The sequence below is a fragment of the Microtus oregoni genome, unplaced genomic scaffold, assembly GCF_018167655.1.
Source record: "Microtus oregoni isolate MIOR12 unplaced genomic scaffold, Mior012 000080F_ref0000499, whole genome shotgun sequence".
NCBI lineage: Eukaryota > Metazoa > Chordata > Mammalia > Rodentia > Cricetidae > Microtus > Microtus oregoni.
The window spans coordinates 5,596,845-5,734,599 of NW_024544538.1; the positions used below are offsets into that span (position 1 = coordinate 5,596,845).

A 137,755-nucleotide genomic window follows, 5' to 3' on the forward strand; every position below is an offset into this window, starting at 1 on the left:
GCCTGGCATCTATTCTGATATTGGTCACAATGCTCCATCTAGTGGCAATCTTTGGAAAATGCACTAAGAGTGTGCCATAGCCTCTGCTGAACGGGAAGCTTGAAAGAGAGCAGCATTATGTTATATTTTCAAGGGACAGTGAAGTCCTGACGTGCTATCACATAAAAAAAAAATTGAGGAGGAAGGGAGGGAAGCAGAGAAAAATATATAGCTCAATTAAAACAGTAAAAAGAATGAAAAATAAAACAAAACAAAAAATTCTGGATAATCTTGTATTGTACTTATGACATTGAGCCTTTGTGATGCCAGTCACTACTTCAGAGTGCCCTGGACAATTCAGGAATTCCAACCCACCCTACAATTGCATTCTTTGCTCAGGAGAGCTATTCTTTGTCTCAGTGATCACTTTACATTATAGTAGGTGCTTGAGACACAGTGTCGCAAAATATGAGCAAGGTTCCTGTTCTAATGGAGCTTCCTGTGAGAAATAAAGAATAGTCAATGTCATCCTTTGTGAAAATATTAAAGAAACCTCAAAATTTATATGGAAACACAATTACCCCAAATCAATCATAAGCAAAAAAAGAATATCACTTCAGGTAGCACCATACTTGATTTCAAGTTATACTACAGAGCCATAGTAACAAGACAACGTGATACTGAGACAAGATCAGATAATGGGACAAAGCAGAGGGCGCAGACGTAATCCCATACAACTCTAGCCATTTGCTTTTTGGAAAAGGTGTAAGAAGTATATACGGGAGGGGGAAAAAGCCTTTTAAACAAGCAGCGCTGTGAAATCTGGAGATATACAGGAACAAGAGCGAGACTGGATCTATTACCCTTGCTCTGTAAAAAACGGAAATCCAGGGGGCTGGAGAGATGGCTCAGAGGTTAAGAGCACTGGCTGCTCTTCCAGAGGACCTGAGTTCAATTCCCGGCAACCATATGGTGGCTCACAACCATCTGTAATTTGATCTGGTGCCCTCTTCTGGCCTGCAAACACAACACTGTATAAATAATATGTAAATAATTTAAAAAAAACTGAAATTCAAATGCACCGCAGACTTTGGTATAAAACACCTGAAACTTTGAAACTGCTAGAGGAAAAAGAAAATTGTTCAAGATAAAGGCGTCGACATGGGGTTTGGGAAGAGGACTCCTAACACTAACGTGAAGAAATGAAGCCTACCGTTGATACATGGGGCCTCGGGAAAGTTAAAGGCTTCAGCCCAAGCAAAGGAAGTTTTTCGCCAAGCAAAGAGACAGCCAGCAGAATGGGCGGAAATCTTCGTCATCTATACATCTGGCAAAGGATTGACATCTAGAATACCCAGCGAGCTCAAAAACAGTGATCAACAAAGAAACAATGACTCAATCAAAACAGAGAGCGAATATAATACCAAGTGGCCAGCTCTGAAGTCATATACAAATGAATAATCTTATGTTGACTGAGCAGCTTGAGTGTGCTGGTGTGTGTAAAACAGCAATTAAAAAAAAGATGCAGTGAATTGAAGAGAGCCCTCTAGGGAATGCATGGAGGGATTGGAGGAAGGAAAGTGAAGGCAAGAATGATATAATAATATCTGAATTTCAAAAATAAAAAGTAAAATAACAATGAGATAAAGAAATACACATGACCATTATTTTTTTACAAAACTGATCAATGCTCTTATCCTTCAAGAAAATGTAATTTAAAACTACTTTGAGGTCCCATGCCACTCCCGTCAAAGTAGCAGTCGTTGAGAAAACAAATAACAGCAAGTGTTGGTAAGGATGAGGACGAAAAGGAATCCATGTACACTGTTTTGAGGATGTAAATTGGTCCAGCAACTATGGAAATCCATATCAAAGTTTCTAAAAGCAATACAGATCTATTATGTGACCCAACTATACCATTCCTGGGTGTTTACCCACAGGACTCTGAGTAAGCATATCAGAGAGATACACACCAATGTTTATTTCAGCACCATTAACAATAGTTAAGATGTAGGATCGATCTGGGTGCTCCATGACAGAGGAAATATGAAAGAAAATGTGGTATGTATACACCACAGAGAGATGTTTTTCATCCGTAAAGAAGATAAGTAGCGTCATTTGCAGGAAAATGGATGCTACTGGAGATTGTCATATTAAGTGAATTAAGTCAGCCTCAGAAAGACAGATGCATAGTTTCTATCGTATAGTGTTGCTAAAATTCCTGCCCAAAGGGAGATGTAAGCAAGGTTTATACATTCTCCTAAGTTCTCGACCATAACCTGAGGTGTGGCTCCACCAAAGTTTACTCTGGAGAACTAATGAGTTTATTGGGCTTCCTTACAGAGTATAGTTAAGGGGTTACTTACAGGGGCACAGTCATATCTCCTCTATCCAGCTTCACCTCTAAAGCCTAACCCTGCAGGAATAAATATACAAATATAAATATATATGCATATATATGTATAAACCTGGCTCCTCCCCCAGGCCATGTACTGAGTTGCCAGTTGGCAAAGAGCAGTTGAATACCCCGGGGGTGATGTAAACTGTCAGCAAGCCTAGTAGGGATAATCTTTTGCAAGAGAGGCATAGCTGAATATTCCAGGAAAGCAGTTGCTGGCTCAGAGGACAGCCACTCACAGCACAGTCTACCTCTTCTTCCAGCTCTTACATTGCCCTCTTTTCCAAGGTTCCCTGAGCCATGGAGGGAACGTGTGGCTATATGTGTTGTGCAACTGTATTTTTTGTGCTCCAAATGGGACTGCGTCTCCATTCCTTTCTATTCATTCCTCTGTCTCCAGGACACAGCAGTTGGAGTCACTATTTTTACACTAGTTGGTGCCTTTTGCCTGTGCTATCACAAATCATGCAGCGTGTTGGGTGTAGTGGTGTGTACTTTTAATCCCAGCACCCAGGAAGCAGAACCAGGGGAAATCTCTGTGAATTCAAGATTAGTTAGTGGGTTTTTGAGGCCCAATTCTCCTCAGCATCCTTAGTAGCAACTTCTGGAACTACAGGAGCTGGCTCCCAGGAAGAAGACACTTGGAGCCCAGTTCTAACTTTATTTCTTCAAGTGTACAGCAGCCAAAGCACGCAGCCTTTTCAGCAATAGGGTCTTACTGTTCAGTTCTGGACCCCAACAAATAACTGTGGCAATAGCCTTTATTGTTATTGGTGCCTCTGGGGCCAACAGTTGCAAAAGAAGTCACTTACTTCCAATACTGGGATTTCCAATTAACCACCTTATAGCTACTAGGAGTATTTGTCATACATTTTAGACACAATTCAGCATTTACAGAGCCTAGGCTTATTGTAAACTTTCCCCCAATCATTTTGTGGTCTGTTATCACTTCAGTCTTACCCAACCGTAACACTTACAAAAATTCCGGGACAACCCCTGGCCTTTGTACCCTTTGTGAAATATTTCCCTGCGCTTGCGTCTTTACGTACACTCTCACATATCTTAAAAGAGTCTCTAAATCTGCAGAAAACTTAGGGTTAGGGTTATGATATCCATATGTAACAAAGCCTTTATGAAGAGAACGGACAGATCAATGACGCGAAGCCCTGAGCCATCTTATAACGAATGGTAGGGCTGTGGAGATAACCCTGGGGAAGCACTTTGAGAGGCCATAGTCACAGAATGCCACAACTAAGGAGATACTACAGTCTAACACAACAAGAGAAGAGACTAGCCATTAGTATTAAGTGTTTCCTCCACGGATCCGTGTTGCATCCAGCAGCTGGAACAGGAGGCACTGAGTGAGCTTTTCACAACCGTCAGTCATTCTGAGTCATTCTATTTCCATCCCCTGGAGACCTTCCATGGGACCTCCCTGCATTTCCCCAGCCCTGATGATCTTGGTGGGGCTAGTTCATGTGGCTCAGGCCTGCTCAGGGCTAATGATAAGTGGGGTCCTATTCTCCCCCTGCTACCTGTGTGGCTCCATCTGGCTTCCTAGGTCAGAGAGGCTTTAGACTGATGCTGTGGCTGTAGCTGCAGCTTCGGTCGCTCCACCCACCACACCTGGCTCCGGGGAGAGGCCCATGCTGGGCAAACCATCTCCCCTCCTAGAATACACTCCAGCAGTATGCAGGAGAGTAAGCTCTTCTGCTTAGTCTGGAGGGATAATTGCCAACCCCTATACAAACTTCATCGTCTGCATTTATATTGTAAGTTTTTTCTTCTTTTTAATCACGAAAGCCTTCTGAGAATTGCTTCTTGGGCTTTAAGGCCTTCCAGAAGTTCTTTAGCACCAAATTTGGCTTTCCATCATCTTCCCCTCCTTAGGAATTTGGACCTACCACAAATCTAGCCACATTTGCCTTTCCGTAACCCAGACAGACCTCTTTTTCAAGTTTGAATTTTTGTTACTCTAGGCTGCTCTCCCAGGTTAAGGACACCTTTTGCTTGCTGGTGGGAGTCATTTATATCCTCTAAAGCTGTTCCTACTTCATAAAGATCCTGCTTCACCAGAGGGCTCATCAAAGCTGCTAAAGCTCTTTGTCTAGGTTCTCTTGGAATCCATCTCTGATGACTTGTATGAGCTAGTCCATCAGAGTCTGGCTCCCTTTGTACTGCCTCAGGCTGTTGTAGGGAGAGGGCCTGCTTGTTCTTCCTGGCCGCCCAGCTAGCTTAGCCCTGAAATAATCACACAGAAACTGTATTCATTAAAACACTGCTTGGCCCATTATCTCTAGTTTCTTATTGACTAATTCTTGCATCTTAATTTAACCCATTTCTATTAATTTGTATATCATCACATGGCAGTGGCTTCCCAGAAACGATTCTTAACCGGTGTCTGTCTCAGGCAGAGGATCCATGGTGTCACCCTAACTCTACTTTCTTCCTCCCAGAATTCAGTTCTGTCTTCTCCACTTACCTACCTAAGTTCTGCCCTATCAAGGGCCCAAAGCAGTTTTCTTTATTAATTAACCAATATAAGCAACACATAGAAGGACCTCCTACACCATCAGGCTATGCAGCTTGTTTCTCAAGGAGGGATGTATGGTTATATTGCTCAGTTTCTCTGCTTTCGTGGCACACACACTCGAATTGAGTCTGCTCAACATCCCATAGTTCTACAAGCAGGCTGTGACAGATTCTTGTTTGTTTAAAGATTTCCTCTAATTCCAGCGATTAGTGTTGAATGTTCTTTGATGACTATGTTTCCTGCCACAGGACCATTGTTACGACCCCTGCCTGCCTCCTGGGTCATGGATTTTCCCTTTCTCTGTATCAAAGGTCAGACTTGAGGGATAACTTTTATTGCTTGGAGGTAAGTCCCTCTTTGCTATCTTGCCCCCCGCCATAGAATATAGGTTTGGGGTTTGGGAGGGGGCTTTATATTACTGGCTTAATATGGGCCTCTTTCGTATTTTCGACAACTAGGCATAAAAAAATGGCAGGCCAATACCTCCATTTCTCCATCACTTTGATCCAATTTACCCACTAATTAAGAAGCCAATGCTAAAGCCCCCAACTTCATATCCCTTTCTCACTCAATTCTGATTTCACAATGCAGTCTCCCTCGAGGATGCCTTCCACCTTGGATAGAGGCTAGATCCCTCGTTACTCATATTAGCAGTCAGGATGCCCTTGCAGCAGCTTGCTGACACCTCCATCCAAAGCGCCCCCCACCCGGACTTAAATGTCTGCGGTAGACCCTGGACATGTTCTCAAAACATCATCATAGCCACCTGTCAATCAGTATGACATTCCATAATACCTAGAAGATAGCATCCTTGATTTTCCACCCCACACCGCTCACCCCCCACAGTTCCTGCCTCAGTGGGTGTCACCTTACTAAGGTGCCTCAGTGCTTTCTGCACTTTCCATGCCCTGAGCACTGCACCTACAGAGCCATTAGGGACAGACCACTGCATCGAAATTCCCTCTGCAAACGTTCATCCCTCACACAGCTTCATTTGGGCACTTGGCTCATTCTCCACAGGAGAGACAATGTAACTCGTGATTTCACTTCACAGTTTATACTTATGTATGTCGTATCTTATGGACAATGCCAAGTGTTGCTAAATCGCCCTTCTCTGAGGTAGACATGAAGAAATGTCTACCCCTGCTCCTGGGATCCCAAGAAAAAGACAGAGTCACAATTCAGCCAAAGTTCATTCAAGGGAACGAATGAGTTTATTAAACTTCCTCACAGAGCCTGGATGAGGAGTTACATACAGGGTTGTAGGCATGTCTCCTCCATCTGGCCATACCTGAAAGCCTTACCCAGCAGTGATAATGGCTTCCACGTAGCCCACTATAGCTCCCTCCAGTATGCACAACACACACACACACACACAAACACACACACACATATATATATACAAATCAACAGATGAACATTTACAATCAATTTTGATGAAAGAGAACACTGAAAATTGAAGTCCATTTAGGCAATATTGGCCTACCAAGTTTTCAGTGCTTGCCTTCCATTGGCCTTATTCCTTTTTAAGTAAATGCATTTATTGTGTTTGAGTATAAAGTATTTGTGGAAATTTGTTTTCTTTCCTTTTGTGGAAATGCATACTGCTAATTTTAGCTTTCTCTGGGAACTTGAAAGCCTAAAATACTCTCTAGACTAGAGAAGAAGCTTCCCTGACTTAGGATCCTTCATATTGGGCAACGATATTTTAGCTGATAACCATAGAATCAAGAGGATAGGGTTTGGCCAGGAGAGAGATAGCTCAGTAGCTAAGAACAGTTGCTTCTCTTCCAGAGGTCCCTGGTTCTGTTCCCAGCACTGACTTCCCTGCTCATAAATGAGGTTAACACTATTCTAGCAGGAATGCTATGTCCTCTTTTGATCCCATTAGATTCCAGCACTCACCTAACATACAAAAGCACAGATAGCTTTCAAAGAAGAGGGGAGAGAAGGGACAGAACCGACTATAACATAAAGAGAGCCCTGTTTTTTCTAAAGACACAAACAAAGGAGGGTGTTTTCTAGAAAAGGTAGATTTTCAATCCATCACTGGCTGGTGGCCATGGCAATCTTCTCTTTTCAACAAATCATCTTAAAGCTATGTGGTGACAAAGGCATTTATTAAGTTTCCTAAGCCCCGCCCCTACAAGCTGTGACATGAGTACTTCCTGTCTAGTCCCCGGATGTTAGAAGAGCCTCGCGGGTTGGTCTCCATCCACCCTGTTTGGCCTCCTCTCCTCTCGTGTCCCGACTAATTCCATGGGACCACCTCAGGTACCATCATAGACTTTTGTCCTTTCACCAACTGTCTCTTCCAAAGCCCCCTCTCCTCTAACGCCCCTGTCGACTGTCTTTTGGGGCCAGCAACTTCCTGTTTGTCCTGTCATCGTGGTCCTTAGTCATCTAACATCGTCCTGGCCATTACGGTCCGAGTAGCCATTGTCGTCCTTAACACAACTCACTCAAGGCCTTGGTGAGGGATCTATAGTGTCATGTCTGCCCCAGGGGATCAAGATCCAACCAGAGAGTCCCCAGACAACCCAGTAGCCCTTGAGGGAGAGTGGGTACAAGAAGCTGCAGGGGGCAGTGAGATGGGCCATGAGTCCGGCCTCGATGGGGCCTCTGCCACACCTGCCATTGAAGAAATACTGGCCTTTCATCCTAGGGGGGTGGACAATGTTGGGCCTGAGAGAAACCAGCAAGAAGCGGGTGATAGGAGAGAGAGCTCAGGTGCTGAGGAAGACTCAGATATTGAACCTGCTGAGGAGGAGGGGGCAGGGGAGGAGATGGAAAACATAAGAGATCAAGAAATGATGGCTGACCATCGATTCCCAATGGCTGGCTTCCTATTTATGTTTATGGATGTGATCCGTGCCCTTCTCAACCGTGTCTATCACAACGACCAAGCCACGATTAGGCGCCCCCGTGCAAACCACAGAATGGTGGAAACACCTGGTCCTTCAGCTTCTGGCCGCTCGAGTCAGGTCCAAGTTCCATCCGGGCCCATTCCATCCACAGTGAGGGCCACAGAGTATGAGGCCCGGGCCTCATACTCTCTAGGCCTGGCCCGAAGCTTGCCAGAGATTATCTCTACATTTCCGGAGCTGGAGGAGCCTCTAGACTTCGAGGAAGCAGCAGATCATTACCTGCCAGAGCCACGTCTTTACACGCGGGAGCCAGCAGTTAGGGCAGCAGCCCAGGAACAAGCAGGAGAAGAGATGGCAGTACAGGCGACAGCGGAAGAAGAACCAAAAAAGAAAGTCACCGAGCACGCCATGACCTCAGAGGGTAAGGAAACAAGCTCTAGGGGCCTAGATGAGGGGTTTAGTGCTGAGCATCGGTTGGGAGGAAGGGAATAAGGACAAAGATTGTCACTGAGAGGGAGAGGGAGGATGAGATCAGGGCTTCTCTGGGTGCAACAAATGACTCTGCTCAGTGCTGGCCTCTAGTGGGCAAAGTCATGGCTGGGCGGGAAATGCCTCTGAGGTCAAATGGATCTGGTTAAAAAATTGGTTCATGCCAGGCAGTGGTGGGCAAAGCCTTGACTCCCAGCACTCTGGAGGCAGAGGCAGGGGGATCTCTGTGATGGAGGTCAGGCCTATAGCAATTTTTACTAGTTTTTGATTTGAGACAGTCTCATGTAGCCTAGATTGGCCTTGAGCTCAGTATGTAGCCCAGATGTCCAAAAGAGAGCTTGGGAGCTAATAGAACGGAAATCTGACAATAAAAGAACGAGCAAATGGTGTTGCTCATTCTGTTTATGGCTTTAAAAGGTGTCAAGGCTCTTAGGAGCTTGATGCTCTGCATGGGTGAACTAGTTTGGAGCCCGTGCTGGGAAGGGAGTGTTAGTATTCATGGCTTGAGAAAAATTAACCATGGAATTCGTACTTGAGGCAAACATGCATCTCCCTGCCCAGGTACTGCCGAGGTGTAATGCATGCAATGGGGACCAATGCTTCTGATGTCTTCCTCAAAGGAGAGGAAGTGAACATCACTGTTTGGGATATCTGCTGGAAAAGGGAAAGAATTGTCACCGTGGGGATGAGCAGGTGGCAGAGGTGTGAAGATTAGGGAAGGGGTAGCATGAACAGAGAGAAGGGAGGTGATTACTGGTTTTGTAGTTACTCATTTGCCCCTCTTTATCCCGAGAGTAGAGGTGGGTGGCATTATTGGGTGGGAATGAGGCTATTTTTTTCTGTCTGGTTTTTAATGATCTTTACTAAATAAACAGGCGAATCCCATTGTGATACCCGGAATGACAAATCCGGCATCTTTGAGGGGGAGGAGGAGGAAGAAAAAGAAGAAGAACAAAAGAACCAAGAAGAACATGGTGAAGTCAGCCCAGATCCAGCAGACCGCAGCACCGGAAAATCCAGGTTCCTGTGCTGATTTTTGAGTATCCATCACCATCCCTGCAGTTACTTGTCAGTTGTGCCATCTTGTTTTCAATTCTAATTAATTAATTGAGGAAACTTTACTTTGAATCCAAACAAAATTCAATTTAGCTATTTTGGACTGAGACAAAATCGCCATATACTTGCTAATCTGAATTGTAGTGTGTACTTGGTGGCGATTCCTGGGTTATTCTGAAATGTTTTGTCCATCAGTGTAAGACTAATAGCAAGTAGTAAAGCTATTAGACTTAACACCCGTATCAAATCCAGACCAATATCTGTACAGAGAACAACTGTCAGAATAACGGTGGTGGTGGCTGGGTTGGGCACTAGCTGCATCCGCAGTGCTCGGCCACAGTTATGCAGTCACCTCCTACAGACAAATAGTAAACAGCTGGTACTTCAATTAGAATCATGTTTAATGGTTAACAACTAAATATTCATTTAGCTATAGATTTTCATATTTTATACCAGTCCAAAGAAATGTAGTCCTAATAGGACAATTCAACACCGAACCTACAATTAATATTCAAGAAATTTTTTCTTTCAGTATCTTTAAGTGATTAGCATTTTTCTTCTCTTTCCTTTCTTTGTCCTTCTTTCTTTCCTTTTTTCCCTGTACTTTCACAGCTGAGTGCTCCATAAAGCATGCAGAAGCCAAGGGCCCAGGAGGGTAAGGAAGCATCACCTGTGCAAATGGCACTGGCTTTTCTAGCTCGACAGCTTTCTTTCCATGACAGCAAAAATTTTCTAGAAGAATAAACACCTCACACAAGACTGGGGTTGTGGCTCATGGGGTTGGAATGTGCAGAGCAGTAGTTCAATTCAGAGAGGAGCACACACACACACACAAACACAGACACACACAGACACAGACACACACACACACACACACATACACCAGTAGTCAAAATGTTGGTGTAATCACTTGATTTGTTGCATAAGCACCCTAATAGTTCTGGGTTTAATTTATAAGAGAAAAGCATGATGATTTTCTGTAACTGCTGAGATAAAACACAAATATGTCAGACATGCACCAATGGCTGCTCACTTTCTTAAATATAGGAAGCAGATTAATCTTGTATAATTTGTCATTCTCTCTCATTTTTATCTGTAGTTAAGAAGAATAGGAAGAAAAGGATGAAGAACGAAACATTCTTAAACGCGAGTAAATTTAGGTTTCCCACTTCTAGATGTACAACAAGGTTTCATCACTGACATCTTTCTAGGTTCAGTATCTAGTAGTGATAGTTCTCCTTAGGAGTTTAACATCGTTCACTCAAGTTCCAAACAAAACCGTGTCATGGGATAAAATAAAACATAGGCATGATTTGGAGGCAGCACTGTAATTCTAATTTACTTCTTTCATGTTCATTTGACAGGGATAGCAAGCATTTAATGCCTGTTTTCATTTACTTTATTGCAGCTAAGTCATTAATAAAACAAGCTTACAACAATTTTATAGACAGGAAGATGGAGTATAAGGCTTTAGTTGAAATTCCATGATAGTAGCCAGTTACATGTGCATGTTCTTACCTGTTACAGATATGTTTGATAATATTTGATAAAGTGAAAAATGTGATTTTAAAAAGAAATGAACAGAAATATTGGTAGCTTTTACCTAGATAAATAATTTTCATTCGTTTCTTCTTTTACCTTTTTTTTGCCTTACTTTCACTGAGAGGCGAACCTGTTTTATTTTATTGTGTTCCAAATGAAATTCAATGCCAATTCTAAAAAAAAAAATTGTAATTTGTTTTTGAGACATGTTTTCTTTGTATAGCTTTGGGTCCTCTCCTGGAACTCTGTAGACCAGGCTGGCCTCGAACACCCAGAGATCTGCCTGCCTCTGTCTCTGCATCTTGAGTGCTGAGATTAAAGGCATGCACCCTTAAAACCATTTTTATACGTGAGGCAGCAAACCTTTAAAGCTGTGCTCCCTCGTCCGTGAGGTACTACTCCCAGGTACCCATTGAACACTTAACATATGATTAACCCTATTAGACATATGCTATGTGGAAAACTATGGACAATATCTCATTTACTACATGCCTAAATGACAACCTAATGGGTTAACCAAAAAAACTGTGAAAATTACTGTCACGTGCTTATTTATAAAATATTTTATTTTGCCTTTTTGATTGTGATAATTTTATTATTGGAGAATTTCAAGAGACTTTTCAAAAGATTTATTTTTATTGTTATTTATGTGTGTGTGTGTGTGTGTGTATCTTAGTGTGTGAGTGTGTACCCATACAGAATAAAAGAAGGCACCAGATCCCTTGGAACTGGAGGTACAAGAGGCTTGAGACACCCAACGTAGGTGCTGGGACCCAAACTCTGGTCCTCTGGAAGAAGAGCAAGTACTCTTAACTACTTAACTAACCATCCAATTCCTGTAATGCCTTCTCTATTAATTGTTCTCTTATAAGAACGTGTTCCTTATCTCACATTACTAGTTAGAATTTAGACACTATTTTTTCAGATATTGGGACAGCAGCACCTGCTTTTTCCATGGTCCCATTTTCTTGGAACAGTTTTCTCCATTTTTTTTTTTCACTGTAAGGTGCTGCCTGTCCTAAGATGAACTGCTGGTAGGTAACAGAAAAAAAAAAAAAAGGCTTTGTTTCTGAATTCACTGAAGTAAACTGTGTTTTTGGTGAATAAAATAGCTATTGAAAGGTGTGTGTCCATTGCTATCTTTTTGTTCTGTTTGTGTTCATAGCCCTATTTTGTGTTCCAGTAATTATAGCTTGATTTGTTTTCAGCCCATGTCCTTATGGCTACACTTAGCACTCTTTTCACTTGGAATTATCACGTACAGTATTTTCTGCAGGACTTGTTTAGTGGACACGAATTCTTTTAGCTGGTTTGTATTGTGAAAACTTCTTTCTTCTTCAACTCTAGAAAGTAGTTTTACTGGGTCAAGTTAGCTGGGTTGGCACCTGTGGTCTCAGAACGTGGATAACTTTGCTTTAGGCTTTTCTTACTTTTAACTTTTCCACTGAGAAGTCAGTGGATGTTATTTTTATATCAGTGATTGGAATGTGCTTTCCTTTATGAGACCAGTGATTTTTAAATTCATTAGTTCTGTTTGTTTTCTCCTAGAAAAGTGTTTATGCTCTATCTGCATTTACAACTTTCTGACAGAAGAGGGCACCAGACTCCACTATAGATGGTCATGAGCCATTATGTGGTTGCTGGGAATTGAACTCAGAACCTCTGGATGAGCAGTCAGTCCTCTTAACTGCTGAGCCATTACTCGAGCTCCCCCATTATTTTAATTAAGACATATCATTTTACCCCTCCCTTTTCCCTCATTTGAACCCTCCTACATACCCCCTGATTTCTTTCAAATTCATGTCCTCTTTTCTTAACTGCTGTTAATATATCTGACAGACTTTCCTGTGAAGCAGGGAATGTTGAAGGGCTGTCTGACCTTGTCTTGCTTATATGTGTGTGTGTAATGTGTGTGTATATGTGTGTGTGTGTGTGTGTGTTTATGTGTGTGAGTGTGTTTGTATATATGTATGCGTAACCAATTTAGTCCTTATACTGTCTGTATACTTTCCTGCCTAACTTTATCCTGTTCAGCTATTGGCCAGTCACCTTCTTTATCACACCAATAACAATGAAAAATTTTCACCGTGTACAAAAAGATAATTCCACAGCATTTCCTGCTTTTGTCAGTTTAAAATGGAAGTTTTTCACTTTAAATTAGTAAAAATATACAACAAAGTAAGAATTACAGTTATAATTAGTCCATTTGTATTTGACAAAATTAAAGAAAGTATTTCATTATTCATCTTATCTTTGTGACTCCAAATTTGTACCTAATTTACTTTCTCTCCTAAGGAAAACTGTAATTATCTAGTCTTCAATTCCATCAAAGACCCCAGAGAGATGAAAGGTTACCTAATAACAGGGGTATCAGGCTGCTTGACAAGTCACCCAAAGTTCCTATGTAATGTTGGGGAATCCAGCTCTGGCCTACAGGTATAGCATATCGGACAGACTTTTCTGTGAAGCAGGGAATTTTGAAGAACTGCCCTCCCTTGTCTTAGCAAAGCTTAGCAGTCACCTTTCTCATGTTTATGTCATCTCAGCCAGCAGTTTAAATCATCTCAGCCAGCAGCCTTGAAACTGTCCTGGATGTGGGATTCTGAGGAGACTGTAACAGAGACATTTTGAAATGCTGAAACACCTGGGGGTCATCTGTTTTTATTGGTGTTTGACCCCTTAGCTGTGAAAATACATAAACTTTTAAAGGTATCAAACATATCTGACACAAGTATAGACTGTGTATTGTACGTAAGTCAGCCAAAGATTTTTTGTTTTATGTTTGAGCAGGTAAAATATATATCATATGTCTTGTAGCTCTTTTAGGTTTATTTCTTTATGTATGCAGTCAGATTTTTTCAGGTGGTCTTTTGCTATCAAACCTAATTTTTCTTAACCTGAAATGAATCCATAGCCTCTCATGTTCTGTGGAAATTAAAGCATAAACTCTCCCCCAAAATAACATAATTTTTGACTTGAATTTTGAAGTCAATATATTTTTCAAATATACAGGTTTTTTGGATTTTACAGGTTGTATAGTCCAGGGTCTCTTACAGCTGAAAATATTAAAGATAACCCAGTAACATTCAGGAACCAGATTCTCTGTATTTCTCATTTTTATGTGGCTTATCATATTTATATTGTTCTGTTCCCTTTAAAAGAACTTTATTTTCTCTTCCCAAGTCTATTTCTTTTAACACCCTGTAACCCACTGAAAAGTTTTAATCGTCTGAATCTGTCTTTACTGTTTATCCGTAACCTTTTCTGTCTGCATGAGTAAAACCCCAAACCTGCCATGCAGAATGCTGCCAGAGATCGTGCTGGTAGTTTAAGTCTGCAGGCAGCCGCTGGAAGACTCGTCTCTGAACTGCAGTCTTTGTGAGAGACTGCAGGAGCCCACCATGCAGCATAGTTCATGGCAGTTGGCAGCTGGCTCCATTTCACAGGCAGCTGTTGGAAGTTGCCTCTCTGCACTGCAGCTGGTGTGAGGCTGTGAACTAGGAAGCTGTTTTTGAGTCCATATTTGTGTTTTTAGAAATATGTTAAAGCTTTTTAAGGTCATATGTGGATTTATGCCAGACAGTGGGCACCATTTGTAGGTAGAGATTTCCTGTCTCATAGCTACTTTCAAATAACACTCAGAGGCTTAATATAAATGACAAATTCTCAGCCAATAACTCAGGCTTATTACTAACTAGCTCTTACGTTTTAAGCTAACCCATATTTCTTATTTATACATTCCTCATGTGACAGTATCTTTATTAACATGGCACATTCATTTGCTCCATCTACATCTGACTGGGAACTCCAGACTCTGCCCTTCTTCTTCTTCCCAGCATTTTCAATTTGGCTATCCTGCCTATCCTTATCCTGTTCAGCTGCAGTCAGCTTGTTTATTAAATAAATCACAGCAACGAATCTTCACAGTATGCAAAAGGATTGTTCCCCAGCAGCACACATAACATTCTTAATACCTTTAAGAAATTGAGGGAAAAACCTGAAAAGAACAATAGAAGATGGAAAGAATATCCATGCTCATGACCTTGCAGAGTTGCAATGATGACTATATCACTGAAAGGTACATATATACGATATATAATATATGCAGTATAAACAGTCCTGGCTGCCCTAGAACTTACTTTGTACACCAGGATGGTATCAAACTCACAGAGGTGCACCAGCCTCTACCTCCCAAATGCTGGGATTAAAGGCGTGCATCCCCACATCCAACTGAAACGAATATTCTGAAGATATCACAAATCACTGTGTGTCCTTATCGAGAGGACTGTGTAAAACAGCACATTGCATGGAAATACTAATATTCAGGACCCAGCAGAGTAGCTGCACACGCAATCTCCCAGTGGTTTTGACTATGTGCACCAAACCTGCTCAAGCCCAGGCCAGACCAATTTCCAGCACAGAGAGAGGCATCCAGCAAACAATTCTCCCATTAGCCATGGAGTGTTTGGAAATTGCTAGCTGCTGGGGAAGGAAGAGACAATTTGCTCTTAGAATATATGTAGACTCTGGTCAAATGGTGAGTGGAGGACCACACAGCCAAGAATGTTTGGGCAGCAATATTTGAAGTGAGTCTTGAAGAGTTAAAGAATTAAAGGGCACCAAGATGGATGGGCAAGAAGAGGGGGTGGATTTGAATGAGTTCCGGAAGGATGAATATGATCCAAAAACATTGTACGAAACTTGAAATTCTCAAAGAGCTAATAAAAAATTGAAATAAAGTGAAGGATGCCTCAAACAAGCCATAAGGAGTTCTATTATTTTATGCTTAGTTCAAATTCCATATAAGAGAAGCTGGATGTGGGGGTGCATGCCCTTAGTTTCAGCATTTGAGCGGCAGAGGCTGGTGTACCTCTGTGAGTTTGAGACCAGCCTGGTATGTAAAGTAAGTTCTAGGTCAGCCAGGACCGTTTATACTACATATATGCATATATTATATAGTGTATACATAATAAGATATAAACTACATATGATATATTCTATATGTCATATATATGTAGTTTAATTGAAGTTACATCAATTGGGGTGACAATGCTCTCCTCAAAAATTCCTTAAATATCCAATAAAAATCTCAGTGCCTTGCGTGGTAAACCCTCTTTAGAGTTGTTGTTCAGTGCAGTCCAAGAGAGCCCTGAAACAATATAGTCCCTTGCACTTATGCCTTCCAGAAAACAAGAAGCCAAGGCCCTGTTGCTGAAAACACAATGCACCTCAAATACAGGATGTGAAAGAATCAATCTGGATCACACCTGAAAGCCGCTCCTCTGATGTCTAGATCTCATAGTATCAGAAAGAGACATACAAGCTGCCAAGGGCAAAAGGCCATCAGTAGCCCTGTCCATCGCTATTGTCTTTGAGCTACAACACAAAAAGCAGCATGGCAAGATATTCTGAAAGGTGCAAGAGCAGCACTTATAGCCCGAGGGGAGCCAACAGCTTCCTAATTAGACTTCAGACCCACTCAGGGGGAAGAAATTCATGCCTGGCACTACCAACCAACTGCCAGGTGAGGCCATGAAGCCTAGAGGAGAACCTTCCAGTACTGTCATTTTCCTAAACCAGTGCAATCTCTACCCGAATGGATCTTGTATCCACAGACTAAGTTAGCTTTCATCCCTCCTCAAACAATCTTCCTCGCTTTTCAGCATTGGAAATCATTATAGAAAACCACAACCAGTAAAAATGCAGAGATGAACTGACTGTGGAGTGTCTGCTTCCAATTAAGACATTGACAACACCGCCCCTACACGTAAGGCTCACGGAATATCTCAGAAAGGGAGAGAGACACAAAGATTGTAAGAGTCATAGCATCAAGACAGTCTAAAAAAAAGGATGAAAGTGGGGTGGGGTAGACAATAGGCGTGAATCTGGGAAAAGTACAGAGGGGACTTTGGGATAGATAGGACTAAGATATGTTGTATGAACTTCCCAAATAATTAATAGAAATAGTATGAAATTTTTCATAAGTATAGAAAATTAATCACCGATTTAAATATTGAGTGACAAAGAATTTGTATAGCAATTCAAATACGCCTTAAATTACAATCTGACACACACTTTGAGATAAAGTCCTTAAAGAGAGGACCGTGTAAAACAGCACATTGCATGGAAATACTAATATTCAGGACCCAGCAGAGTAGCTGCACACGCAATCTCCCAGTGGTTGTGACTATGTGCACCAAACCTGCTCAAGCCCAGGCCAGATCAATTTCCAGCACAGAGAGAGGCATCCAGCAAACAATTCTCCCATTAGCCCGGAGTGTTTGGAAATTGCTAGCTGCTGGGGAAGGAAGAGACAATTTGCTCTTAGAGTATATGTAGACTCTGGTCAAATGGTGAGTGGAGGACCACACAGCCAAGAATGTTTGGGCAGCAATATTTGAAGTGAGTCTTGAAGAGTTAAAGAATTAAAGGGCACCAAGATGGATGGGCAAGAAGAGGGGGTGGATTTGAATGAGTTCCGGAAGGATGAATATGATCCAAAAACATTGTACGAAACTTGAAATTCTCAAAGAGCTAATAAAAAATTGAAATAAAGTGAAGGATGCCTCAAACAAGCCATAAGGAGTTCTATTATTTTATGCTTAGTTCAAATTCCATATAAGAGAAGCTGGATGTGGGGGTGCATGCCCTTAGTTTCAGCATTTGAGCGGCAGAGGCTGGTGTACCTCTGTGAGTTTGAGACCAGCCTGGTATGTAAAGTAAGTTCTAGGTCAGCCAGGACCGTTTATACTACATATATTCATATATTATACACTCCCAGGATTCTTATGGAATCACCAATGAATCTATATATCCAAAGCATACCTACACAGAAAGAAGAATATAAGATCTCAAATTCTACTACAACCTCAGAGCAACAAATATTATATTGTATGGGACAAAAGCAGATATCTAGATAAATGGAATGTATTAGAAGACTCAGAAATAAACTCACATTGCTTCAGCAACCCAATTTTCCACAAAGGTGCTCAAACATCCCTTCCTAACAGGGGGGATATGCTTTGATATTGCACCTCATCCCAGTCAGAATGACAAAATGGCTTTGATAAAAAGAAAAACAGAAGTTCCTTACCTTTTCCTGACCTGAACTGATGGAGGACACATATGGATGCCCACATACTTCTAGAGGTCTGGGGTTGGGGTGTGCACAATCAACTAGGAACCTGCCTGGCACCTCTGCACATGTTGGGCATCATCATACCTCGTGCCACCCAAGGTTTATAGGTCTAAGCACATGAGAGAAGAAGAGCAACAGCTTCTTACTATGCCTTGAGGCTGGTGCAGGCAGGTTCAACCACATGCCACCTGTGACCCAACCAAGAGCCCTGGTGCCGTGTGGTTGGGAACCATTATGCTGAGAAAGAACAGGGTGGGAAAATGTAAGAAAAGGCAAAATGGTTCATGGATTGGGGGAGAGGCAGATCTGAAGAGGCTGATGTGAATGGACCTGAGTCCAAGGTGACATCTAGGCCTGGGCTATTGCCAAGGGCCCAAGTCTTGGGTCAAGATCTGAAGCAACCAAGGGGGACTGTGTTGACATCTGTGGCTCTTATCACCACTGAAGGCCATGCAGAGGTCTGTAGTCTGGGGCTGTGTTGGTATCCAAGGCCACACTGCCACGGGTCCATGCCAATCTGAGTGGCCTGTGCTGCTGCCTTGGCGTATGGTGACATCCTGGTCCAGGCTGATGCTGAGGACCATATCTGGGTCCATGGTCCTACCATAGCCAGGGCCTGTGTTGATCTCCCTGGCCCATGTTGCCACCAAAAGCCACAAGATGCCTAGGGTCTAGGCCACAACCTATGAGCATGTTGGTGTCCGAGGATTGTGTCACCACCAGGGACAAGCCAATTTGAGTGGCCAGTGCTATCATCTGGGGCCATGGTATCATCTTGACCAGGGCCGTGGCCAAGGTCACACGAGAAAGGACCATGTCTGGGTTCACAGCCCTTCTGAATACAGAGACTGCGTTGATGTCCGTAGCTCCTGAGAACATCAGAGGCTGTGCAGATGCCGGGGGTCTGGGCTACCACATAGGGTCATGTTGGTGGCCAGTGGCCATGTTGCTGCAGGGGTCATTCAAATCTTAGTAGCCTCTGCTGCCACCTGGGACCATAGTGACATTCAGGCCAGGGCTACTGCCTAGGACCATGTCTGGGTCCAAGGTTCTACCACAGCCACAGTCTGTATTGATGTCCATGACCCAAATTGCCACCAAAGACTATATAGATGCCTGGGGTCTGGTCTGCAATCTGTGGCCATGAGGGTATCCAAGTGTAATGTGGAGCTGTGGGGCTGCGTCCCACCATTTGGCTAGCTTTCCCCGAAATAATTACATGGAAACTGTATTCTTTTAAACACTGCTTGGCCCATTAGTTTTAACCTCTTATTGGATAGCTCTTACATATTAATCTAACCCATTTCTAATATGCTGTGTAGCACCACGAGCTGGCTTACCAGGAAAGATCTTAACCTGCGTCTGTCTGGAGTGGAAGAATCATGGTGACTGCCTGACTCGGCTTCTTTCTCCCAGCATTCTGTTCTGTCTACTCCGCCTACCTAATTTTCTGTCCTATCAAAAGGGCCAAGGCAGTTTCTTTATTAACCAATAGACATATGACCTTCCTCCATCATCCAAGGGCTGTGCTGCCTCCATGGTCATGCTGATATGAGTGGCCTGCATTGTCACCCAGGGCCATGGTGTCCTCTAGGCCAGGACTGCTGCTGAGGGACATGTCTGGGTCTGTTACCTTACAGCATCTAGGGTCTCAGATGATGTCCAGGGATCCTGTTGCCAGTGAGGACCATGCAGATGACTGGTGTCTGGTCAGCCACCTGAGATCATGTTGGTGCCTGAGGGTCATTCTGCTGCCAGGGACATATTGATCTGGGTGGCCAGTCCTGCCACTTGGGGTCATGGAGACATCTGTGCCTGGGCTGCTGCCTGGGGCCATGTCTGGGTTTTTGGCAGCCAGGGTCTGGGTTAGTATCCATGGCTTCTGTTACCACTGAGGGCTCTGCAGATGTTCAGGGTCTGGTCAGCCACCTGAGACCATATTGGTGCCTGAGGGCCTTGCTGTCACAGGGACCATACTGATCTGGGTGGCCTGTGCCACAACCAGGGCCATGGTGATGTCCGGGCCTGAACTGCTACCAAGGGTCATGTTTGGGTCCGTGGTCCTGCAGCTGGGATCTGTAATGATGTGCTTGGCCCTTGTTAGCACAAGGGGCCATTGGAAGCATGCTGTGCTCAGCAAGCCCCACTCTTCACTGACCCTGGGGTAGCTGGTACTGCCCCTCACCGGATACTGCAGCAGGAGAGCTGGTATAGCCTCTCAGGGTAGAGCTTGTCCCCGCGATAGGGAAAGATAGCCCCATCCCTCACCATGGGTGTGCCCTCACCTAGACAGCACACTAGAGCTGACCCTGTGGTCAGAGACACAGATGAGGCAATCCTGAGGGTATGAGAGCAGGAGAGCTGACCACCCTTCAGTCACATGCCTCTGTTGGTGTGAGTGTGGTGGACCTGGATCCGAGAACCTAAAAGCCAGAGAACTGGTTCCTGCTCCTGGCTGCAGGATGCACTGGGTGAGCTAGCCTGGGCAATGCTGGAGAGCTCACCTGGGTAGTGACAGTGAAAGAAAGCTGACCAACCCAGCTAACACCCAAGCCCAGAACCAGGGCTATGAGTTGGCCCACCTCCACATCCACCTCATCTATGGAATTTTGGAAAGGGGAAAACCTACAGATCCAAAACAGCAGGATCTCCATGACATAGGGTAGCCAAGACTAGTTCCAGTGATAGCCCATTATCGGTAGTGTAGCAGAAGCCAGAGGCCTCGAGCCAGACCAATGACTTGTAGCAATGAACACTTACAAGTAAAGATGAATGGACTAAAGGGTGAACTATGGGACCCAATGGGCCACACTACAGCTTTCACGACAAGATTCTATTCCTTTTTAATTTTGTTTGGCTTTTGGTTTTTCTTGTTGGTTTTTTTTTTGGGGGGGGGGTTGCAAGGTCAGATGCAAGGGGACAAAAAGATAAGTGGGACCAGAATGCATGGTATAACATCCACAAAGAATCAATTAAAATAAAAAAAAAAGAAAACAAATGACAATGATGTTGATGGAGATGTAGGAAAAGACGAAGTCTTAGCCGGGTGGTGGTGGCTCGCACCTTTAATTCCAGCACTCAGGAGGCAGAGGCAGGAGGATCTTGGAGTTCAAGGCCAGGCTAGTCTACAAGAGTTAGTTCCAGGACAGGCTCCAAAGCTACACAGAGAAACCCTGTCTCAAAACCAACACAAAACAAAACAAAAAAAGATGAAGTCTTATACACTGCTGAGAGTGATGTAAACTTGAACCGTCACTGTGGAAATAAGTATGAATGGCTCTTAAAAAGCAAAAAAAAAAAAAAAACCATTGGAGCTGCATCTCAACCTAATCCTGTAGGATTCTCAGCAACAGATACAAACACATACATTTTATTCCTGCTGCACTACACAGCTTAGCTAAGAAATGGAACCAGCACAGCTTTTTAAAAACATGAATGCCTCAACATGCTGCACAGAGTCACTGAAACACTTTCACTTTATTTAAAAAAAAGAAGGTTCCGGGGCTGGAGAGATGGCTCAGAGGTTAAGAACACTAACTGCTCTTCCAGAGGTCCTGAGTTCAATTCCCAGCACCCACATGGTGGCTTACAACCATCTGGCGCCCTCCTCTGGCGTGCGGGCATACATGGAGGCAGAATGTTGTATACATAATAAATAAATAAATCTAAAAAAAAATGAAGGTTCCAATGGGTAGGGGCACCTGCCACCAGGCCTGAGTACCTGAGTTTGATCCCTGGGGCTCATGTAATGGAAGGAGACAAAGGGCTCCTGAAAGTTGTCCTTGGGCTTCCACACATAGGCCACAGCATCCTCCCTCACCCCCACCCCCCCACTCATGCTCACACTTATGCACATCCTCAAAAATAAATAATATAATCAAACATTTAAAATCAAAATTGTGACTGGCATTAGCAGGAAAATGGAAGAAACTAGACATCATGTTAAACAAAATTTAGAAAAACTAATATCACACTTTCTTATACTCACAGTTTAGGTTCAAATGTGTATGTGTATACACTTGTGTAGGTCATAAAATCAGAATGGGGAAGATGAAGGCGAGAACTCGTGGGAGGTGGGAGAGGAGCAAAAGAAAATATGATGTAAAAAGCAACCAAAATTTTAATCTCCCACTATAAATCAGAGTGAAATATAAGCATTCAGTAGGCCACCAAAACCGGGAGGTTGTGGTGCAGGCCTTTAATCCCAGCACTGTTTTAGGGAGAGAGGCCGCTTGGTTGTTCCCAGCTACTCAGCCCCGAAATAATCACACAGAAACTGTATTAATTAAATCACTGCTTGGTCCATTATCTCTAACTTCTTATTGGCTAACTCTTATATTAATTTAACCCATTTCTATTAGTATATATATCACCACAAGGTTGTGGCCTACCAGCAAAGTTTCAACACATCTGTTTCTGGCAGCTCCATGGTGTCTCTCTGACTCTACCCTCTTCCTCCCATGCTATAGGGCAAGCCAGATTTTTATTCATTAACCAATAAAGGCAACACATAGACAGAAGGCCTACCACACCACAGCACTTGGGAGGCAGAGGCAGGCAGATCTCTTTGAGTTCGAGGCCAGCCTGGTCAACAGAGTGAGTTCCAGGACAGCCAGAGCTACACAGAGAAACTCTGTCTCAAAAAAAGAGAAGAGACCATTAAAAGGAACATATAATAAACTTTCTCTGGAGCAGAAAATTATTTCAAGCTTAACATGAAGCTAGTTTTCATTGCCATGAAAAAGGCAAAGTTGTTTGATTTTGCAACATAAAAAAGAAAAACTGTGTAATTACAAACATTAACCAACTTACAAAATCAAATCGAACTAGGTAGTATTTTCAATAAATTCCTAAATTGATCTACTTTTGTCTACCTGTCTGACTGAACTGACTGAAAATGGTTTATAAACTGTACAGGAAGGAAACTTAGAGTTCCATGTGACTGGGAAATACTGAGGTCTGACTATGCCTCGTTTACCTCTGTCCTTAAGTAGGAGTGTATGTGGCGAGGGCACACATTGCAGGCACAAGTGGAGGTAGTCCCCTGGAACCCCTAGGGCTGTGATTACAAACACATACCACCACTCTTGGTGCTCCCATCCAACTCAGCTCTCCATGTTTGAGCACCAGAATTTCACTCAATGAATCATGTCCCCTGAACCTTTTAAAAGTAAATTTGGCCTTGTCAAATCAACCAAATTCTAAATCTTCAGAATGTTTTTCTGTTGCTGAAATTTGATGATTCTGCTTGCCAGAACCAATATCAGGTGGGAACTGACAAAGTACTCCCTTTAAACCTGTCTCAGGATCAAGTCTATACTAGCTCCCTATACTATAAGGACTACATATAAACTCGAAATGGCTGTATGTGTTTGTATCTAAAAGGTAACCTTGATAACAGACCCTAGAAAAAAGTGAGATGTTCATATTAATAGATGGGTAGGCTGGTCATTCATTGAATGATGGGCACATCACTCAACTTTTCAGCAAATCAGTGTAGAGTTTGCTATGCAAAGGGGAGGAGAAATGGCTCTTGGTTGGTCCTTGGTAACGCTGCCCCCTATAGTCTGCTATAGGCTTATCTTTTTCTTCTACTCCAACTTGCGGAAAGCAGTTTCGGTTTTCGGTTCCTGAGATTGTACTCCTGTCTTCCTGTGGAACTTCTCACGTGACACTAAATTAGAATCTCAATTTATAGATTATCTCCTCCACACTGCCCTCAGCATTACCTGAGCCCCCACTTCTTACCTCAGCCCCTACCCTCTTGCCCCCTCTGCCCCTTTCCCCTTGCCCCTACTTCTTACCCCACCTCTCACTTCAGCCCCTACCCCTCCTTGATTTTCATGCCTCTTTTCAGATCCGCTCTCACCTCAGCTTTGACTTTTAGCTTCAGCTACCCCATTACCTCCAGTCCTTGCTCTTGTCCCTCCCTCTCACTTCAGCCCTAACTCTAGCTCTCTTTCCAGCACTTTCACCTCAGCTCTCACTACTCACCTTGACCCCTACACCTCACTTCAGCCCCACCACCTCAGCATCCCCAGGCTCCTTCATATCAGGCAACCCGTACCTTAGCCCCAGCCCCGCACCTCAGTCCCCACTCCTCACATTACTCTGTACCTCTCATGCTAGCCTCCATCCCTCATCTCAGCTTCCCAGGAACCTGAGCCTTGGGGCTTCACCCAATCTCCTCCCATGTTTTTCAACCACCCCTTGCCACACAGCCCCACCCTTCACTTCTGTCCTCGGGTCTCTACTTCTCTCTCACCTCCTCCTCAGATTTCTTCTCACTTCAGCTACCCTTTCACCTCAGCTCCTCTCCCTTCATCACACTGTCACTTTGGCCTTGCCCTTTGCTTTAGCCCACTTTCACTCAGCCCCTATTTCTTTTTTTCCATGCACGCCTCTTCACTTTGGCCCCTACCTCTAACCTCAGCTCTCACGTCTCACAACACCCATGGGTTCTCCTCACCTGCCCTCAGCTTGGCATTGGCAGGCACCATTTGCAGTAAAGTAATTATTTTTCTTCACAGTTTTGGTGGTTCCAGGCCCATTGCAGCAGTTACCTATTGGTATCATACCTGCCCCCAGGGAAGGAAACTGGACCTGGTGGGGTAAAAATGGTTAGATGAGTTGGTGAGTGTGGAAGTATAATTAGAGAATGCAATGAGATAGGCTCAAATCCCAGCCAGGACTTGGGCCCCATGCCATTGGTAATCTGGGAAGCCTGGTTGCAGACTGAGTAACAGAAGTTCACACCATTCTGAGAAAGGCCTCAAGGAAGAATGAGGTGGAGGAACATGGGTCCTGACCAGAGATGAAGAGGGTTTTTATTTGGAGGAAGACTGGTTTAGTGTACCTGAAAAAGAGGCAGCGACCAAGACAGAGCATGACTCTAGACAACTTTAAGTTCCCCATGGCTGACTTTCTTGTCATGATTTTGGATATTTCCGCCCCATTCGGCACCTTGTCTACTGTACTACATTTTTATCTATTCCAGGTGTCCTGGAGGTTAAATACTATGGTTGTTTTCTGGGATGGTGCAGGCCAAAGTCTAAGCCTTAGTTTGGCCCTGATCTTGGCCTTGAGCCTGATCTTTAGCACAGAACTTACTCTTGCCTTCTTCTTGGGACTGTTCTTGTACATCTGTCTGGGCCTAGGCATGCTCAAGGAGGCTCCCAAAGTCAAGGAACACATGGAGTTAAACAAAGTTGAGGAATCAGACAAATGGGATGCAGTCTTCCCCACCAAGGTTTCTGTGGAGTCAGCAATAAAGAAGAAAGAAAAGGAAGAATTGATACAAGAGGATATGGGCATACTGGTTAAAGACATATGGGGTAAGGAACCAAAGGGCCAGTAGGTTGCTGGCAAGGCAGTAAGTGGTGGACAGTGGTAGGGAGGCAGGAAGGAGTACATGAGAGGGTGGCAGAGAGGCATCCGGGCTACAGACTCAGACTAAGTAGCCTTGGTGCAGGTCCCATCTGTTGACCCTGCTCAGCTCTGGCCTAGGACTGGGGAAGTGCTAAATGTTTCTTTCCTCTAAAGCGGAAGCTACATGGGTCAGATTTAAAGCCAAGTTCTAGGAGGACGTTTTAAGTTCCAGGAGCACATCTGCTCTCTAAAAACTTGTATTTAACAAGAGAGCTGAAACTCTAAACCTGTGAGCCCACAGTTGGCTGTTCATGGCAAAGAGGTGGGGGTCAGGGTGCTTGGGAGAAAATTTGAAGAAAGCCTGAAGAAAAAGAACCAGTAGATATGTTTCTCATTTTAAGTACAAGTATTTTTAAATTTTAATTTTTAATTAAAAAGTTTTAAGTTAAAATATAATATTGTTTCCCCATTCCTTTTCTTCCCTCCAACCCCTTCCATTTTAACTTTTGAGAATTCCATATATGAGTATTGTATTTGCATAACTTTACCCTCTCTCTCTCCTCTAGCTCCTCCCATGCCTGTGACCTCTACTCCCTCACGTACTCCCTCTCAAATTCATATCCGCTTCTCCTCTCTTTCTCTCTCTCTCTCTCTCTCTCTCTCTCTCTCTCTCTCTCTCTCTGTGTGTGTGTGTGTGTGTGTGTGTGTGTGTGTGTAAATGAACTGTTGAGTCCTATAGTGTTGCTCATATATGTATATTTTTAGGGCTGACCACTTGGTATTGGATAACAAATTAGATCTTTTAAAATTGTTAAGAGGGGCTGGAGAAATATAGCTCAGTTCAGAGCACTTACTGCTCATGCAGAAGAACAGGGCTTGGTTCCAGCTCTCAGATGGTACTTCAAAACCATCTGTAACTCTAATTTCCAGGGGACCCAAGGCCCTCTTCTGACCTGTGTGGAGAGATTCTCGGAGATTTGATCCCTCAATGTGATTAGCTGGTTAAGGGTCCCTTTGTGGAAAGGAAATCCACAAGGAGGTGAGAAAACAATAAGCTTTGCCATATAGTTTGCCTTTGAGGCAAACAATATCTTACCAGCACATCTGTCCCCATAGTGTAAAAGCAAGCAAGTTGACCCCATGACTCTGCTGCCTTCCTTCCTTCAAGAAGTAATCAGCAATGAGCAGAACAGGTTACTGGAAAAAGGAAAGAAACAGAGCCATGGTAATGATCAAATGTCTGAAACGTGAGGTCCAGGAAAGGTGCCCAGCTATTCTTTTCCTAGTTGCTTCTCTTGCCAGCTTTTCCCAAGGATGCTGCTACTATTACGTGCTGAGTAATTTTTTCACATCTCTTCTCACACTGTTCTTCTCTCTAGCCATAAATCAATATGAGTTTGATCATTTTGAGGAAATCTATCAGGATGATGGAAGTAATAGAAAGAACCAGCTGGAAGAAAAGAGGGGGGCCAGGAGAAGCGACTCCCGCACAAGTCTGTTCCAGCTCCTCCAGGTATCCGTGCGCCGCGTTGAGCGCTACTCCCCATCCCTGCCTTTGTCATAACTTTATTGTTTTAAGTCTACTCAAGAAGCTGAGAAAAATATATTTAAATTTAGGTAGAAATTCGGTTGATCCTTTTTGAAATGTTGCCACATTATTGATATTGCTAGTAATAGAAAATGCAGTTTGATTTGAAATATATAGGATAGTTCTTCAGTACCTCTTTTTTAAAGACTTTTAGCAAGCGGTTATTGCATCAGACTTAGTAGTTGTGTTCTACCTGGACTAGTATCTCTTTAGTGAACAGTTACCAGAAACTGCTTGCATTACATAGCCAGTCTTCTGTAATGACGAGAAGACAATAACTTTTAGACTGTTAGACAAACAGAAAAAGTTGTTGATTGCACACCGGACCATCCATATGACTAATAACTAACAGTGACATATATATATATATATATATATATATATATATATGTGTGTGTGTGTGTGTGTGTGTGTGTGTGTGTGTGTGTGTGTGTATACATAAATTTTTTGTTGTTGTTTTTGTTTTTTTTTTTAAAAAAAAAAAACTGGGCTTCACGATGTTGCCTTAGCTGTACTGGAGCTCATTATGACCTCAGACTGAGATTCTCCTGTCTCTGCCTGCTCAGTGCTGGAATACTGAGCCATTGAATGTACAAGTTAACCTTAGTATTATCACTAAAGTGGTAAGTAATGTTTACTTCCTGTCTTGTTTTTAATTAAGCTTAAGTGATCAGAAATTTTTTGGTACTCTATTTAGTTTTTAGCAAGACATCTATGTTTTGTGACAGAGTCTCAATATTTAGGCCAGGATGGGCTGAAATTCACTATATAGACCACACTGGCATCAAATTCAGGAAAGTCTTCCCGTCTTAGGCTCTGAAGTACTGGGGTCACAAGTGCAAACACCCACCCCAGCTTCAGTGTTACATTTCCATTCTTCCTGGTTTCAGTTGTGTAGTTCCTAAATCTCTTTTTCTCCCCTCCTCCTCCCAGATTCCCTTTCCTACATTCCCCCCTCACCTTCACGTCTTCCTCCTGCTTTTTTATAATCAGGATCTTAAAGGTTGGGAGAATTTTTTTAAATCTCCAAATGCTCTCTGGAGTGGAAAAACCTGGAGTTAGGAAAGGATACAATGTTGTTGGCCTCACATGTTGAAGCTATCAGTTTGATAAGATCCTGACATTGCAGCATACAGGCTACAAATATATACATATTAGAGTATTACTCAGCAGTAAGAAACAAGGACTTCTTGAATTTTGCATACAAATGGATGGAAATAGAAAACACTATCCTGAGTGAGGTAAGCCAGACACAAAAAGAGGAACATGGGATGTACTCACTCATATTTGGTTTCTAGCCATAAACCAAGGACATTGAGCCTATAATTAGTGATCCTAGAGAAGCTAAATAAGGAGAACCCAAAGAAAAACATATAGGCATCCTCCTGAATATTAACCTTCAGCAAGCGATGAAAGGAGACAGAGACAGAGACCCACATTGGAGCACAGGACTGAATTCTCAAGGTCCAAATCAGGAGCAGAAGGAGAGAGAGCACGAGCAAGGAACTCAGGACCGTGAGGGGTGCACCCACACACTGAGACAATGGGGATGTTCTACTGGGAACTCACCAAGACCAGCTGGCCTGGGTCTGGAAAAGCCTGGGATAAAACCGGACTCTCTGAACATAGCGGACAATGAGGACTACTGAGAACTCAAGAACAATGGCAATGGGTTTCTGATCCTACTGCACGTACTGGCTTTGTGGGAGCCTAGGCAGTTTGGATGCTCAACTTACTAGACCTGGATGGAGGTGGGGGGTTCCTTGGACTTCCCACAGGACAGGGAACCCTGATTGCTTTTCGGGCTGGGGGGGGGGGGGACTTAATTGGGGGAGGGGGAGGGAAATGGGAGGCGGTGGCTGGGAAGAGACAGAAATCTTTAATAAATAAATAAATTAAAAAAAAAGGAAATTGCGTCCTCTGCTGGTTACGAATCAGCAGACAGATGTCTAAGATCTATGAAGCTCTCTGTCTACTTTGTTTGGTTTAGGGAATCATTGTGGCTGCTCGATGTTTAGTGATTCACCGTTCTTTCATCTGATTCCACAGTTAGGAGATATCAAAAGAAGGAGGAATGAGAAGAAACATGGCTCGCTCGTTACTGTTTTTAGGATTTTCTGTTCTCGGAAGGCCCCAGAAATTGCAAGATGATGTCAGTCTGTTTTTCATCACTCCAAGGCGGCTTTCAATGGCACGTGCTGTTTCTCCTTCCTGTTGGAAATGTATCTCACAATGTTTGTTAATGTTAGAATTAAATTTGATGAATAGGCAGAAATACTGTCATGTTTTATTTACATAATCTTGACTAAAATCTGTGTTTTTCCTCTTTGGACACTTTCAATTTCATTGAGAAGTGACCTTGTTTCAAATTTCATTATATAACCCAAAGTAGATTAAAATATCGTGTCTAAAACAATTTTTGTAAAGAGAGAGATGGTTCAGAAGAAGAAGTTTTGGAGGGAGAAATCGCAGCGCTGCAGCGAGAATTACGCAGGGCTCCTTTAAAAGAAAAGACAAAGGGGACCTCTGGGGAGCAGGACAAGCCCCCTCCCTACCCTCTTTCTGACCAGTTCAGGACCTCTCCAGCCCCTCCCACTTGGGTGGGCTCTGAGGAGGCTCTGCTAGGAGGAGGCTCCCTGTGGAGGGGTTAAGTGCTGCCCAGTGATTGCCCCTGTTGTAAAAATTCCTGACCCTAACAATCCAGGACAAGGCTGCCAGTACTTCAGTTTGTTAAATGTATGTTGCAGCTTGTTTGGATCCACTTAGGCATAAGTTTTCCTCCTTCCATAGTGTCCTTTATTTGGGTGATATACTTCTGGCAGCACCAACAAAAGAGGAAAGTTTATTAATGTTTACAGAGTTACAGACCCTTCTAGAGGGACATGGGTTCATTTTGGCCCCAGAGAAGGTGCAGAGGCAGCCCCCCTATTCCTATCTGGGCTTTCAAATCCAATCCATTGGGCTTCAGCCTCAGAGGCTGCAGCTGGATTGCTCCCATTTACAGACCCTCCATGACTGGCAGAAATTATTGGGAGATGTTCAGTGGATCCGTTCCTCCCTTTCCATTCCTACGGGAACTCTTAAGCCCCTGTATGACATGCTACCTGGGGACCCTTCCCCTGCCTCCCCCAGGATCATGACTCCAGCAGCAAAAGAAGCCCTATATGCCTTGCTTAATGCTCTTGAGCGAGCACATCTCCGCCGCCTTGATTATGCCCACCCTTTTTATTTCATGGTCTTTTCTTCACAATTTTCTCCTACTGGAGTTTTTTGGCAAGGGGGACCCATTAATTGGCTGCATTTACCCGCTTCCCCTAAGAAGGTGGTGACTCCATATTATGAAATGGTGCTACAGCTCCTATGGAAGGCATATGATTTTAGTTTACAAGTTTTTGGTAGGATCCCAAATAAATTTCTAATCCCTTATCAAAAAGAGGAAATAACAAGGCTACAGAGGGTTCAAGATGGATGGACCTTGTTCATCGCCACCACTGGAGCCATTTTTGATAACCATTATCCTGATTCCCATTTAATTTCCTTTTTTAAGAATCATCCTGTTATTTTTCTAAGAATTATTAAAACCTCCCCTTAAGGGAGTGCGCTCAGTGTTCACTGATGGTTCTTCCAAGGGCTATGCAGTGGTAGTCTCTGATTCAATTAAAGAAAAGCAGCCCCTAGGTCCAATTTCTGCCCAAGCTGCAGAACTCATGGCCTGCCTTATGGCCTTTTCTCATTTCAAGGATCAACCCTTCAACTTGTATACTGATAGTATATATGTGGCAAGGATTGTTGGGCCATTGGAAACCTCGTCATACATATTACCTACCTCTCAGGTTTTCCACCTTTTGGTTCAGCTACAAAGTCTTATATGCCAAAGAGTGTTTCCTGCCTTTGTTGGCCACATTTGGGCCCATACTGATCTGCCAGGGCCCTTGGCAGAGGGAAATAAGCTTGCTGATTCCCTCACCCGCCCAATGGCATTGTTCCTTTCTGAGGAACAACGAGCCTGTCATCTTCATAAAAAGTATCATTTAAATGCCTCTTCTCTAAAGTTTCACTCTGGCTGTTCTTTAGCCACGGCTACTCAAATCACGTCCCAATGTCCAGCTTGTGCTCCATTTCATAATGCCCCCAACGAAGGTGTTAATCCTCGAGGCCTCCATCCTAACCACCTTTGGCAGATGGATGTCACCCATTTGTCCCAAGCTGGTAGACTTAAATTTTTACATGTCTCTGTAGATACTTATTCCAAGGTAATTTATGCCTCCCTACATTCAGGGGAAAAGATTAAGGACGTTATTGCCCATTGCCTACAGGCTTTTGCCTATATGGACATCCCAGACTTTCTTGGACCAGCTTATACCAGCCAACGGTTTGCAAAATTTTGCCAAGAACAACAAATTACACATACCTTTGGAATTCCACATAATCCTATAGGACAGGCCATAGTGGAGCGCACAAATGCTACCCTTAAACAGTTCTTTTGTAAAATAAAGAAGGGGGAGTATATCACCTCCCCAAATACCCAGTTATCTACAATTTTATACATTTTAAATTTTTTAACAGTAGATAAACAAGGTCTATCAGCAATGGAAAGACATTGGTAGAAACCCTCTCAATCTCTGGGCTGGGTTATATGGAAGGATAGTATCACTGGACAATGGCAATCACCCACACCTATGCTGGCTAGGGTGGGGGGAGCCATTTGTGTCTTCCCTCCAGGAACCAAAAAACCCATCTGGGTGCCAGAGCAGAATGTTTGGCCAGTGGAGTCAGGGTTTCACGATGTTGCCCTAGCTATACTGGAGCTCATTATGATCTCAGACTGAGATTCTCCTATCTCTGCCTGCTCAGTGCTGGAATTAAAGGCATGTGACACAAGGCCCAACCTTCTCTTATTTCTTGAATGTAAGGGATACAATTATTTCTGGGCCTCATTTCCTGTGAGCACAACTAAGTGCCAATAATACTAGTGTGTGCCTCTCTCCTGGGTAGCAGGTATAAAACCCTTGGGGCAGGCTAACTATGTCCTATTGTTTTTTAGCTAGTCTGATACAGCCCTTTTCATTTTTCACACGCTGGGCTTTTCCTATGACTTCAACAGGCAGCCCAATTATATATGTTCCTTTTGTGTTGTTGTTAGTCAGGCTTTGGTCAAGTCGTTCCTACTCCAGTATAAGTAAACAGGTTTGCCTATATGCATATCTTACAATTTGGGCCTAGGTTGAAGAGATCAAGGCCGACATTTAGTAAAGCCAGCATTTTGAGACATGGCTTTCCCTCACAAAAGACTTCTCTATGGTCAGTTCCCACGTTATTCCTCTTCACCCCCAAGGCCCATTATGGTCTTATCTCCTTGTCACTCTATAGGAGGCCCCCACTTCAAGGCCCCTTTTGTGAGGAAGTCTGCATGTGTTTAAGATAAGACCAAGAGGTTTCCTCACAATAGTTATTTTGTCCTCTGGCTATTCATCCGAGGCTGTTACTAGCTGGAGCCATAGCCAAAGGGACCACAGTTTTACTGATTTTATTGTTTTACTGGTGTAGGCAGTTCCATAACCGCATACTAGGTCTCAGGGGTAATCCACAGCTGTTTATTCCAAAGTAGCACCACCTGGAGGAGTTAGTATGTTACACTGATGGGCGTCCAGAAATTGGGGTTTCCTTGGAACTCCATACTAATGTATGTAACCGAGTCAGAGAGGCGGAGTGGGAACTGGCTTGGATGCACATTCAGGGGACCAGGTGGGATGTCAGGAGCTGAGCCACTGTCCCTATTTCCAGGTCATTTTTGATATGGTCAGTTTCAGTGACTAGTCTGATCTGGCTCTCACAGCCCACTCCTGGCTTGGGTCCTCAGCAGCCTTGGTTGAGTGTGGTATACCCATGACTTGATGCCTACAACTTTAAGAGATGAGGGGGTGATGAGGATTGGGCATTTTTTTTTTTTTGTGCAGTGTCAGCCAAGTCTTCAAGAACCTCTAGAGGTGGTTATGTCAATACTCTCAGAGGTCCCCTGAGTCCTTTAGGAGCAGTGGAGGTGGCTGGCAGACATGATCTCAAAAAGGTAGTAATCATTTACAGGATGTGCAATGCATCCTAAACAGCATAGATATATGGTAGAGTTAAAGTCCTTTTATTTTCTCAACCAGGCCTGAAGATCAGGGGGGTGGTACTGCGTGTGCAAGTTTCTTAGGCACTTCTCTGTGCAGATGGAATAAGTTATGTAGCCTCAAAATGCATGCTATCACCAGAACGTATTGTTAGCTTCTCCTGAGTTGAGTGTCTGAAAAGTCTACTCTATATGTTAAATAGGTAAGACCCCTGTTTTGTGTCAACATGGGGGCCTTGAATCCCTGCTTGAGATTTTCCAAGAACACACAGTTTTTGCTAGTTCATTAGGTCAGTGTTGGCAACCTTGGCACCACCAAATATCTTTGTAATAATTCTTGTATGGCCATGGATCTAATCTACATGGGAAGTAGAAAAAGACAAGATCTCCTGAGTAAATTGGGAGCATGGGGATCATGGGAGAGGGTTGAAGGGGAGGGGAGAGGCAGGGAGGGATGCAGAGAAAAATGTAGAGCTCAATAAAAATCAATAAAAAAAATTTGTATGGCAGTTTTTTTCCCAGGTGGTTTGCTTCATAAGCTTTCGGGATTAGACTGGGTGCTGTTGTCCCTGGAATTATTATCTGTAGCAATCAGCCAGTCCTGATCTTTAGTAGCTTCTTCATCAATTGTTAAAACAGCCTTAGCAGATAGTGAGAGGGGACTGGGGGCCTTTGTCCTCATGGAAGGCAGGCTATTTGGCTGCCTAGTCTGCCAGTTGGTTTCCTTAACTCACTGGACGTTGACTCTTTGTGAGCCTGGCAGTGTAACACTACCATGGCCAGCTTCAGAGGCAATCTCCTGTTGGGTGATCAAGCCTGTCTGACTTTCTTGCCTATCTTCCCAGGTATCCTTACATGACCTGAATGTCCAGCCTAGTCTTGTTTTTTTTTTTCCCACTCTTGGATCTCACAGTCCCTTTGGCCACTGGAATAAGAGCCCAGAATCCAGTCAGGGGTACACACTTCTATGTTCCAAAGACTTTGAGTGAACTGAGAGGTCCTAGAGCAGTAGTCATTCTGCAACAACTGGGGTCCTGGTGAAGGAGATATCACTGGAGCCTCCAGAAATGTTGACCCAATCCTGTAACCATGGAAGGAAACCAACTTGGTTGGCTTGATGTGCAATCTTCTTAATGTGTTCTATAACTTGTAAGGACTTTTAAAATCATTTCTTTCATTCTTTGAGATTACAATTATACCATTCCCCCCTTCCATTTCCTCCATCCAAATTCTCTCATATACCCCTCCTTACCCTCTTTCAAATTTATTTGTTCTTTACTTTGAAAGAATTTTTCAAAGAAATTTTACACTTATGTCCATCAAGGAAAGTGGTCTGCAGTTTTCCCTTTGGTTTTCATGTCAGTGCAGTACTGGATTTATATAGCATTTTTGTGGGGATCTTTTTCTTTCTAATTTGTGGGAAAGTTTGAGGAGCATTGATATTAGCTATTCTTCAAAAAGTCACACGATTTGTCAGTGAAAACATTCAGTTGTGGGTTTCCTTGCCAGGAGTCTTAATCACTGCTTTCATCTCATTACACTTTATGGGTCTATTAAATGGTTTTATTTGTCTTACCCTCCCAAAGCCCTAGGCATTGGCTTTTAGACTGAATGGATACTCTCTTAGCACACATTATGTTGAAGTAGATTTGACCATTCTGTAACCTGTTTTATTAACATCAGTGTTGATGTTTAAAGCATACCATCATATAGTATTCCTTATGGCTAGGACTAGATAATGAAGCAGAAGCACAGAGACGCTTGTCCCTATTACCTACATTGGAAGGACAGAATGAGTCAATAGATGGGTATTAGCATAGTGTAGTTTGTGTTGTATAAGCTGTTAAAATAGCATTGCTCTTAGGTCTAATTATAAAGGATGCCTTCCTTGCCCTCCATATTTCTTAAGCCACACCTTGGCCATTTTCCAATCTTATTCCTCTATAGAGGGTCAGAAACCTATGAAAACAACATTTCCTAATCCTGCTAGAATACGGCCCATGTAGTCAATATCTCTGACTATTTCCTCTGCTTCTAGAGGCTGCACTCTGCCCTTAGGAAGGTCCATCCTTGGTAAATCTGACTGTCCTATCAAGGCATAGGCTCCCAGAGCTAAGTGTGGTTAGAATAGGACCTGGAGCTGGGTCTAGGGGACAGGCTAGGGCCTAGCAGCAGAATAGGAGTGGGAAATAAGGCCCACATTATTGGTTAGGTCTTTTGTAGTTTGAATGTTCTAAAATCCATTCTAGTCTCTCTGGTCATTATAAATATACATGAAAAAGATAGACCATTGTATAAAACATGTTTTATTGGTTGATTTAAATGTGGATTTCTCCAACTGAGCTCCTGTTCTGAAATTCAGCTGTCTCACTAGCCAGACTAAATAAATAGTTGGTGTTATAACTCCTTGTTGTTGACAGAGGTTTCTGTCCCACCAGGTCCCACAGCCATTCAGTCTCAAAGAAATTCACAGAGGCCTACATTAATTATAAACTGGTTGGCCTATTAGCTCAGGCTTCTTATTAACTCTTACGTCTTAAATTAACCCATAATTCTTGTCTGTGCTAGCCATGTGGCTTGGTATTTTTATCAGTGAAGCATTCTCATCTTACTTCCTCTACGTCTGGGTCATGACTGCAGACTGAGTCTTTCCTCTTCCTAGAATTCTCCTGTTCTGGTCACCCCACCTATACTTCCTGCCTGCCTACTGGCCAATCAGCATTTATTTAAACCAATACAAGTGACAAATCTTTACAGGGTACAAGACCGTTGTCCCACAGTACCCTTTCCTCCTTTACTGTGTATCATTCATTTCTGCATGAGCCCAGTGCTTCCAAGATTTTGAAAATGACCAGTTTAGAAGCCTATCTTTGTTTAAGATTTTGATACAGTCCTCAAACTTCCTGGTTTGCAGCCACCATGTGCTGGGTCCCTTTTCCCATCCCACCAAAGCCCACATGGAGGCCACCAGCTTGGTCACTCACATCACTGTGGAAACTACTTCTATATAGGGTAACCTCTTAAAATATTTTGGTCCACTGACAATCTTCAATCTGAGTTGCTCATATTCTATTTCCCTTCCTTCCCCATTCCCTAGACAGAAATAAACTACAGAATAAGCTTTATTGAATTTATTTGCTTTGTGTTAATCGAAAAATAAGAAAGTTAAAAGAAACAAACCTATCAGAATACATTCCTAGGCAATGAAAAACCTTAAGCTTATGATTAAAAATTGAGACTTGTTAGTAATTGGAGAGATATCATTAATGGGGAGTTCTCATAGTGAGAACGATGCAATGACTACATGGGAAAAACTGGGGAAGGGAAGTGTTAGAACTAATATACTGTGATTACCTATGTTAAGAGCCTTAGTTTAAACAAACTATTCACTATAGAAAAAAATGGAATGAAATCCAAACAATCAAAAACTTAACATTATCAAAAGGCAAAGCTAGAGGACCAAAATAAGGAGATGTCTTATAGATTAAATGAAAAAATTCAGCATGTTGTACAGTGTGACATTATAGCATCATCGGCAAAACCCAGCGCCAGTAATTTAAGTTAGCCATAGACTCTCATTGCCTTTCTAGACATGGTTTTGAATGGGGAAGCATCCAACATAGATGTTCAAGATGCATGTCTGCTTAAGCAAAGCAAGTACATGACAGAAGTAGATGTCCTTTGGATCTAGGGAAAAGGAGCTAGATTTACTGTTAAGGCATTTAAATGTAGATCTCTCATAATGTGTTCTGGACTTGAGAGATAGAATAAATGTGTAGAATTTGACAATGGAAAGGTTAATTAAGGTGGAGGAAACCCATCTGCCATAGACGATACCATTCCCTAGGCTTGGATCCTGGAGTATAAAGATAAAAGGAGAGAGTTTGAAGCAAAATGTGGTTGTTTTCTTTCTTCTAAGGCACAATGTCTGAAGTTAATGATTTCGCAAAACTTTTCTGGAGAACATGCTGGGTTTGGGGATATTGGTAGTGACTTTCTGAGGGTTAGACATTAGTAGTATAATTCAAAATGTTAATTGCTATTTCTAAAGTTATTTTCCTTAATAAAAACTAGCTCTAGAAAAACTGTTGTATGGAATTACCACAGCTACTGGCAATTACTACTGAAAATGCTGAGGCTCCATCCAGGAGCTATTCATTGCATGATATCTGCCATTTGGCTCCATGCTTGGGCTTTCTTCTTGGCCATTGAGAACCACACAGGCTCCTTGGGTGGTGAAACTTTGGGTGGCACACTTGAAGAGCGTCTGGTGTTTCTCTCCCTGGTATATGGGTGAAGCTTGTTCTGATCATCAAACACAACTGAAATCACAGAAAACAATGCACTGTCAGAAACCCCAGAGACACTAAAGCACATGTGAAGATGAAATGCAATGGACCATTCTTTCAGGTTTGCTCTGATCCCCCAGTTCTTAGTACTTTCCAACTATTGTTCTCTTAGAAGGCAGACTTATAAAAATCAGAGCTTGGGCAAATGGCCCAGTAAGTATGTATGTCCAGGGGCAGCATCAGGTTGGAAATAGCTGTAGGATCATAGCCATGGGAAGGGATGTGAGATGATTCTTGCAGTGTAACAGCTCATCATTTAACTTTTATTATTTCACGAGTTTATACTTTCAAACTCAAAATGTCACCCAAAGGGAAACATTTTACCTATTCCTTTTTTTTACACATCAGATCTGTTTTCACCAGTCACTGACATTGTGGAAAGGACTGATGACTCAATGAATTTATCTAATAAAATCCAGAGAAATAATACTCTATCAACCCCTGTGGTCCGACAGACTACTATCTGTTCTCCAACCCCACTCCCTTTGACTAAACAAGTGTTTCTCCATTCTAACTACACATCGGAAACAACTAGGAACATTTAAAAAATACCAGTGTGTCTGAATGTGATGGTTCATGCCTCTAATTCCAGCATTTCAGATGCTGTGACAGGAGGACCAGGAGTTCGATGCTCTAGCTTGGGCTATATTGCTGAAATCAAATGACAACCACAACGCCCCCCCCAAAAAAAAACAAAGAAACACAAAAACTGGCAGTGCTTATGCAATTTCTTGAACCCACTGAAACAGTAGGGATGGAGTGAAGGCCGCCTATCATTTAACAATATTCCTGGTGGATCTATTCTACAGGGGAAGCCGAGAACCACATCTTAAAAATATACTGCTCATAAGACATGGATCAGTACGATCACAGCTATTTCCACAGCCAAATAATGGGTTCCTGAGTCGAATGTAAATCATCCTCCTCTCCAGTTTTGGTGAGGGTCCGGGGGATGATGGTGTGCCAGAGACCAGAGACCTTGAACCAGACCAATGACTCATGGCAATGAACATTTGTGGATGGGGCTGATTGGACAAAGGGTACACTGTGTGACACACCGCAGTTCTCAATGTCGCTGGGATGAACTGAGGCTGGAGTGATGGAGGACCAAGGTGGGGTTTGATGTTTGTTTGTTTGTTTGTTTTGTTTTAAATTAAATTTTGGAAGATTATTTTTGAGGCGTGCTGCAGGGGTGAGGAGTAGATGTGAAAGGACTGGGAGGTGAACAGGATTGGGGTATAGGATGTGAGATTCCTAAAAAAAAATCAATAAGTAATTATGCTATTTTTTTAAAAAAAAAAAAAAAACCCTCATCCTCCTCAACATCAGCTCCTGCTGAGGAAATCCCTCTGGCACATAACTCTCACCGATGAGGCCACAGTCTATCATTACCTGTCACATTTCTTTGCAGCTTTCAACATCATACCCCCATGTCTCACACCCTCAGTCAGAATAAAGGGCATGTGAAGCAAGCCTTTGCAGTAATCGTGAATCCGTGCTGATGGGCCTATACAGTGGATTATTGTCAACAGATTTCATTGAGGTTAGAACAGGTGAAGAAACACTGCCTTGCTATCAGCTTGAAAATGGCATGGTACTTTCCTCTCCTACCTAGCCACAAGAAGATTTTGTGCCTTGCTTCGATCGCTTCTTCAGTGAGGTGAGAGACTAGAAAGAGCTATGGAAATTGCACACTGGACTCAGCTATAACAATTGGATTTCCTTAAAGTAAGCTAATGTCTGTGGCATTTCATGAAAGAGACATGAAAGAATAATGAAGCTGATTCGATCAATAAGAGAAATACATTGCCTGAACTTGAAATTGCAAAATGTTTCACCACGTTCCTCTGGGCTTTTTTGACATGTGAGAATGAGTACTTTCACCTGATTTTGTAAACTTAGATAGCCTTGACGACTCCTCTCTGGGAACAGTGGAATAAAAAGTCATTCTTGAGGGGATATCAGTTGAGGGTTCTGGTTCCTGTAATAGCAAAATGAAAAGAAAATCTTTGTAAGCCCTTACAATAAAGACAGCAAGCTACTTAGAAGACAACATGGTGTGAACCCTGTCCTGGGTATTATGAGTTCAACAATAATCAGAAAAAAAATAAACACTTGAAAACACTAGGAAAAAAAGATAGAGGATATAGATATTGATGCAGAAGTATACATCTGGCTAGAAATCTCTAACTATTAAAAATTGATTATATAGATCAATAACAAAAGTTAGCACAAAGCTCCTTGGGCTTGTAATACACACATATATAATACATATATATTTAATGATTTATTTGGCATATATATTATTTAATTATGTATCTATTTGTGTGTGTGTGTGTGTGTGTGTGTGTGTGTGTGTATGTGTGTGTGTATTCAAGTGGTTTGCTGCATATATGTGTGTGCACCACAGACACTGCCGTTGAGGCCAGAAGAGAGTATTGCATCCCTGGAACTGGAGTTACACTTGGTTATGAGCTGCTCTGGGGGTGCTGGGAACGGAATCCATGTCCTCTGAAAGAGCACTAAATGTTCATAACCACTGTGTAATCTCTCCAGTACCAGAACTTAAATTATTAACAAATCCCAAACTGCATCAAGTTTGCCACCTTTCTTTCAGACCAGGAAGAAAAGCTGTCTAGTAACACAAATAGTGTAAACAAACTGATAAGAGAACACCTTCTCTCTTGTCTATGACCAAAGCATCCTGACTGCTCCCAGTCTCTTCTGATCTCAGAAGCTAAGTAGTGCTGGAGCTGGTTATTACTTGGATGGGAGAACAACCTTCTCTATAACATTGTACCATCACTTAGCTGTGAGCTAACAAGATGTGATGGTTCCAAGCAAATCTGATCCAGTTGGTTGAAGGAAGCACTATATGATCTCTACCTTCCAAAACTGGTTGGTATGCGACTAGAAGTGCTTTTTCCGCTAGGAAACGATGTAACTGTATTGTGTAGCCTTTTAAAGTTGATCTCTCCACAACTGTTCTAAGTCAACAGTTTACACACGCTAGGGTATTTTCCCCTGACAAAAGAGGTAGCCAATGACAAAAAAATTGGAAAGATCTTTAAAGCAGAGTGATGATTAAAGCATGACTCCCTTAATAAATTTAGTAAGCACTTCTATAGGATCTCAGAGACAGCTTTTGATATGTAAATGTAATTTGCTTTCTTGAGGTTCGTTTTCGGCAGATTTCCTAAGAAGAAAGCATTATTCCATCATCCCTATCCTCATGTCTAGTACATCCTGTAACATTTTAAAATCTACAGGTAAGTGTGAAACCAACCAAATCGGTATGTAGAAGTGTGAACATCAACACCTAAAAGTACGTATTTAGGGACTGATATGGAAAGGAGTGCATAACGAAACATTAAATGAAAAAAGAGCTCCCCTTCCCTAAGCTTTCACTGCCCAGTTTTAATTACACATGGTCAATCACGGTCCAAAAATATTCAGTGAGATTTTTCATAAATAAACACTTGATAAAGTTTACACTGACAGCCATTTCTAGTGGCCCAGAATCCTCACCCCTTCTCATACCCACCTGGCTGTGAATTTCCCTTTGGTCCAGCATCCCACACTGTATGCTCATGTTTCCTGTCTTTTACTTAGCTGTCTTAAGTGTCTGATGCCCTGGGATGGTGTCATCATGAGTGCCCCAAAGTGCAAGAGCAATGATGCTGTCCATTGAGACCCAAGAGAGAGAAGCTCTAAAGGGCCTCCATTGCACAAACAAGCAAAAATCCTGGACTTACGAGGAGAATTTGGAAACATCTTAGGCTGAGGTTGCTAAAATATATAGTAAAAATAATTCGAACTTTGAAATTGGGAGGAATACTATCTTTGAGCTCAGATTCTGAAAAGTTAACCATCATAACATATAAATAACGAGTTAAAGTGGAAAGGACATTCAACTACAGGGCTCCTTACTGTGTGCAGCTCCCCTCAGAGACTCTTGGGATAAAGGGGCCTTCTGTGTTCATAGTTTGATTCTCATTTATGAAAAACATGTGCATGTACTTAAAGGTATAACAAATAGTTGCTCCGTTTTTACTTTATTTGTTATCTCTGTCTTATTATTTCTGTTTGTAGTAATAGGGCTGTTGTTTTATCTCCTTTTTTAGGCACCCAATTTCATGGAATTCCACTTCAGAATATTTCGGACAAGGCTTAATTTATAGACTTCATATCCATTACTTTTCATAAATGCTGTAAGAGCATCTAGGCTGTCACATTTGTGTGAATACAAAATAAAGAATTGTCCTTGGCTAATGCTCCCAGTAAGAGATGGTGACTGCGTGTCTGGCAGAACTCCTAGTGCAAGCTCCGTCAGTGGATCCACTAACCTTCCGTGAACTCTCCATGCCTGGATCATATTTTGACTGATATTTTTGCTCCTTGGTCTCAGCCCTAATTTCAGCTCTGGTCCGGGGTTTTTTAGGGAAGTGGGAGGCAAAGCTCTTTTGCCTCTGTTTTGCCACACTGATCCAAGATGGTTCTGTAGTGTAATCTGACTTCAAACTAGAGGTCTTTTCTGAAAAAGAAAGGAAAAGAATTAGAAAGGAAGCCAGGCAGAAAGAGTCTTCAGTCTGATTTAGATTGCCCACAACAGTGATCCAAATAGGATCATTTCTGGTTGTCAATCAAAAATAGAGACCATTTAGGGAAAGGCCATTCTCTTTTGTACCCTTCCTACAAAGTGGGAAGGCAGGATTAAGTAGTTAAATAGTTGCGCATTCAAATGGGCAACTCTTAGTGAATCCTTTCTTTCCTTTTTTTTATATTTATTTTATTTATTTATTATGTATACAATATTCTGTCTGTGTGTATGCCTGCAGGCCAGAAGAGGGCCCCAGACCCCATTACAGATGGTTGTGAGCCACCATGTGGTTGCCGGGAATTGAACTCAGGACCTTTGGAAGAGCAGGCAATGCTCTTAACCACTGAGCCATCTCTCCAGCTCCCGAATCCTTTCTTTCCTTTAGCCATCCCTCTTCCCATCCCCAGATCAGGACAGGACAATGGTTGTCAGACAGGCTGAGAAAATTATCAAGATGCCAAAGACTCAGACCATTGATGCAATCCCTCCAACTCTAAGAAAAATCTTACAGATTGTTACTTCTTGGTCCCTTGTGCAAACGTCACTGTGAAATAGGTGTGATCAGAGGCAGAGACAAGAACAGGCAGGGATGATACTAAGGACACAATGTGTTTTGAAAAGAGTAGGTCACCTTGATCTGGAGTAAATTAAGATGATTTCGTATTGCCCTTGATGAACTGGGTTTGGGGGATCTGACTGACAGATTAAAGTGACATGGTGTATGTAAAGTTATTGTTTAATTTTTAGGAACTCGTGGGATTCTGCCCAAAGAACGCTCTACATGAGGTAGATGGAGAAGGGAGAGGAGGAGGTCCTGCGTTTATTAATGAGAAGTAAATGGATGCCCTGACCGCTGCCTCCTGGGGAAAAGGAAGAGTACAAAGGAGTTACTTCTGAATATTTTCATCCAAGATGCAGCACTAGCCCCATCTCTAAATCCACAGCTAGTTCTGTCAAAGTCGTACAGTTGGAAACCTAGAGGCCACAGAGTTCATGGCCCATTCATCTAAGGCTTTGTCTTACAGGTCTTCTCTCTGGAGAGACAAAACTCTTACCTGGAGGTCGGAAAACTGTTGGCTTCTTGAAAATGCCTTCATATCTGGGCCTGCTTCCTTGCTTTTGTGCACAGCTAAGTGCTTGGCTGGACTTCTCATGGCCTCCGCTGAAGCCCTGGGGAGTTCCTTTGTTCGTCTGTTCTTTGCCTGCTGGGACAACTGGCGCGATAGGCTCTGGGATCCCACTCCTCTGGGAGATTTTCCGCAGTCGCACTCCAAAAACATTTTCTACATCAGACTTGCTGGTGGAAAGAAACGAAGAACGCTCTTTTTCGTCACGGCGCTGAGGAACTTCCTCCTTAGAGTAAGCGCCAGTTGAAGCAAATGCTTTCTGGGCAGGAACCCAAGTGAACTTGCCAGGTTTGGTAACGGAAGTTGGGGCGCTTTTAATGAAGTCCCCATAGCCTTGTGTGTCTTTCATGGTTTTCTTTGTAGAATCTGGGCCTTTTGGCATGGACCAGCTGCCAGTATTCTTCCTAGAAGTGGATCCTTCCGTGGCAGCATTGGAAGAACTTAAGTAAACTTGTTGCTGATAGTCAGAGATCACTAAAGCCTGAGCAGACTGACCGGGAGGCCGATGCCCCTCAGAACTGCGCCACTCCACAGGAACATTTGCAGGAGCTTTTGATAAAACCGGTGGCTGCGACCTAGCTACATCGAAGCCTTGAGAAGGCTGTGTGGAAGGCGGTTGGACTTCGGACCTCTTCCACTCTTCGGGAAAACTCACAGAAACGGAGACTTTCTGCCTGTATTCAAGCTTTCCCAGGGACTGAGAACTGTCCACTGCTGAGCTGCTCCACTTCCCAGGGGCGCCCTTAGAATATGACACAACTTCCTGGGACTCTTTCGGTCTTCTGGGCGACTGCGGAGGCTGCTTCAGGGGCAGCTTCTTCAAAGTGGTGTCTTCCTTAGGCTCATCATCCCAGTTCTGTAAGAACACTTGCTCCTCCAGTTTAGGCTTCACCAAAGATCTGGAAGGACGGCTTCGATTCTGAAGCACAGGTTTTCCATAAATGGCCGTCTCCCCAGCAGTACTCTCTGAGAAGATTTGATCTGCCATAAATTTCACAAAGGACTGGGAAGGAGCACTTCTACCCTGTTGTTTCTTAGAGCTGTCTTGATCATCAGCACTCTCCAGACTGTAGGGCATGTCCTTAACTTTAGAACTCATTAAGAACGGGGTGGCAACTTTGGGAGGCGGTGGCTTCCAGGAAATGCCTCCCTCAAAAGAGGGACTCTCGCACGTTGAGGGAGTCTTCTGGACTTGAAGTTTTGTAATGCTTTGGGAAGGATTTCTGGGAATCCATGCCTCCTTATAAATGTCCCCCTCTTTGGCAAAACCTTCTAGACTTGAGGCTTGGCGCTCAGACTCAGAACCCAACCATGGATGAGGTCCATATTTTGAAGGCATTGGCTCAATAGGAATGCCCCATTCTCCAGAAGCTCCCAATAAATCTGAGGAAACTTCTTCCTTGAATTCTGTGCTCCTTGGAAGTTGATGTCTTCCAGGCTTCATAATTGGAGAAACTTTCTCATCTGCTGCATAAGTCTCCGGATCTACTCTTGACTGGAAAGAGAATCTAGAAGGCATGAGCTCCACAGAGCCGCTCTGTGGTACAGAAATAGCCACTAACTCTGTGGAGACTGGCTGTTGGACTATTGATCCCATCAAGGGCTGAGAAAGCTCTCTGGGAGCTGGTGGATCAACAGGAAAGCTCCATGCTGCCTTTGCAGCCTTGTCTGGGGGCGCAGAGATTTGTTCAAATGGAGAAGTTGGCCATGGCTGCAAAGGGTTTCTAGGAGACAATGGCTCTACAGTGACTTGTTGTATAGATGTGTTCATGGATCCTGTGGAGGCTGACTGTGGGATTCCTGATCCCATCAAGGGCTGAGAAGGCATTTTGGGAGCTGGTGGATGAATAGGAATGGCCCATGCAGCAGGAACGTTGCCAGGGAGTACAGGTATTTGCTCAAAGTTAGGAGTCACCCATAGCTGGGAAGGGCATCTGGAAGAACCTGGCTGTACAGACATGATCTCTTGGGCCTCAGGACTATCTGAACCTGTAGGCACTTGCTTAAATTTAGGGACAGGCTGTGTTTGGAAGATATGTTGAGTAGGTGCGGACTCCATAGGGTTTCCCCCTTGAGTGGAAGCACGCATTGGATCTCGGGTCATCTGTGGTTGGAATTTGGACTTTACTGAGGGTTGAGGAGGCAATAGCTCCATCAAAGAGGCACCTTCTACTGAGGTACTTTCTGCGACTGGTTGACTTTGAGGAGTTAGTAAGGAATGAGTAGAATATTTGGTGTGCAGTGGGCCCATGGCAATGACCTGAGCAGCGACAGCCTCGGATTCTAAAGGCACATTTTGATAAGGCTGCTTCATAGGCTGGGAAAGGGAAAGGGACGCATGCTCCATAGAAGAGTTCCCTTCGAAAGCTGTGCTCTCTGAACCGGAAAATGATTGCTTCCCTTGAGGCTTCAGCCATGGATGGAAAGATTGTGCCAGAAGCCTTGAATCCATAGGAACACCTCTTTCAAAAGTCGAAGCCTGGTGCTGGGTGAAGGGTTTCAACAGGGGTTGAGGAAGATGCTGAGGAAGCAGGGGCTCCATAAAATGACTTCCCTCAAATGCAGCACTTTCTGCACCCAGTGAAACTTCTTTCTTGATGGTTGGTCCCACTGAAGGCTGAGAAGGGTATCTGGGAGACTGTGCAGCAACACATTGTTCAAAAATGCCAAGCTCTGGGCCTGCAGAAATATCTTGCTCAAGCACTGGTCTGATTGGGGCCTGAGAGTGGTGGCTGAGAAGCAGGGCTTCCATGGAAGCTGCCTCTCCCATGGTCGAAACGTCTAGACTTGGGGGGATATTTTGCTCAATGGTGTGCATCACTGGGTGCTTCAAAGCCTTTCTAGGGGATGGTGGCTGCATAAAAATGTCCCAGTCAGCAGCAGTGTCCTCTGCAAACACTTGATGCTCAGACTGAGGGCTCATCCATAACCTGACAGTGTGGCCGGGAGGTAGTAACTCCACGGGTCTGCTTTGTGCTGCAGAAACGTTCCCCAAAATGGGGAGGTGCTGCTGAGTATCAGGGCTCACAATGGGTGGAGAAGTGTGTACGGGGTGCACTGGCTTGGCAGAACCACTCCACTCTTTTGGGATACTCTTCGAAACTGGGGACACTTCTTGCTGGTCTCTGGACTGACCCAGGGCCTGCTTGAAAGGTTCAGGAGGCTGTTCTTCCTCCGAGCTGCTCATATCCTCAGAACTGTGATACTTCTCAAAGTAACTGCTTGACTCTGTGGAGACTTCATTTTCTTCAGACTCCAGCAAGGCCTGGGAATATCTCCTGGAAGCCAACTTCTCTTCAGAGACAGAATCGATGATAAAACTTGCTGATTCTGAGCATCCTTCAAACTCGTCCAAGGACTGGAAGGACTGGGCAGATGTCATCTCGCAGCTTCTCTGATCGTCTAAGGAACTGTCTGATTCTGAGGAGACTTCTCTAGCTTTGGCCTTTCTGAGAGGCTGCTGCCACCCCGTCTTGCTCAGTTCTGCATCTGCACTTCCTGCTTTCAGGAAGACATCGTCATCTTGAGGGCTCCATAGAAGCTGGAAAGAATGCGCGGAGCCCAGTTGCACTTCAGAACTACTCTCATACTCTGAACTACTGTATGAATCGGTGGAGATTTCCCCTGCAGGTGGCCACCTCCTGAGGGGAAGAGGCGACATGGGCATAGAAACATCATCTCCTGCGGTAGTGCTTGAAACACTTGCTGAAAAGGCCCGAAGGCCACCTCTGGGATGCCTCCCTTTGGGGTAAGTTGTGCTCTCCAAGGATAATTCCTTTCTTGGTAGAAACTTCTGCAAAACAAGGCTGGATGCTTCTCCCTCTTCTCCATGGACTTGAGAAGGATACGCACACGCTTGGGCCTCCACTGTCCTCGAGACAGTGGCCTCTTCTTGGCTTGTGGATGCTTGTCTTATCCGTGAACTGGCTTTCTCCTTTTTCTTCTTGCCTTCAGAAAACCCTTCTTCACGGCTGAGTAGTGGACTGCTCACTGTGAATTCTGCCACTTGTGTAGGTGTAGGCTGTGGTGCTGGTGTTCTTTGGGCTTCAACATCTACGGTAGCCATTTTCCCCTTCACATTCCCTTTATTGGAAGGCATCTTCTGAGGAGTAGTAACCGCTGCTTGTGCAGTTGGGTTCTGCTCTGTGCTTTGCTTCTCCAGACAAAGCTTCAAGAAAGAGTGCTCCTTACCAGGCAAATCTTCAGTAGGTGAGGAGCCAGCTTTCCCAGCCAGGTCATGTTCTTTCGTGGATTTTAGAAGGTCTTTCTCTACTAAACCCAACTCGTTTTTGACTCTTCTTCTGCGTCTTCTTGGATGGGATCCTGAAACCGAGTGGCCTGTGCTCGAGGCAGCATCAGTACTTAGAGACTGATGTCTTGTCTTCTTCTTATCCTGAGAGTCAGGTTTGTAACTCTGCTCCTGGATTGTAGGCCCTGTACCAAATGTAAAAAGGAAAGGAGAGATGTGTGTGCTTTCGACTTCCTAAAAGAGTACCACTCTCCCCTGGCTATGTTTGCTACCAAATTCCCTGATATGAACATGGAACTATGCAGGAGATATTCCCTTGTTCACTGCCAGCTTTAAGCGATGGAAAATGTTTCTAGTGAAGGGCAATTTCGATCCTATGAGCAGATAGTCTTGGACTGGGTCATTAGCATGCCATCAGTATTCTGCTTGACCATTAGGTGTGAGATTCAAAGGAGGCAAATGGTGATTTTTGTAACAATGATTACATTTGAGAAACCTAACTGGAGCAGGAGCAAGGGAGATTCTTTTTGAATGACTTTTATTTTATTATTGTGTGGATGTGGATATTTTGCCTGCATGTAAGTCTTTGTATGACGTGTGTGCCTGGTGTCTGGAGAAGCCAGAAGAGACCTCAGATGCCCTGGAACTGAAGTTACAGATGTTTGTGAGCCTCCTGCATCTGTGAGGTACTCCTTCGGGACTTTTTCCTCTACAGCTCAGTTTGATCTAAGTTAACAGCCCCGCTGTGCTGGGTCCTTCTTCACAGACATTGAGTCTGACGTGCCACCTAGTGGTTGCATCTGCAGCATACAGCGCAGAGCTCCTTGATTTAGGGCCTGTGCTCTTTCTAAATCAGGCCTTTCCTGTGGAACAGCAACCACTTTCTCTAAACTGGAAGAGAACTGTGGCTCCTACGAGAATAATTTGGGGGAGCCAGTTCTGTTGTTCCTATCTTCTTGCATTGTCGGGGAAGAATACTGGATAGGCCATCACTAGCTGCACTCCACAGAACTCAGCAAGCATAGCCATTTGAAAGAACTGAACACATTTACAAACAACGTGCCTCTCCAGTTGGAAATTCATTTAGATAGGATAAAAAAAAAATATGTGGGGTCTGGAGAAACAGCTCAGCTGTTAAGAGCACTGACTGCTCTTCTAGAGGACCGGGGTTCAATTCCCAGCACCCACATGGCAGCTCACAACTGTCTGAAAATCCAGTTCCAGGGGATCTGACACCTTCACACGAATGCACATAAAGATAAATAAATCATAAAAAAATTAAAAAAAAACATGTGTGATCCTTTCCACAAAGAAACCATTGTTTCTGTCGGTTTAGGAGGAGAATCTCGGGCCATACTTTTGTAAACATATCTTTAATTTAATTAAAATTTTTGTTTTTGTGATATTTTTAAGTGATGCATCTGGGAATATACCTCATAGAGGGTCCTTAACCCTTTCACTACTGAGATAGGCAGCAAACAATACGCCAGAAGGGTCACACAGAGTCTCCCACAGTGGAAAGCCTGCCTCCCTGGCTTGTGGTGAGGTGCCCAGGGCCCTAATACATTCATAGGCTTTCATTATTTTTTAATTCTGGGTATGGGTACATACATGCAGGTGCCCACAGAAATCATAAGTGTCAGATGTCCCTGGGGCTGGGCTTATGCACAGTTGTGAGCTGCCTTACTTGAGTGCTGAGAACCAAACTGGGGTCCTCTGTAAGAACAGTGCACACTCTTAGCTGTAGAACCCTCTCTCCAGCTCACTTGTGTGTATCCGACACACAAGAGGACCCAGGGTAGCAGCCCTGATGAGAGGGCGTTTTTGTTTATACTCCCAGCACACTGTACTGTTCATGGAAGACTGAGATCCACAGACGGGCAGTGAAGGGATTCTAACCTGTGCTGTCCCTTTTGTGCTCCTTCCGGTCGGCGTGTTTTGTCTTGGTTGTGGCCTTTTCTTTAGTCACCAGTGACGCAGGCTGCTCTTCCTGCTTTGCTTTGGCCTGAAACAAAATTTCAAAGAAAAACAAAGAACTTCATTCTGACTGCCATATTCCCCAGATCTTTACACAAGTGACCAAGGCAGAGGCGGCATGCCAGAAGGTTCACAGGAAGTCTCCCATAGTGGAGAGCCTGCCTCTCTGGGTGATGGGAGGTGTCCATGGGGCCCAATATGTGAATAGGCTTTGGCCCCTAGGCTCCCCAGTGGAGAGCTGCCCTCCCAATTCATATTTTGTTTTAAAAGCAAAATTGAGATATCTTTTATAATTTTTATTTTTGAGATTATGATATAATTACAACATTCTTCCCTTTCTCTTCCTCCCTCCAAACACTTCCACATCCTCCTCTTTGTTCTCTTTCACATTTATGGTCTCTTTTTTCATTAATTATCATTATATGCCCACACATATTATGTGTGCACAAATATTCCTAAATATTACCTGTTAGATCTATATAATGTTGCTTATTTGTATGTTTTTAGGGCTGATCATTTGGTAAATTAATTGGTATTCTTTTCCCTGGGGAAGACTATTTTTCCCAATCTTAGTATTTCTTAGCTGTCTGTAGTTACCTGTGGCGGGCTGAGGCATCATAAGATTTGTCCCAGTCACTTTGACATGTCTATATATGTGTCATTGTTCCACTAATCTCTCTTTGTACCCATCTTTTTAAATGGGTATTGGGAACCAAACTCATGTCCTCACACATGTGATATTTTTATTTTTATTTATTTATTTTACATCCCAACTGCTGTTTCCCCTCCCTCCCCTCACAGTCCCAACCATACCACCTCCCCCCCCCACACACACACACTCTTCCTCCTTTTCTATTCAGAAAAGAGCAGGCCTCTCATAGCTATCAACCAGGCGCAGTAAGACCAAACACCTCCTCATGCATTAAGACCATGGAAGGTGACCCAGTATGAGGAGTAGGGTCCCAAGAGCAAGACAAAGTGTTAGGGACAGCCTCTGTTCTCAATGTTAAGAGTCCCACAAGAACACAAAGTTACACAACTGTAACATAAATGCAAAGGACTGAAGTCAATCTCATGTAGGTTCCCTAGCTGTTGGTGCAGTCTCTGTGGGCCCTGATACAAAAATATTCAACCAAATACGTGCAAAACAAATCCAAGAACACATCAAAAAATTCATCCAGCATGACCAAGAGGCTTTCATCCCAGAGATGGAGGGATGGTTCAACATACAAAATTTTGTCATGTGATCCACGATATAAACAATCCAGAAAAAACCACACATGATCATCTCATTAGATGATGAAAAAGTCTTTGACAAAATTCAAACCCGTTCATGATAAAAGTCTTGGAGGGATTCAAAGAATATATGTGCACATAATAAAAGCAATATACCACAATCTGATTGCCAACCTCAAATCAAATGAGGAGAACTCAAAGCAATTCCATTAAAATCAGAGAAAAGACAAGGCTGTCCATATCTATTTCATATAATACTTGAAGTTTTAGTTAACATGAAAATGAGATCAAGGGGATATAAATTGGAAAGGAAGAAGTCAAATTTTTGCTATAGTATGATGCTGTATATAAGCAACCCCAAAAATTCTACCAAGGAAACTCCTACACTGATAAACATCTCCAGCAAAATGGCTGGTTATAAAATTAATTCAAAAACTCAGTAGTTCTCCTCAATACAAATGATAAACAGGTTGAGAAAGAAATCAGGGAAACAGCACCCTTCACAATAGCCACAAATAATATAAAACATCTTGGGGTAACCTTAACCAAGCAAAAGAATGACCTTTGTGCAAGAACTTCAAGTCTTTGAAGAAAGAAATTGAAGAAGACATCAGAAAGTGGAAAGATCTCCCATGCTCTTGGATAGGTAGGATCAACACAGTAAAAATGCAATCTTCCCGAAAGCAATCTACAGATTCAATGACTGCATCAAAACCTATCACAGTTCTTTACAGACCTTAAAAGAACAATACTCAACTTCATATGGAAAAACAATAAACCCAGAATAGCTAAAACCAATCCTATACAATAAAAGAACTTCCTGAGGATCACCATCCCTAATTTCAAGTTCTACTACAGAATAATAACAATAAAAACCTCATGGTATTGGAATAAAAACAGACAGATGGATAAATGGAATTGAATTGAAAACCATGACATAAGCCCACACACCTATGCACACCTGGTTTTTGACAAAGAAACCAAAATTATACAATGGGAAAAAAAAGCATCATCAATAAATAGTGCCACATAATTGGATGTTGGCACATAGAAGAATGCAAATAGAGACACATCCACCACCCTGCACAGAACTCAAGTCCAAGTGGATCAAAGATAGAACCTGGTAGAAGAGAAAGTGAGGAGTAGCCTTGAACACGTGATTTTAAGAGAATACTCTTAAAATTTTTTGTTTTGTTTTTAGATATATGTATGTGCTGTGTCTTTGTGTGGGTCTGTGCACATGTGTCTGCAGATACCTAAAGAGTCCATAAGAGGACATTGGATTACTGGAGCTGGAGTTACAGGCAATTGGGGGTCACCTGACATGAGATGAGTGAGTGCTGAGAACCAACCCTGGGTTCTTCGTAAGAGCAGTATGATCTGGCAACCATTGAGAGATCTCGCCAGAGTTCGTTGCTATGATTCTAACTTATTAGCTCTGCCTAAGTATAGCTTGACTTGCTAGTAATTCATGCAGAACTCTTTGGCAGCGTGTGGAGGTCTTTGGAAGGGCTGAATTCTGAATGACTAGAATTGCCGAAAGCCTGGTCTCGGAAAGAGTGGAGCAGCGCAGCAGTTTATAGCTCATGGGTCTCAAACAATCAATCAATCAATGAATCTTCATCCTTGCTAGGCTTGAATACTCTCTGCAGAAAGGACTGAAGGGATTTCCAGGAACTTAACCAATAAGTAGGTTGAACAGGGTTAACTCTGTTTCTGCTTTCCCCCATTTCCTTTCATAGAAGTTTCAAATTGACGGGACATTTCACGCAGTCAGCACAAGCTTGCTCACCCACTGCATGCATCAAGGCCAGGACAGTGATATATGGGCATTACTATCCCTACTAAAGGGTGTGGACCACCCATCAACTGTGTCCAGCTGTGGCCGTCAGGCAGCACATGGCCACATGTGGCCAAGGGTATCTATGAATGTGGCCTAACACAAAGCCACAAACTTAAAGCTTGATATTTGGGGCGTCTTTTTTTTAAAAGAAAATTCAATTGCACGGTTCTGAAGCATGAACTTTGTAGATAACAATGCCATGGCACCATGTTCAAAAGCGGGACACATCTATACACGGAGAGTTTCCTTAACAGCAGAGGGCACGGGTCAGAACTCGTCTTTTCTCTTAGAATCTCTTAGAAGACTTACAGAAGAGGAAGCTGTCTTCTTCCTCTTCTGTTTCCGGGGATTTAAAGCTATCTTGTATTTAGCAGCGGAAGAATCCAAGCAGCCTTGTGAGGTGGCTGGGGTGCTGAACCCTGAGAGCAGCTGAGCGCTGCTTTGAGAAGACTGCGAGAGATCAAGCTCCGAGAACAATTCCAAGCCGCTCTGGAGAGTGGAAAAACACGTGACTCAATACATGCAGACACTGGCCCTGCCCTTGAAGCCAGAGGTGCCTCTTCCTTGTTGAGAAATGCTTACAGAAACCTTTCGTGGATGACTGCCCTCTTTTCTTCCCCTTCCTGTGCAAATGTCACTTGGGATCCTTTGTAAAGTGAGAAACAGGAAGAAACTGGGGTGCTTCCTCACTCAGGAAGCAACCAGGGTGTCCTGTTGCCCTCACAAATGGAACACATAGTGGAGTTTACAAGGTGGAATCCTTGCATGTTCTCGTGTCCCATCTTCCCTTCTTAGTGACAGAAAGACATTTGTCTAGGGAGCAAGGTGCAACCTTGTACGAAAGAAACTCCATGGGCTCTGGAGCCGCTGTATTGGAGTGTTAGATGCATGGAGAAAATCCAGTTGGAAGAAGCCCTCTTTGCAAGCTCTGTTTTTGTAGAGAGCACACTAACTTTATATTTACTGTTTGTGGGTCCAAAGCTGACAGGAAGACTCTGGGAACTGACTTTCCCCACTTCCAATGAAGCATAGGCAGAGCCCATAGCCTTGTCCTCCTTGTGCTTGGTTCCATCTCCCAAAACTATTTGGATCTGGGGCACCTGGTTGCATTCCTTGGTAGGAACTTTGAAATAGTCCCCTGGAGGATTATGGGCATAACATTTTCTACACTCTCAAGAGACACGCATGAGGTCACCTACTCCTAAGTACCTGCAAAGAAGTCACATTGAATAGCAGGTAATGGACATGTTCACTCCCGGACATCAGCAGCACATGACAGCATGTTCCTTTTGTGTTTATCCACTAAGTCCTTTTCGAAGGACTTGCCCTTGGCAAGAGGCAGAGTACACATGCAGCCACATTGCCTACGAACACTGTATGCTGACACAGGGATATCTTCAGCTGCTTATCGAGACTCCAGCTATGGTCCTTTTATGGTCTGTGATTTCAGTGGGGGGGGGGGACTGAGCAGTGTTAATGGGTCGGGGTACTGATAAACAGAGATCACCTTTCTGGCTTTACCTCTAATCTAAAGGAACACTGCAGCTGTTTTGGGGGGTCAACCACACAGCATTAGCCGAGGCCCCAAGCTCTTCTTAACTTGTTGTTTTTCGACACATGGATTCTTTGTGTAGCCCTAGTTGTCCTGGAACTCGCTCTGTAGACCAGGCTGGCCTCAAATTCAGAGATCTGCCCGTGTCTGCCTCCCAAGTGCTGGAATTAAAGGCATGCACCACCACTGCCTGGCTTTTCTTAACTTCTTTATGCAACTTTATCCATTAATTTATAAACATCCCTCCCCAGTATAGTTTATTTGGCTTGAGCCATCACCTACAATTACTAGCTGACTGCTCAGCACATGGAATGACATCTCGTGCTTTGCTGTTCTGAACTTCAGAAAGACCATCTCATAGCTCTGGCTCTTGCAAGTGTATGAGCACCATCTATGCCCCAGTTAACTTCACGTGACTGTATCCCCCTCTTGCTCCTTTGTCCTCATCTTCTTACCATTTACTGATCCAGACACACTGCTGGTTTGCTTCTCTTAAAACAGTCCCAGCATGCTCTCCAGGGGACTCTGTACCAATGGTGATGGGTCTGCTATCCACCTTGTCCACATAGCTAGCTCCCTCCCTCACTTAAGTAAGTCTCTGCTCAGAATCTGTCTTCTCATGGAAGCCTTCCAAGGCCAACCTACTTTGAACATTTTATCACTGATGTGTGTATGGGGGGTGCTATGTATGTGCATGCAGGTAGCCTTGCCCATGTATGCACCCATGAAGGCCAGAGGTCAACACATCAGGTGTCCTTCTCTGTCCCTCCCCACTGCTGTGCAATATTAGTTGAAGATGTGCTACATCTGTTTATGCGGTGGAGCATTGGTTTAGCGATGCAAAGAAGTGGCGAATTGCTTTGCTGTTGCATTTGTTTAACTCTTTAAAACTGTGTTACTGTGCCTGTCTAAAACATCTGATTGGTCTAATAAAGAGCCATGCAGCCAATAGCAAGGCAGGCCTGCCAGGCAGAGAGAATAAATAGGAGGAGAAATCTAGGCTCAAGAGAGAGCAAGGAGCGAGAAAAGGAGAAGGAGAGGAGCATGCGAGGGGCCAATCCCCCAGTCGCACAACCAGCCACGGATTAAGAAGAGAATAAAGGCATATCAAATAAAGAAAGGTAAAAATTTCAGAGGCAAAATGCAGAAGAAGAGAAATGGGTTAGTTTAAATTAGAAAAGCTGACTTGAAACAAGCCAAGCTAAGGCCAGGCATTCATAAGTAAGAATAGGTCTCCATGTATTTATTTGGGAGCTAGGTGAGGGCCCCCAGAGTGTAAAAACAAGCAAACAAACAAACAAACTACAATCCATCTCATTTCTTGAGAAAAGGTCTTTCAATGAATTTAGAACTTGCCATTTTGTCTAGAATGGCTGGTGAGCCCCTGGGAGCCATCCGTCTTTGCTCCTTTCCTGCTGGCACTGAGGTTACAGATGCAGGTGCTGCCACACCTGGTTTTTCCATAAATTCTGAGTCCGGGTCCTCCTGCTTGTACAGAAAGAAATGTTACCCATTTAGCCATCTCCCCAGCTCCAGCTCTGACATTTTAGGATCCTCTTTCTTGCATTGTCTTTCCCCTGACACTTTCATCACTGTCTTATGTGTTTCCTTCCTAATCTCTTTCATTGCCCGTATTCCCCCATTGCAGTTTGAACTTCATAAAGAAGAGTTTTTATCTTTATCTATCTATTTATTTATTCTGTGCAACTCTTTTTTCTTTTTTGGAAATGAATTTGAGGGTCAAACTCAATTCCTTGTGATGACATGATCAGAAATGTGCTAACTGCCCACCCCTTGTTTTGCCTCTTTATACTGAGTATACTCCTTATAATATATACTCTTTATACACACTTTCTCTGTGTGTGAATGCATAGCTGTTGTTAAGCAATGATTTTAACTGGTGAATTAATTGTGTTAAAAGCTTCCACCAGATTTGTCGAGCAAGCGCCTCTGTTTCCTGGGTCATTTTAGTCATGCCAAGACCTCACTGTTTCCAATTAAAAGAAGAAGGTCTACACGCCTTTAATCCCAGCACTCGGGAGACAGAGATAGGCAGATCTCTGTTAGTTCAAGTCCAGCCTGGTCTACATAGTGAGTTCCAGGACAGCCAGGACTGTTACACAGAGAAATCCTGCCCCCCCCCCCAAAAAAAAAGAAAGAAAAGAAAGAAAAAACAAGAAAAAAAGAAAAACCAAAAGATCTAGATGTGGAACACTAAAAGGATACCATACCACACAACTTGCAACTTGCTTTGTATGAAAGTGAACGTAGGATGTGAAAATAGTAAACAATATAGACCAGTTTTCATTTGACTGATCTCTCAAACCTTGCAGTATGAACAACCACATAATAGCATTCTTTGCTCCAGTGACATTCTATAGTACAACAGAATGATCAGGCCAGGGAAAAACCTGTAATTTTCCAAACTGGGTGTATAGAAGAGGGAGTTCATGTATTCCCAATCACAGTCAAAGCCAAGAAGCTATCAAACTTAACCCCAACCAGTAGTCTTCTTGTACTAGGTCAACTCTCATTGATCTAAGCCCTGACCTACATATATCCTCCAACCCGAACTAAAAACTACAAAGAAAAATCCCCTTACTATGGGGCCTTGAACTCAGACATACGATTCAAACTAGCCTCCAAAGCCTCTTTCGTAGGCTCACAGTATGTTGTGTAGAAGTGGCATAACTTTATATTTACATAGTTCCTTTACCCCACCAGTGGGGTAAACAAACCGTATATTCTCTGGAGTTCTGGACTGTATTTCTTAGCATAGGATTCAGGGACTCCCCCACATTAAAATCATCTAGAAGTGAGTGTTGAAATGTACATTTGGGGGACATATCAAGACTTGACAGTAGCTGGGGGTGTAACTCCGGGGTAGAGCATAGGTTTAGCATGTGAAAAGCACTGAGTTCAATACCCAGTATCAGAACAAAATAAAATAGATCTGGAGGCTAAGAATATCAGACGAAGGGCCTCCAAAAGGTTTGACAGACTCTCTGATTTTTATGATAGATAATTTAGGGCCAGAGTGGAGAATAAAACCTGACAACTGATCTAGCACATCTTCAGATGAAAACACATGGAGCTCTTAAATAATCCCATCAATTGTCTTAGAGGAATCTACAGATTTCTTCTGGTTCCTTCTTATGCCTCATCTCTACCCTTAGCCATATTGTTTAGTGTCTCCCTAAAATAGTTACCAAGGGAGTCAATCATAAGAGAGTGTGAGTTACCCAGGAAGAGCAAATCATATCCCCTTCTGGTAGAGTTCTGGAAGGAAAGGGGAGGAAAGGGGATGGGACTCCTTTTTCTAGTTCTCTTTCCCCAGCTCCTCCATCTGAACTCAGACCAGCTCACACTAACTGTACCCATGTGCACAGTGTTGAGGTAGATGGAGGTGTTTTCCTCACATCTGTGGGTAAGGAGATTGAACATGGACATCCTTCCTGGGGAAGAAAGCTAGTTAGGGCTTTGGGAAAAGCAAAGGGATCCCTCAGTACTGGTTTGTTGTGACTGGACTGAACACTCTTGCTATTAGCTAGGTTAATGGGGGTGCTTTGAAAAAATAAAACACATTTCAGTCCCATTTCCCCTCCTATCAAGTATCTAGACACAGGAGGAAGCAGCTCGATCAATAATGAATCCTTAGGTCATCATTTCAACAACTACATCATTTTCTCTGTGTGTTATTAGACTTCCATGTCTTTCTTTGTAGTTAATAAGATACTGGTGAAGGGATATGAACAACCAGCCTGCCTCCATCATAGGTTTAAAAGCCATCTTATAGTAAAGACAAACTAGGTTCATTCCTGCTTATGATTAATTATGTTTCTCAAGTGTTGGATTATGCCACACCTGTAACCCTAATGACAAATGATTCTGTACTGCCTGTTCCAATAATGGTAATTATGTCCTCATTTCAAAAAATGTTTATAACCATCTTACAACCCTATCTTTGTTTTAAAAGGTTATATGACCACCTATGACTACGATGACTACCATGATATGACCATCTTGCAATCATGTCTTTGTTTCAGGTGTTTGTTATGACTAACTTGTTATGCTTATATTCTGCTCCTATACCCCCTACCCCTGAGCTGTAAACAATCCTTGTCTTCCTCACATCCAATGCTGACCTCTTGAACCCCACTTTAAGGGAAGACAGCCCATGTACATGAAAACAAAAACATCCTTTATTTTATTTGGCCATGGTGATTTGAGTTGTATCTTCTCTTTGTATCTTTGGGATTAACAGAGAGAGAGAGAGCAATTGGGTCTGTTTCTCAGGATGGAGAAAAGTCGTGTCTTGTGTTAAATAAGAATAACAGTCATGTGCTGTGGCATTGTCTATAAGCAATTGAGAGGCTGCAGTAGGAGAATTTGGAGTGCATAACCAACCTAGGCTATGTGATGAGAATCAACCTTTAAAAATTGGAAAATCTGGGAACTGTTAGCCTGAGGTTTCATCAAACAAGGCCCTGTGATGTGGAATGTCCTTCTGTATATGTGTTGCTTCATTGGTTGATGAATAAAATTGCTATAGCCTATGCCAGGGAAGAATAAAAGCAGGCAGGAAATATTAACAGAGATATAGGGATTGTAATGAATATAGTTTCTGTGTGATTATTTGGGTCTGAGTGGCAGGGAAATGAATGAGCAGTCTCTGCCTACAAATGGCACCCAACATGGGATGACTACATCCACATAAAATCTGAGAGAGCTTGGAAAAGGATTCTAGACATAAAAAACAAAGTTAAATACAACTTCTTGGTATGCATTTTTTTTTCAGATAGACTCTGTTTGCTGGCAGCAATCAGAGGCACAACTCCTTTAAGAGAATTCTTCCTGACTCAGTATTAGAGGCAAAAAAAAAAAACTGCTCAGCTTCTTTAAGGGAAGGCTTCCTGGTTCGTGCTGGCAGCATAAACTCTGGTTCTTTTGAGAAGTCCTGCACTTAAATGGGTTTTGTGGGCAGCATGCTACAAGTTGCTTGATGGTGGCATGGGCCAACTGCTTCCCAGAGTTGAGGTGATGAGCATGGCTCCCACCCGGTGGTCCCCATAGCTGGTAGTGAAGTACCACCACCATGTTAAAGGCTGAGAGAGGTGGAGCTAGGATCCAGGGGTACCATGACCACACTGCTTACCATTTTAAAATGCTGCTTGTCAGAAAAGGATTTCAGATACACAATAGGACACATTCAGACATAAAAGACGTCCAAATGAGACACAGTGTGCTTAAAAATGTACATAGGCTTAGGAGAGAGAAAAAAAAGTGTAGATAAAATGATGTAGGTGGGTCTTCTATCTATCTGTTGCTTTCATTGGTTAATTAATAAAGAAAACTGCTTGGCCTGATAGGGCAGAAATTAGATAGGCAGAGTAGACAGAACAGAGTGCTGGGAAGAAGGGAAGTGAGGCAAATGCTATAGCTCTCCTCTCCAAGATGGACACAGGTTAAGATCCTTCATGGTAAGCCACCACCTCATGGTGCTACACACATTATTAGAAATGGGTTAATCAAGATGTGAGAGTTAGCCAATAAGAGACTAGAACTAATGGGCCAGGCAGAGTTTAAAAGAATACAGTTTCCGTGTAATTATTTTGGGTGTAAAGCTAGCCGGGTGGAGGGACGCAGCCTGCCGCTACAGTAGTTCCTTACTACAGAGTGGTGCTCCAAGGTGGTAACGAACTCCACATAAAACCTGAGAGAGCTTAATTTTGAACATAGAAAACACAGAGTTTAACACAGCTTTTTGCTGTTCGTGGGTGGCATGCTACAAAGAAATTTCCCTGACTCAGCAGCCGTAGCAGGAAAAAAGCTGCGCAGGTTTAAAATGCAGCTTCCTAGGCTGTGCCGCCAATGCAAACTCTGGCTATAAAGCATTTCAATGGCTTTTATGGGACTGGATGTTTGTGTTCCTGCTCGGGATCTGGAAGAAAGTAACTGAGACCATGCCCTTGGCTCAGCTCTTCCTGCCTGGGAAGACGACGGAATCAGACTTAGGCAGGCTGGAGAGCATGGCGGATTCCTGCCGCCATACAGAGAGATGTTTTCAGGCTACACAGTGCTCTGCGTGTCAGATTTGGCTGTAACTTGGATGAAAAGAGTTTCTGTGCCAAACGCTCAGTGTCAGAATTAAAGTGTTGAGTGCGGCTCCTACCTGGCGGCCCCAGAGCTTGCACAAAATGGTACATCCTCCATTTTGAAATTGGAGAGAGGTGGAGCCAACATCTAGAGCAGCCCTTGGCTTTGCAGCTCAGAGGCACAAGTGACTCAGAGGCACAAGCAGCTCCACCATGCTGAACTGTGCTGGTCTCAAGCAGGAACTATCGTAATTATTCTAATAACAGCACAATTAAGGTTTAGAATGGCAGTAAACAGGAGGTACCGTATTACCTCTACATGGTGCAACTTAAGTTTTTAAGAAGTGCTTAACATTTTAAGAAGTGCTCCTGGATAGTAAAAAATTACAGATTCATAATAGGACAGATTCAGACATAAAAGACCACTAAATGTGTCACAATGTTGGATGAATGTACGTAGGCTTGAGAGAGAGAAAAAAATAGAGAGAGATTAAAAAAAGGGGGGGGTAAAGTCTTTAAAGGGACAGAGTAAAGATAGTTATAGATTAAAAGAAATAAAGAAAAATAAGCCACATAAAAATGGAAAATTCACAGAGAGTCTGGATTATGTACATTGTGTTTTCTTTAAAATTTATGACTGTAAAGTAGCTAAGTACAGAGAGACATTTCATTATATGGGCTACCAAGCTAGACCAGAATGGATATCATAAGGGTATGACTTCAGAATTTGGATCTAAGGATATGATGCTTTGGAGAGGGTCTTCTTTTGTTTTCACAGAGGATGAGACCCTGTGGATTGCTTCTATCCAAATTTGTTATGATAGACCACGCCCTCCTGAAAGGTTGCTGTGAACACGCTCAAAAAAATTGCTTCACTCAACTGCCGACTGAGATGAACCTGGCACACAGGTTACACCATAAAAGATCTAATTAACAGCGCCCACCCCATACAGCAGGAAGCAGTTTGGAGAGAAAAAAACCGCATCCATGTTCCCAAATATTGTTTATAAATGTTCTTTTACATTTAAAGGGGGATATGATATAGATATGAATAATTTACATTGGTATAAATTTTGCTTTATTGGTATTAAGTTAAGGTCAATTTTGTTATATGTATATGTATTTCTGATCTTTATTAAGGTATTGTGATTGTGTAGTTTATTTAAAAATGTAATGTATAATTAGGAAATATAGGTTATTAATGGATAATCATCTATAATAGTCAAGCTTATAGTCGTGTTAGTTAGATTTTCTAGATGTGCATAGATATATTTCAGTTAGATAGGCATTCTTCATATCTTTCAAAGACTGCAGAATATGGCATTTAATGTTTTAATAACTTAGGGCTGTTCATGACAATGATACACGTCTGCTCCTGGCAGCACCAATCTACTTCAAGAGAAAGATGGGCATCAAAGAGGCTCCTTATGGAGTTTGATAGCCATTTGGGCAAGAAACTGCTCTTGCCTGGACTGTTGCATAAACTGGACACAGAGAACCCGCAGAGAGAGAACTGCTGAACTTGCCTAAAGGTGAGATGGTCTTTTGGGGTTCCTGATTCATTAAAGAGTCTGTGAGACATTCTGCAGGATATAGCAGAAAGTGACTGAACTGTTTTTGAATTTTCCTGCTTTATGGAAATGTCTGCTGGATACTATGGGCCTGTAGGCCGAAAATGGATGCCCCAATGGTACAAAAGAACTTTGGGTGATTGTACAGGCAGCGAGATGTCTCTGTCATTTCTAGAGTTTGGAAGTTGCTTATTTCTTGTTTGCTTAGGTAATATTATATTCTTCTGGAGTCTTTGATGGAGTTGAAGAATGGTTAGCTATAGTTATAGTTTTCCTTAGTTATGATCAAAGATAAAATAGATATAAGTACTGTAACTGTAATTCTTGCTTTATAACTGTTTTGCTGTATGTAATTTTACTATGTTAAAGTGAAAGCCTTTCTTTTTTGTTTAAACAGAAAAAGGGGAAATGATGTAGGTGGGCCTTCTATCTATCTGTTGCTTTCATTGGTTAATTAATAAAGAAAACTGCTTGGCCTGATAGGGCAGAAATTAGATAGGCAGAGTAGACAGAACAGAATGCTGGGAAGAAGGGAAGTGAGGCAGACACTATAGCTCTCCTCTCCAAGATGGACACAGGTTAAGATCCTTCCTGGTAAGCCACCACTTTGTGGTGCTACACACATTAATAGAAATGGGTCAACTGAGATGTGAAAGTTAGCCAATAAGAGACTAGAACTCATGGGCCAGGCAGTATTTAAAAGAATACAGTTTCTGTGTAATTATTTCAGGTGTAAAGCTAGCCGGGTGGCGGGACACAGCCCGCCACTCCTACTACATTAAAACAACGTCTTTAAAGAGACAGTAAAAGTAATGTTTGTGCAACTCATTTAGAAATGTAATGTATGATTAGAATTACAGACTAATCAATAGTCATCTAGAATATAGTCGTGTTAGGTTTTCTAGATATACAGAGATATATTTCAGATAGATAGCTATTCTTCAGATCTTTCAAAGACCTACAAAACACAGCATTTAAAAGGTTTTAAAAACTTAAACTTTTCTCAACAGTGAGACATGTCTGCTTCTGGCAGCACCGATTACTTCAGAGAGACTGATGGACATTAAGGAAATTCGTTATGTAATTTGTCTTCAATGTGGCAAGGTTAGCCATCTGGGCAAGAAACTACTCTTGCCTGGACTGCTTGATGGTATGCTGTATGAACTGGACATGCAGGACCCACAGAAAAGTGACTGCTAAACTTTCCAAAAGATGGGATTGTCCTTCAGGATTCCTGCTTCACAGAAAAACTGCCAGACATTTTGCAGGATACAGAAGAAAGTGACTGACAAACTGCCAAGATAGGCAAAACAGTCTTTCAAATTTCCTGCTTCACGAAAAAGTCTGGCAGATACTATGGGCCTGTAGGCTGAAGATGCATGCCCCAACATTGCAGAGGAACTTTGCGTGGCTGTCCAGGCAGCAAGATGCCTCTGTTAATTCTAGAGTTTTGGAAGTTGTTTACAATGTATTTCCTGATTACTTAGGTGATATTATATCCTTCTGGGGTCTTTAAAGAGTTTTCCTTAGTTATGATAAAGGTTAAATTAGATATAAAGCTTTAGACACACAAAGATAGGGTAGATGATAGAGCATTTTCCACATGTAAATGAACTAAATATTGTAACTATAATTCTTGCTTTATAGCTATTTTGTATATGTAATTTTACTATGTTAAAGTTAAACCCTTCCTTTTTAATTAGACAGAAGAGAGCAAATGATGTGGGATGTCCTTCTGTATATGTGTTGATTTATTGCTTGATGAATAATGCTACTTCAGTCTATGGCACGGCAGAATGCAGGCAGGCAGGAAATCCAAACAGAGATATACGTAGAAAGTAGGCTGAGTCAGGGAGATGCCATGTAGTTGCTGAAGGAGAAAGACACCAGCCAGAACCTTATCCGGTCAGCCACAACCTCATGGTGATGCACAGATTAATAAAAATGGGTTAATTCAAGATGTAAGAGCTAGCTAAAAATATGCTTGAGTCATTGGCCAAGCAGTGTTATAATTAATATAGTTTCTGTGTGATTATTTAAGTCTGAGTGGCCGGGAAACGAACAAGCAGTCTCCACCTAAAACCCTGGGTTTCGTGTGTGTGTGTGTGTGTGTGTGTGTGTGTGTGTGTGTGTGTGTGTGTGTTTGCATACACATACACAGGTTATTTGAAATTAAATAGCTCTTAATTTGAGGTTCTGGCTGTATCATTTCCTGACTCAAGTTCCCTAACCTCTTTAAGTCTCAAGCAGTAATAGAGATGTTGATGTGGTGTTGCAAAGAATAAATAAGATGATCCATAAGAAGTGCTTGGCACAGTGCCTTTCACACAAGAAACCTCCCCCCCCCCCCCCCGTGTTACTCCATATTCATGTTGGAGGTGAGATAATTGTCAGCTTCCCCATTGTATTAGCTAATAAACAATGTCATTGCTACTGTCACATGGCTCAGTGGAAAATGCTATGGAGCCGGGCGATGGTGGCGCACGCCTTTAACCCCAGCACTTGGGAGGCAGAGGCAGGCGGATCTCTGTGAGTTCGAGACCAGCCTGGTCTACAGAGCTAGTTCCAGGACAGGCTCCAAAGCCACAGAGAAACCCTGCCTCAAAAAACCAAAATAAATAAATAAATAAAATAATAAAAAAAAAGAAAATGCTATGGAATATGAATAGGGATCCCAGGCTCACATCTCAGCTTATCACCGATCAGCTCTGTGGCCTTGTCCAAGTCATCTTACCTCTCTGAACCTCCCTTGTTTCATCTGAAATGGGCAGATAGCATCTTTCCTTTTATATCTTAAAGTCTTATAGAGAAAACCAAGTGCTCTGTAAACTGCCAATTTCCATGTGATAATTGGAAGGTGTTGTTCCACTCTCCTCTGATTTATCACATGAACTTAACAAGGAATGCTCTAAGTTTCAGAGGCTTACTGATCAACATTAAGAGTGAATTAATTATGAAGAAAACTGCCAAAAAAACACAAGAATCGCGATTGAAGGAAGCAGCTGGGCGGCAATCTAAATGAACTCCAGTAGTTGAAATAATGGAAGAACTGAAAACAACCTAACCTACAACATGTGACCACAGAAACATTTACCCTTCAGTGGGACTGAGGCTGGGCTATTTAATCTTCTGTTCCTTTAACCCATTCCACCCTGTTCACAAGTGAGAAAATGTATTGGTCCTGTGTGCGTGATTTCTTTATCATACTATTCTTTTTCCTCTTAAAAGCAATACTGAAAAAGAAGCTGGCCTGGGTCTGAAAAAACCTGGGATAAAACCGGACTTGCTGAACATAGCGGACAATGAGGACTACTGAGAACTCAAGAACAATGGCAATGGGTTTTGATCCTACTGCATGTACTGGCTTTGTGGGAGCCTAGGCAGTTTGGATGCTCACCTTACTAGACCTGGATGGAGGTGGGTGGTCCTTGGACTTCCCACTGGGCAGGGAACCCTGATAGCTCTATGGGCTGACAAGGGAGGGGACTTGATTGGGGGAGGGGGAGGGAAATAGGAGGAGGTAGCGGGGAAGAGACAGAAATCTTTAATAAATAAATAAACGGAAAAAAAAAGAGTTCCATCACTGCATTATGGCTGGAGATGGCCAAAGTTCTAGGGATGATGGGGTGCTGGGAAGCATTAGGCAAGGAGATCCTCTGGTTAAAGTGTAAGGTGAATTATGCCCTGCTCAGTAGTAATATCTACTAGGGGATGTTTAGATTCCTCTGCATGACAAAGAATGCAATCAGACACAGTCACATGTCATATGTGACATCCTGAGATACCTGTTGGTACTCACTGCCTTTCTTGCTTAATGTAAAGACCTGGAGGCCCCGTACTAGAGTAGAGGCCTAAGTCGGGGTCGGGGGAGCGCCGAGTGGGCAAGGGGGGTGAGCGGTAATCCAGGAGGAAACTACGTGTTTTGCAGACTGGAGCTGAAACATACCAGGGACCCCACTCTCCAATGAAGGACTTGTAGGAGGAAGAAACTGCAGAGGCAACTGCTTAAGCAAGCCTCCCATTTCCAACCCAGGGCACTCAGGGAAAGCAAGCCTGAGCACCTAGGGCAGTAATTGATGGCATGCATTTCCCCATTCCGCCAGCAGAGGGAAGCAGCTGAGAGAAGAAAAAGCCTGCAAATCGCTCCAAAAAGCTGAGATTTAGTCACTGTTTACTCTGACTTATCTAGGTGTTTTCTACTCTGTTTAGTTTTCTGCTTGTTGTTCGGTGAGAAGGGGATGGGGAAACATTTGGGGATAGGAGTTAGGGGCTAGAATGGGTAAGCAACCTATCTGCTTAAAGAATCTTCTACCCAGGCTGGTTTATTTCCCAATGCCTATGAGAGTTGCTCCTTTAGAAACTGCTTGCTGCCAACTGCACGCCCCTTGGGTTTACCATAGTAAAGTAACAAGTGTGGTGTCATGACAGGGCAGAGCCACTCATGTCTGGGGATAATTAGGAAATACACTGTAATACCAAAGACTTCACTTCTATCTGACGGCCCAATAACTACCTTATAGCAACCTGCCTCGACGCAGTTCGATTTGAGGGTCTGGGTTTTGTTTTTGAGACACAAACATCCACAAAAGGATTGATGACTAAACCAAGTGTGACACCTACAAGCAAAGGGCAACATCTCAGCCTTGAACAGGAATGAAGCTCAGATACATGCTACACAACATGGATGAACTTCAAAACCAATACGCTTAAACAAAGAAGCTATCTACGAAGACCTCATAGTATTCATTCCACGCCTATCAGATAGAAAACTAAAGACAGAGAAATTGAATTGGTGCTGTCAGGAGTTGATAGAAGAGAGGAAAGAGGGGCCACTGCTTCACAGCCTTCCATTTGGGAGAGTCAAACAAACTCTGGACCTAGATAGCGATGGTGGGCTTCATGACCCCACCAAATCATACTCTAAAATAGTTTGCATGATTCATTTTATGCGAACCACATTTTCCCACAATAAAAAATAGTTTCCAATCTAATCCTTCCACCAACTCAGACTGCCCATTCCAACCCATTTGATTTAGTGGTGCTCTCCAGAAAACAGTCATAACCTAATTTCATAAATTAATGATTTCTCATTCACTTACTATCAGTCTGTGTTTTAACTTTAGTCAAACCTAATTTTGGTCTAACTTAATTTTTGACATCGGTAGCCAAAGGCTGCTTTTCTTTATGCAACCTTTTTTTTTTTAAGTCAGAGCCTTACAAATGCTAAGCAGGTATAATATCACTGGGCTACACGCCCATATGCTTTTACAGGATCTTTTAGCAACAAAATAGCGTTGTTCCAGCAGGCTAGTTGGTTTTGGTATAAATTATGTTTCTGTTCACTTTTAGTTCCCAGTATTAATGGCTCCAAATTTTAAATCAATTTAAGTTCACAACAGTGAATTAAGATAAACACAAATTAATTTGAGAATGGAGCTGTTAATATGATTACAATCTACTAATTTGCCAATTGTTAATAAACACTATTTGGGCACAGAGGCGGCGCGGTGAGGCGGCCAGACACACAGAGGTGGCACAGCACGGCAGCCAGACGTGGTGGAGCAACACCGCATTCAGGAAGAGGCTTTGGGGGACCGGCGCGGCGGCAGACCCAAGCGGCTGGGACAGGCGTGCAATAAGGAGAGCAGATCGCCCTACTACAATTAAATCAAAGAGGTAGGCCTTTGGTTGGCCAGGTCACTGGCACATGGGGAGCCTGGTCCTGTCCTGAAGACCCTTCGGAGGGGTGAGAGGGTTCTTGGCCTGAGGCAGGAACCAGAAAACAGAGCGAGGGCATTTTGTAAGCGGAGCCCTTGGCCAGCAGGGAAACCTGATCCGGTTTTTAAAAGACCCATTAGATAGGATCAATAGGAGGAGATGGGCAGGCGCCAAGGCAAGAATTCACCCAATAATCTGAAAAACAACATGAAAACACCAGAACCCAATGATCTTACAACAGAAGTATTTGAACAACCTAACACAGAAGAAGTGGAAAAAAATGACTTTAGGAAGGCAATAGAGTCCCTTAAACAACATGTAAAAAATGCCCTTATAGAAATAGATGAGAAGTATAACAAAAAGTTTGAAGAAATGAGTAAATACGTACATGATACCCTGGGAAACCAAGAAAAAACGATCAAACAGGTAATGGAAACAGTTCAAGAATTGAAAACTGAAATGAAGGCAAGGAAGAAAATACAAACTGAGGACCAGCTGGATATGGAAAATCTAGGTCAATGAACAGAGTCTACAGAAACAAGCATAATCAATAGAATACAAGAGCTAGAAGAAAGAATCTCAGATGCTGAGGACACCATAGAGAAAATAAACGAACAGATCAAAGAAAACAGCAAAGCCAACAAATTCTCAACACAAAACATTCAGGAAATATGGGACACAATAAAAAAAACCAAACCTAAGAATAATAGGAATAGAAGAAGGAGAAGAGTCACAGCTAAAAGGCCCAGAAAATATTTTCAACAAAATTATGGAAGAAAACTTTCCCAACTTAAAGAAAGATATTCATTTAAATATTCAAGAAGCATACAGAACACCAAACAGACTGGATCAAAGAAAAACATCTCCTCGCCATATAATAATCAAAACACAAAATATACAGGTTAAAGAAAGAATATTAAGAGCTGCAAAGGAAAAAGGGCAAGTAACTTATAAAGGTAAACCGATCAGACTTACACCTGACTTCTCTATGGAAACTATGAAAGTCAGAAGGTCCTGGATAGATGTACTGCAGAAGCTAAGAGACCATGGATGCAAACCCAAACTACTATACCCAGCCAAGCTATCGTTCATTATCAACGGAGAAAACAAGACATTCCAGGATAAGAACAAATATAAACAATACGTAGCCACAAATCCAGCCCTACAGAAAGTAATAGAAGGAAAATCACAACCCAAGGAATCCAACACTGCCAACACTGCCTACAATAACCCAGGCATCTAGTGACCCTTCACCAGCACATCTCAAAGAAGGGAGACACACAATCTCTACTACCAAAAGCAATAAGAATAACCGGAGTAAACAACCACTGGTCATTAATATCACTTAATATTAATGGGCTCAATTCACCTATAAAAAGGCACAGGCTAAAAGATTGGATACGAAAACAGGATCCAACATTCTGCTGTTTGCAAGAAACACATCTCAACCACAAAGACAGGCACCTACTCAGAGTAAAGGGTTGGGAAAAGGTGTTTCAAGCAAATCGTCCTAAGAAAAAAGCAGGTGTGGCCATACTAATTTCTAACAAAACTGACTTCAAACTAAAATCAATCAGAAGAGACCGAGATGGTCACTTTATACTCATAACAGGAACAATTCATCAGGATGACGTCTCAATCCTGAATATCTACGCCCCCAATATAAAAGCACCTACTTATGTAAAAGAAATATTACTAGAACTCAAGGCAGACATCAAACCACACACACTAGTAGTAGGAGACTTCAACACACCTCTCTCTCCAAGGGACAGGTCAATCAGACAGAAACCTAATAGAGAATTAAGAGAATTATTGGAGGTAATGAAGCAAATGGACTTAACAGACATCTATAGAACATTCCACCCAAATAGGAAAGAATATACCTTCTTCTCTGCAGCTCATGGAACCTTCTCAAAAATTGACCACATACTCGGAAACAAAGGAAATCTCCACAGATACAAAAAAATATCAGTGTCCACCTGTGTCTTATCAGATCACCACGGATTAAAGTTAAAAGGCAACAACCACGCTACCCCCAAAAAACCGACAAACTCATGGAAACTGAACAGTCAACTACTGAACCACACCTGGGTCAAGGAAGAAATCAAGAAAGAAATTAAAGTCTTCCTTGAATTTAATGAAAATAAAGGGACAACATACTCAAACCTATGGCACACAATGAAAGCAGTGCTAAGAGGAAAGTTCATAGCACTAAGTGCCTACTTAAAGAAAATGGAGAATGCATACATTGGGGACTTAACAACACACCTGAAAGCTCTAGAAAAAAAAGAAGCAGACACGCCCAGGAGAAGTAGAAGACTGGAAATAATAAAACTGAGGGCTGAAATCAACAAAATAGAAACACAGAAAACAGTCCAAAGAATCAATGAAACAAAAAGCTGGTTCTTGGAGAAAATCAACAAGATCGACAAACCCCCATCCAAACTAATTAAACGACAGAGAGAGAACACGCAAACAAATAAGATCAGAAATGGAAAGGGGGACATAACCACAGACACAGAGGAAATTCAGAGAATCATTAGATCTTACTACAAAAGCCTGTATGCCATAAAACTGGAAAATACAAAAGAAATGGAAATTTTTTTAAATAAGTACCATATGCCAAAGCTAAAACAAGACCAGGTGAATGATCTAAATGGACCTGTTACTTGCGAAGAATTAGAAACAGTTATCAAAAATCTCCCTTCGAAAAAAAGCCCAGGACCAGATGGTTTCAATGCAGAATTCTACCAGAACTTCCAAGAAGAACTAATACCTATGCTCCTTAATGTATTTCACAATATAGAAACAGAAGAGTCATTGCCAAATTCCTTTTATGAAGCTACCATTACCCTGATACCAAAACCACACAAAGACCCAATCAAGAAAGAGAATTACAGACCTATCTCACTCATGAACATCGACGCAAAAATTCTCAATAAAATACTGGTAAACCGAATCCACGAACACATAAGAAAAATTATCCATTATGATCAAGTAGGCTTCATCCCAGAGATGCAGGGCTGGTTCAACATACGCAAATCTACCAATGTAATCCACCATATAAATAAACTGAAAGAAAAAAACCATATGATCATTTCATTAGATGCTGAAAAAGCATTCGACGAAATTCAACACCCCTTTATGATAAAGGTCTTGGAGAGAATAAGGATACAAGGGTCCTACCTAAATATAATAAAAGCTATTTACAGCAAGCCAACAGCTAACATTAAATTAAACGGAGAAAAACTCAAAGCCATCCCACTAAAATCAGGAACATAACAAGGATGTCCACTCTCTCCATACCTCTTCAATATAGTGCTTGAAGTTCTAGCAATAGCAATAAGACAACATAAGGGGATCAAGGGGATTCGTATTGGAAAAGAAGAAGTTAAACTTTCGTTATTTGCAGATGATATGATAGTATACATAAGCGACCCCAAAAATTCTACCAAAGAATTCCTATAGCTGATAAACACCTTTAGTAATGTGGCAGGATACAAGATCAACTCCAAAAAATCAGTTGCCTTCCTATGCACTAAGGATAAGGAAGCAGAGAGGGAAATCAGAGAAGCATCACCTTTCACGATAGCCACAAATAGCATAAAATATCTTGGGGTAACTCTGACCAAGGAAGTGAAAGATCTATTTGACAAGAACTTTAAGGCATTGAAGAAAGAAATTGAAGAAGACACCAGAAAATGGAAGGACCTCCCTTGCTCTTGGATTGGGAGGATCAACATAGTAAAAATGGCAATTCTACCAAAAGCAATCTATAGATTCAATGCAATCCCCATCAAAATCCCATCAAAATTCTTCACAGATCTGGAGAAGAAAATAATCAACTTTATATGGAAAAACAAAAAACCCAGGATAGCCAAAACAATCTTATACAATAAAGGATTGTCTGGAGGCATTACCACCCCTGACTTCAAACTCTATTACAGAGCTACAGTATTGAAAACAGCTTGGTATTGGCATAAAAACAGAGAAGTCGACCAATGGAATCGAATAGAAGACCCTGACTTTAACCCACAAACCTATGAACACCTGATTTTCGATAAAGGAGCTAAAAGTATACAATGGAAAAAAGAGAGCATCTTCAACAAATTGTGCTGGCAAAACTGGATGTCAATCTGTAGAAGAATGAAAATAGATCCATATCTATCACCATGCACAAAACTCAAGTCCAAATGGATTAAAGACCTCAATATCAGTCCGAACACACTAAACCTGATAGAAGAGAAAGTGGGAAGTACTCTACAACACATGGGCACAGGAGACCACTTCCTACGTATCACCCCGGCAGCACAGACACTAAGGGCATCATTGAATAAATGGGACCTCCTGAGGCTGAGAAGCTTCTGTAAAGCAAAGGACACTGTCACTAAGACAAAAAGGCAACCCACTTACTGGGAGAAGATTTTCACCAACCCCGCAACAGACAAAGGTCTGATCTCCAAAATATATAAAGAAATCAAGAAACTAGACCGTAAAAGGCTAATCAACCCAATTATAAAATGGGGCATTGAGCTGAACAGAGAATTCTCAACAGAAGAACTTCAAATGGCCAAAAGACACTTAAGGTCATGCTCAACTTCCTTAGCGTTCAGGGAAATGCAAATCAAGACAACTTTAAGATACCATCTTACACCTGTCAGAATGGCTAAAATAAAAAACACCAATGATAGCCTTTGCTGGAGAGGTTGTGGAGAAAGGGGTACACTCACCTATTGCTTGTGGGAATGCAAACTTGTGCAACCACTCTAGAAAGCAGTGTTTCGGTTTCTCAGGAAATTCGGGATCAACCTACCCCTGGACCCAGCAATACCACTCTTGGGAATATACCCAAGAGAGGCCCTATCATACAACAAAAGTATATGCTCAACTATGTTCATGGCAGCATTGTTTGTAATAGCCAGAACCTGGAAACAACCTAGATGCCCTTCAACGGAAGAATGGATGAAGAAAGTATGGAATATATACATATTAGAGTATTACTCAGCAGTAAAAAACAAGGACTTCTTGAATTTTGCATACAAATGGATGGAAATAGAAAACACTATCCTGAGTGAGGTAAGCTAGACCCAAAAAGAGGAACATGGGATGTACTCACTCATAATTGGTTTCTAGCCATAAATAAAGGACATTGAGCTTATAATTCATGTTCCTAGAGAAGCTAAATAAGAAGGTGAATCCAAAGACAAACACATAGGCACCCTCATGAATATTAACCTTCATCAGGCGATGAAAGGAGACAGAGACAGAGACCCACATGGGAGCACCGGACAGAAATCTCAAGGTCCAAATCAGGAGCAGAAGGAGAGAGAACACGAGCAAGGAACTCAGGACCACGAGGGGTGCACCCACACACTGAGACAATGGGGATGTTCTATCGGGAACTCACCAAGGCCAGCTGGCCTAGGTCTGAAAAAGTATCGGATAAATCTGGACTAGCTGAACATAGCGGACAATGAGGAATACTGAGAACTCAAGAACAATGGCAATGGGTTTTTGATCCTACTGCACGTACTGGCTTTGGGGGAGCCTAGGCAGTTTGGATGCTCACCTTACTAGACCTGGATAGAGGTGGGTGGTCCTTGGGCTTCCCACAGGTCAGGGAACCCTGATTGCTCTTCGAGCAGATGAGGGAGGGGGATTTGATCGGGGGAGGGGGAGGGAAATGGGAAGCGGTTGTGGGGAGGAGGCAGAAATCCTTAATAAATAAATAAATACTATTTGGTTGGCAGATCTAAACATACAAAACACTTATGCATGTATGCCCACTAGTGTGCCAGCTCCCTTTTATTATGGTAGACAGTTAGGAAATAATAGTGTATTACTTAACCTCTGACTTTATATTGAAAAAGTGTATAGTGGTATTCATTAAAGAATCTCTATTTTAGTTTTCATAAAACAACTGAACATATCCACAAACTATTGTGTACTTCAGAAACAATATCTTCCATTGTTTATGAGTTAAACTGGTGATTATTTGATTTGTAAAACTGAATGGAAAAAGTAAACCATTTTTGATGCAAATCAAAAACCAAGAGTGGCAGTTTCTTTCCCAAAGTACCATTCTGGTTTGCCCCTAGAGTTGAGGCATGGCGATAGAAACTAGAACAAGAAATGATGCCTCTGATGGGTGGCCACCCTCAAACTTATCCCTGCGAGTAGAACTAAAATTCACCTTGCTCCATGTTGCTGAACGGTCTGCTGGAAACTTCTTTGGGGAGATCTTGGATTTCTCGTCTCTGGCAAAGTTTTTTTCCAAGTCCTTTGAGTCTTTCTTAGCTTGGGTAACACTGGAAGAGACACTGAGTCTCCGTGAGTGCACTGGTGGGATCTGTTAAAAGGAGAATAGAAGAGGTTCAAGCTTAGGCTTTTCTCCCCGACCCCTACCCCGGCTACTGGCGTCCTTTGTTCCTTAACCAGGTGAAAGACTGACAGGCCAAAAAGAAAAAAAAATGACACATATAAAAAATGTCATAATAAAACCTAGCATTATGTAAAATTAATAAATTCTAATACAGGCTGGGAGATGACTCAGTAGCAAAGACGAGGATCTGAGTTTAAATCTCTAGAACTCATGTAAAAATTAGAATGGGTAGCAGAAGCATCTGTAATGCCACTGCCTCGATGGCAAGATGGGAGCCAGAGATAGGAGAATCTCTGGAAAGTTGCAGGCAAGGTGGCCTGATGTATACAATAGAAAACAGCAAAGAACCCCTGGCTGAAACCAAGGGGGTTGAAAGGCAAGAATAGACACCTGAGGTTGTGAATTTGTCCTCTAACTACTACAAATGTGCCTTGAATGTGTGCACACCCACAGACGTTGAGTGTGTGTGTGAGAGTGTGTGTGTATACATGTGTTTGAATGTGAGCAATGCCCTTGGAGTCTCTGTAGATCAGTGTCTAAGCTGAAAGTGCTGTGTGGTAGTTTGAATAAGAATGGCCGCCACAGGCTCAAATTTGGGATGCTTAGTCATCGGGATGTGTGTGTGTATACATCTATGTGTGTATGTGTGTAGACATGAATTGTCTATGTGTATGTATACCTTTATTTATGTATGTATATATAAATATGTATGTGTGTGTATAAAATAACAACTGAGAAATAGGTTCAAGAAGGAATCTCCTGCCTCCTTGCCTTCACGTCTAATACCCACTGAAATCAACGACCAGCAGTCTTGGGTTTGCCTCTGGGTTTCTACATACTTTTGCCAATCCCCAAACAAAGTCAGAAGTATGTTTAATTAAAGCCAGAGTCTTGGTTTTAGGCCCTTCTGTATTCTGTCTAGAAATCTTGCTTCATTCTGATCTTTCTTTGAATCTTGGCCGTGTCTTTGGAGCCTAGTGCTTACAGAAGCAAATCTTTATGATCTGAGATTGACTTCCACACTATATATAATCTCTCAGTCCTTTTACTCCAAGAATCTTCTGGCCTGGATCTTTAAAATATTCACTTCTTGTCTTCATATAATTATGGTCTATCTTTCTGGGAATGCTAAAGAAAAATCTAGAGATTCATGCTCAGCAAGCCTGTACCATTGAGACTAGATTTAAATAAATAAAATCTAAAACCTTTAGTTCTTGGCTTTTTGGAGACCTTTCCCTATGGTGAGATACCATGCTCAGCCTAGATACAGGAAGGAGGGCCTTGGTCCTGCCTCAACTTGATCTGCCAGGCTTTGTTGACTTCCCATGGGAAGCCTTATCCTCTCTGAGGAGTGAGTGTGAGGTGTGGGGGAGGTGGGAGAAAGTTGGGGAGGAAGAAAACAGAGGGGGAAAATGTGGTTAGTATGTAAAATGAATTTTAAAAATAAAAAAATAAATCTTTAAAAAATAAAATGTATAGTTCAATCTTTAATTTTATAAAAAAGATAAAAATGGTCTCTTTGCAGGGTAGACTAATTTCAGACTAAGGACCATGATACAAGAGGACCATGGCCAGGCAAGTGCATCATGGTCATTAGACTATAGATTTTAAATTTTATTTATCTATTTGTTCATCTGTTGTGGGAAATCAAAGCGAGAGCCTCTCACTGGTGCTTAGCAAGATTGTACCATCTGCAGTTTGCCTCACCCGATCCTATGAACTGGGCTACAATAACTCACGGTTCTTTATTCTTCAGAGCTAACATTTCTTGCTTCTGTCTAAGGGTCTACATAGCTCAGGACATAGAGCCTCCAGACATTAGCCAAAGAAAAATGGACACAATAGAGGTTTGCCAAGATTTTACTCCTGGATAACTCCTGGCTAGGGTTTCTGGTGCTCCTTTATTGCTACCAGTCTTTACTGGGAACTTAGGAACTAAGCCTAAATCAACTATTGCTTCAATAAACCATCCCTAAGCCCAGGTCTAATGAAAATAGTTACAAATGACGACAAATAACTTTCACTAAAGGATGATAAAATGCCAGGCAGTGCGAAATCTCCGCGGGCGTATCTCATTTAAAAATCACGGTTCTTAGAAGTGTTTGCTAGTATGAGCTCCATTATCTAGGTGGGGGGAAATGAGATTTGAGAATAGATGTAACTGATCATAGTTCTACCACTTACAAGGCAAGTATTTGTAATCTCTTGCTAAATTGATAGCTTGTGTTCTTACCCACTATGCACTCTTGTTTCCCCACCAGCAATAAGTGCCAGGGATGGGAGGTCCCATTCTGAAGGCCATGTTTAGGAAGCTGAAAGGCAACAGGCAGAGCCAATGGTCTATTTGCTCCATTTAGAAGGACTGCAGAAGGCTACAGAGGTGGATCAGTGGTTAAGAGCACTGATTGTTCTTCCAGAGGATCTGGGTTCAATTCCCAGCACTCACATGGAAGCTCACAACTGTCTATAATTCCAGTTCCAGGGTACCCAACACCCATGGCAAAATACAAATACATGTAAAATAAATATTTAAAAAAAAAGAAAGAAGAACTGCAGAAAGAGGGTTGGGGCCTGAGAGCAGTAAGAAAGGTGTTTCTTACAGGGTTTTTTAAATGATAAACTCAACGGCATGAAGATGCTATTAACACAGAATCACATCTTAACTGTTTGTAATCAAATAAGGAAAGCCTCATCTAAGCACACACATTCCCAGCACATCAGAGAGGGCATCGGGTGAATGTCTGGAAAGGAAGAAAATTGGCTTCATTTTCGTATTTGGGACAAAAGTGGATACCTGGATTTCCCTCTCACACTCTTTAGATGCTGCGAAGGTCATTTATGACCCACTAAGAATCCTGCTCTGGGGCTGGAGGGATTGCTTGGCCATCAGGATCCACATCAGGCAGCTCACAACAGTCTGCAACTCCAGTTCCAGAGGAATGCAACCCCTCTGACCTCTGTGGGCAATTGTACTTATGTGTACATACCCCCACACACATATAGATAGACTTTTTTTTTTAATTTAAAAACTAACCCAAACTCTTCAAGGGACCCGGACAGTGGACAATTCTATAGTTCTACCGGGATCTCTGGAGCACTGCATGTCAGGAACCTTGATTGTTTTAGTTTTAGTATGTGTGTTCGGTGTTTTGAGACAAGGCCTCAGAACATACTCCAGGGCAATCTGAAATTCACTGTGTAGGAGAAACAAGTCTTGAACTTATGATCCTCCGGCCTCAGCATCATAAATGCTTATATTATAGAAACGTGACAGCCACCTTGCCGGGCATCTGAGACCCTTGCCACCAATTAACCTTCATGAAGTACAGCCATCTTGGCACTTGAAGGGAGTTTTCTACCCAGAGGTTAAAATGGTCATTGAGGATCTATTGTCACCTAACCTAGTTGGCATCACACACACACACACACACACACACACACACACACACACACACACACACACACACCTTGACACAAGCCACAGTTATCTGGAAAGAGAAACCTCAAATGAGAAAATGCTTTATCAGATTGCCTGTAGACAAGTCTATGGGGAATTGATCACTTCTTGATAGAGGAGGGCCCAGCCCATTGTGGGCAGTGCCACCCCTGGGCAGGTGATCCTGGGTGGGGTAAGAAAGCAGGCTGAGAAAGCCACGCAGAGCAAGCCATGTTCCTCCGTGTCCTCTGCTTCAGTTCCTGCCCCCTTGCTCCTGCCTTGACTTCCTGCCCTAGCTTCCCTCAGTGATGGATTGTTTACCTGGAAGTAGAAGATGTAATAAACCATTTCCTCCCCCCAAGCTGTTTTTGGTCATGGTCTTTATCACAGTAATAGGAAAAAAAAATCACTAATGCAGCGCCCTCTGCTGTCCCTGGACATGTTTGACAGGAAGAGGCCTGAAGGATCAGGCAGGCCCAATCAACACATGAGATGTAGGCCCACACTGGTCATTTGTGGCCCAGAACCCAGCAAATATGTCAAAATATCAGAACAACCCAAAGGTTATGAATCTCATCAGTAAATTGTCAGCCAAGTTGGGAGGTCAAGCGTAATGTCAAACAGAGCCCTTGCTGAATGAAGAGCAGCTTAGCTCGCTCACTGGATGTTGCAATAATGCAAACAAACCAGTGTACCTCTGACCTCATCAGGAGAGCTGGGGTGCTTCGAAGACTATCCCTACCCTTCTGCATCAAATGCGGCTGAAGCATTTTACAGTGGTTTGCCATTAGGGTCTTCATTTAGATAATGTTTTCCTACTAGGAATTATAAACACTTTTCAACCTTAATCATATTTTTTAAAAATTTAGGGAGTATTAATTCCTCCATTTTTCTTTACTAGTCTTTTGGGGGTTTTCCTTTGAATTACTGGCCAAGCAAGCTGAATATGGCCAACTTACTGCTTTCATGAATGGAAATAAAGATTTGTTAGTGGGAAGCAAGTAAAACCCATTTAAGTTGATTTGAGTTGGAGAAAAAAAAGAAAACTTGCCTTTGAACTATTGTGGTTTTTCCCGTCCCTTCATCATGACAAATAAAGCTCCTATAATATTTCCTTGCATTCTTCTCAAAAATTAATCTTGGTTTTTAACTGAATGTCTGTACTGTTAATGTCTGAAACTCTACTACTACAGGAGGGAAAGAGTACCGAACTGTTTGGTTCCAAATATAAGAAACAACCTGTAACACTTGCCATGGCCAAGAAGGGGTAGAGAATGTAACTGCGGGCATGCAAAAGCTGGTGTTGCTATTTCAGACTGGATATTAGAAAGTACAGGAGAAGAGGCTTTCCCTAATGTGCTGCAAGAAGGCAACACTCCAGTGACACTAGGGACCCCCACCCCAGAGCCATGCCCTCTGCTGATCTCCTCAGTGCCGTCTTCCCCACCCTTCAAGATTAAAGCACCCAGCACAATTTGCACACACTCTGCATAAGCCAGAGCCAGTCACCTGAAGCCTCAAACAGATGTGACAAAGATAAACTCAACTTCTTTTTTGCCAAATACAAAAATCATATCAAAACAGCTTTCCAGTGGGGCATGGTCTCCTTGTGCAGCTTCCCCAGTTTCACAGGGATGCTCAGGCAGAAACCCACCCATAAACAAGAAACAAGCTGCTAAAAATTGATGCCCTGGCATTCAATCCAACTCCATGAAGAGCACTCCTGGATCAGAGTTCTAGAAGTATCTGGCTGAGGAATGGTTGCATCTTATAAGTTTAGGATTAGTTGGAGGTAAGGGGCTTTCTTAATGTAAATGATAATTTTTTCTGGGACTGTTAAGAGTGCTACCATATCTGGGCAGATATGAAGAATTAGAGAATCTTAGGAAGTGAGGTAGAGGGAGCCCATGGATTTTGAGGTTAATACACCTGAAATACATTTCCAAGTCAACAATATACTAGCTGGGTGAATCATTTATTTTAAAAATATTTATTAGATGGATTTATATTCCTTTTATGTGTGTGAGCATTTTGCCTGTATGTATGTCTGTGCACCATGTCCCTGGTGTCCATGGAGGCCAGAGGAAGGAATTAGATTCCTTGGAACTGGAGTTACAGACAGTTATAAGCTATTGTGGGATACTGGGAATCAAACCTAGGTCCTCTGAAAGAATGCTTTTAACCACTGAACCATACCTCCAGTCCCTTTAATAACTTATTTAAACTTTCAGACTCTTCACTCAATCCCCATAAGCAAATTTTTGAGGGAGTTATCAATGCTGTACATTGTAGATGAGCAAATGAAGGCTCAGAGAAGTTAAGGTCTTACGGTCACAGCCACTAAGTTGCAGGACAAGAATTCAAGCATAGATTTATGTAGTTATTTGATCGAAATGGCCCCCATAGTTTCATAGGGAGTAGCACTATTAGGAGGTGTGGCCTTGTTGAAATAGGTGTAATCTTGTTGGAGGAGGTGTGGCTTTGTTAGAGGAAATATGACATTTGGGGTGGGTTTTGAGGTTTCAGATGCTCAAGCCAAACCTAGTTTCACTCCCATCCTGCTGCCTGCCAATCCAGATGTCCAACTCTCAACTCCCTCTCTAGCACCATGCCTGCCCGCCTGCTGCTATGCTAAGAATGGACTAAACTTCTGAGCTATAAGCCAGCCCCAGTTAAATGTTTTCCTTTATAAGAGTTGTCATGATCATGGTGTCTCTGCACAGCAATAGAAACCCTCAGACAGAAGTTGATACCAGGTACTGGGGTATTGCTGTGATGGGCCTGACCGTACTTCTGTTAAGAATGTGGGCTTTGAGACTTTGGATTAAAAGAAACATCTGAATGCTTTAAGTGGGCCTTAATGGGCCAAACTAGTAGGAGCATGAAAGACAGTGGTGCTGAGGCTGTTGTGAACTGTGGGGGCCTGGCACATGAGGTTTCAGAGAAGAATATTAGTAGGTTGCCTAGAGATCATTATTATGATATTTTGGTGAAGAATGAGGCTGTTTTCTGCCCTTGTTAAAAAAAAATCTGTCCGTAGCTAAATTAAAGAATTATAGATTAACAGCTTTGGCAGAGAACATTTTCAAACAATTTAGGATTAACTGTCTTGTGTGGTTATTAGTGGCAAGTCATATGCAGATCTATAGTGAAAACGAGCAAGCTGAACAAGAAAAATTACAAAATGGACAATTGGAAGAGAAAAGGCACCAGGAAGTGTAAACAGATTAAAGAAAAGCCTGATGCTAAGTGGAATTAAGGGAGTGGTGACCTCAGAGCAAGATCCCACCCAGCTAAGCTTCCAATTTGTGAAAGGGAGTGAGAGAAAAGTTTAGGGCCAGGTGTGGTGGTGCACACCTTTAATCCCAGCACTCAAAAGGCAAAAGCGGGCGAATGTCCGAGTGCACGGTCAGCCTGGTCTGTCTACAGCACTAGTTCCAGCAAAGTCAATATTAGGCTGTGAAAGAAACCACTGAAAACAAAAGCTGGTGAAAATATATTTGAACAAGGGGGTCCTGTTCAGCCCCAGCAAGGAGCAGAACTTGGCAGCTTCGGCCATACTGTTCTGGCTTTAGGGTCAAGAATAGAAGAAATGAATTATGGAATCTCCCTACACAGCTAAAGAAAGCTTCTGAGGCTAGGTATGTGGCAGGGTGTCCCTGTATGGAGGCCCAGAGACAGCACTGTGTGAAGCTGTGAAGGTAAAGCCTGAATTGCCTTGGAGATCCCCAAATCTTGGAGATGCTGGAACTATGGGATACCTGCTAAACAGAGCTGATAACAGGAAGTGGAACCAGCCCAAGAGAGAAAAGTGTGTTGCAGTCAACAAAGCTGAAAAGAGTTGAAGATCTGAGGAGCACTTTGACACCAGACATGGAGATGCAGAGTTTGGAGTTTGCCCAGCGTGTTTTTGGTCTTGCTTTGGTCCAGGATTTTCTCATTTATGTTCCTTTTCCTACATTTTTAAACTGTAATGTATGCCCTGTGCTATTATGCATTAGAAGTATGTGATCTGCTTTTTCATTTTGATTTTACAAGGAATTACAGGTAAGAGATTGCATGAGTCTCAGAAGAGACTTTGAACTTCAAACTTCTAAACAATGCCGGCACTGTTATAGACAATGGGGACTTTTGAAATTGGACTATGACATGGCTACTTGTATATAGGGGCCAAGGAGTGGAATGTGCTGGTTTGAAGGAAAATGGCTCCCATAGGCACACAAGGAATGGCAAAGTTAGGAGGTGTGGCCTTGTTGGAGTAGGTATGGCCTTATTGGAGGAAGGATGTCACTATGGGGGAAGGCTTTGAGGTCTTATATGTTCAAACTATGCCCAGTATGGCACACAGTCTCTTCTGATGCTGCCTGTGGATCAAGATACAGAATTTTTTCATCTTTTTCTCCAACACCGTGTCTACTTGCATGCTGTCATGTTTGTTGCCATGACCAATAATGGACCAAACCTCTGAGATTATAAGTCATCCCCAGTTAAATGTTTTCCTTTAAAAGAGTTTTCATGCTCACAGTATCTCTTCACAACAATAGAAATTCTGACTAGGACAATCTGTCTATCTGACTTAGCTGCCCATGCTCCATAAATTTCCATGGTATTACCTCAGCAACCATGGAGCCTGAGACCCAGAGTTCACTTTTGGGACCACAGCAGCCCACAGATGTACTCAAAGCTCCAAGGACATCAGTTCCTGTCACTCTAGGCAGAGTTCTGGAAATAGGAAATCTCTGTGGGAGAGAGAGAAAAGCTTGAGTTTGGTATGTTAGCACATAGTGAACACCCCACTATCAAAATAATGATAGTATCCTTGTAGTGTCTTAAGTACACTAACAACAGCCAACACTCTGTGTTGGCCATGTTACATGAGTACACACCTATTTAAATATTGGATTATTTGATGTTTAAGATATTGCTGTGAGGTAAAATTAACTTTTGAGCAGGATTAAATTTCTCCCTCCTTTGAGGAGGATATGATAGAGGAATAGTGTCGAATTAGACTGAGGTCAAGTTCATCATTACCTCCTGTGGTCTGCTTCTCTGGGGCTCTTGAGACAAGGGCAGTTTGCTTGCCCGTTTCTCAGGCTCAGATTCCAAACAGAAGACACTGTCATGGGATATGGACTTGGTTCCCAAGCTACTCTTAGGCCTACATGGAAAGAAAAAGTATTTTAAAAGCAGTCCAAGATTAAGAATCAAAGTACAAGATATTTTCATGATATAGATACAAGAGACAGCGCAGAAAGAATGCAGAGATGCATATATATTGAACCATAAATCAGTCTGTGAGATGGGGCGTGAGAATACAAAAACACAAAGACCAAGATACACAACTGTAACATATGTGCAGATGACCTAGGTTAATTCCATGCAGGCTTCCTGATTGTCGATTCAGTCTCTGTGAGTCCCTGCGAGCCCAGTTAGTTGATTCTGTAGGATTTCTTGTGATGCCTTTGACCCCCATTGACTCCTACAATCTTTCCTACCCCTCTTCTACAGGATTCCCCAAGTTCTGCCTAATGTTTGGTTTTGGGTCTCTGAATCTGTTTCTATCAGTTTCTGGGTGAAGCCACATAAATATAAATATGTCATTTCCCTGCTGTAGATTATGCTTATTGTTAAAAATAAAGCTGTTTGACTGATAGCAGGGAAGAAAGAGATTGGACAAGACAGCCAGACAAGGGAGAATCCTGGGAGAAAGGGGTGGAGTTAGGGTAGTGTTGGGGAATATTATTTTAAGGTGTATGAATTTTGTTTATGGTACATTTGTTTAACTCTGTGAAGTTGTGATTCTTGGCCTGTCTAAAACACCTGATGGCCTAATAAAAAGCTAAATGGCCAATAGTGAGTCAGGAGGAAGAATAGGCAGGGCTGGCAGGCAGACAGTATAAAAGAAAGAAGGAGAAATGATGAAGAAAAGGAGCAAGAGAACAAGAAGAGGGGAACATCGGGGGCCAGCAAACGATAGAGAAAGAAGTAAAGAAAGGTATGTGAAAATAGAAAAAGATAAGCCAGGCGGTGGTGGTGCACGCCTTTAATCCCAGCACTCAGGAGGCAGAGGCAGGCGGATCTCTGTGAGTTCAAGGCCAGCCTGGTCAACAAGAGCTAGTTCCAGGACAGGAACCAAAAAGCTAAGGAGAAACCCTGTCTCGAAAAAAAAAAAAATAGAAAAAGATAAAGGCCCAGAGGCAAAAGGTAATCAAGATAATTTAAGAAAAACTGGCAAGAAACAAGTCAAGTTAAGGCTGGGAAATTATAAGTAAGAATAAGCCTTTGTGTATGATTTATTTGAGAGCTGGGTGGTGAGCCCCTCAAAAAGCCAAAAGAGTAAAGCATCACACAACAGACACCAGCCAGCTGCCAAGCAAGCAAGACACGTAGAAAATGAGGCAACCAGCCACGAGCCACATGGCAAAATGTAGATTAATAAAAATGAGTTAATTCAAATGTAAAATATATTTAGTAATAACACTAGTCATCAGTGGTAATTTGTAAGCTACTCCCAGGACAGGAAAACTCTGCCTACATGTGGCACTCTGTGGCAGGCATACGTCCACATAAAGCCTGAAAAGGCTTTTTAAAAGGGAGGAATTCTAGACGCACAGAAATATAACCAGGGGCTGGGGAGATGGCTCAGTGGTTAAGAGCATTGCCTGCTCTTCCAAAGTCCTGAGTTCAATTCCCAGCAACCACATGGTGGCTCACAACCATCTGTAATGGGGTCTGGTGCCCTCTTCTGGCCTGCAGACATACATGCAGACAGAATATTGTATACATAATAAAATAAATCTTTTTTTCAAAAAAGAAATATAACCAAGAACAGCTTCCTAATTTGTGTCTCTCATGTAGGCCATGGTATGGAGACACATCTCCTGGCTGCAGCATGTGATCTTGAGCTTAAGTGGCATAATGGGTTCCTGCAATCTCTTCCATGGATAGCAGCACAGAGAGGCTTCTTCTAGCTGCTGCCTGCAGGCTTGAGAGCTCTGCCAGCATGCTACATGATGGGTTTATGAGTTTTGCTCATGTAGACAGGAAGGGTTAAAGATGCACAGTAAGGACAGATTCAGACCCCAAAAAAGCCTCTAAATGGGTCACAATGTATTAAAAAATGTGTGTAGGCTTGGGAGAGAGAAAAAAGAATATATACAGTCTTTGATGTAAAAAGTACAGTTTTAAAATAAAATCCTTAAAAAAGAATAGAGTAATAAAAATAAGTCACATAAAATGTAAAATACACAGAGAGTCTAAATACTGTGTATTATTGTGTTATCTTTGAACTTTTTGGCTGCTAAGAGACACTGGACAATAAAAACCAATAGACTGAACCAACCTATATATTTTAAAAATAACTTTAAAATTTAAGTTAAAAAATATGTTACTTTGGGTGAAAGGTTATGCTTTTATTTCCACATAAAATAAGAGGCGATGGATTCATTCTTGGGTAAAGAAAATCAGATTTGATCAGGAAAGACCCCCTAAAATCTTGACTACAGACATGGGAAAATAAACCTAAAGAAACTACAAGACATGTAATGCATATTTTGCCTGCTCAAACACATAAAACAAAGATTCATTGGCTAACTCGTGTACTCTGCACATTCAGTATTTATATTGATACAGATATGTATGTTACCTTTTAAAATTTATGTATTTTCAGAGCAAGGGGACAAGATACCAATAAAGACAGTCCAGGTGACCCAACTTCAAGGCTACTGACTGAGATCATCCAGTCTTACAAAATACTCCAGCTAAGATTAAACAATTATTCTCTTTTCCTCAGGGTTTCTCCAAAGATTGCCAGTGCCCCCAATCATCAGGAAGTAGTTTAGAAAACTATGTCCACATTTCCAAAATACTGATTATAAATGTTTATTTTCATTTAAGGTCAGTTGGTTATAAATTGTTATTGGTCACGATCAAAAAGGACTAAACAAAAAATAAATGTCTCTTTCTAAAATAATAAATATAAATATACTATAAAAATGATGGGGAGAGGGGCTGGAGAGATGGCGCAGAGGTTAAGGACACTGACTGCTCTTCCAGAGGTCCTGAGTTCAATTCCCAGCAACCACATGGTGGCTCACAACCATCTACAATGAGATATGGTGCCCTCTTCTGACATGGAGGCAGAACACTGTATTGTATATGTAATAAATAAAATCTTTAAAAAAAATAATGGGGAGAAGGGGTAGATTATTGAATCTACTTTAAACCAAAAAACAATAGTTAACCTCAAAATATTTTACATTGATATGGATTTTAGTTTATTGATACAAATTTGTTAATTTTATTATACTGTATGTATATTTCTACTCTTGTTTATGGTATTGTGTTTATACAGCTCAATTAAAAATGTAATATGTAATTTAAAAATACAGATTAATAGTCATTTATAATAGTCAAAATTATAGTCATGTTAGATACATTTCAAAATCATAAACATAGGTTTAGATAGATAGATGATCTTCAGACTTTTCAAAGACCTACAGAATATGACATTTAATATGGTTAATAACCTAAGGCTTTTCGTGACAATGAGACACATCTGCTCCTGGCAGCACCAATATACTTTAGAGAAGAAAATAGGCATTGAAGAAACTCTGTATGGAGTTTTCTTTCTTTATGGCAAAATCTAGTCATAGACAAATAAGCTTCCCTTGCCTCAATTGCTGGTAGTCAGTCACTATTCAAACTGGACCAGTAGGACTCAAGAAAGGTGAATGCCAAACTTTGCCAAGACAAGGAATAACAGTTCTTCAAAATTCTCTTCTTCACAGGATAGTCTATCAGATATGCTAGGCCTGTAGGCCAGAGTTGGATGCCCCAACATTACAGAGGAACTTTGGGTGACTGTCCAGGCAGCCTGATGTTCCTGTCATTAGGTAACATTTCACCCTTCTGGGGTCTTTGACAGAGTTAAAGACTAAATAGTCATAGTTAAAATTTTTCTTAGTTAGGATAAAATGTAAATTAGATACTCACCAAGATAAGATAGATAATATTTTCTCTAATTTTGCCAAATACAAATGGATTGGATATTGTTACTGTAATTCTTTTTTTAAAAAAAATATTTATTTATTTATTATGTATACAATATTCTGTCTGTGTGTATGCCTGCAGGCCAGCAGAGGGCACCAGATCTCATTACAGATGGTTGTGAGCCACCATGTGGTTGCTGGGAATTGAACTCAGGACCTTTGGAAGAGCAGGCAATGCTCTTAACCACTGAGCCATTTCTCCAGCCCTTGTTACTGTAATTCTTAATAACTGTTTTTGCTATATTTAATCTTACTATGTTAAAGTTAAAACCTTCCCTTTTAACTAAACAAAAAGAGGGAAACTCTGTGGATTTTACTCATTATTAATAATAAAGTTGACTGGTCAATAGCAGGGCAGAAAGAGATTGGACAAGGCAGCCTGACAACTGGGAGAATGCTGAGAGAGAAGGGCAGAGTCAGGGCAGTCACAGCAGATGCCAGTTAGCTGCTGAGTAAGCAGGATGTGTAGAAAAGAAGATAACAAGCCACAAGCCAAGTGGCAAAATATAGATTAATAAAAATGGATTAATTTAAATATAAGAGCTAGTTAGTAATAACCTTGTGCCATCAGCTGAGCATTTATAGGTAATATAAGCCTCTGTGTGGTAATTTGTAAGCACCTCCTAGTATAAGAAAATTCCACCTACATTTTCCCCTCTCCCTTCTTTCCTCTAACCCCCCATGCTTCCTCCCTCCCTCGCAAATAGGGAATGGAACTGTTAGGAGATGTGGCCTTGTTGGAGTGGGTATGGCCTTGTTGGAGGAAGTGTGCTACTGTGGAGGTGGATTTGAGGTCTCATATATACTCATGATGTGGGAGTTCCCTCTGTGTGCTATGATTAGCATTAATGAATAAAGAAACTGCCTTGGCCTGTTGATAAGGCAGAACTTAGGTAGGCAGGGAAGATGGAACTGAATGCTGGGAGGAAGAAGGGCAGAGTCGGGGAGACGCCATGGAGCCGCTGGAGATAGATGTGCTGGAATTTTGCTGGTAGGCCATGACCTCATGGTGATATACAGATGAATAGAAATGGGTTAAATTGAGATGTAAGAGTTAGCCAAGAAGAAGATAGAGCTAATGGGCCAAGCAGTGGTTTAATTAATACAGTTTCTGTGTAGTTATTTCGGGGCTAAGCTAGCCAGGCGGCCAGGGTGAACAAGCAGGCCCTCTTCCTACATGCTCAAGCCAAGCACAGTGTCTCAGACTAACTTCCTGTTGCCTGAGGGTCAAGATGTAGAACTCTCAGCTCCTTCTCTGGCATCATGTCTGCCTGCATGCTGCCATGTCCCACAGTGATGATAATGGTCTAAACCTCTGTAACTGTAAGCTCCCACCTCAAATAAATGTTTTCCTTCATAGGAGTTGCTCTTGACAGCAATAGAAACCCTAACTAAGACAGTAGCAAAAACAGCAGACTAAACAGACCATTTTGGAGTGAGAAGTTACCATTGTTATAGAAATAGCCATTACTAATTTGCAGAAGCAATGCAGAATATGCTAGATATTCCCTCCATCCCCCACCACTCTGTTGTGTAGACAGGCTTCTTCTAGTCTTACCTTGAACTCTGAGACAATGTTCTACAATGGTATTGCTTGAACAGTATGAAATGAGCCCTTTTTTTCAACCCCCTCCTCTTGGCAAAGCTATCTGACAGTCCTCATCATGGGTACGGTCATTAAAGAACCACAGATACTTTAATGTCATAATGCCATGGGAAGTGTTTGGGAGAGGAGAGTACTGGGAGAGTCTTGGCATGGCAGAGCCTCAGAGAATGGTGAGGAGCAATGGTGAACTCTGTGTGGCACCTCCAGATGTCTGCAGTTTAACATCCTGAGAATTGACCAAAGTGTTCCATAGAGGGAGATCTGATTGGTCTAGGGACAGCTGCAGGTACAGAAGATCCCAATGAATGAGAAAGGTAATGTTTAAATTGGAACACCACATATAAAAATGTGAATGGGTGTCAATTAGTGGCTAAGAAACAGCTTTCCCCATATCCCTGTGACCACCCAGTATCCCGAGGGGGAGTGAAAGATGGATTGAGCATGCTAGTTTGTTTGTGTACTTTAAAACAACCAAAGAGTTTATGGCTAAGCTCTTCTATGCTTCAACACTCCTTTTCCTGAGATTTTATTACATAGGAACCTAGAGTCCATTTTCCTGATCTGCAGTCTGGAGATGAGGTAAGCAAACCAGGTCAAAAGACCAAACCTCTGCATGACATGAGCCATCCTGACTGTCTGAAATGGGCCACGAGCTCCTCGTGAGCAGTAGGCCTGGAGTCTGATTGTTCTACCTGCTTGTGCATGTTTGAATCCAGCTCCAGCCCCAGCCCCTGACCCCATCTGAGCTTACTTGTGCACTTTGATTTCCGTAACTGGCTTCAGACTGCTACTAGAAAGCCTTGGCTTTACCACGTTCCCTTCCTGGACATCTTCCGGCTCTTTCTTCTTCTTCTTGCCAAAAAAGCTCTTAAAGGCTTTAAACTTGGATTTCTTCTTTCCTGGAAATGAGAAATGGCCATGAGGTTGAGCGCAGCAGAAGAAGTGAAGGTAGGGGAGAGACAGAGCTGTAGCGGCAGGAAGAGGCCTATGGTCTCGGGTGCCTTGAAGATTTTGCCTCTGGTACCCACCATACCATTCATGTGTTTGTGACATCCTTAGAAATTCAATAAGCAGGTATCTGGATTGCTGTGGGAAGGAACAACCCAGGACATAGCTTGTGGGGTCTTAAGATAGCCTCAATCCAGGCCAATACTCACAAAGTACCAATTTGCTTGTTAATTTCAATGATTGAGAAAGCTCATCTACATTTTATTTTTTTAGCTTTCAACCTTCTTTATTTTATTTTATTTAAATTTGTGGAAGGGAAGGCCCAGGATGTGTGTGTGTATATATATATATATATATATATATATATATATATATATATATACCAGCTGGCCTTGAAATTGTGATCTTCCTGCTTGAAGCTCCCTAGTGCTGATATTACAGGCCTGTGATACTCACCCTCAGACATGACCTCATCTTTATTCTTCTAATTGCTCAAATCTTGGAAATTGTAGGGATTTTTAGAAAGCACAGGGTCTTACTCTGTAAGCCAGGGTGGCCTCAAACTTAGGTTCTTCCTGCCTGTGCAGCCAGAGGGCTGGTATAACAACACATGTATCAAATCTAGAAAAGTGGAGAGGATAAGAACAAAACAAAGCAAGAGCAAAAGAAAAAAAAAACAAAATTAAAAGCAAACAAACAAAACTCTGTAGGTCAAACTGGTCAAAAACTCTCGATCCTCCTGTCTCAGCACCCCATGCTGTTATTGCAGGTCTGGGCCACCACCCAGACCTGACCTTGTCTTTTAATATTTCAATTTTGTAAATGTGGGAAATTCTAGAGGTTAAAAAAAATACAGATCTCAAACTTTCAATTCTCCTGCCTCCACACCCCAAGTCTTGGTATTGCAGGCCTGTAATAAATAAAACCACCTATGCCTTGTCTTCTCTTTTAAACTAATTTCTTAAATCTATAAAATTGAGGGGGTTTTAAAAATGGGACCTCACTATTTGGTAGAGGCCAGCCCCATTAAGGGCCACGGTTGTGGAGGGGCGGGGCCATAGAAGATGAAAGCCGGGTCTGGGGGCGGGGCTTAGGGAGATAAGAAGGGGAGGTAGTGCATGCTGAGGGTGGAGTCGGGCGGCTGAGGGGCGGGGACTAAGGGAGGTGTGACCAAGCAGGGGCGGAGCCTGGAGCAGAGGGGCTTGGGGAGCACTGGGCCTACTTAAGGGCATGGTCTGAAATGGGTGGGGCTCTTGATTCCCCTGTGTCCAAACTTAAGTTCTGGTATCGCAGGCCTGTGCTACCACTCTAGGCATTGCCTTCTCTTTTCGATATTCTATTTTTTTAATAAATGAAATTGTGAGGTGTTTTAAGGTCCCAATATGTAGCCTACACTAACTTCGCACCTTTGATCCTTTGGCCTCCACACCATAAGTGCTGTTATTACAGGCCTATGACACCTACCGAGGCTTGACCTGCTCTTTTAATCTTCTGATGTCTTAAATCTAGGGAATTGTGTGTCCATGTTTCTTTTCTAGAAAGGATTCTCTTTGTAGCCTAGGTTGTCCTTAAATTCCATCCTCTGCCTTCTACACCCTCAGGGATGATATTACAAGCCTGGGCCACCATCCCAGGCTTGTCTATCTCTTTTAACCTTTTAAATACTTAAATTTAGGAAAGTGTGGGGATTAAAGCATCAGGGGCTCATTCTATAGCCCTCACTTTTGGGATTCTCTTACGTCCACACCCAGAGGAATACCACCTCAATCCTAGCCTTATTTTTTACTCTTTAATTTCTTTAATCTAGAAATCTGTGGTGGTTAAAAAATCTGAGCCTTGCAGGCCAGTGGTGGCGCACACCTTTAATCCCAGCACTCAGGAGGTAGAGACAGGTGGATCTCTGTGAGTTCGAGGCCAGCCTGGTCTACAGAGAGAGTTCCAGGACTGGCTGGCTCCATAGCTACAGAGAAACCCTGTCTCAAAAAAACAAAAACAAACCAGCCAAACAAAGAAAAACCGAGGCTTGCTCTATAGCCCAGGCTATCCTCAATCTCTTGATCTTTGTCCCTTCACATACGGAGTTCGGTATTATAGGAATTTGCAACGACCCCAGGCTTGACTGTGCCCTAGTTGATGTATTATAGGCCACCACTACAGGCTAGGCTTCCTCTTTTAGTCTTTTAATATTTAAATCTTAGAAATTGTGGTAGTTTAAAAACCAAGGTCTCACACTGTAGCCCAGGTTGGCCTGGAACTCACAATCCTCCTGCTTCCATATCACTGAGTTCTGGCATCGCTGTCCTGTGCCACCACCAACGCTAGGTGTTCTTATTTAAGTTTCTAGTTTCTTACATCAAAGTTGTGAGGGAAAAAAAAACATGGTCTCACTATGTGGCTGAGGCTAGCCTCAAAACTCTTCACCCTCCTGCCTCCACCTCAAAATCCTGGTATTCTAGGCCTACACTATCAATCTCTTAATCTTTTAAATTTGTGAATCTATGAAACTGTGAGTTTTTTAAGGATTTTGATGTGTAGCCTAGGCCGTCCTCAGACTGTTGATCCATCCACTTGCTGTAACCAAGAGTACTGGGATGCAGGTGAGTGCCTCTACCTCAGACTTCGCTTTCTTTTTTAATCATCTGATTTTTTTTTAATTTAGGGAATTGTACAGTTTAAAAAAAAAAAACAGGGTCTCACTTCACAGATGAGGGGAGCTTCAAACCCGCGATCTTCCTGCCTCTATGCCCTGAGTGCTGGGATTATAAGACTAAGGTAATGTGCAGTTCTAATTGGTGCAATCATAATTGCGGTTTTATCCTAGACAATGCTTCACAGTTAGCCCCTTGTAGGGAAATGCCCTGGTGTGCACACTTCACCTGTTGGTGCAGTGGAAACACTCCTACTATGGCCGTGTTGAATCAGTTTCTGAAACCAGCTTGAACCAGTTTGAGCCAGCCTAAGCCAGCCTGAGCCAGCTCCAACCCACCACATTAGTGTGCAGGCCCTTAAGGAAGAGTTGGGCTAAGCAGGAAAGAACCTGCTACATTCCAGCCATTAGAAGCATTAGCATCTGCTTTCAAAACCGGAGGACCAAGACTGACTTTCTGAATGTTCACCATGCCTAGAAATACAGAGCCTACTGCCCCTCTCCCCCTTGCTTCAGAATCCAGGAACGGATGCCAGGAAAGCTAAGCTAGATGTTTCAGAGTTCTTACAAAGCAACAAAGACAAGATAGATGCAGCCACAGCGGATAGCTCCATTTGCCACACAACCAGTGAACATGGGATAGCTGTTTACCAATAAGTGGTTAAGGCTGCAAAACCGAGCTTGCCAAGTGTAATCATGAGCAGAGCAGACCAAATCACACTCTCACTGAAAGACCCCAGTGGTGGGCAGTCTTTCAGGCTGAGGAGACCCTCCCAAGGAACAGCGAGTCACTCTTCGGATGCAAATAGCAAGAGGCTTTATTCAGTACACAGGTACCTGGGGCGACTTAGTCTCTCGGGAGACAAGCGCGCCTGCAGACTGGGGGAAGGTCTTTTTATAGGAAAGAGGGCAGCAGAAGCAGATTACAGAAGCAAATGCATCGTTAGTGGTCAGTTGGAATGGGGCAAGGGGCACAGGTGGTTTTTCCTCTCCCAGCACAGATGTATGGGAACAGATATCCTGTTAATTGATGTCCTGCCCGAATCTATGGATATAAATATCCTGTTTTGCAGCCAGGGACCCTGACCTTACTCTGCACTTACAGTCGTTCATCAAAAGCTTTGTGAAATGACGTTACAGCAGCCAAGCTGGGATCTTTCATAGGGGGAGTTGTCTCTTCTGTGAATTACTGATATTCTAAGTTGGGCACATGTGCTGACTATAGGCATCCTGTTTCCTTAAGCAAACGGGAGGTTCTCATTAGAGCAGGCCAGCTGCGGGTTCCTTATCGCTTGGGGCCAGATGGCTGACCGGCTGACCGCAGATATCTTGCCTGGCTTCTCCGCCCTTGTTCTCAAGTCGAACTTCCCTGCTCTAATGTTACTTGCGTTGCTCCAAAGTTTAAGCCTGGCATTGCTGCTGCTTAGCTGTTTGTCTATACTGTGGGGGTCTTTCACTCACATGCTTTATCCTTCTGACTTAACAGGATGACTTGTGTACTAGCATTCGGTATGCACCGATTCCAGTTTTCACCCATTCTGCACTCTTTGGAGGGAAGCAGCAACTTCTTTTCCCAGAAGGATTCAAAATACTTTAAACGATGCGTGTCTCTTTCCACTAGAGGCACTAGAGGACAAAGAATGTTTCCATCGTACCCTTGGGGGGTCTAATTGTTGTGAGCATGGGATTTGCATAGCTTTGCTAGCAGGGATTTGGGGCAACACAAAGAGGCCCAACTGGCAAACATGGTGTGTTGGTTGCTCACTGATCCTGAACAGTGGTGTGGAAGCAGGGCACTAGCTTAGACAGCAACCAGCTGCTAGACACACACTTGTGAAGTCCTAATATAGTCAAAGAGGTTTGCCAGATGTTTGAGTATATAAAGATGCTTTTTCAAGTTTTCTTTTTGTAAGGATTTCCTTTAACTTGCCAGCAAATGAGCCACACAATTCTTGTTTTCAAAAGTCACTAAAAATATAAAGGGTAGTTAGGCAGGTATGGGGTAAAAACTTTATGCCCTGGAGTATTTAAGTCACCTATATGCCTTTAACTCATGTCACCACAAGGTGTCACTATTACAGCCAGAAAACACAGTGGTGACAACTGAGAGTGACAGCTATCTAGCTTTCTCCAACAAAGCCATTGATTTCCAAACAACAAGCAACCTTCAGTATCATTTCTCAACAAAGCCTGAATGAACGTGTCACGTGCCACGGAACATCCCTTTAAAGGCTGCTCCATGCCACCTGCAGAAGCAATCACAAATCCGTGAAGCAATTGTCTCTGCTGCTTCCTGTGTTTGTTTATCCACCATGTACATGGGCAATCCATTCCATCTGGGTTGAACACAGCTTTAAAATGCATAATATAAAATGACAACATTTTTTTCTTGCTTTGATCCTTGGGAAATAAACACAGACAGACAGACACGCATACACACACACACACACACACACACACACACACACACACACACACACCTAACTTTTCCTACCTTCCATCTCCAAATGGCCTTTTTGTTTTTTTTTTTTTTTTAATTAATGTTTTGAAAATTCTAGAGAACAGAGCAAAAGAATTTCTCGCTATCCACCCTTCATCAAGATTAGCACACTGCTGCCCTTGCCGGTAGGAATCAGTCTCAGTCAGCTGATAACTTAGTTGGGTCTGCTTTGGTGAGTAGCATTCTGCTCATTCCTTCATCCATCCATTCACTCATTCATCCATGCCTCCATTTCATAAATATTCTGGGGTGCCTAAACTCTCTGAGACCCTGCTAACCAGAGCTCGAGAGCACTCAAGGCTCCGTGAGTAATCTCAGTATGCCATACCTCACAAGTCCAGTGAGCTCACCTCCCCACAGGAAGCCATAAGGAGTTCTAGATAGGCAGTCTTCTACGCCATACATGACTGAAGAAAACTCAGCAAATAAATTAAAAAAAAAACAACCCAATTGGCTATTACATTTGCTTATATCTTTAAAGTAAATTTTCGCTTTGTGTCTCACAGTTCCATTTAAATATACTTTTGGAAGAGAAATAGTAATGGGGCAACCATATTAAAATTGAGATACATACATATATAAAAACTTGACAATGAAAAACATTTTTATATAATTAATATACACTAATTATAGAAAGAAATTCATAACCAGTCTTTGTGATTTATCTCTCCGTTTCTATCATTCCTCTCAGGTTCATCTGTCACTCATAGATAGCACCACAGCTTAGTCCATGAATACATATTTGAAGAAAGTTTGCAAATGACATGTATTTTTACTTTTTAATTTACTATTTTTATTTTTTAATTAGCACACATAGGTTTCATTGTGACATTTTCAAGTAAGGATTTTTGTTGTTGTTGTTGTTGGATTCTCCTCCTATTTCCTCACCTCATTCTACTGTTCCCGCCCCCTTCCACTCCCAGCAACCTGGTGGCTGTGTTCCTCTGCAGGCCTCTTCCTTCCTCAAGGCCTCTTCCACAGTTCCTATCATGGTGGCCCCTTCGGCACTCACACCCACATATGCATAAACATTAACAGCTAGGATATGCATATGAGCCGTTTCATGCTCTGAACTTAGATGCTTGTGGTGGCCTCTTTTGTTTCTATCCCCTTTACTCCTCGTTACAATTCCCTCCCTAGGCTGAATCTGCATTACTATCTGCAATGAAATCCTAATGAAATTCATGATGCTATGGTTCCGTTCTGCTTTTTCTTTCTAAATAAACAGAACTACTTCTACCTTAGTGAGTAGTAGCATCTGCAAAGGTTTTAGGCCTTGTTGCTCCTCCCCTCCCATGCCCCACCCTCCTCTCTGCTGCTCCACTTCCTAGGCCTAGTTTTGTGTCAGGTAGATTCTATTGTTTTTTCTTCCTCATCCCTCCTTTAAAACCCCTTTTCCCTTCTATCCCCCTCTATTGGTCCCCTTTCTGATAGGACTGGGCTTTTTCCTGATGACGGTACACAGTGAATACAGCATTGGTCATTAATTAAGATTTTATCGGGTGACTTACCCTCATCTTCCAAACCTTCCATGCTGCTGGACACTTCACTTAAAGACTCAGCCATGGCAAACTCACTAAAAAATGCAGAATATAAGAGGAAAAGATGATTCCTTCAATGTATAGGATACAGTAAAAATCATTTTGCCTTAAGTTATTTTCTTTAACTATTTAAGAAAAATATACCAAAGTAATTACCACTAGAGGTAGGTATCATCTCTTAAAAAGACAGTAATCCCAATAATAGAAGACGCAAATGCATGGATTTATAAGTTAGCTTGCCTAGGGCTGCAGGGGGGGGTGTAGTGTTTGGGATTGATGAATGGGGACTCACTGTGACACTGTGGCCATCTTAGTGAACATGGCAGTACTTCTCAGCACTCACACCACACAGAGGGGAAGAAACTATGTCTGAACTTCAGAAGCCCCTGGCAAAGGTGCCTGTTGCATACGATGCCAGGCCCTCTTAGGCTCACACGGCTCTTGCTTCGCCATCCCCAGTGGTAGAAGGAAGGAGAGTCAATAAAGAGAAATTGACAAAAGACAAAGGAGGAACAAAGACAAGGGGGTATTTTAACTCTCCTGCAACTCGGTGTCACTATGAGAAGCAATTCCATTTAAACCCCAGAGTTCAGTCTGAATTTTTTTCCTGGAATACATGCCTCATTTCCCCCAACTGATCCTAAATGCCCCACGACATCACCAGCAATCACTTATCTCAGGCGGGTCCACTCGTCACCAAGCCCAAAATCAAGGCACAATGAATAAACCTCCCCTTTACTACAAGTCTTTCCCTGTCCCCTCCACATCTTCTGCGGGACAAAACCCTGAGTTGTCTCTACTCACTTGTTCTATGGCTTCACTCGGACTTCTCCATGCTCGTCCCAGCGAGGACTCCAAAACCACCTGCCTTGCTCGGCCCCGGGAACAGAACTGCTCTGCCCAGAGCCAGCCTTCCCACAGTATCTCTCTCTCTCCTACTCTCCCTTTTAAAACATTTGTATCAGTTGCTGTGCAGAACATCACACTCCCCGAATTTTCCTCTTTCTTTATTGGCTGGCCCTTCCCAGGTTCCTCTAACGGCCCATTCTCCTAGCCCTGATTTTGAAACATAGCATTCGGGCTTTGCCCTTGGCCTTCTTCTTTATCAACAGTAAAGTACTGGCCCAACAAACATGAACAGAAACACAATTGTCCACCATATACACAATTAAAAATTCCCTAGCAGCACCACTTTAAAAAGGAGCAACCCTGAAAACAGGTGAAATTATTTTTGATAAGGTATTTTATTGAATCTGATTGAAATAAAATATCAGTTCAATGTGGAATTGCTGTAAAATATGAACAGTGTGTTTGCATTCTTCTTGTCACACTAAACTGCCTGACGAGCTGCATTAGTTCCTTTCTCTGTTTAAACTTAGTCACCAAGTGTTTGCTGCATAAAGGGTAAAACCCTAACTTTGTACACTTTCGGGGTGGCCCCTTGCCCTCCATCTCCCAGCAGCCTCCTGTACTCTTATCTCCAAGTTGTGGTGTCCTAGAACCATTCATTCCCTAAACGTACTATGTTATTTTGCTTTATCTGAACTATGCACAGCCTGTCCGTTATGCCTGAAACGCCATCTTCCCAAATGTCTATACCTTTAAGTTCCCTCTTGTTCTTGGTGACTCAAACAGCCATGTGTATCCCATCCTGCTCTTGGCTCTTTGCACATACATCTTCCATAACCAGCATCACCTGGTGGTCAGGGACAGCATTTTGCTTAGCTAAGTAGCATCATTGCCTAGGAGCACTCTGTGTACAAGGTACTCACTACAAGTGGTTAGATCCCAAGCTTTGCATTCCCAGTATGCATGCCCTGTTTTTCCCTCCCCTTGGTTATGGGTGGGCCTAACCTAACTATGTGAGCCCAGTAAAAGAGGGTCTAGATGTTAGATACACAAGTCTGAGATTTGAGGCTGTAGCAGATGCTTTTGTTGGCCTTGACGAAACAAATTGTCATGGTGTAAAGACCACAAAGGCAGAGACCATCGGGCAGCTGGGTGTTCTCAGTCTTGTAGCTGAGAGCAACCTTTGGTTAACAGCCATCAAGAAACCTCATGGTGGTGCATGTCTGTAATACATGCACTCAGAAGGCTGAGGCAAGAGGATGACTTGGGCTCAGAAGTTTGGGCTGGCTTCAGTATTAGGGTTTGGATATGAAGTGTTTTCTCAAAGGCATTGTTGAAGAGCAGCTGGTGGAAATAATCATCAAGATGATTTGCTGGGCATGGTAGTGCACTCCTTTAATCCCAACACTTGGGAGGCAGAGGCAGGAGGATGTCTGTGAGTTCAAGGCCAGTCACTATGGTCTGCGAACAGAGTTTCTGGATTACATAGGCAAACCTATTATAAATAAACAAAAGTAACTCGAGAGCTTTGACTTAATAAATAAATTCACCCACTGAATTTTGTAATTTGCTGGTATTGGTGAGAGGTGATTGGAACTTGGAGACAAAGTCTGGATGAGGGTATTACTGGGAACATGTGTTACAGGCACTGTCCCCAAACTCCCCACTAGCCTTCACTTCTGTTTCAAGCAGGGTGTGCCTGAGATTTTTTTTTATTTTATTAGTTTTTGTCATAGTTCCTGCTATTACAGATCCTAACAGTCAATAATACATTAGTTGAGAGAACTGAACCTCTTCAAAAAGTGGGGCAAGAACAGAGGTAGAAGAAAGAAAAGTGAATGTTGGCGTGGGCTATGAATTTCTCTTAGCTGGTCAGACTCTGTGTGGTTTGACTCAATTCATCCCTGTCCTTACAACTCCAGAGGCACCAGGGAGGGGAGTCGGCAACAGGAACTCGGGAGGGGAGACACCGAAAGCCACTCCCTGGACCTTGGATATAGAGTCAGGAAGCAAAGATGAGAAACCAGGCCCCAAGAGCATGCTCTCGTCCCACGCTGGATCACCCGTACCCCTCATGACAGTTACTCGTAACTTTTTGGTTTCTTCTTGAGAACCTGTAGTCTGTACTGTGTGGGTTGGAAGACACAATCTGCCGGTCACCCCATGCTCTCAACAAATAGTCTTTGTTCTCTCAGTTGTGTCTCGCATGAAATAGAGCAGCCTCTGGATAAAAATCACTCTTAACAGGGAGGAGTTGGCCTAAGGAGAGGCCATTCTGTTATCCTTAGTGGGTGTACACTCAATGAAATAACAATGCCTCCCAGAAAATGAGACCCCTGAAGAGTCTCAGTTAGACTGACAATTGCAAGCCTTCTGGACCTCTGATCTCCTTAGATCTTAAATGCATAGGCATCCCTTGGACTGTGCAAAGAAGCAGCTGCTACCTCACCCATGAGCAGAATCATCCGAAGGCACTCTGGCAGGAACCTGGAGGCAGCAGCTGCTACCTCACCCATTAGCAGAATCATCCGAAGGCACTCTGGCAGGAACCTGGAGGCAGCAGCTGCTACCTCACCCATGAGCAGAATCATTGAAGACACTCTGGCAGGAACCTGGAGGCAAGCAGCTGCTACCTCACCCATTAGCAGAATCATCCGAAGGCACTCTGGCAGGAACCTGGAGGCAGCAGCTGCTACCTCACCCATGAGCAGAATCATCGAAGGCACTCTGGCAGGAACCTGGAGGCAGCAGCTGCTACCTCACCCATGAGCAGAATCATCGAAGGCACTCTGGCAGGAACCTGGAGGCAGCAGCTGCTACCTCACCCATGAGCAGAATCATCGAAGGCACTCTGGCAGGAACCTGGAGGCAGCAGCTGATGCCGAAACAATGAAGAAGTGCTGCTTACTGCCTTTTTCCTCCTGGCTTGTCGAGATTATTTTAAATATCTCCTGAAATGCTAGACTGGTGGGCACGGATTGCTTTAGTTTCTACTTGTCTTTAAATGTCTTTATTTCTCCATAGTTTTTTTTTATTTTTTAAGATTTATTTACCTATCTTTTTTTTTAAAAAAAAAATGATTTAATGTGTCTGAGTGCTTAACCTGGGATGTATGTCTAGGCACCATGTGCATGCAGTACCCATAGAGGCCAGAAGAAGCTGTCAGAGCCCGTAGAAATGGAGTCATAGACTGTTGTGAGCCACCACGTAGCTGCTAGGAATCAAACCTGGGTCCTCTGGAAGAGCAACCAGTGCTCTAAAGTGCTCTGAGACATCTCTCCAGCCCCTCTCCACACATTTTTAAAGACAAAGTTACTGGATTAATCAATCTTAAATAACAGTCATTTGCTTTCAGGGCTTTGGCATCTACCATGCGATGAGTTTTCTGCTGGATGCACTTAGGATGCTCTGATATCTTTCCTCTTTAAGTGCTTGGCATTTTTTTCTCTTACAGCTTTTGATAATATTTCTTTGTTTTGTGACTTTGATATCTTGACTTCAATGTTAAGTTATGGAGAAACTCTCCTCTAGTCCTGTCTATCTGGGACTCTAAATTCCTTCTGTGCTTCTGTGTCCACCCTTCTATGCCTGACATTTTTTTTCTGCTGCTTGGTCTAATCTATTTGTGATGCTTTCCACTGTATTTTTTTTTTGATTCATTAAGTTTTTCATTTCTACTTGGCTATACTACTCCCAAAAAATACCCCAAAGATTCTACATCCTATCGCAGAGTTTCTGGCACGTCCATGTTTACTGAGGCTAGATTAACAATAGTAAGGAAATAGAAAACAGTTTAAATATTAACTTAATTATCAACTTGATAGACTCTAGAATCACCTGGGTGAACTTCTAGGCCCTCCTAGGGGGAATTAAATTCATTACAGTCAGCGATATGAGAAAACCCATCTTAACTGTGGGTAGGACTATTCCCTGAGCAAAGGATTTCGCAGTGTATGAAATGGAAAAAGCAAAACAAGCAGCATGCATGCAGGCTTTCATCTCTATTTTCTAATTATGGATGGTATGTGACCAGCTGCATCATTCAAATGAAGAATGATGACAATATTCAAAGAAACAAATAAATGGTTTAAGGAATTTTAAGAGAAAATGAACAGCAGAATGAAGTAAGAAAGACAATGCAGGACATTAAAACAGAATTCAGCAAGGAGGTAAAAAATATTAAGGAAACTTGAAACTGAAACAATGCTGGAAATAAAAACTTTTAGGAAGTCAAACAAAACGCTCCGTAGAAAGTCTTACCATAGAATGAATGGGGGTGATGAAATATCAGAGTACAGAGGCAAGGTAGAGGAATTGGTATGTTCTATCAAAGATGACAATAAATATTTTAAAACACATACATTGAAATGGAAGATAATTGAGACACCTTGAAATGACCAAATCAACAAATTCTAGACACAGAAGAGCTCCATGCAAAAGGTATGGAAAATCTTTTCTTTACAACCACAGCAAAAATTTCCCCATGTCATGGGAAGCCTGCCCCTTTCTAGATGGAGATAGAGGAGGAGTGGATGTGGGTGTGGAGGTAGAGGGGAGTTGGGGGAGGGGCTGGGAGGAGAGGAGGGAGGGGAAACTGTGATCATGATGAAAAATAAATAAATTTTTTAAATAAAAAATTGCTCAAAAATTCTCCATGTCTAGAAAAAGTGAACAACAAATAGGCAGAGACAGAAAAGAACAAAGAAAGAACATTGAGAACTGCAAGAAGGAAAAAAAAAAACACCAAGTGGCATACAAAGGCAGGTCCAACGGAATAACTGATTTATAAATAAATAAATACTAAAAGCCAGGAAGACATAAAAAGATGTAATTCAAGTTCTGAAAGGTCATCACTGCCAGCCAAAGCTATTATATCCAGCAAAAACATTTATCATAATGTAAGGAGAGATAAAAATGCCCCATGATAAAAAGCACACTAAAGGGGTTGTTTATGAATACTAAGCCAACTCTGCAGAGGCTTTGGGTGGAAGAGAATGATAAACACTTTAAAGAGCCTACAGGAATGGGATTAAATATTCAACAACAGGATTTTAACAAATGAGAATTAGAAAAACACCAAACACTACAAAATCAACCGTGATAGAGACCATATACATCCCATAATAATTCTGGATGCTAATGATCTCAAATTTCTAATCAAAAGATACAGACTAGCAGATTGGACTTAAAAATAAAAACAGAATCAATTATTTCTTGACCTTAATAAATACATTTTGCCTTTAAAGATGAATGCTATCTTAGGGTGGAAAGATGGAAAAAGGTATTCCAGGCAAATGGAACTGGGAAACAAAATGATAAAACTAATCTAATATCTCACAAAATAGATTTCAAACCAGATCTGATGAAGATACAGAAAGGTCGTTTCATAGTAGTTAAGGGGACAATCCACGAAGATGACTTGCAGTTCTGAACAGTCATTTGGCAGAGGTGCACCACATTCCATAAATAAAATCACACATTAACCATCCTATTTCTGCATTGTGGTTAACGTGTTTGAGAAGGATTAGAATGGTTAAGAGTTGTGGCCTTGCTGGAGAAGGTGTGTCCCTAGGAGTGGGCTTTGAGGTTTCAAAAGATCACACCAGGCCTCTTTCTGCCTGCAGATCAGGATAGAATGTTCTCAGCTACTTCTCCAGCACCATGCCTGCCTGCCGCCACACTTCCCACCATCAAGATCATGGAGTAAACCTCTAAAGCTGTAAGCAAGTCACCCATCAAATGCTTTCTTTTAGAAGAGTTGCCTTGGTCGTGGTATCTCTTCATAGCAATGGAGCAGTAATTAAGACACATAACAGATGAACTTAACCAACATCTACACAACAGCCTATCCAAACACCGCAGAATACAGAATCTTCTGGGTAGCCCACGAAAGTTTCTGTAAACCAGATCCTATTTAAGGACACAAAGAACTTCTCAAAAAATATGGGAAAATTAAAATAACATTTTGCATACTATCTGATCACAGTAGAATACATCTATAAATCAAAAGCAAGAGATACCACAGAAAATTCACAAACTTGTGGAGATTATACAGCATATTACTGACTATTAAGTGAATCACTGCAAAAGTCAAGAACATTTTAAAATTCCTAGAACTGAATGAAAATGGAGACACAAAATACCAAAATCCAAAATCTAGGGGTTACAATGGAAGAAGTCTTAAGACATAAGTCCATAAGTCTAAATGCCTAAATAAAAAATTCAGAGAGGTTTCAAATAAGCAACTTAAAGATGTACCTTAGGGCCTTAGAGAAAAAATCCAAACACAAAAGAAGCGGGAAAAGAAACAACCATGGCAGCCTAGAAATTACAGAACTAAAAATGGCAGAGCAGTATACAGAATCTGTTGAACCAAGAATCGAGTCTTCTTTGAGGTTCCATCTGATCCCAGACTGAATGTCTACCCTAAAGAAAATGGATAACAAATTTCTTGCCAAGATGTGGGGGAAAGGAGAACCCTTATTCACTATTGGTGGAAGTTTGAACTGATGCAGCTACCATGGAAACCTCAGAAAAGCTAAAAATAAAACTATTATGTGTATGTCCCAGCCGTAACACTCTTATGCATATATGCAAAGATCTGTATGGGGTCACCAAAGATGGCTGCTAATTGATGGATGGGTCATAAAAATGTGGTCCATATATGCAATGAAATTGATTCTGCTGAAAACAAAAAGGAAAATGTGAAAATTTCAGATAAATGGATGGAAGGGGAAAATATTATACCAAGTGAAGTAAACCAGGTCCCAAAAAACAAATGGGCCATGTTCTCTTTCACGTGTGAATCCCAACTTTAAATTTAAGATCTGTGTTTTTAACCTGGAGTGTCTGTGTAGGCCAATATAATAGACAGGGACTAGTAGGTGTGGGAAGGAGAGGCTTTAAGGGGAGAAGGCCAGTAGAACATATGTGACATGACTAATGCTGTCACAGAATAATGGTGGTGGAAAAGTTTAGGTGAGGATGGGAAGTGAGTGTTGGAGGAGACAATGGACTGGGGGAAGGATTAAACAAAGCCAAACGTGTATAAAAAGCTATATGGAAACCTTTTGGTAAGCTAATTAAAAATACAAATTTAAAAGAGAGATTGAAAGATGCACCCCCAGAAGCCATGTTATTTAAGAAAAATCCCAATGGGATACTTCCTTATGGGTGCAGGTATAGAAGACCTGTAGTAATAAGAGCGGCGGGCTGCGTCCCCGGCACCCGGCCGCCCCCACGGCTAGCTTTACCCGAAATAATTACACAAAAAATGTATTCATTTAATCACTGCTTGGCCCATTTCTATCTAGCCTCTTCTAGGCTAATTCTCACATATTAATCTAGCCCATTTCTAATCATCTGTGTAGCGCCCCTAGGTGCGCTTACTGGGAAGATTCTAGCCTATGTCCATCCTGGGTCGGAGCTTCATCGCTTGCGTCTGCCTGGGAGCTGGGAGCATGGTGTCTCTCTGAGGCGTCTGCTCCCGAGAGGAGAGCTGTGGAATCTGAGCTCACTTCCTCTTCCTCCCAGCGTTCTGTTCTGTTTACTTCTCCCACCTATCTTCTAACCAATGAGGGCCAAGCAGTTTCTTTTTATTTAACCAACGACCTTCCTCCATCAAAGACCCTAAAGGCTTCCAAAGCAATACAAGCCATTGTCATTGCTCTTGGTTTGCGGCTAGGACTGGGCTGTAAGATCTTGTTGTTGAAGACATGCTGTTGCTGGAACTTACCTGCAAGTTTCTCCCCTGCTAGCTCTTTCTCATAGCTGAGGAAGATGTTATGCAGGCTACTGGGGGAGAAAAGACATTGATGGTCTTCCCTAGATGTGAATCCTATGAGTTAAAATATCAGCCAGCCAAAAAAGATGTGCCCACTCATTCAATAGTGGCATTAGTGTTTTTAAGGCAACCAACCACTTTTTGATTGGATGGATGTAAGGCACATTCCACAGGAAGATTCAAACATGGTACTATAAACCTGGCCAAAAACTCATGGCTGGTGAAGTCATAGGTCATAGAAAGAAATCTACTATTGTTATTTTGATAATGGGAGTGGTGTCAATGTGATTAGAATATATTGTATGAGAAAAATTTCAATAAAATATTTAAGTAAAAAGAATAAATACAAATGTACAAGAAATACTTGAAAGGGTATTTGACATTTTTATCCATCAGGGAAATGCAAACTAAAATTACTCTAAAATTCCTTCTCACTACAGTCAGAATGGCTAGCATCAGAAAACAAAGGCTGCTAAGAATGTGGGGGCGAAGACTTATTCATTGTTGGTGGGAGTATAAACTAGTTGAGTCAGCATGGAAGTTAATATGGAGGTTTCTCAAAAGACTAATTCTAGAAATCACATATGACCAGCTGTACTACTCTTGAATGCACACTCAAAGGACTTCGTATCCTCCAACAGAGACACTTGCTCATCTGTGTTTATTGTAGCCTTTTCATAAGAGCAAGGACATTGAATCAGCATAGATGTCCACCAACTGTTGGATAATGAAAACACAATACACATACACAAGGGAATTTTATTTCACTATAAAGACAAAAAATACATTACAAAATCTGAAAGAAAATGAATTGATCTGAATACAAGTATATGATGTGAGCTATCCCCAAATCTGAAAGAAAATGAATTGATCTGAATACAAGTATATGATGTGAGCTATCCCCAAATCAGAAAGAAAATGAATTGATCTGAATACAAGTATATGATGTGAGCTATCCCCAAATTAGAAAGCTAAATGCCGCAGGCCTGTCACACACAGAGTGTAGCTTCTAACCTTCAGGCATGTGTTTATATGGAAGTGAGTGTGTGTAAAGTTCTTGAGACAAAACCTGTCTCAAGGCAGGAAGAAAAAAAAAGGAAGAGAGCTGGGCGAGGTGATGGAATAAATGAGGGATGAAGATGAAAAGAAGACCGCCAGGAGCCAGAAGGACACAAGCAAAGATGGGCAGATGGGGAGAGGCCGAGGGAGGCTCATCCAAGGGATAAAATGCCTTAGTGAAACTTGTTCTGTGGCTTTGTGGGAGCCTAGCCAGTTTGGTTGTTCACCTTCCTAGATATGGACGGAGGGGGGAGGACCTTGGACTTTCCACAGGGCAGGGAACCCTGACTGCTCTATGGACTGGAGAGGTAGGGGGAGAGGGATAGGGGGAGGGGGAGAAGGGTGGGAGGAGGGGGAGGGAAATGGGAGGCTGGGAGGAGGCGGATACTTTTTTTTTTCCTTTTCTCAATAAAAAATAAATAAAAAATAAAAAATAAATTAAAAAAGTAAAGTTAAAAAATCAATAAATAAATGAACAACAAAATGTGAACCATGAGTCAAATTACTTATGGTAAAAAAAAAAATAGAAATGGTAATTGAATGAAATAAAAGAGGAGTGGGAAAGAAGAAAGTAGTTTAAATGAAAAGAGAAACAAGCAGAAGGGATGGAAAGAAAATTAGGAAGAGTGAGAGAAAAGAGATACAAAGAACCTTTTTCACAATAGAGGAAAACGTGTAAGCCTCATTATATAAATGTAAGAAGAGGAATAAAAATAATGTTACTTTAAAAAATAGCATGCAAGCAATAAGAATATGGGAAAATAGAAACCACAAAGACAAAAATAAGAAGAAAAACCCAAATCCCCAAAACAATGCATTGGCACGGCTTCATTCTGAATTCACTAACAGTGGGGCCTGCAGAGAGTCAGTTGAATTTGGTGACTTTTGCACCAGTTCAAGCTTATGCCAAACCCTGAGATGTTGAAGGTCAGTTACTCCGTGGTATTATAGTTATTGTAGAGGCTGCTTCACATGGACACCATCCAGAATTTTAACCTCTGTCCTAGGTAGGTTCTCACCGACTTCAGAGGAACACACATACACTTATGCTTTGGGTAAGTAATTTCCAAGCCAAGGAATGTCTCCCAAGTGTGCTGGCATGGGAGGGGGGGGGTAGGTGGAGCACTGAGATCTGTTACTTTAAGGCCCATGTCAGTGCTATCTTCTCTCTGATCCTGTTCAGTTTTAAAAGCCCAATGGAGTGAGGAGGTTTGAACTTGAGCGTTAGAATTCTCCATCATGTGAACAGAAAATTGCACTGTAGAATTGTCCTAGAGTTCAAGTGGCCGGCTGGCCTCTGGCTTGGTACTATCAATCTCCACAGTTACCCCAGGCTTGATTTTTGTTGTCCCCTCACACAATCACAGGGCAGGGAAAGTAGAAGGGTAGCTACTGGGCTGGAGCAGCCCACGGAACTCTCGTTGGGGTCTACTAGTCTCCAAAGCAGCTAAAAGGATGGATACCTTCATTGCAAGAGCCTCTGGTGGCCTGAAATTCCCAGACTCTGCATCCAGTCTCCCCCCACCCAACCTCGATCCACTAAGTTCCTCATGAAAACCATTAGCCGCCCATGGGCAGTGGCAAGTTGCCATCAAGTCCTGATTTGTGATTGTTCTCTGTGATCAGTTTTAAAACAATAGGCTTCCTCTCAAGACAGCACCAAGCCATAGCCTTCTAAGACATGGGGTGAGACAGAACGAATGCCCTCAGCACTGCTGACCAGGGAAGCCAGAGCAGCCACTCACCGGAACCTCTGCTGGAGTGAGGAATCCAGAGCGGTGTGTAGGAGTCTAGTCTTCCTTGCCAGCACCATCTGCCTTACCCTGGGCACCATCTGCCTTACCCTGGGGAAGGCTTTGTACCCATCTTCATGAGCTAGGAAATAACATTTGAAGACAGGAGTGCCCAGGAGGAGCCAGGGAGAGGGGGCTCGATAGTTCTGAGTATGTGCTGCTTTTGAAGAGAACCTAAAATCAATTCCCATCCCCCACATTGGGTGGCTCCCAGCCACCTGGAAAGGTAGCTCCCAGGGAACCGTAGCCTTTGGCTTCTTCGGGCCCAAGCAATGGCACACACTTGCTCACACATAGACCCGAACACACATACACATCATTAAAAACCATAGAACAAATCTTTAAAAGGTATTTCTCCAAGGCACAGAAAAGCTAACTAGACAGACAGATGTTTTCATCCCTAAGATTTACGAGACAGAGAACTACAAGGTGTATTGTCTGCATGCGTCATACAGGGGCCCAGAGGGCAGAGGTGAGGATGGTTAGTAAGCCGGAGAAGTGTGTCCACGATATACCACAAAGTGTGTTTAGTGGGCAGCAAGCAAGCCAGAACAGGATGCTGAGATTTACGTCTGAGTGAGGCTACAGATGTAAAGGCAGATGTTGGGAGGAGCAACATGAGGAAGTGATCATAGGAAACCTCCATGGACACAGGAGGACTTTCCAGGCATGCGTCACCCCGTCCTACAGGTCGCATGTGCCTGAGGACAGGTATGAATACAGCTAAACACAAAACCATACACTTATTTCAATTGTTATGAGAGACTTTTACGATTTTGAAAACTTCATTGCAGTTCGTAGGCAAAAACTTTGCAGAAGAGAGAGCGTTATGTCACAATGCCAAAAGGTCTGGCCCGGGCTGGAGAAATGGCTCAGCCAGGAAAGCACTTGCCTTGCCAGCATTGAGGACCTGAACGTGATCCTTAGAAAACGTATTTTCAAAAGCCAGGTATAACAGAGGGCTCTTATCACCCCATGGATGGAGATACAGACAGGCAGATCTCTGGGGCTCACTGGGCTGCCCGGCTAGCCTACTTGGTGAGCTCCAAATCAATGAAAGGGCCTGTTTCCCAAAACAAGGTAGACAACGCCCAAGCCAACATGCACACATAGGTGCAGATCCACAGGAACACACACACACACACACACACACACACAGAGAGAGAGAGAGAGAGAGAGAGAGAGAGAGAGAGAGAGAGAGAGAGAGAGAGAGAGAGAGAGAGAGAGAGAGAGAGAAGCACGTTTTTAGGAGAACATGCCAGCATAAGAGGTGCTGCTGTGCATGGCTCCATTTAAAGCAACAGTGCTAAAGGAAGCAATGCACCATTTACTACTCAGATTACTCTGTGGGTCAGGTGAACACTGAGACACTAAGGGATCAACATGGGCGAGCTAGAGAAGAGGCAGAGAAAGCAAATGACGGTCACAGATCCTAGGTGGTTCAGAAGATCCTGAGGACTCCAGCCTCGACATTGGGATGGGACTGCCTTCCTCAGATCTTTTGGTTCAGAGTCGAGATTGCTGTTGAATTTGACTCATGTTTCTTTGGTTCGGGGTTGGAGCAAAATCGTGAAACTTCTAAACAGTGTTAACAGGGCAAAAAAGGAGGCAGCAGAGCAATGGATTGGGAAATGGGGTGTCCTGGAGCCCTAGAGCTCCACTGGACAACAACAGAAAAGGGGTTTACTTGAAACATGGCCTAGGACCGGGCAAGGACAGAGGGCAGCTAGTTAGAGAAGGGAGAAAGGTCCAGAACCCATGGTGGCATGTCTGTAATCCCAGCACCCTGGAAGCTGAAGCAGGAAAGAGGATTTCAAGTTCAAAGCCAGTGTGAGCTGCAATAGAGAAATCTTGTCTTAAAACAAAGGAATAAAGCCAGGCACAGTGGCATGTGTCTTTAATCCCAGGACTTGGGAGGCAAAGGCAGGGGATTTTTATGCCAGTTTAGTCTATATCGCCCTGTTGGGGCTACACAATGAGATGCTGTTTAAAAAAAAAACATGGAAGGAAAGAAGTATGGAAGGGAGGGAGGGAGGGAGGGAGGGAGGGAGGGAGGGAGGGAGGGAGGGAGGGAGGGAGGGAGGGAAGGAGGGAGGGAGGGAGGGAAGGAGGGAAAGACCAAAGTCAAGAGCAGAAAGGAGTTTCTTTTTTTTGCCTCCTCCTCCCCCAAAACACCCAATCCAAGGGCCTGCATTCCAAGTATTCTATACTAATTTACTATACATCATTCCTAAGCAAGAAAAGAAACAGGACTGACTGCCATGGTAAGAAATCACTGATTCTTGCAAAGCTCTATCCATTAGGGAACACTCCCTTGAGGGAAAGTGGTAAGGAGAAGCAGGAGGGCTGAAAACTCTGGTGTGTCTTAGGCACAAGAATCCCTGGCCATTAGGGGCTGGGTAACAAAAGGGTCACACTGGACGTAAAGTCTCCATTGCCCTCCCAGTGCCCAGCAAGGACACTTCAGTGGTGGGCCTGCTCCGGTCCAGACTGCTGTGCAGTCCGCTGAGGGGTGAAGGAAGTTCATGAGGAATAAATTTGATCATGTGTGGAGAGTTGCACATGCGCGCACAGAAGAAGAACCCCCAGGGAGTTCTGCAAACTTCTACCGCAGATAAGGGTGGTGGTGGGCAGTCAGACTTCAAAAAGAAGCCTATAGATCAACGGGAAACATCACAAGTCATAAGAAAGCAGGCGACAAGGTGAGAGAGGTGAAGAAAATGTCACTTGAATGAGCTTCGGACATTACTGTGGCCAAAAAAAGGAAAATCGTTTTTGGTGTGGGGGAGAGTGGCATTTACCCTGCAAAGATTTGTTTCTTGTACTTGTATTGTTTAAGTTTAATAAAATGCTGGTTGACCTGTAGCGGGGCAATGAGAACAGGAGAATTCTGGGAGAAGGAAAGAGTCAGTCTGCAGTTGTCACTCAGAGAGGAAGTCAGACACAGAGCAAGCAAGATGTGACTGCCTCGCTGAAAAAAGTACCAAGCCACGTGGCTAACACAGACAAGAATTATGGGCTAATATAAGTTATAAGAGTTAATAAGAAGCCTGAACTAATAGGCCAATCAGTTTACAATTAAAAAAAAGATGTATTTGTATTCGTGTGTATGGTGTGCTACATGTATGTACGCCATGTGTATGCAGTTACCAGCCCGGGTCAGAAGTGGATACGAGATCCCCTGAAGTTGGAGTTACAGGCTGTTGTAAGCCGTCCAACCTGGAGATGCCCCAAAGCTATCAAGGGGCCTCTGGAAGAGCAGCAAGCATTTTTAATTAGGGTGCCACCTGTAAGACCTAGCAGAACGTTATTTAAAAACAGAAACCAAGTTGTAGAGTTTGAGTCTCCATAGCGGACTCCCAGGATTTTTAGAGATCATAAACCTGAGCCCTGGCATCAATTCGTTGCATGACATTTAAACAAAGCAAGTCTTTTCACTGGGCCTCAGTTTCCTCATCTCAGTGCTCAGAGGGTAAAGCTAGATTTGGAGTTCAGTGCTCATGTTTGTCTGGGCAGTCTGGATTCTACAGTCGCCGGGACCCTCTTGCCAAACTCCCAGTTCCTCTTAGTGAGGTCACACTTTGCAGCTTCCCTACAAACCCTGCCTGAGTCAGCCCACTGGCCTGGCTGTAGGACAAGGACCTTCTGAGAGCCTGCTATGTTTTCAGTACAACTCTTTTTTTTTCTGGTTGTTTAGAAATTTAAGTGATTTTTTTTTCATTTAAAATGTATATAGATTTAGACTTGAAAAGTCATCGAACTCTTTCCTCTGCTTCTAAAGAAACTTTTCTTGATTTTCCCTTTGTCCAGGGGTAGGTGGGTGCACACTCTCATGGGGGGGGGGGGGGGGGACGACAGCAGCAGACATTGTTCTTCCTCAAGAACCACCCACTGGTTTTATAATGCAGTCTCTCGTTGGCCTGGGGCTGATCAGTTAATTAGGCTAGACTATCTAGCCAGATAAAGCCAAGGGTTCCTTTCCCCACCTCTGCAACCCTGGGGTCATAGGTTTGTTCCATACCACCTCCGTGGGTCTCAAAGGAGTTTCCTTCTGACTGACTAACTTTCCATTTTCCCAGGACAGGTGGGTTTATGGGAAAACAACATCTAAATGAGGATGCAGAAGTAACGCCATGACCCTCAGCTTGTAGAATCTGCTCTTTGGCCCATGAAGGCCACACGGTGGGAAATAAGGACCAAAGCCTATACAAATACAACACAACTCAATCGGTCTTCAGTAACCTCATTTTTTTTCTAAAAAAACAATACCTACTGTGCCACTGTTCTTTCCTTATCCATATCTAGACTTTCCCAGGCTCCTATCTCTTCTCTGGGCCGTTAACTGTTTCTAGCCCTCAGTGGGAGCGTCTCCCTTACGTGCTGGAGTAGATAACTGAGCTCCATTGTTAAAAGTTGTTGCTTGAAACAGATAACTCAGCATGAAATGTTCATACTTGAGTTCAAATCAGACGAATAAACTACTTTATGTTTCTACTTTCAAAAATCCTTACGGCTCAAACAATACAAAGCCTATTGCTGATTTCCCCCACCAAGCCTTGACTAAGTTGGGTGAAAGTCTCCCTAACAGAATTTAAGGTTTTTTTTTTTTTTAAAGATCAAAAGCTCCAGTTATTGTAGGCCAGGGGTCCTCAACCCCTTTGGGGTCACATGACTGTCAGATATTTCATTCATAACAGCAACAAAATTACGGGTATGAAATAGCAATGAAAATACTTTAATGGTTGGGGGTCACTACAACCTAAGGAGCTGGATTAAAGGGTCACAGCACTAGGAAGCTTGAGAACCACTGCTCTAGACTCTGACCAAGTCAGACACACTCTTACACCTCAGTTCCCTGCCCTATAAAATAGACACGATCGAATGTGTCTAGCGACCGAATTCGAGAGATAGCTCAAGTAGGTAGGCGCAGGTGTGGAAATGATAAAATCACGTCTTGGGGCCATTCTCTTGCTTCTCTGATCCAGTAGCTTCTCAGAAGATGTTTCTCAGAAATCAGACACAATGATCTTTTCGGGGAGGAAATATAACACATTTGCAAAGGGGGGGGGGAGCTGTGGAGTCAGACAAATGTAGGTTTGAATCGTGCCTCTTAATCAACCACTTTTGTGTATTCTGATCTTGGGCAAAACATTGAACTGAGGCCTAACTTGCTAAATGGAGCTGTTTAGTGCCTATATCATAGGCTAATGAGAATGGCTCATAAACTCACTAACAGTCATTTGAATGCCTGCTATGTACTTTAGAAAGCTCCCAACAGTGGTCAAAATCGAGAAGGGCACTTCTATTACAGATAATGCGATGAATCTCTGCATGGGGCACAGTACAGGCAGAGTTCAAACATGTTGACTCTGCTTCCCCATGGAAAGACTTCCCTCCTCATGGTAAAAATGATCCCTCTTCTCCTCTCGTCTCTGACTCCAAAGTCTCACTCTCCTTCTACTGTATGAAGCCAAACTGTTTGGTAGGTGTAAGTAAGTATATACAAAAGTGCACATCTCTTGGTTTAGATAGGTGCCGGAGCTCTTGGGTAGCTATGGCTTCAGACAGCATGGTAGCTCCCTAGCTAAGGAGTTGCCATGAGACACCTCTTTTCTTCCCTTGAGCCAGGTGCCTTACTCTTTCATTAGAAACCTGGAATCAGTCCAGTCCATGCAGTGCTCTGGTCTCCTAGCCCCAAACATCCAGCGAGCTGTCTTGCCACGCTACTGGCCAGGTGAGCCACAGCAGGACCCATCACTGTGAGGAGCAGCTGCCTTCCTGCTACTCTCCAGTGCGTCTCCCCAGTCCGGACACTCTTCTTCCAGAATGAGGCTGATCCCATGGCAACAAGGCAGCACCGCTCTGGACAAACTACCAGCGTAAGCCTGAAGCTTAAAGAGAGTGGGACTCTCTGTGAGGCCCTTCCACTTCCTTGCAACTCTGTGTGGTGGACCACTGGGCAAACAGCCTTCCTGTGAGGGTCAATGGCCACTATTCCCACACAGAGAGAGGTACCAGCCAACATCCAAAGAGGCATAGGGACATGTCTCTAGAGTTACTGTGAGGCCCAAAAGCCAGGTCTCTGCTTCTACAGAAGCTTTTGTTCTTGAGCCTTCCATTTACATAATACCAACTGCTAAACGTTATCACAGACCTCTGCCAATTAAATCCCGCAGCCCTCTGCACTGGAGATTGTACCACACACGTTCATCCCAATCCTCATTTCAGGGGCACTCGCAGGCCTCAACAGTGCGTCTCTTGACTAATTCCTGTTATAGAGATGGGGGAACTGATACTCAAATGGCATAAGTCACAGACACAAGGCCACAAAGTGAGGAAGTGGTATTGTGAACATAATCTAATGTTCTAATGGACGACACCCCTAAAGCAGAAATTGGTGGTGCGTGGAGAGACAACTCAGTCATTAGCATCACTTACTGCTCTTCCACATGGCCCAGGTTGGATTCCCAACATCCAAATCAGATGACTTACCATGTAACTCCAATTCCAGGGGATTTGGCACCTTCTAACTTGCGATATATATGTATGTAGGCAAAACACCACATACATAAAAAAAAAATGTCTATATACACCCCGCCCCCTCGAGGCTAGGGGATCTGTGTGGAAAATGGTACGAAAAGACTGTAAGAGTAAAAGGGGGTGGGTGAGTCCCAGGAAACGGCCCTTTCCAGACACAACAGGACCGATGGACATTTGAACTCACAGAGACTGTGAGAGCACGCACGGGACCTGCACAAGCTAAAGCCAGACAAAACTCCAGCGTGCAAGAGGGGCAGAAGACACAAAGGACCAGCCCTAGATAAGGCGCTATTGGCAACAGAGAGCTATCAGCAGGAGAGTCAGGTTTCTCTAACGGACGGACACTGGCTGCATCAACCACACTCCAGGGCTTGTTTTCTGATTTTCTTTTAACAGAGGAAGAACATGAAGTTGGATGGGTAGGAAAGGGCACAATTTGGGAAGGGTTAGAAGAGTGGAGATAATATAATCAAAGTATATTGTACAAAATAATTCAGATAACAAATAAAAACATTAAGAAATAATTAATCAATTCTCAACACAACTTAGAATGTTTTGATTCTATGTTGTGTGCTATCTAAAAAAACTTCACACATAGTGCAACATCATATTATATAATCTCTTATTCAACTCTTGATATTAATTGTCATTTTAATGGAGAGAAATTTAAATTCTATTTTATTGATATTTGGAAGTAAATGATTCACAAATTACTTATGTTTCTTAACTATCTATAAATAAGTACACTAAAAGCAAATATATTTGGTCAATTTTTGAAAAAGAAATAAATATTTAAAAGTTAAAGGTTACAAAGCAGAATTTCATAAAGAAGACACAAATAACGTAAGGCAACTTAAATTATGGCTGTTACATTAAATAGCACAGGCAGAGATTATGTCCATCACTGAAGAAACTTCTGTTGGTCAGGGATAATCTGAAAACTCTCAATGCTAGTCTTCCTCCCTTAGTCCTCCATACCTATGCCTTGGTTTAGTTAAGCCTATAGTTCGCAAGCCTAGAGAAGCCAAATAACAAGGTGAACCCAAAGAAAAACATACACAGATCCTCCTGGAAATTGAAAGCAAACAAGATAGCCCAGGCAAAAGTTGGGAGCATGGGGGTAGGGGTGGGACTGGGGGAAGGGGAGGGGGAGAGAGAAGGGAGAAAGGAAAGACTAGAGAGAGCTTAGGGGAGTAAAAGGGTGGAGATGGAGGAAGGGCGGATATAGGAGCAGGGAAGAAGATGTCTACATTAAGGGAGCCATTTTAGGGTTGGTAAGAGACTTGACTCTAGAGGGGTTCCCAGGTGTCCATGGGACTGTCCCCAGCTAGTCCTTGGGCAGCAGAGGAGAGGGTGCCTGAACTGGCCTTGCCCCACTATCACACTGATGATTATCTCGAATATCACCATAGAATCTTCATCCGGTGACAGATGGAGATAGAGACAGAGACCCTCATCAGAGCACTGGACTGAGCTCCCAAGGTCCAGTTGAAGAGCAGAAGAAGGGAGAAGGTGATCAAGGAACTCAGGACCATGAGGGGTTGGTCCTTCCACTGAGACAGTGTGACTGATCTAATGGGAGCTCACCAAATCCAGCTGGACTGGGACTGAACAAGCATGCGATCAAACCGAACTCTCTGAATGTGGCTGACAATGGGGGCTGACTGAGAAGCCATTGATAAAGGCACTGGGACTTGTTTCTACTGCATGTTCTGGCTTTTTGGGATCCTAGTCTATTTGGATGCAAAGCTTCCTAGGAGTGGATGGAGGGGAGAGGCCCATGGACTTCCCACAGGGCAGGGTTCCCTGCCCTCTCTTAAGCAGGGAGGGGGAGGGAGGAGGGGGAGTAGGAGAGCAGGAGGAGAATGGGAGGAGGGGAGGAAGTGTAAATTTTTTAGTGGAAAAAAATAAATTAAAAAAAGATTGTATCTTTCACTAGCAGCGCATTTGGAAGGAGTGAGCCCATGGATATTTTTAGTGACATCTCCGGCCTGTGCCCACTAGATGTCAGTATTGTGCCTTCCACTTTTGACAACCAAAACACCATCTCAGGGTTTTGGTCAAATGTTCTGGAGGGAGTAAAAGTGCCCTCCACCTCCTTTGGTAGTTGGGAACTCTAGCTAAAGGGTATCGTATATACTTGAAGCAATCAAATGGCAAAAGCTTTTTACTTACTAACTTAACCTGGCCTTCTGAAAGTCGGCCAGCTCGTTGACACATTTTTCTGGTGGATTAGAAAGTGCATTTGCTTGTGTTGAATGGTGGCTTTAATAGCTATTAAAGAAGCCATAAAAACTTGAAGCTGCAAGCACCTGAACTATGAGGACTATGCCAAGAAGGGAAAAATAGTATGACTACCTCTTCAAACTGGATGGCCACGAATCATAACTAGGAAATTTGTGATGTATGTAGAAGAGATAGATTGGTTTATAAAGAAAAACCAAGAAGATAGGAAAGTATAGAGAATTAAGCGAGAAATGGCAATGCTATTATGCACCACACTTTGGTTACTAGTTTCTGGAAGTAGCAAATGACAAAGAATTATGTGACTTGAGAAAGTGGTGAACCAACTCTTAGAATGGTAGTTAGCTCAGCAGAACATGCACTGTTAAAGGACTGAAAGGAAATTGGTGCAAGAAGCGAATTACGTAATGAAACAAACCTGTCAATCATACTGCAATCTATGCAGTGCATTAAGACGTCAAGCTTGAGGGCTGCACAGATGGCTGAGTGGTAAATGCACTCATTGTCCAAGCATAAAGGGCCTGAGCTCAGATCGCTAGCACCCAGGTGTAAGAAAAAATAGCTAGGTGTGTCCATGAATATCTATAATCCCAGTGTTGTGGAGTGTGGAAGATGGTAGTCTTATGGGGTCCCATCCCTAGGTGAATTGCTACAGGCAATTAATAAATGCCAAAAGAGGCAGAAAGGATGAACCTCCTAATTAATTATTCCATACCAAGTGGCCAGCCCCTAAACCAAAATATACCAGCAACACTAAATCAAGTCAGCAGGTTGCAATTATGTGTTGTGTGTGTGTATGTGTGTGTGTGTGTGTACATACATATAAAGAAAAGAGGCTATATATTTGAGAAGGAACATCAGGGAGCTGGAAGGTGTTGCTTTGAGTAAACAGTGGGGAAATGATGTAATTGTATTTTAATTAAAATAGAATAAATTATTTTTGTATTTATGTACTTATGTTTGTGTATGTGAGTATTTTGCCTGCATCTATGCCTAGAGCCAGCAGAGACCAGAAAAGGGGTGGGATCCTCTGGGACTGACAGGTGTGAACCACCATGGGCACTGGGAATTGAACTTGGGTCCTCTAGAAGAGCAGCCAGTGCTCTTTGCTGTGGAGTCCTCTCTCCGGCACCGAATAAATTAATTTTTTGAAAGCAGGGAAGAAGAGAGGGCAGGGAATCTGAGTGCTGTAAGGATCACTAGTGGCCATCGAACACACTCTGAGTTACGCTGAGGCAGGGAAGCAGGGTCTGAGCTCACCGTCTAAGAAATCATAGCCTCACATTCCTGGTGCTTTCCAATGGCCTAAACTTGTCTTTCTCAACTGAGAAATGGGGAGGCAGACTTCGCCACCGTTATTTTTCCCGAGATGCAGCTGGCATACAGTCAGTCTTCAGGTTCAGGAGTACTGGCTGCAGGTGGCATAGAGAATTCGATCCAAGGCTGTGGGCCACTTTCGGGACATGCATGGGACTTTGATTATTAGCAACTGGATCTTAGGAAAACTCAATTATTTGTGGTCTCCAACTTCAAGTAGCAGTCCACATTGCTCCCAGGGGTATCAAAGAAGTTTTGCACCCGGTCTGGGGAGCATTACGAATGCATGACAGATAATAACTATTTCACAAGCAGGACTACAGAGCTGTCAGCCTCGCCTTCCTGAATTCTATTCTTTACTGGGGAGAAACTGACTAGCATAGTATGAGTGTCTCATCACCCTGATCGGTTCCTCCAGATGACTGCCAGTAAGCCCACAGGGCCCATGAATGCACACCGTCAAGGGTTAATTCACAAATGCCCAAGGACTAACCAGCACATGTCAATATATCCAAAGGTACTGTCTGAGGGGCAGAATGGCAAGGTATCAGCCAAGGGGAAATCCACAGCCTTGGCTTCCAGAGGCTTGGAGAAGAAAAGTCCAGAGAGATTGACCAGACGCAAGCCCAGTTATACCTCGAGTGGAAACTGTTCAGGACAGGAATGGTATATCACAGGAGAATGCCAAAAACAATTCATCATAGCACACTATTCTGCCTTATGACGAATGGATCTTTGCAGAAGACCCCTCTGGATGTCACAGTTTCCTTGATACATGCTTTTGTTCTACTGCTAATAAGCGGATCCTTTCTCTCTCCTGTACTCTGCAGCAGTCTCATCTTATAGCTGACAAATGAACCACAGAACATTCTCCCACCCACGGGCTCTGTTTTCCTACCCTTAACGGGCTCTGATCATGTTCCAAACTCTTTTGTGACTCTTTCATTGCCTATCCACAACATAGTGTCACATAGGCAAGGCTGGAGCTATTTTCTTCCTTCTTCCGATAGGCATGGTTACTGACATGTTGATAGTTCTCTGTTTACCTGACGCCATTCTATGGCTATGACAATGACAGGATTTAATAACTAGTTATCTGGAGCAAAAGCTATACGTACAATAGCCAGTTCAGAGTTTAATGACCAGAAGTGCTATCCCAGCAACTCATCCCATTCGAGCAAAGTTCCAGTGAGATTCTTAGAAGGGGGTCGACATTTGCTGGGTACTAAGTGGCTTCAACATACCCATTTCTACCGCTGGCTAAAGAGCCCAAACACCTCCAACTCATATAATAAATGTATATTTCTAGAGAGGAAATCTGCAGTGCATTTGGGAGCTAGAGAGGAGACAGACCCAAGTCTGAGTTTGGGGCTGGGCGTGGTTTGTTAATTTGTTTGGTAGATTCCATTTGCAAGGTCAACTGGGATTTTTAAAAGGATGCAATCCTAGAGATACAGCCAAATGGGGATTCTAGGAAAACCCCTGTGGGGAGCAAAGAGAAAATGACTGGGACCAGGGCAAGTGCCCCAGGTTTCCTCTCCCAAACCCAAACAAAAGCAAGAAAAACCTAAGCTCCTCCCCCTGTTTACTTATAAGCACCTTTGTCTTCCTTTCCTTAGTCTCTGCTGAGCCACAGCTCCACAGGCCAGCTCTTCCAAACTATGGTTTGCTGGGATGAGCACCTGCTCAGAAGCTAGCTCCTCTGCTAGAGTCTGATTACGTCGACATCCTTCTGCGGGTATTTGTGTCAGATGCTGTGCTCGCTTGGCTCCAAGAAGGAAACGGACCGGTTTCACTTGGGGGAGTCAGCCCAAAGCTAGCTGTATAGTGCATGCCATTGCTGTGTACTGGGTCTCCTGCATAGTTCAGGTCCTGTGAGAGGGTCCATGCCGTATATTTATATAGACCCTGCCTGGTCAACCTTCTCAAAGTACTATCTTTGTTCCTCCCCCCCCCCCACACACACACACATACACCTTTTCTTTTCTGCCTTCTTGTTCTCATTTTGGGAGGGGGTGAATAGGGTCTCATATATGACAAGCTGGCCTCAAACTTTCTGAGGCAGAGGATGACCTTGAACTTCTGATCTTCCTGCCTCTACCTCCCAAGTACTGGGATAACAGGTGTGCAACCCCGTGCCACGGTTATTCAGTGTTGGAGATCAAACCCAGGGCTTTGTACATTCAAAGTAAGTACTCTATCCACTGAGCTACAGTCCCTGGGTTGCTTTTAAAATGATCTGCCCCTTGAGCTCAAGTCCAGATTTATCTACCTGAGACCATGAAAACAGGCTTTTGTGTCCATGGGGTCTCCCTTTTCCACCCCAAATACCTCAGGCAGCAGCAGATCCTGTCATGGAAAACCAACGCTGGGCTGAAGGAGCCCTGAAAAAGCAAGCCATTTGCAAAAAGAAAAATCTCCTATGAACTGGCCCTGAGTCCCGAGAGAGGACCAGCTCGTTGCTCATCGGGGAATGGTGACATTTCCATCTCCCACCATCATGACCATCGTCACCCTTTATGTCCCAGCAGTCGCCATCCACGCTCAACTTCTCTGTCATCTGACACTATAGTGTGTTAACACAGATGCAGCCCTGTAAACGCACACAGCATCTGCCCAAGGTCATAGACCAGGTACGGCAGTGGGGGGAGATCTGGGGATGGTCCTCTAAATATTGCCAGGGACACTGCCTACAGAGACCAGCAGGGTTTCCGGAGCCCAGGCCCACAAGACACAAATGTGTGGCCACAAGGTTAATTTTCACTATAGTGACTTTCAAGTTCTCCCTCTGATCAGTACCCTCGGCCAAGAACACTTTTTCCCTAATAGAGCCCCAATGAAGTTTAGTATAAATCTCCTAACTGTTAAATGCTCCATATCTTGTCACCACCAGGGGACTGGGAGCATGATGTGCAAGCAATGCTGAGGGAAAAAAGCAGAAAGTGGTTTTAATTCCACATCACCATGCCCAAAACAGCTCACCTTAGTATCCAAGATGAAGCATTAGCCGGAGAGAGTTCTGTAAATGGACAAATAGCTTCATTAGTGAACGACAAATGACCATGTCTACCAACATTCTCACCAATTAAGCGCACAACTGACTATATTTGTCTTGGTTATACTTTCCTTGTTGGCAATGCTTAAAATATGGACACAAATCCAAAAGCAACAACACACATACATTAAAAATACGCTGAAAGCCTGATGTGGCAGAGCGCACACCTGTAACCCCAGCACTTACAAGGCAGTGGCAAGGAGAATCTAAGCTTGAGGCTAGCCTGTGCTACACAGTGAGTCCACATCGCATAAAGAATATACTATTTTGAAAAACTGCTGCACTAAGTAACCCAGTAACTACATAGAACACATTTTCAAAATACAGCTTGGAATAGATTTAGAAAATCGGGACAGATTTTTTTTAAAAAAATGCAAGGTGATTTTCTTGATTCCAAATTCTCCCTTCTTCTGGTTCCTTTCTCTTCTCTTGTCACCAAGGTCCCCCTTCCATCTCAAAACTTGTTTACTTTCGGTCAATGAGGCTGTGGCTGTTGTTGCCTAGTGTCTGAACAACTCTATTCAGTGTAATTGCAAAGCAATATTTAGTGGAACCCTCACTATGAATGCTAATGAGTGGTTTTGCCAGTTAATACTGGTTTAGTCTTTAGGATTTTAATCCAGGCTTGTGGGGTGCGTTTAGTCGTTTAGTAAACCCTGACAAGGCTGGGTTTTTTTAATTTTGTTTTGTTTTGCTTATTACATATGCAAGTCAAGGCCTGTACTCTTGTCCAAGTCTCTCTCCATAGCCTGTGTGTCCTGCAGAACCCTCCATGTAAAAGCCCCCCTTCTTCAATTTTCGAGTCACTTTTTACAAATATTGGTGAAGCTAAACTGCCATAAAATACCTCGAGACCTAGGGAATGGCCCAAATAACAGGTACTTTCCTATCCTCTGCAGCCCTGCAGAGTTTCCCCCGCAGTACCGCCATTCTCTGTGTCTTTATGAAGTCAGAAAGTAAATTAATCAAGTACTGCAGTGGTTTGGAGGAAACGCTAGCATTTGCTAATCACTTGCTCGGTGACTTGGGTGAGCCAAGTTGGAACTATGACTGGAAGAAGAAAAAGCCCAAACACCGAGAAGTCCGGAGGCTTCAGAGACTCCAGATTGCTTCTCAAGGGATGCACTTGTCTCTGCTTTGCACCCTAATCGGCAAGTCTTAGAAGCTGGGCCAAGCTTTGCAGTGCTGTGCAAGCTCTCTCAGCTATACACTGCTGTGCCTATGTACACATGCACGCACGCGCACGTGGGCACACACACACACACACACACACACACACACACACACACGGGAGAAACGCTACAAGTTCAGCTCTTAAGAGGGGCACCACCTGCATCCCCTCATCTCCTCCCAGGGTTACTTGTCACTCCCCCTCTTTCCTGCTAGCATCCTTCTAGAGCAGGTGCAAGGCCCTACGCCGCCTTTCAGGGCTCTGCCACAAACGACTCCATTGTCTAGTGGGACCAGATGGGCTGCACAAGCCACTTACATTAAGTCTTCAGGCAACCTTATTTGCCAGCCATGGAGCTTTTCAGCCAGCCGCTAGTTCTTTATGCAGCTCACCCTTTGAAGTGTCTAGGAGCCTGCGCTGTGGACACAGCCTTGGTAACTGCCACGTGGGGGTACCTTTCTGCTTCAAGTTCACACACACACATGGCTCCCAACTTGTGGGCGGATGCAAGGACTCGCTAAAAGAACTGTCTCCTGAACCAGATCCAGAAAGGGCTGGACTTGTTTCTTACAAGATTAGGAGTTGTGAACGCTCACTTTTCCTCAGCATCCTCAGTGCTAACTACCAGATACTCTTTCGTATTTCTCTGAACCCCAAAGGGCTAAGGAATCCAAGGTATCAGCTGGTAGAAAATTCTAAAGAGAGCAGAGTAGAAACTTACCAGGGCATGGTGTGTGTGTGGCGGGGGGGGGGGGGGGGGGGGGGTGCCCGGGACAGAAAAGGAATTTCACTGTTTTTGAACCGTCTCAACCAGGGTTCTCTACATGGAGGCTGAGACCTTTAGGGGGCCACAGGGGTCACCCTAAGACCACCCTGCACATCTCATATTTACATTATAATTCACAACAGTAGCAAAAACACAGTCATGCAGTAGCAACAAAAAGCAGCATTAGGAAGGCTGCGAACTACTGAATTCAAAACTTTTCTTAACCGACTGTAAAGAAAGCCATTCCGAGGCCACAACCAAAATATTAAAGGTATGTTTAGTCATTGCGGGCGAGACTGAAGGCGAAGGATCATGAGTTCTAAGCCAGCCTGAGCTACATGGTGAGTTCAAAGCTCACCTGAGCTTCATAACAGGACTCTACGCTCCTGCCCACACCAATAGTTGCTTTAGGGTGTCAAATCTTTCCCTTCTGTGAGATAAAAGTCTCTAGCAAAGATTGAGTGAGACACACGATTAGTCCATTACATGGATTCGAGGAGATTGCCAATCAGCCCACTCCCTGAAACATCCACTAGGGATTTGTTTTGAAATGCAAGATCTACAAAGATGTGACCCTGGCTGGCATTTGAAATACTCCAGTGTGTAACATATGACATGAATCGTCTAGAGGGGGAAGCAAACACACATAGGTGTAGGCTTCTACTTTTTGGAAGAGACCCAGAAAACAAGGTCAAGCTTTTTCCTGTGTACATACGCATAGGGATCAATAGACACCACTGGGCTAGGCCTAGTTCAGTCCCACGAAGGTTCCCCAGCTCCCAGTGTGGAGTCAGTGAGCTTCCACTAGCTCAGGTCAGCTGCCTCTGTGGGTTTCCCCATCATGGTCTTGACCCCTTTGCTCATATAATCCCTCCTCCCTCAAGGAGGGCCAATTTTTTTATTTATTTTTTTTATTTTTTGGATTTTCGAGACAGGGTTTCTCCGTAGCTTTTGGTTCCTGTCCTGGAACTAGCTCTTGTAGACCAGGCTGGCCTCGAACTCACAGAGATCCGCCTGCCTCTGCCTCCCGAGTGCTGGGATTAAAGGTGTGTGCCACCACCGTCTGGCTAAGGAGGGCCAATTTTTAATACTGGCCAGGGATGCCAATTCAGAAGGCAAATAAGTAGCATTTCTCAAAAACCCACACAGAGTTCATTTTATTCTTATGTCATACACAGTTCATGGTTGTTTGCCTATGAATAATCAGAAGTCCACAGAAAATCTGCCCTGTTATCCCAAGACTTTACTGGGGAAACCCTCTACTGATCTTCTAGAGCACTTGGGATCAGTCTCTGGAGTCAGAGAAAAATTCAAGTCCTGATATGTACTGAGTCTGGTGGCACCAGCCTGTAATCCTAGCTTCTCAGGAGGCAGAGGCAGGAGGATTGAAACTCCAAGACAAAAGAGAGAGAGAGACAGAGAGACAGAGATCAAAGACACCATAGGAAACAATGAGATCCTGTCTCAAAATTAAAAAGTCAAAGGAGAGCTTAGGACAAAGCCCAGTGCTAGGGTGGTTTGTGTGCAAGGCCCCAGGTTCAATCCTCGTACCCCGAAATATAAATAAGAAGCAAGCAAATTCTGTCTCAAGGTGAAGTTTCTGCGGTGTGATAACTGCATGATGATCTTGTAAGATGTTTTCAGATGTGTGCTGAAATATTCAGAACGGAACACAGTGATTCTTGCAATGGAGCCTCAATTTGGTCAGAAAATGCATAGGTTTTGTGCTTCTATATACACAGAGACAGAAAAGAATGACAAAGCAACCATGGAAGTGAATAGTTGGTTAATCTAAGTGAAATACACACAAATACACACACACACACACACACACACACACACATACACACACGAGTCTTTAGCATTGTTCCCACTTTTCTCTGTGTGTCAGGTGTTGTCAAAATAAGAAGTTGAGGATATAGCTCTGTCTGCCTTTATCAACTGTGTGAGAGAAAATGATGTAGTCTTTGGCTCAAAGTGAAGACACTAACACATCCGAGACCAAAGAATTGTTATGAGGACCGAAATGATAACATGACTGCACACGGTCCCTTCCAAAGGCTCAAACCCTGATAGGAAATTGATCTTACGTCAAATGTTGTCTTTTCTTATTTTCAGGTTGTTTCACACGCACACACCTTGTCTCCTTAGCTGACATTTTAAGCCTCTGGAGATCCAGGCACTTTTTTTTTTCATCCACCATAGTAGCTGAGACAGAGTAATTAAAGCACTTTGTAAAATGATTCTCAGGTACTGTTCTGTGGGGATCTGTGGTCATAGTATTGAAAATGATGATATAGCCCAAGACCCATCGTTATTTATGACAGACTTCTGGAAGGAAAATGTTGGCCGAGTATGGTATGGAAGACAGTGACAATAAGAAGTAAAAATGAATGAACAATTATGACCACATACCATGATGATTAATGTTATGTGAATGCTCTCTCTCTCTCTCTCTCTCTCTCTCTCTCTCTCTCTCTCTCTCTCTCTCTCATGTTATAAATTTTGGACTGTGGTTGACCATGGGTAGTGAAAAATACTGCGGACAAACCTCTGATAAAGGGAGCCTACTATGTATGCTCCCAAGCCAAACTACTTTTCCCTCCTCCATCATTAAACAATCTTCACCTTTGCTCGGAGGCCTCTGAAGGGGATTGAGAAAAACAAAAAGAGCCAGGAACATCCCGATCACATACCACAGTGGGGTTTGGGTTTTGTGTGTATGGTAGAGAGCAAGGAGACTTGGAGGAAGTCTGAATTCTACAGAATGTTTAAAATAGTCAATAACACAAACTTGGCCCCAGGTGTGGTCCTAAGGGACCTCTTGACTGAGTAGAGATGACAAAGTTTGTAAACAGACATCATGAGCATTCTAAGCATGTCCACCTCTTGCCTGTGTGATCTGCCTGTCTTCCTAAGAGGAACCTGGGGCTCAGATGAGGCCGCAGATGTTGGGAATAAAGGTGAAAAAATATGGAAGGCTCTTGCCAATTTTTTGGGGGGGGCTGGATGCATTCATTTCCTCTCTTCTAGCTGGGAGAGAAATGTGAAATAATTCTTTCCACCTTCCCCAAACTCCTGGCCTTCAAGAGCCTGGGAATGGAAGAATGTTTAGGACAAATCCAATTTTCTTTCCTCTTGCCTTCAACCATGGCCAAAATAATGATCTCCAACCTGAAAACCACCGGTATAGACAAAGCACACACATTAACGTCCGCATTACTCTCAGCCTGGAGCTTGGAACAGAACTGCCAAGGCTCCCCAGCTGCTGCCTTTAAGATCAGGAGGAGCTGGGCCAGGAACTTCCCCTACGGGCAATCTGTCCAAATCCTACATCCTGCCCCGACCATCGGGAAGGACCCAGCCAAGGATGCCACTCCCGGTGGGGACAGGAGACTTGCTTGGCTCAGTTTACAGCATTTCTAGCATTTAGCTAGGCAGGCAAAGAACAGTATAGGATTTCCTGCCCAGGCACCTGAGAGAAAAGTGACCCCCTGTGTCAGCACACAACGCTTCACACTGGCCTACCCAAATGGTCTCCTACTGGCTTTCCGTTTTCATTTCCATCTTTAACACACTGAAGAAGAGCTCCTGGTACTTTCCCTAGGCCCATTGCTCTCAACTTCCCTGACACTGTGACCCTTTAAGACACTTCCTTGCACTGTTGTTACCCCCAACCTTAAAGTTATTTTCGTTGCTACTTCATAACTGTAATTTTGCTACTGTTATGAATCAGAATGTAAATATCCGTGTTTTCCTATGGTCTTAGGTGACCCCTGTGAAAGGGTTGTTCAACACAAAAGGGTCACGACCCACAGGTTGAGAAGTGCTGCCCTATGTCACTGGAACCCTGAGTCGATGATTGATGGGTCGGTGGTACTAACAGAAGCATGTGCTCAAAGAAACTGACCTCCAGGAGGATTTTTTTTATTTTAGCCATTCTGACAGGTGTAAGATGGTATCTTAAAGTTGTCTTGATTTGCATTTCCCTGATCGCTAAGGAAGTTGAGCATGACCTTAAGTGTCAAGCGATGAAAGGAGACAGAGACAGAGACCCACATTGGAGCACAGGACTGAAATCTCAAGGTCCAAATCAGGAGCATAAGGAGAGAGAGCACAAACAAGGAACTCAGGACCGTGAGGGGTGCACCCACACACTTAGACAATGGGGATGTTCTACTGGGAACTCACCAAGACCAGCTGGCCTGGGTCTGAAAAAGCCTGGGATAAAACCGGACTCTCTGAACATAGTGGACAATGAGGACTACTGAGAACTCAAGAACAAAGGCAATGGGTTTCTGATCCTACTGCACACACTGACTTTGTGGGAGCCTAGGCAGTTTGGATGCTCAACTTACTAGACCTGGATGGAGGTGGGGGTTCCTTGGACTTCCCACAGGGCAGGGCACCCTGATTGCTTTTCGGGCTGAGGGGGGGGACTTAATTGGGGGAGGGGGAGGGAAATGGGAGGCGGTGGCGGGGAAGAGACAGAAATCTTTAATAAATAAATAAATTAAAAAATTTAAAAAAAAAAAAAGAAACTGACCTCCAAGAACTCTCCAAAGTGAATGGTGGAAAACGGTGAGCCCCGCTAAGACTCTAGGCAACAGTGAAGAGGGCGCCTAAACAGGCCTTCCCCTGTAATCAGATTAATGACTACCTTAATTGTCATCATAGAACCTTCATCCAGATGCAGAGATCTACAGCAAAGCACTGGGCCGAACTACCAGAGACCAGTCCAACAGACGGAAAAGCAATAATATGGGAAAGAGGTCAAGACCATGATGGTGATACCCATGAAAACAGCTGACCTGAGCTAGTGGGAGCTCCCTAACTCTGAACTGATACCGGGGGTGTGTGTGGGGAGGGTGAACCTGCATAGACCAAACTAGGCCCTCAGAATGTGGGTGACAGTCGTGAGGCTTGGGCAGTCTGTGGGGCCACTGGCAGTGAGACCAGGATTTATCCCTAGTGCGTGAACTCGCATCTAGGAGCACATTCTCTTTGGAGGGATACTTTGTTCAGCCTAGATATAGGGGGGAGTGCCTTGGTCTTGACTCAAAGTGAAGGGTCAGATTTGTTTGACTCCCCATCGGGGAAGGAAGCCTTACCCTTTCTGAGGAGTGGATGGGGGTTGGGGGGAGGGTGGGGAGGGAGGGGAACAGAAATAGCTATGTAAAATGAGAAAAGACTGTATTAAAATATTCTTAACAAAAAAGGAAATTCTAACAGTACATGGAAATATAAAACAAAATTTTGAGACTAGGTCTTTCTTGCAATATAGCCCAGGCAGCCCCCAAATTTACAATTTTTCTGCATCTCAAATGCTGGGATTACAGACAAGCATCAGGATGCTGTGCTGAAAGTGTGCGTTGCTGAAACATAAAAGCCTTCTCCACCTTCACTTAGATGGAACCCCTATCATGTTTCTTGGATCTTGAAAATCTGGGCTTCTCATGCCAAGAAAGCACCCCTACATGTGACAATGAAGACACCGAGGGAAAATGAGGACATTAGCACTCTTAGGTACGGTTGAGAAGGATGGTTTTGTTATAGATATGAGGAAGAGTATAGCCAGAGAGATCTGGAAGTTTCCAGACTGAATCAAGCCATGAGAGAAGGGACGGAGGGAGAGTGAGAGAGGAAGAGAAGAGAGAGGAGACGAGAGAAGGCAAGCAGACTAAGAGAGAGGACTCACGAGGAACAGAGAGGCCAAAGGAAGAGTCCACACAGTGTATGGCTAAAAGGGCTGACTTATATAGCAATCCAGAGCCAGAGGAAGCAAAGCCCAGTCCCTGAGCTGGAGAGGTTTAGATTAAGGGCAGGGAGAGAAGGGCTAGGAAGACACACAGGTACTGAGTGAGACTTGTCCCAGGTTTCTTTGGGACCTGATACACATTCTGGGGAGTTCAACATTTACTGCTGAGTAAACATCATAGACAGAACCACCAAATATGGGCCGCCCGTGCCTGCTTCTGCATTGCCAGGGCAGAAATTTCATTCTCATTTCCCCCCAAACATTATAGAGGGTGTTTACAGAAACTAAGACAACTCTGAGGTCACTAGGGATAATGATACAGTTCATCAGTGACCAAAACATTTGTATGTAACACAACTTTGGGTTTTATTTTTTTTTAACATTTCATTTTATTTTTAGTGGGGGCGTGCATGTACACCCCTGTGTGTGGGTATGTGCATGTAAGTGCAGGCGTTTGGGGTACAGAAGAGGGCATCTGATCCCCTGGAGTTGGACTAATTATAGGTTGAAAACTGACTGACATGGATACCGGGAACTAAACTCTGGGCTTCTCCAAGAGCAGTTTGCTGTCTCAAACACCAAGCCATTGCTCCAATCCCCACAGATTTATTTTGATAATTGTGTGGCAACTGCTTTCAATCCCACTGAGAATAAAAACTGGAGGACTGGTAGATTTGCCTCTCTCGTCAGTATCAAAGTCTCTGTCCTGTTTCCTAAGGACCTCAGAGAGCTGCTGGGTGTCACGTGACGATAGCTGGAGCCAGCAAGACACCGAACCAAACTCCTGTCATAGTCATTAGTTTTCTTGCTGCCCTGACAAAATAAGCAGCAAAAGCAACTTAAGGAAGGGTTTCTTTTAAGTCACAGTTGGAGAATGCAGGCCGTCATGGCAGGGGAGGCAAAGTGGCAAGAGCTTGAGGTAGGCGCTCACACTGTGTCCCTAGTCAGGAAGCAGATTGGGATGAATGCTGGCAACGAGCTCACTTTCCCCTTTGTGTGTAGTCCGAACCCTCAGTCCATAGAATAGTGCCACCCATGGTTAAAGTGGATCTTCCCAATGCTATTAACCCAGTATAGACTCTCCGGTATAGACACGTCCAGAGGCTTCTCTCCTAGTTGACTGCAGAGCCTGTCAAACTGACAAACAATGCTGAGGACCACACCTAACTCATGCTATCGAGAACCTAGGTCTGCCTAGAAAGAGTCCCAAAAAAGAGCATTAATGATGGGCTTGCAAGGTGACTACCCCTTTCCTTAATGTCTAGAAACCACTATATACATGTTTAATTCATTGTTTCAATATTAATATATGATAGAGACTTGATTTATGATAGCTCTGAAATCTTACATATATATATTTGTCTGACAGTTTCGGCAACATGGGAGAGAATGATTCATGTGTATATGACTTCTTACTGAAGGTAACTTTTTTTGATGAATTCATTTCTTAGTGACTTCTTATTTAAGGCAGAGGTCCCTCTATCTGGAGATAGTGAGTGCCTCTGGGTGGAAATGGGGGTGAGCAGTGTCTTTCCTTTTTCCATCTAATCCACCTCTCAATAAGACAGTTTTCTCTAGTGCGACATGGCACAGGTGAATGAAGACAACTGGCTGACTGGAAAAGTCTTCTGAAAAGAGGACCTTGTAAAAATTGCCTTGGATTCCCCTCACTCCCACCCCACTGAAATTTGGAAGCATCCGTTCTTGAATACTTTCTCTCTTCTTCATTTTAGTTTCGGTAGGTTGATCGCGTCTTCAGGACCCCAGACACTGGACCCTACTCCCACAAAACACTATTAATATGAATTTTCTTTTCCCCCCACACAGGAAACTACTATTTAACACTTAACAATGTGATACACACATGAATAAATTGGCATCAATCAGATCAGATAATTTTAATTCTATTTGTGTTAATATCAAAATTTTCCAAGTTGGGTATATGCCTGTAACACAACTCTTGGGAGCTTGGAATTGGAATTCAAAGGAACCCTGAGCTGCATAGCAAGTTCCAAGCCAACCTGAGTTCTGAAAGGATGGATGGCCCTGTTTGGTTCTCATTTACGTGGTCTTTGTTTATCACACATATTCATACTCATACTAGCTGGCTGCTCGCTCTCCAGCCTGCTGCCTACCATTTACCCAGGTTGTCCACACGGTCTTTAGTGGCAACGCTTGAAATATCTCAACCTCATTGTAACATCGTGCCCCATGGTGAAAGTCCACACCTCCTGCAATGCTTCTTGGCAGCTTGGTATCTTGGTGTTACCCAGATATACTGCTCCTGCACATATACCTCAAGGAGTATAAAGCATGACTCAGAAATATTCGTATGTCTATGTTTATCGCAACAGTAGTCACAATATCCAAGATATGGAATCAGCCTAGGAGTCCACCAATAGATGAGCAGATAAGGATGATGGGATACATGTACACAGGGAAGTTTTGTGCAGGCATAGTGAAGAAGGACATTGTGTGGCTTACTCGAAAATAGATGCAACTGGAAATCATTATATTGAGCAAAGGAAGCAAAATGAAAAGATACAAACATTACATGTTTCCTCTCATTTGTGGATTGTAGATTTTATATTGATGCATAAAATTACTTATAAACACATGGCAACAAAGCAGAAGGGAGACTGGGGATAGGGGAGAAGGTTAGAAGGAACGTGGGGAGGGAGAGGGAGATAAAGAAGACTGTTAAAATACCTACTGTACATGGGGGTTTGTCTTTAGGGAGCCCAGTGCTGGGTACAATGAATATACAATTATAAAAATGAACAAATCAATACTAAGATTGGTATTGAAGTCTGAAGCTCCAACACTTAGCTGCATGGCCTCACGCAACTACTCAGTTGCTAGGTGTTTGGAGTGAAGAGGACACTATACTCTGCTCCTTTCCTGTAGAGTTATTCCTGCTTCTTCAGAGGGAGGCATATGATGCAAAGAGTTATCTGAATGTTTGGATCCTTGATTCTTAAACCAATGGTCCTAGCCAAGTACCTCCTGCTGAGCAGTAGTCTGAGGAGGGACCAGTTAATGACCCACAAAACTTTCCTGTGGGAACCATCAGGGTGGTTCTGGCCCAGGTCACAGAAAGATTAGCATATCTGGCTTTGTTCTTCTATTTGGCCCACATGCAGGAGAAAACACTTGTCCTTTTGATAGTTGTACAAAATACTCATTGAGAGATGAAAAGGTCCAAGGGTCTTGTTGTCCTCTAACTTGGCCACATAATGGCCACATTACGCTTCCTGGGCCTCAGTGTCCCCATCTATATAATAGAAATGCCATTGACACTTCCTAGATGGCAGAATCATTATAAAGGTCTAATTGAACACTGTGCTTGAAGCCGTGTTTACTTTTCTGTTATTCAACCATAAGGAAATATAGCTAAGAGGCATATATTTCCAGTATGACTCCAAGCAGACAAAGGTCCAAGGAGGATGGAATGATTATTCACATCTTGTAACTGGACCCCAAAACTCCCAGTTTACCCTGTGTTTGCCTTCACAAAGGCCTCTCTCCCTGATTCCACACGACCTTAATGTGCTCTGGATCTTCCCATACCAACAAAACCTTACTTTTCTCTAACCTCAGATGCGAAAGCCACCTCTTCTCTCTAGATAGTTGGTAGGCTTCCTTTCCTATCTTGGAAAAGGCAGAGTACAGGGTAGCAAGATTGCATGCATGGGATTTTTTTTTTTTTTTTTTTTTTTTTGGTTTTTTGAGACAGGGTTTCTCTGTAGCTTTGGAGCCTGTCCTGGAGTTCACTCTATAGACCAGGCTGGCCTCGAACTCACAGAGATCCACCTGCCTACGCCTCCCGAGTGTTGGGATTTAAAGGCATGCACCACCACCATCCGGCTCATGCATGGGATTTAAACTATAGTGTTTGGGAGCCTCCCAGTGTGGGTACCTACTAGCTGGATGACTTTAGGCAAATTAAACTCTCTGCAACCCAATTTACTCGTTAGAAAAATAAGTATGAAAGTAATGTTAAGTAGTTATCTAAATGAATTAATATGCAGCATTAAGAATAATCCCTGAGACTTAGTAAGTAATTAATAAATGCTTGTTGTTACTTAGTTGGTGCATGATGTATTATCCATATTTCAGTCAATTATAGACTTGGAGCATCAGAAATGGTACTGTAATCTTGAGAAAAGGCATTCTATAAACGTGAGCACAACAATGGAATGGAAGAAAATATATAAAAACCAATTATGTGATAAGGGATTCATATCCAAAACACATAAAGGACTCCTAGAACTCAACAAACCAAACAAGCTGCCTGATTAAAACTGGAGAAAACGACATAGACATTTCTTCAAAGAATATGCAAGTGAACAAGTCTTTTGAAAAATGCAAATCAGAACCATAATGATGCACTAGTTCACACCCACTAGGATAGCTATAATTTTAAAAATAAGTTGACTAACACTTCATTGAGTTGGCTTGTCATCGTAGACAGCATAGTGTCCAACAAAGTAGAGTACTTGATAAATAATTATGAATTTATAGAATGAATATTTAAAAATAAAATAATTACAAAAGAGTAAAATGGTACATAGGTGTATTTCCAAAATACAAATTTCTTATCTTAAGATCCCCAATAATAGCTGGGTGTTTTAGTTTTCTTCTGTAATCCCAACATTGAAAAGGCTGGAGGAAGAGGATCATGAGTTCAATGCCTGCTTAGGTTACATAGTAATTCCAAGGTCACCCTGGGTTATATAGTGAAACTTGATATCAACACTAAATAAAATTCAAACTTAAAACAGAAAAATAGCCAGGGGCTGGGGACACAGCTCAGTTTGTAGAGTGCTTTGCCTTCTAAATATGAGGTCCTAGAGTTTGAGCCTCAGCACTGCCAAGGAGGAAGAAGATGGGAAAAGAGGAAGCAGGGAAGGAGGAAGAGGAGTAAAGCAGAGGGATTTTCTCTGAGTCTTAAAGGTTCTCCAAGTCCCTTGGGGGTGGTGAGAGACAGGGTTCCTCTGTGTAACATCCCGGGCTGTCCTAGAACTCACTCTGTAGGCCAGGCTGGCCTTGAACTCAGAGATTTGCCTACCTCTGCCTCCCAGGGTCTGGGATTAAAGGCGTGCGCCACTGCTAGCTCAAGTTCCTTTTCTTAAGAAGACCGTATTCTGATTAGGTGAGACAGATGTGTAGGTCACATGAACTGCATGCTTCCTTCATCCCATAGCCCAATTAGTCTGCTTTGTGCTGATGCTTAGCTCGAAGCAGGCCATCCTGGAACCTAACAAGAAACATATATTGATCTAGAATCATGTAGCTACCTCAAGAGGATGACAGTTCTTTTGAGTGTAGTATTCAAGGTTGAGAAACTCAAGTCCTGATAGGCATAGAAGGCGAAGTCCTACCTGCAAAAGAAAAACTCAGGGTGAGAGGCAGAGCCCTGAGACTCCAGGGGAAAGTTGGGGGCCCATAGAACACCCTCTCAGGAGTCAAGAATTGTACATCCTCTGCTATCCGCATTGCCCAAAACTAAGCCCCACTGCCAGCGAGTTCTGAATGCGAAACGGAAAGAAGTGGTTTTTCTCCATGACTTGGCAATCTCTGTTGATGAGAAGAGGTCAATAAAGACCCAGAAGAAAGGACTGGTGTCTAATTTATGTGTCCTCCATGACGAGGTAGGCTAGGACCCAAGCAAGGTGGGATTCCAGCCCCCATAACTTTAGATGTCAAGAGCAACATTTTTTTGTGGGAGCAGAGGGGAAGTCAATTAATTTTTGACACCGTGTAAAAATCTGGTATTTCCTGCCCAAACAACAGGGCAGCCAGGAGTTTATAAATGAAAACTCTATGGTTCCATTTTTTAAAATCTAAAAGTGTCGTTGGAATAAAGCGACTTTAGTTCTTTACTGGAAATGTTTCCTGCTGGGCAAATAGAACTGAGAAGCTTGTCCCACTGACGCTCCAGTTTTGGCATGGGCCAAATGAAATGGCCACTGTCGGTCAGGAGTGCAGGGGCACACATGGCAAGAGCAAACCACATGCTCTTGCCAGAGTCAAGAAGGCCTATGGAGCTGAGCAAAATCAAAGCAAAACTTTCCAGGCTTTGCTGACGTGCAAAAGAACTGTGAACAAGGCAGCTTTGTGGCGGGGACTTACCCGATTCTTCTAGCACTTGACCTCCTAGTCAGCACCTCCAGAACTTCATGTGTAGAGGTCCTGCCCATAAATAGAAGGACACTGGTTGATATGACAGGAACCCTAATCCAGGCAGCTCCTCACTCCTCTTTTTGTGTTTACTCGTGAAGAAAATGAGAAGCGTGGGTGCCTGCCTGTCATACTAACATTTAGGAGACATGAGAATCACGGGTTTGAGCAGTTTAAAGACATTGGGTTAACACGGTCAGACTCTGAGGGGTAGTAAGGGAGGGGAGACAGAGGAGGGAGAAATAGGAAAAGAAGGAAGAAGTAAAAAGAGGAGGAGAAGAAGGAGGAAGAGGAGGAGAAGGAAGAGACAGAGGACAAAGAGAAGGAAGTTGAGGAGGGAAGGAGAAGAAGGAAGAGGAGGAAGAGATGAGTAAGGATCTAACAATGATATGCCTTTCTGGTCCTTCCAAGTTCTAGTGATTTCTGAATTTTCCCACTGTTATCTCAAATAGCTCACCCCTTATGCTCCCCTTTTAGATGAACCAGCTAACACTCACTTGCCACCTCTAGGAAGCTTTGCCTTTGGTGAATGACACCCAGGCCCAGCCACACACTGTGAATTCACATCCCATTCAAGTCATCTCATGGGTGCCTTGTTATAGGGGGATCCTTGAGCACAGGGCATGATTTTGAGTGCTTTGGCCTCACCTTCTATTCTCTACATTGAAGGAGAGCTCTTCTTGAGAAGTCGGTAGCAGCCCCAGGTGGCCGACGCACTGACAGAATCATCCATCAGTTACTCCCTGAAGATGAAAGGAAACTGGAAGGGTTTCTGAAATAAAAAAAAGACAGAAGTTACAGTCCAATGGCCCTCCTAAGTAGGCTGAATATGATTAAGAACAAGCATTTTAGTGTAGACAGCTGGAGGTTAGAAGCCCGGCCGTACCGCATTCTAAATGTGCACTCTCACGCAATCTGCTTGCACTCCGTGTGCCTTGTTCATCTTATTCATAAAAGTGGGATGGTTAGCCCTACCTTGTTGATCTGGAGCCTAGTTGTAGTAAGATCCTCTAGCATGTCACCTAGGAAATGCGTCAGGCCATGAGCCATTTGATGGTGAGGAGAGAAGTATCAACCCATCCCAAGAGGGCAAGAATCGGGAAATCGCTCTAAGCTTGGTCTATTGTTACTTCTTATCCCCAGCAAAGGACCTTGAATAAACACTGGTTGTCTTCCGAGTTAGCAACACCTAAATGCAAGGAATCCGGCTCCTTTTTTAATTGCCCTCATTATTTAGAGAAATGTCATTAAGAACTGTGAGAATTCGAGGTTGCACATGTGGCAGATTATAAACGTCTTGTGACATTGGAAAAGAGAATATATCCTTGCAGTTACTCAGCTGTCCCAAGTCTCTGTCTCTCTCTCTCTATCCCTTGCTCACTTTCCTGGTACTGCAAATGAAACCCAAGGGACTGGCGTGTTCAAGAAATGCACATTAACACTGAGCTATATCCCATACCCTGACTTCTATGTTTTTGTTCAATTAGATATCTTTACCTGCACGTCCCATGGGCACTGCAAGGTTTAACCCACCCAAAACTGAGCCCTCTTCACCCCTTAACCTGCAATGCCCTAAACTTTCCCCTGCCAGTCAATTTTGCAGCCAAGAAAGTTATCCTCAGTTGTCTTCTCGCTCAGCACCCCAGTACCAACTAATCCCGGAAACGTGTGTTACCTCCGCCCCAGGATCCTTTTCACTGTACTCCTCAGGGCATGTCAGGCAAGGCACTTTGCCCTCTAAATCTTGGGGCCTTCTGTGCAATGACACATCAGAAACAGATGATTTCCTGGGACTCTTTCTGCTCTGACAAAATAAGCTAACAAGCCCAGAACAGTGCTCTAGCCTGGGACTTGTCCAGGCCATGAGTCTTTAAGGTGTCCCAAGGAGAGTAAATGGGAAGAGCATGGCCTTTCTTCATGCGGAGAGCTGTGGTCTTTCTGCACATGGAAGTCGTAACTAGGCCCAAAGGATCGGGGATGATGTTGAAAAGGCCAGAACAACTATGCAAACCAAGGATCGAGTAGCTAGCAGGGTTGATACTATGTGTGTTTCTTATCTGGGGAGTGGAGGTGGATGAGTTTGACTGGGAACAAGCAGTCAAGCACACAGAACCCCCATCAAGGTCAAGGCCAGTCCCTTAAAAATTTCTCATTCTGTCCTTTCCAAAGTCAGAGAATATTCTTTATACACTGACCTATTGTTCTCTGGGATAAGGACTTAATGAGGCCATTAATTCATTTCATAAGCCTTCATTTGAACACCTGCCTTGGATTAAGTCTTGTGTTGAGTGCCGAAAGTAGAGATGGATAAAATATGGGTCTTGCCCTCGGAGGGCCTGGGTTCAAGCAGACAGTTACAATGTGATAGCCTGTTCAGGGCCCCACAGGGAGCATTCATGTGCAAAGGAGGAGCTGCTGTAGGGGAGGCCAAGAGCCACGTAGGGCTTGAGGAGGTCTTGATTTATTACACTGGGGAGGAAAAGGGGAATTCTTTTTTTTTTTTTTTTTTTTTTTTTGGTTTTTCGAGACAGGGTTTCTCTGTGGCTTTGGAGCCTGTCCTGGAACTAGCTCTCTAGACCAGGCTGGTCTCGAACTCACAGAGATCCGCCCACCTCTGCCTCCCGAGTGCTGGGATTAAAGGCGTGCGCCACCAGTTCAAGTCTTTCCCCTCTTGTTGATAGACACTGTCTGGAGTTCTCAAAAGAAGAGTGTCAGACAGCATTTAGCTGGGGCTGGGGCTAGCCTCTCAGCAGAAGGCGTGGAGGTGTTTGGAAAATAGGGGCTTAACTCAGGCAGATTTGGCTAAAGGATTCACTTTTGTAGATAGTGGTGATGTCATAAACTTTTACTGCAAAGGAACTTTTGAGACAAATATCTGTTTCCAAGAGAGCTGATGACTCAGCACTTCAGTAGAGAGGGTGTGTTGTGGATGGATTCGAAAGTTATTTTTGAGTTCCAAACAACCCGTTACCATTTAGGGGTCTTGATCTGGCAGCACGGGCTCTTTCTTCCTAGTTCCTTATATTCAACATGATAGTGTCCTATATGGGTGGATTAGTTACTTGCCTTGTTGCCGGGACAAAATGTCTGAAAAAGGCGACAAGAGGAGGAAATGCTCACGGAGGACACAGTCGTTCATGAGCTCAATGGCAGGCATTTGAGGCAGCTGGTCATATTGCATTTGCAGTCAGAAAGCTTCGAGTGAGATGGATATTGTTGCTCAGTTAGAGTTTCCCCTTCATTTTATCCAGACCTCCCAGCCCAGTCTATGGGATTGTACCACTCACAGCCAGGATGAGTTTCAGCAACTCAGCTCAATATAATAATTCCCTCGCAGGCATGCCCAGAGCTCTGCCTCCTTTGTGATTCTTGATCCCGTCAAGTTAGCAATCAGGTTTATTAACCACTACATCAGGTTTCTTCACTTCCTAGCTCCTAAGATGCTTTCTCATTAAAAACAAACACAAAACATGACAACGGAGACAGAAAATCACCTTCAAATCAGTCTATGAGCATCAAGGAAGAATTGGCCTGACAGCCATCTCCAAATGCTGCTGTTTCTCTGATTTTCCCATCATCGTGGTTACCCTTAAGGAAAATTATTTCAGATTGGAAGATTTTATTCCTTAGGATGATATAGGGTTTCCTCAAATGCTTTTCTTGAGTTTCCTTTAGGAGAAAAAAAAAACAGAATATCATCAAACAAATTGACATGATTACCTGAACATATACTAGGATCA

At 43.0% G+C, this 137,755-nt stretch overlaps 2 protein-coding genes across 2 annotated transcripts; one reads left to right on the plus strand and one right to left on the minus strand.

The window, feature by feature from the left end:
* The first annotated feature begins 7,402 nt into the window (after positions 1 to 7,402).
* Positions 7,403 to 9,299, plus strand: LOC121441668 (cancer/testis antigen 47A-like). Its single transcript, XM_041642871.1, has 2 exons — positions 7,403 to 8,198; positions 9,142 to 9,299. Exons 1-2 carry the CDS (start codon positions 7,403 to 7,405, stop codon positions 9,297 to 9,299), a joined length of 954 nt encoding a protein of 317 aa, XP_041498805.1.
* A 26,896-nt stretch (positions 9,300 to 36,195) lies between these two features.
* On the minus strand, positions 36,196 to 95,522 carry Kiaa1210 (KIAA1210 ortholog). The gene is made up of 12 exons (XM_041642872.1): positions 95,468 to 95,522; positions 88,613 to 88,760; positions 82,237 to 82,363; positions 73,581 to 73,736; positions 52,761 to 52,940; positions 49,295 to 49,400; positions 45,993 to 47,580; positions 45,243 to 45,857; positions 43,075 to 45,026; positions 41,766 to 41,953; positions 39,304 to 39,400; positions 36,196 to 37,392 (listed from the first exon to the last, which is right to left on the minus strand). Exons 1-12 carry the CDS (start codon positions 95,520 to 95,522, stop codon positions 37,226 to 37,228), a joined length of 5,379 nt encoding a protein of 1,792 aa, XP_041498806.1. The 3' UTR covers positions 36,196 to 37,225.
* Between the last annotated feature and the right edge of the window lie 42,233 nt (positions 95,523 to 137,755).

Coding starts and splice junctions, on each gene's coding strand:
- LOC121441668 (XM_041642871.1), top strand. CDS start 7,403: ATGTCTGCCCCAGGGGATCAAGATCCAACCAGAGAGTCCCCAGACAAC. Junction 8,199..9,141: donor GCACGCCATGACCTCAGAGG/GTAAGGAAACAA, acceptor CTAAATAAACAG/GCGAATCCCATTGTGATACC.
- Kiaa1210 (XM_041642872.1), bottom strand. CDS start 95,522: ATGGCTGAGTCTTTAAGTGAAGTGTCCAGCAGCATGGAAGGTTTGGAA. Junction 52,941..73,580: donor GTTCAGCAACATGGAGCAAG/GTGAATTTTAGT, acceptor TCCACTCTCCAG/AGCGGCTTGGAATTGTTCTC. Junction 49,401..52,760: donor AGAAGACAGCTTCCTCTTCT/GTAAGTCTTCTA, acceptor ATTTTGTTTCAG/GCCAAAGCAAAGCAGGAAGA.